A 139,539-nucleotide genomic window follows, 5' to 3' on the forward strand; every position below is an offset into this window, starting at 1 on the left:
CTAACAATTATTTGGTTAGGTTTACTGCACCCATACCGCGCCCGACTACTCCCTTCCTTGGCAAAAACAAAGACAATATACAAGTACAGGCAGGCAAGTTTTGAAATCTTATCTTGTTAACCCATTTCACTAGCCTGTGTGCAATTTTAACAGACTTATAATCTGAATCTTTCGATGCAGTGCTTTTATGATTGGTGACGGGAAACTCTTGACAAATGCCCACTGTGTTGAGCATTATACTCAGGTACTTTTCATCCTTAATAGTGAATGATTAGTAAAAAAAGGTACATTAGTATCATTTACTTAGCAGTTTAGAAATGCAAAATTATTAAAAATTTACCTGGTCAGTGAATAGGTTTGCCTTTCTACGCGCACTTGTCGGGCACATGTCAACTTTGGATTCAGTCGGCATACACATTTTGTCTACCTTGCGTTTTATGTGTTTTACATTGAGGGTTTGGGGTCTCATTAGCACGGTCATATCTTTTTCTATAATACGTACTGATTTATTGTTACTGTTTTCATCATCATCATGTTTTTATTTTCCTTACAAATGCAGGTCAAAGTGAAGAGAAGAGGGGATGATACCAAATATGTGGCTAAGGTATTTCACCCTCAGAAAATTAATGATATCTTGGAGATAAATATGATGTTGCAGCTTATTAGTAGTGGGCATTATGATTTAGCTTTACTAGTGACTTAATTTGCAGGTTTTGGCCAGAGGTGTTGATTGTGATATAGCCTTACTTTCAGTAGAAAGTGAGGAATTCTGGAAAGGAGCAGAACCACTCCAATTGGGAAGCTTGCCACATCTTCAGGTATTACTCCTGTCTCTTGGAGATAGTGAGTTATTCTATATTATTCAATGCTATCTACAATTTGGTTATATGCACTTGTAATAGCCCTTGCATCATCTGGAAGGTAAATTAACGTCAGGATATCATATCTGGTTAGTGTAGATACTAACATGAACAGAGGACCTTTCTGAGACTTGGGTTAGTTTAGATGTGTTAGTTGAGATACTAATTGTGGAGCTTAGAGGGTGTGACTGCAAACAGTGTGTGAAAGTTAATTAACTTCTGTCACATAATTTCAGGATTTCAGAAGGCACGTGCATCCCCTCTATCCAAATTTTTATTGAAACTATTAATATGACAAGATAAACTGACCACCCGCATGTCGAAATCTAGATTTAAATTTTCAAGTGATGTTACAGTAACTAACGGAAGTCACTCCTTATCGTACACCCTCAAAATAATGTCAGCCCTTTCAGTTTTGAAACTGCAGAAGTTGAGGTTGTTATACGAAGGTTTAGATTTCTACATTTCGGAATTTTCTACAGCTCTGCTATTAGATCATTTTGGTTTGTTCCTTTAAAGTGTTCTATCTGTGGCTTTTATATGGACAGGAATCAGTGACTGTTGTAGGATATCCCCTTGGAGGGGATACCATTTCAGTAACTAAGGGGGTTGTATCGCGTATAGAGGTTGGTTTTCCCTACCTGAATGTAATTGTTTGATTTGTTGCTTCTTGTTGATAGATATGGCTCTGATATTCAGTTGATATCCTTAAAAGATAAATATTCCATCCTATCTAAACTGTGCTACACAAATATGCGGGATCGAGTTCTTACAATTTAATAACTATATCCTCAGGTTACATCATATGCTCATGGGTCATCTGATTTGCTGGGCATTCAGATTGATGCAGCAATAAATCCTGGTCAGTCTATAACTCAAATTTACAAGTATAACAGTCCCTTCTTCTGAAAGTTATTTAGGTGCCTCAAGATTACCATCGTTCTTTATACATTATAACCATTTTTGTCATAGCTATTGCTTATACTTTGCTAGATTGTAGGTAATAGTGGTGGCCCTGCATTCAATGATAAAGGGGAGTGCATTGGTGTGGCATTTCAGGTAAATTTGTTGGCTTGCTGTCAAAGTTTGTTTATCCCTGCTTACTTGGTCTTAGATTTCTTAGCTGTATAGGCAATAATGTGACATGAAAACTTTTATTTTATATGATTTTAAGAGACAATTCCTTTAGGTCTACAGATCTGAGGAGGCTGAGAATATTGGTTATGTCATTCCTACTACAGTTGTGTCTCATTTTTTGGATGACTATGAGAGGAACGGGAAGTACACAGGTAATAAAGTCTTACCAGCTTTCATCTGTGTGAAGGGAAATTAGTTGATGCATGTGGTATATGAACTTTGGATTGTATATGACTTCGACTTGTGTTGAATTTTTTGTACACTGCTCATCAATGCTCTTCCAAAGTATCAAGAAAGTAGAATTATAAATATCCCATATATTGTATATAGGAAATTTAGATTCATGTATATCTGTAACATCAACTCAGTTTGCCGACTTTCATAGTGTCCCTTCATCCTTGAACCATGGTTCTAGTAACTTGTTTTGGTTACCTTGTAATAGGGGTCTTTTCAAAGGATTAGGTCGTGCTTCCATTTTTCTTTCCTGTCATCTTGTAAATGTCATGTTTTCTGTAAATATTATCTTCTTATGCGTGCACACATGCCTCTATCCATATATGAATATATGTTATACTTACATGTGTATTTTTCTTGCACTGTGACTAAGTGCCAAGTGTTATGTAACTAAAGCAAATGATCTGAATACCTGTTGAACTTGTCTGTCTAATACCTACTGCTTTCTTTGGTGGCCTGTTAGTATTACTGCTATATTTTCAATTAATTTCACCTTTACGCTTCTTATTATGATTGAAGCTTGACCCTGCCAACTTATTGTGGACTTATCCCAATAATTTGGCTTTGACTTTCAGGTTTCCCTTGCCTTGGTGTATTGTTGCAGAAGTTGGAGAATCCAGCATTAAAGGCGTGCCTGAAAGTAGAGTCTATTGAGGTATGTCTCTTTGTCTGGTCAAGTGTTTCTTGGATCCGTTGGTGTAACCGTGTCAGTAAAAGTATGTATAATATGCGCAAAGCTTTCATCAACTAAAATGATTTCTTGCAATAAGAATCAGAGATGGATTGGCAGTGAAAATGTTTTCATATAATCTTGTGAGCAAGGGAATTGCAAAGGCTTTCAGTCAAGGGCACATGAGGACCATGTAAAGCATGCAGGATTTTACTCAAGTAGAAACTAGAATATACTATCAGGCCATGTTTCAACACGTTATTATAACGATGGCTTAGTAGCTATTGATTTTTCTTAGGCTTGTCCTCATCACATCTGTTTTGTGCAGGGTGTACTGGTCCGAAGAGTTGAACCCACTTCTGATGCACATAATGTATTAAAGGAGGTATGTTGGCTATTTGAATTCTTGAGTGATTGCTGTAGCTGTTTGTAACTCTACTTGTTAAACAGTCCACAATGGAATGGTTAAGCAACTTTTTGGTGCTTCTAAGCTACAGCTTGTGTTACCATTAGGTTTTAGCAGTATCATATTTTCACATATCTTCGAGATAAACGATGAAACGGGAGCGGAAATATGATGTGAAAAACTATTAGAACCAGAAATAAAGTAACAACAATCGCATGTGTTGAATGGGAAAGGTTCTTAAGCTAGTTTTGAGGAGTCAAAAGCTAATGATGTATGAGAAGTTGGAGTTAACTTAGCCACATTTGCTACTACTAGAGTCTGTCGTTTCACTATAAATTTATTGGAATTTAAAGCACACTGAACAACTTTGAATCTTTTATACGAACTTTGATGGTTCCTGTGTTTTTTCAGGGGGACGTCATTGTAAGCTTTGATGATGTTCATGTAGGGTGTGAAGGAACAGTACCCTTTCGATCAAATGAGCGCATCGCATTCCGCTACCTCATTAGCCAAAAGTAAATCCCTGGTTCTTATACAAGAAATTCAGTTAAACACTGCATTTGTTTTTACTTTCTGATTGTTTCAGTAATTGCGTTCATGTTACAATTTGTTCAAATATGGGTTAACAGTGCTCCTATACAGATTTGCGGGCGATGTTGCAGATATTGGTATTATTAGAGCTGGAGAATATATGAAAGTTAAAGCAGTTTTGCACCCACGAGTGCATTTGGTAAGTAGAAATTCGGAGCTTTTTGCGATGCCATGAAGTAATTATCATCAGTCCCATAATTTATTTAAATATCTTGATACTGATTCTTTCGAGTTCTTTGTCTTCCGATAAGGTTCCCTTTCATATCGACGGAGGTCAGCCTTCTTACTTAATAATTGCCGGTTTGGTGTTTACCCCCCTCTCAGAACCACTGATAGAGTAAGTCGTGCTCGTTTCTGTCACTCAGAAACATGTGCAATTATCTTTTTACTATTAACCTCTTGTGTTAATTATAAACTCACCATTTCTTATGTTTCTTTCTGCAGTGAGGAGTGTGAAGACTCTATAGGGGTAAGTTTCCACACGCTCTTAAGCACAAAATTCACGTTTAGCTATTTCCTTTTCGTTTGCTAACCAGTATGCCGCTTTTGGTTTGAAAATTGATTAGTTTTTGGTTTCCTTTCTGGTCAGCTTAAACTCTTGGCAAAGGCGCGCTACTCTTTGGCTAGATTCAAAGGGGAACAGATTGTAATCCTATCACAGGTTAGTCGCGTAGATTTTCCCTGAGCAATGTGCGTCAATGTGGAGTTTGTGTTGTCGTTTCTCTGTATGTTATTGGAATTTCTGTTCTCATGTCTTTCGCGCCGATAGGTCTTGGCAAATGAAGTAAACATTGGGTACGAAGACATGAGCAATCAGCAGGTAAGTTACTTGTACTACACAACTTTTACATCTCTCCGCCAACGCTGCCCAAACTAACAGAAGAAATTGATCTCAGGTTTTGAAGTTAAACGGAACTCAAATAAGGAACATTCATCATTTGGCCTACCTCGTAGATTGTAAGTCGTAATGTCCCTTCAAATACTTCCTCTTCACTCTATCGCCCCACTCCAGTGCTCACGGTTTTTCTGTGCTCTCAATCAGCATGCAAGGACAAGTACTTAGTCTTCGAGTTTGAAGACAACTACATAACCGTTTTGGAAAGGGAAGCAGCTCTTGCTGCATCATCCTGCATTCTCAAAGACTATGGGATTCCATCCGAAAGATCTTCCGATCTGTCGGAGCCCTACGTGGATTCGCTTGGGGACAACCAAGCAGTTGATCAGGATATTGGCGACAGTCCAGTTTCAAATTTGGAAATCGGGTTCGATGGAATTATTTGGGCATAAATTATCATTGCTTACATCTTGGAGAAGCAGAAGCTATCAGTAGAAAACTAGAAAGATGGTGGTTATGATTCGCCGGCCAACGACTATTTATCGATTGGCTTCTGCCGCGGCGGCGCAGCCGTTACAAGGTGTTCGTTTTTGTAATTTCTTAGCAAGTGTGACATTTTTGATAATTTGTATCCATAAGTTGTTGCTTCAGTTAGAGTGGCAAATATTTCTTGTAATTGAATTATTTACTGTAATAAAGATAATGAAATGCCATTTATTATATATTTTGAAATTCAATTCAATCAAAAAATGATGTCCCAGTATAAATATTGTGATGCTGGTTTTTCAGCATTATTTTAGTACAGTGCAAAGTAAGGTAATGCTGCAGACGATAGACATTTCTCCCGACTCCCGCAACCTCCAAAAAGAAGGGAAAAAAATGAAAAACAGAATGTTGAGAGTGGGATTTGAACCCACGCCCTTTCGGACCAGAACCTTAATCTGGCGCCTTAGACCAACTCGGCCATCTCAACATTTGATGCAGGGCTTCTAAATTTACATATATATATATATATTTATATTTCCACGCAGTTGTTGCTTTTGATATCTTTACGACATTGTTTGATCAAATATTTTTTAGTATGACAGTTAAATTACCACATGGTGTCACTAATTTGCATGTATTACATAAGTAGTCTGTGTTTGATATGACATGAACTTACAGTATAATATTAATAGTTAAGTCCATGTAAAAGTGAGATTGCCTATGTTTTTGGCAAATGTTTTATAATGTTAGACAGGAATTGACGTTTAACTATAAGGTGTTAGAGAGTCTCACTTTTAAGATAGTACCCCTTAGCATTTCTCATTTCCCTATAACTAATTCATAGACCTAGAGGTAAATGCAAAATGATGTAAAATAATAATTTAATAACTCATATTACCTATTGAGATTTAGTTGTATATATTTTATTCAAATCGTGTTACATATATGCCGTATTTGAAATTATCACTGGTACCACAACGTACAGATATTAATCGAACAACAAAAGGAAGCTGCACTTTCAAGAAGGCGGATATTTTTTCTCACCATTTTCAAGTGACGGTGATGTTCACTATCTTATTTATCACCGTTTGATCAGTTTAAATTTTGAAATCTCTGTAGTGGACAGACACAAATCTTAAAATTTAAATTTATCCAAAAATAACAAATAATAAGACTCGAGGGCTATGAGCAAAAACCCTTTTAAAAAGGGTGCAAACAAAGAGAAACCACATGATCTGCTAAGCTGTCTGTCAATATGTTTCCAAAATACCACAGCCCATTAGTCTACTTTCTACACACATGCTCACTCTTTCTTCATCATCAATAAACCAATTATTATATCTAATATTCTACCTGCTACCGGGATAAAAACATGCTTAATGGCCAGAAAAGCAGATCCATGATCAGAATATTATACACAACAAACCCAGAGACTTCGACCCAGAACAACAATTGGAATGGAATCAGAATCACAATCGGTCATCATTGTTTGATCATTAGCTGACCCCTTAGTAAGAAATCGAAGTTTGACACGCGAAACTTTTCTTTTTGTGGTTTGTAACAAGTAATTTCCGTTCATGCATCACATTGTAACATACAAGTAAGCATCAGTGATATAAAGGTGTTTGTGTCGGATTGCAAAAGGGATAGAGGTGTTTTGGACACGTGAATCAAAGACTTGCAGATGCGCCGGTTAGAAAATCTGACTATGAGAATGAGGGTCAAGGCAAAAGAGGTAGGGAAAGACTTAGAAAGAGATTTTAAGAAATGATATAGAGTAGTTGGAGCTAGCAAAAAACTTGGTGCAAAACTAAACGTAGTAATGTTTTAAGATTCATACAACCGATCACATTTAATGAGATATAGCTTGATTATTGTTATAATAAGTAACTTTCGTTTATGTATCAGACTGTAATATACAAGTAAATATGAATGATACGTATATGTGTTGGATTGCAATTTGCAATATTCGAAAAACCAATAAACAAGGAGTATGAACTTGCTCGTTTGTAGTCATCACAAGTTACCAACGTAGCATGCAATTATGAAAACTGTCATTCAGTTACTGCTGCAAAGTCTACGTTACAAGGTTTAAAACCCTAATAGTAGATCCACGGACTCAGGCTGCAGATTTTAATGGCAAAAAAGATGGACACCTCACCCTCATGCTGTACAGAGATAATAAAAAATAAGGAAAACTAATGAAAAGGGTTTGAAAACTTTGAGTTTTAATGATAAAGACAAAATAAAGGGTAAAGTGAATAGTACCATGATTGACTTTTTAGTGTAAAAATGTGGTTTTTCGTTAAAGTGAACGGTACCGAGTACTTTTCGTTAAAGTTCCCATAAAAAATAAAGCTTGTCCCTTAGCAAAACATACAGATCTGTAATACCAAAGCCAGCTTTCAATTATATTTGGCACTTTGTGTTCTGTCCCCACTATGTAATTATTATATAACACAGGAGTATAATCACATAGTATATATAATCAGTTTACATGTTATAATCTCAGCGGATTTTGATGTTACATTCTAAAATTGGAAAATATCAACCTTATAGTTCAAAGAGAAACTTGGGTAAGGTACTCTTACAAGAGAACGGATTTTACTGTATTTCTGTATCTCATATAAATAAAATTCATAATGCACACGATATCACTATTTGTGAAAATAACATAACCAACTAATTAATCAGTTACCCAACTAATAAGTTAATTGTTCTTTTACCACTTAAGACGTTGATTGGTTATACAATGTAACTTTGTTCCATTATCACACAATAATATTTCTATCCCCCCCACCACTCTCTCACTACACCCTTTTAAGCCTTACACTCTCCTCAACTCCTTTACTCTTTCTTTCCATCCTCTCTCTCTCTCTCTCTCATCCCCAAAAACACACATTTATTGAAGCTCCATACTACTCTTGTGAACTTGATCAATCATACATTCATTAATGGCTTTCTTTTGGTCATCATTCTTGGCACTCTTCATACTTTTCATGGCTTCTCACTCCTCACTAGCCTTACAATCCCAACCAGAAACACAGTTTTCAAGCATATCAGCCGCACCTGCATTTCTCCCAGGTGCTCCTCTCTCTTCCTCTCCAACCCCATCTCCTGATATTTCTCCATTGTTTCCATCTCCTGGTGGTGTGCCTCTCTCTCCCTCTGAGTCTTCTCTCCCCACTATCCCATCGAGCCAGAGTCCGCCGGACCCGGACGTCGATGTTGCTCCTGATCAACCAGACCTGGCTCTTGCTCCATCAGGCTCTCTCCCAGTTTCCCATGCAGTTTCTGTCACTTCATCTCTGCCTATAAATGTAATGTTTTTTCTTGGCTTGCTGGTTTGGTCTGGTGTGTAAGTGTAATGCAGATTCTTGTGATGATTGCGGAGGAAAACAAAAAAAAGGAGAAATGGTGGTGGGGAAATTCAATTATTGTAACTAGTGGTTTACACTTTATGTTTGTAAACTATATTTTTTTTCTTTCAGTTTAATAGTTATTTAGTGTGATGTTTGGTAAATGCAGGTTGGTGGAATTGTTAATTTCATATGGATTGTGATTAGGATAGTATTGTATCCAAAAGAGTGTTTGAAAAATAAAAGTTGTAATTTTGGTCATGTATTCTCAAGATTCATGTCATTCTTTGGAGAGTTTTTTAGTGTGCTCAGAACACGAGCACATACATCATGTGTCATTAAACAAGTGAAGAGATACATAAAAAAACTTTATTCCACTTGTATAATAACATATGACGTACCGTCTCGTATTCCGGGTACATTGAAATCTCTCCATTCTCTGCCTCTTTACCTCCCTCTCAAAGCATAATTACTTTTCAAATCGTACTGTTAATTATCGTTCTTAAGCAGCACTATCATTGAGAAAAATGATTTCCTCACACCTCTTTTTTTTCTTATGCATGCACATTTTATTATTTAAATCTCTTAATTTTCTTTTATTTATTTAATTTAAATGACAAAAATAAAGACGAGTAGAAAAGAAGGAGAACGGATCCTCTTCGAAGCTAAGCAGCCGGATCCTCCTCATCAAACAATCTAGGCCGCTGATTGATGTGCAAGTCAATCAGGACCGTCGGTTGTGTGCCAGGAAAATGAATTAATAGAAACCGTTGAATTCAATTTATGCGGTACAGATTGTTTGATGAGGAGGCTCCGGCTGCTTAGCTTTGGAGTTGATCCGTTCTCGAAAACAAGTGTGGAAAAATCAATTCCCTAATCATTGCGGTAAATATTCCCTAATCATTGCATTAAACAGTCTCGTTATACTGAATGTTGTCAAAGATATGTTGATAGCCTTGATATTGCATAAATAAAGTGTCAATATGTTATTTATATTGTCGGTATTGTCGATCTACTACAGTAAGTAGTGCTATTTGGGAAAAGAGAGATGCTAAAATGATTCTTTCAAAGTGAGATTCTTGATAAATTCTTTGTCATCTCAAAGTTTAACGTCAATATATTATAAACCAGCGTGTTAAATAAATGATGTAGGAGATAGTCCATGAAGAGTTCGGCTTTTAACTCCCCTTAACATTTCTCTGGGAAAAATTACTACCGTAATAGTGATATTTGCGAGTTGTTCCATATATAATGACAATAATTCAGTTACAGGCAATGAAATTAACACAAGAACACCACATGAATGTAAGAACTAATACAAAGAAAACACTTGAGAGAGTTCCTAATTGGATTAAATTAGAGAGGAAATGCCCCATCATATCGACACATCTACCTAAACTGTGTACTACAAATTATACAAACTGCAAACATGTAAACACACAACATCTAGAGTGCAACAATTGTTCCATGAGACCTTGGAGACCTGTTAAACAGCTTCCTCAAAAATGTCCCGGTGAACCTGTTGAACTCGAAAGGACTCGAATTATTCGGTGGTTCTCCGGCAGGACTCGAAGTATTTGGCGATTCTCTGGCGAAACACTTCTTTCTCAGCTCCACATTCTCCTCTTTGAGCCAATCCACAGCTAAACTCAGCTGTCTTATGACCTCTCTCTTCTCTTCATCTTTCTGCTTCAGTTCATCCTTCTGAGTTCTGTTCTCTTCCTCGAGCCTTGCTATTGCTTCCCTCAATTTCCTAACCTCGTCTTCGCTAAACATGCTCAATGCGTTCTCTTTTGTTTCCTCATCAACTCGGGGTTCATCCTCTGGTTCAGGATCATCAACTTCAGAATCGGAATACTCTTTGAGCGAATCCACAGCTGAACTCAACTGTCTCATGGCCTCTCTCTTTTCTTCATCTTTCTGCTTCAGTTCATCTTTCTGAGTTCTGTTCTCTTCCTCGAGCCTCGCTATTGCTTCCTTCAATTTCCTCACCTCGTCTTCGCTAATCCTGCTCAATGCATTCTCTTTTGTTTCTTCATCAACTCGGGGTTCATCCTCCGGTTCAGGATCATCAACATCAGACTCGGAATACTCCTCCTCAGGTTCATCGCAGCAGGTTTCGGAGTGGCTATCGAAGCTCAAATCCACCACACTCATCGCCTTCTCAGACTGGCATTTCGTTGAAGAGAATGGAGACCCTAACGTTGTCAGCAGACGTGTTCCCGTATCAGACTTCACTTGATCATACCGCTCAGCCAACGAACGGTGAATGCGGTAAAATTCTTCCACCATGCTGATCAGCTGCGGCCGCTTTTTGTAATACATCTCTGCACGTTGAGCAAATGAATCTGCATCTTCCTGAATCAGCTTTAGCATGGCATCCGTCTTGTGCTCCAGCTCTGCCATTGAAAAAAAATAAACATCCAGCAATTTTCCCCTAAAGAAAACATCATCTGGTGAAGTGAATAGTTCACATGAACAAATTGGTAAATGATACAATTTCACTTAGAATTATGTGGGTACATTGATAGATTTACATTAGGTGCCGCATATGTGTGTTAGGTTAGTTAGTTAAGACGGTGTGCCCTCTATTGTACCCAAGTTTGGACCTTCTCTCCCCTTAAACTAGGATAGTTTAAGATACAACATATGGCTCATTTGGAGTGTTTTTTAAATGACTGAAAGCGTTTTTGGTGAAAATGTTTTTGGAATCAGTCCTTGGTAAAAGGGCAAGTGAATTATGAAAAAGCACTTAACTTACGGAACCCTAAACATTTTTTCTAAAAACGTTTTCAGTTATTTTAAAAGCACTACCAAACAGGTTGTGTTAAAAAAAAAATGGAAGATGTTTATGTGCCTAATAAGGTTCTTTTGGAAATAACTAGATTCAAGTGAGTCCAAAACATGATGAGGCCACAAACATAACCACAGCACATAAAGTCTACAGAGAAATATCAATCCTGAAAGGCAAATAGAAAAAACAGAAGTCCAACAATTTTCTGTGGAGCACAGTAACAGCACTGAGGACCACAATTAGAATCCACTACTGCACTGTATCTAATCATCAAAACTCTGACTTTACATATGACCTAAGAACTAGAGCCACATGATGATAAGATAAGATAGTTACCAAAAGAAAAAAAAAAAGATGATAAGATATAGTACATCCTCCAGGGTTAATTTCCCCACCCTTATCTCATCTAGTTCCCCCCAGTCAACCATTCCATCATTTGTAAATGGGGTACCCCTCCACCTAGAGCAATTTTTTTGTTGTCACCGTTACGTGACGTTATTAATTTCAGTGTTTCTAGTTCTTAGTCTACGATTTTGTCATGTGTAGGATCCCTTCACCCTAGAGCAATTTTTTTGTTGTCACCGTTACATGACGCTAATAATTTCAGTGTTTCTAGTTCCTAGTCTACGATTCTGTCATGTGTAGGATCCCTCCACCCGAGAAATTTCCTGCGCCCGTTTCATACACCTCTCTTCCTAGATCGGGTCACGGTGTAAGAAACTAGAGCGGTTACATTATTCTGTATGAAATCAGAATGTTTGTCAATGGCAGAGTTTATCTTACAAAACCTAGTTTGAGGTTAAACAACTTGTCGATAAGTTCGAAAAATAATAGTTTACTAAAGGAGATATCATAAACATAGGTCGGCACACAAGTTGTTTGATCCAAGAAACACAAAAAATAAAGAGTTAAAGACATAAAATTAAGGGACAAAACAAAATTGCAAAAGTCACCTTTTTGGATTCAGATGCACAAGGGTGGTGCTATTTACGCACTTATTTTTAATTCCCATTCATTCCCTGTTAATTTTTTCTTTGATATTCTTCAATTCATTCGATTCGATAGCCAAAAATTGGGAAAGGTGCATGTAAGGTAAAAAGGAGTCTATGGATACCACCATCCTGTGCACTTTCAATTTCTTTTATTTTATTTTTTTAATTGGGAAAGGAGTAAACAATTTCAATAAGCTGGTCCATGAATCTTAGCATCAAATTTCTCAAATTGGTAGCAGAAATGAAGGAGAACAAACCCACATGTTTTGTTTTGAAAAAACCCCAATTGGGTAATCAATTTCCAATCTCACCTACCATTTTTCCCAACTTTCCTCACTCAAATCTCATTCATTCCCTGTTAATTTTTTTTCTTTGATATTCTTCAATTCATTTGATTCGATAGCAGAAATGAAGGAGAACAAACCCACATGTTTTGTTTTGAAAAAACCCCAATTGGGTAATCAATTTCCAATCTCACCTACCATTTTTCCCAACTTTCCTCACTCAAATCTCACAAAAAAGTTTCAAACTTTATAGGGTCCCCCCACTTCCCCACCTCAATTATTATAAAACTAACCAATCAGAATTTCAAATTCGAGGAGTTTAGAACTGTGTCAACGGTCACAAATAGTACAGTAACATCTAAAAGAACCCCCAAATCTCGATCTAGAAAAAGCAAAAAGGAAAAGTAGGGATAAAAATAGGTACCAGAGAGAGTGGTTTGAAGCCATGGGGAGCGTTTGGAGATGCTGTGACTGTCGTACAACCACCAGTGTGTCGTCTGCTGCTTCGTCATTTCTTCCCACTTTTCTCACCTTCAAATTCAAAACTTTGCACACTCAGTTTTCACAACTAGCGGTATCTTAAGCCAATCACGCATAAACACATCTTAACTTGTCTGCTTAGCTGAAGGCGATTGATTTATAATACCGTCACAGTTAAAAGAGAGTTCTTTGAGTTCACCGAAAACCCCAGTAACCAAAAAAAACGAAATTTTAATTCGAAAAATTAAAACTTTAACTAACCCATTAACTCAAACAACAGCAGAAACAAAATTTGAAAAAAAATAAACCCAACTCAAAACATGAAAATCAAACTCAGAGAGTGAAATATCACCTTCAAATTCAAAACTTTGCACACTCAGTTTTCACAACTAGCTTCTATCTACACCCGAATATTATGTAACGGTATCTTAAGCCAATAACCCATAAACACGGTCTTAATTTATCCGCTTAGCTGAGGTCGATTGATTTGTAATACCGCCACAGTTAAAAGACTGTTCTTTGAGTTCATCCCCAAACCCCCCATATAACCAAAACGTGAAATTTTAATTCGACAAATATAAAAAAAAAATTAAAACTTTAACCAACCCATTAACTCAAACAACAGCAGAAGCAAAATTTGATAAAAAATCCAACTCAAAACATGAAAAATCAAACTCAGACAGTGAAATATTACCTGTGTTTCTGGTTAAATTTCCAGGGAGCTCCTCTCTCTCTCTCCTCTCTCTCCTCTCTCAAATATGGGGATGCAGTTCGAATTTAAATACAACTTCCTCGACCTTCGAAATTATTTGTCACCATATACTCCTCGGATTTTCTTCCTAACCAATCCCGTTCGGACACATACATGCATGCCCTTCGGTTTTTGGTCTTATCCGGGGAAAATTACAAGATTTCATACCCTAAAAGGCGGACACAAATTTAATATCTTCTCGCAATTACGAAATTGCCGACCTTTTGTCTTTTTCTTTCAATGATATCCAAGGGCATTTTGGGAAATTGAGGGTTTTGTGAAGATTTGACTGTATAAATTATAAATCCTAGGTGGAGTTTGAGTGTATCAAGGGTGGGGGAGCGTGGTGTGGGCCCCAACAGCAGCAGAAGAATATGAATGCAAAGAGGGCAGTGTAACGGTCCTCTGTATGAGATAATCCACCATACCATGGTTACATATACTTCTTTATTTGCATACATTTCTATATTTATGGGAGTAGGATTTTTTTTCCTGTAAAATTTTCTTTTCTTATATTCATTTATTTTAAACGGTTACAATTAAATCACGTCAATATCTTTGTGTTGACTTTTTTAAAGAGAGAGAAAGACAGAGGAAAGTGTGAGAGGAGATAAGAAAATTGGTTTAGATTCTACTAGGACAAGAAAATTTGTTTTATCACTAGTTGTATGAGTGTGGTTTGAAGAAAGGTTTTGGAAGAAAAAATAGTAGATTCTCTTTTGTGACTGAACGTCTCACGCGATATGTGATAAAAGATATAAACACATGATTGTGTATAACCAATACATCTGAGATTTTTTGTACGTGAATGGTTATTTTTACAATGTTAGTTGTTCAATAAATGGAAGCCAACCACAACACAATGAACATATCATGGATGAAGCGAGCCCATCAAGACATTCGTCTTGATTTTTAAGTTCAATTCCCAAACAACTCTAAAAAGGTCGGCTCTTTAGGCTTAAGCCATGGTTTTAACCGTTGCATGAGTTGTGAGGTCAATTTGTGTGATTAGGGTTTCATCATCTTTTCTTTTTGTGTATACTAATTAACTTCAAAGTTGCTTAAGAATGCTGAGTTTGAGAGGGGATGATTCATCTCCTCATAAAGGAAAAGATGGAAAGACAGAACATGGATGAACAGTACAATTGTCCTAGACACATGCATGAGTTTACTTCATGAGTTTTTTGTTTCTTCAAATTAGGTCCTAATTATTAGCCAATAATGGTGTACTACAAGGGAATGTCAACTTTGCACATGAATCCACAGTTTGGGAACCAAATATTTGACCAAAAGATAAGTCCAAACTTAGGGAGAAAAAAAAAGGCCAAACTTTTAGTTGTCTTCCTTATATAAGAGATCTCCAAGATTAATATCTAGATATCAAACAGTCATACAAGAATATGGTTTGTATTATTTTATATATACATTTGGAGATTCTTGATACTTTTCTTTTTGTATTTTGATTACAGGAGCAGAAATATGTACGATGATGGAAAAGTAGCGAAACGATGAAGTTTTTTGAGTAATTTCAATTGGGGTGGATTCTGAAGACATTAAAGTTTATTGTGTCAAAAAATCATCCTTAGATTTGACGCTGTTTGATCATGGTGATTAAAGAGTATAAGGGTGCGTTTGTTGCGACAGACTGTCTCGGACTGGACTAACTGCAGGGATTAAGCTGGACTAACTTAGACTAGACTAAGCTGGACTAGCTTAGTGAAGCGTTTGGTGCAGTGTCGGACTAAGAAGCAGGATAGTGGATTTTTTTTTTTTGGAAACTATTGAAAATTAACATTAGCCAATTGACATTTTTAATTTACTTTTGCCTTTAAAAAACAAATATTATTATGTCATTCCATAAAAAACTATCTTCTACCATTGGAAGAAGAGAACCAGCTCACAAACCAACCACATTTCTCAAACTTCTGGATTCCCCTTTCTTTTGTCAATCTCTCTCTCTCACTCTTCACTTCCTCTCACAATCAACTACACCCACTTCAAATCCCATGGCAAGCTCATCCCACTCGCCATCGATAATCAACATCACCACTTCACATCCCACGGCAAGCTGAAATTGTGCAGAGGCTTCGTCGGTTCGTCCTCTCGGTACCCATCGCCATGGACTTTGCTGCCTTTGTTTCTCACGCCTCGGAATTTTCTGGGAAGAGAGAAGAATTTTTATTGGGATTGTTGTTTTCATTTTGCTTTTTTGTTTTGAATATGGGCATGGGTGGGTTGGGTTTCAAATCTGGGTTTAAGATCTGGGCATGGAGGCAAATGGGGTTGCAGAGAGGCATGCTTGTAGACGACACTGTTGCACACAACGCAAGCTCGGAGACGGGATTAGCAATCCCAAACGTTTTGAGGGGCCTCGCTAAGACCACACAGTGAAGGACTTAGTCGGCACGAGTCCGACTTAGTCCCATTAAACTTTGTCCCGCTTGCACCAAACACTGGACTAGTAAGCCAGTCTAGTCCAGTGAAACTTAAGAAGGTCAAACAAATGGGGCCTAAGTGCACTGTACCAGACAAAATTGACATTTCAGGATTATTTAACCAATAAATCATTGAAGACGCCTTTTCTCGGAAAACCCTCCTTCTACAACTTTGAAAATGACGTCCTAAGCTTTCCAATGGTTTCTCATAACGGATCTCTTTCACCAAGACCACCAGATCAAGTAATTTGAACCTTTGAAATTTTATCCGACGATTAAAAATTATTATAACTTTTAAGGGATTAAAACAGATGGACCGTTAGATGAAATTTCAAATATCCGGATCACTTGATCCAGTTGCCTTGGTGAAAGAAATCCGGAGATGATCTCTTTCCTTCTCATCTGACCGATTTTATGCAGATTTGGTCAGTAAAGGAAATAATCTTTGCAGATTTGACTATTTTATTGTTTACAAAAATTATCTTTAAGTTTTGACGATTGAATGGGACTATTTTTTTACTGGTTATTTAGAGTAAATTGTAGCTATGGTCCCTGAACTTTACTCAAATGGGAGCAATGGTCCTTCAACTAAAAATCTATTACCATTGGTCATTCAACTCATTAAAACGTGCAGCTATGGTCCCTCAACTAAAAATCCATTACCTTTGGTCCCTTAATTTTAATTCAACTGGAGAAATGGTCCCTTAACTTTATCCCAATTGTAGCTATGGTCCTTCAAACATAACTCGTTTTGACAAAAAATTTTAAGTAGTTGACGAAAATGATCATAATTACACACTTTGATGAGTTGAGGGATCCTAATTAAATAAATGGTTATTCCAACATAACATATTTTGACAAAATTTTGAAGAAATTAATGAAAATGACTATAGCTACATATTTTGATAAGTTGAGGGACCAATGGTAATGGATTTTTAGTTGAGGGACTATTGCTCCAATTTGAGTAAAGTTCAGGGACCATTGCTACAATTTACTCGGTTATTTAAGTAGCTTGTTCTTAAGAAAATTTAAACAAGAAAAAAAAATCCTAATATTGAAATTGCATGCCAAAATTGTTCATCAACTCTATGAGATCAAGAACAAACATGATGACCCTCTAAGTTTTCCAAAGAACTCAGAGAGAACTGATAACTTTGTAGCACGTAATTTATTTTCAACGAAAAGAGAGATAGACATGCATGATCATCTAAGCTTGAGCTAATGATCAAGACCACTTGGCACAATCCTCAGGAACAAACTTGAGCAGCGCATTGTTAAGGTCATATATAAATCTGTAATTTGTTTGCTGCAATGATCCAACTATAGTACGAACTGTATTTTCCATCATCGCCAAACACAAAATACTGCTCCCATCTCGATCCTCCAGCGTTATGAACGCCTCGTCTTTCAACTCAAGGTCAGCACCCTCAAAGTGAAATGTAACAGCAGGGAGGGGAACGATCGGCGGCGCCCATCTATAACAAAGCTCGAACGCGGGATTAATGGGGCCAAGATGCCTAACATAGTTTGGATATCTCATATAAAACATTTCCAGGAATTTTACCAATGCCTTATAAGCTGGGGTGATGAGATAAGTAACTGAACTGCCATTGTCCATGAGGCAGCCTCCTTGATAACCCCCGGATCGTAGAGCAAACACCGATGGATCGATCAGGAGCTTCTGTCCATTCACACTTATGGCTTTCAAGTTCACGTAGTAATAGGGTATCTCTGGAATGAGGACTAAATTCGTGACGCGTAGGCCGCTGGATGGTTCGGGTATGTCTCCGCCAAATCTGAGATATGTTGGAATCTCTCGGTTGTGTGATAGGCAGAAGGAGAATTTTCCTTGAATAAGATGGGATATTTGCAATGGAAATGAAGAAGGAGAATATCCCAAACCCATAAATCCGGCTACCTTGAAGTCTTCCTGGCTGCCAAAGTCTACGTTCCTTGTGTCATGTGCACAACCAAACACTATGTCTTCGATAGGCAGGGGCCGCCCTTTGTTTGACAAAAACGTGAAAGTTTCTTCTGCAACGACCCAACAATCGTCATGTTACATGTCACATTAGTTGTCGAAAACTAAATCTCATGAACGACAACTGTTTAATTAAATAAATAACAAGTGTAGGAAAAAAGTGAGAGCAGTCATGCCTGCAAGAATGGCAGTAATATGGGTGCCGCCCACGTAACCTGTGGCTTCGGAGCAGTAATCGCCAATACACAGGTTTGGTGTGCAAAAGCGGTGTTTGTTGCAAGGGAGAGGCTTATAAGATTGGGATTCGCCGTTAGGGAAAGGGGGTTCCCTGGTTTTAAAGCATCTCGGAGGCTTCTGCTTTTCGCAATCCGCGCAGAGTACCCAGGTGAGGCTGCTCCCAGTGTCCATGTACAAGTAGTATGATTTGAATGGTCTCTCCGGGAACTTCGCGTCTGGGAAAGTGCCAACGCCTACTGCTACAATGTAAGAGGCGATAGGGTAATATTCGACTTGCGGACGAATAAACTCATCATCAAGCTGGTTCTTTGCAGTTTGTGACATGTTATTGCTTAGGGTTAGGGCTGATGCAATGGTAGCATCGATGTGCCGCATTCGCACATCCGATCGCTGTAAGAGTCGTTGCATTTCTTCTTGGAAGGAAATGTTGCCGGGGTAAAGAGGCGATGCTGGTGAAAAGATGTGCATGAGTTCGACGCTAAAGCCATTTGGTTTGGATGATACAGCAATGGCAGCACCCCACAGTAGTGACAGCAGCAAGAACAAACTAGTTGACAGTTTGTAAACTAAAGCCAGTACTGCCATGATCTGCTAGACGAAGGTTGCTCTTGCTGCTTCAAATGAAGTGTGCCTTGGAATTGGATCGAAGGTTGCTCTTGCTGCTTTATAGTTTATAGTAAATGAAATATTTGGTATGATATTATTATTTATTTGATGAATTTAATTTACATTTTTATGAAAAAATTTGAATTGTGAATGAGGCAAACGATGAACCGTTGATGCATGAATATTGCATATCGTATTTGTGGGAATATTAGTGGCTTTGAATTTTTATTTAGTCGTTACAATTATTAGCCAATCCCATATTTATTTCGGATTTTCAGTTACATATTTATTTCGGATTTTCAAGGTGATTTATGTTCGTTAAAATACATTATAGAATGGCCCCAAAAAAACACGTGTCAAAAGTTATGTAAAAAAAATGGTACCTAGAATCTGCTCTCATAGATATAATATAGATATATAGTGTAAATATTGTTGATACAATGTTCATAATATGTATAAACCGTTTATATGTTCAAAATGTTGTTGATAATGGTAATAGATATTGTCAAAGGGTTAACCAACACTAATGAAGATTCTAAATGTCCTAAACTTCAGCTATATAGTGTGTACTTGTATAAGATTTCCATCCTAGTTAGGCCTTGATGTAATATTTCACAAATGGGATGAATTTGTGCAATCTGTTTATCTTTCTTTTATTTTTAATTTGTTGGTCAAGGTCCAATTGGATGCCACTTAACCTTCAATTTGCAAAGCTAATGTGAGTTAAGCTAGTTTGGTCAGAAGTTGTAATTCGATTTGTCACTGAAATGTTAACTCTCAATTCATTTCAACGAAAAAACATTATATATTAGGCAACGACAATTTGTCTTCCTTTTGCACCCAAGTTCAAACTTCTCTCTTAGTAAATTATACTAGTTTAGATTATCATAATGAAAAAAAAACTCTTCAATTTATAGCTTAAAAGTTGAAATATTAAACACAGTATAAAGATTAAAGTTGTAATGACTTCTTTGAGATGAAAAGAGGGAAAACCAAAGAGGCTTTCACTTCAAGGCAAATGTATTGGGTCAGAAGGACAGTGTTGTAAAATTAGGCCCTTACTTAAAATTAGGCCCTTAACCCAAGTAAGGCCCAAGGTATGACTTGGTTTTCTTGCCTTGGACCTTTGACTAGGTTTGGCAATTTCTTGCAAAAATAACAGATTTCGAATTTACCTGCTAACGAGTCTGATCGTTATCGGATAAACCATTAAGAACCGTTACATGTCTGGTTGTAATAAGGTTATCTGTTAAAAACCCAATAAGATATCGTTTGCCAGGTCTAAACATTAGGTATGACTAGTTAACCTGATACAAAACGACACAACCCTTGACTAATCAAGTCATTACTGGGTCACCTGTTAAGAACCCGTTAAAATACTGGATTTGACACGACACGACCTGACCCATTAAAATAACGAATATAACACGAAAACGACACAAACACCAACAAACACAACTCGTTTGCCAGGCCTACCCTTAACCCAAGTGAGCCCTATCCAAGATTCACGGGATAGGAATACAGAGAATGGTGTCCCATCTCTTCTTTGAACCTGTTATTCAAACTCCCACAAAATCAGAAAGAGAGGAGTCCATCATATTCTAGTTCAAAGGAAACAGATGTTTAAGCCATAATTTAACCCCGAAAGACTTTGCAAGAACACGAAAAAGCATACCCGAAAACAAATAAAAAGAAGGAAAAACGAAAAAAGTTTTGATTTAAGTACAAAACTACTACAAACTACTGCGAGTCCAAGCATTATGACTGTAGATTGCAACCTGCTTGCCGATCATTCGCAAGCAATCTTGGTGTCGAAGCTGCTAAGGCAAATGGCAAATGCCTGGAAGGCTGAGATTGGATACCGATAATCCATGGTGAATACATCCTTACCCACTTTTCCAAACTGAAGGATGACATTTTCATGCTCCTGGCCCGCAGCAACTCCATTTTCCGGAGAAGCAACCAGCTGAAAATTTTTTACTGAGGCAACTGTTACTCGTCCATTGAAGTTGAGACACCAGCACTGGAGTTGTTCGTGCCACCTAGGGGCCTTGTTTCTCAAAACTAGCATGCCTTCATTCTCACCAGACTCTAGTGGAGATGAGAAATTCTCTGTGCGGGTTGATGTTGATCTGGAAAATGGGATGGATGGAAAACTATCCAGGCTGCCATGCAGAAATTCAGTCTGTGTAGGTGCCACGCCTCCTGGCTTAACAGCACGGGCAGGGATGGAATCCATTACACACTGCATTCTCCTCGGACCTCTGATATTGACAGTATTTACATAAAATGTTACTCACATAAAAACCCCCAAAGAAAAAGGAAAGTTATGTAAAATAATAATCTTAATGCTTTCGGTAAATTGTCTTCAACGTTAATTTCATTTGAAGGCAAGACCATGAAGTTTCAAAAAAAGTTTCTCGTACCTGGAACCCAAGACATTCAACTCATAAGCAATATGGGCCACAGGATAGTTGCCAACAGGAACTCTGGGGGAGACTTTATTTACAAGCCTGGTTGAACGACATTTAGTGACTTTGGCTCCACTACTGGTAGGTTGCGCATCATAGATTGTGAATTTAGTGCCCAGAAAATTTGATCTGTTAAAGGAAAATGGAACGATCAACTTAGGTTTAAAAGATGATCAAGAAATAGTCATGTTACAGGCCTGATGAACATACCTGAGCTTTCCAACAAAGGCACTGTTCCCTTTTGACACATCTTCAGAATTCAAAGAGATGGTGTAGTCTGTGCAGGTTGGGCGTCTACATTTTTTTGCCGCAAGAAGAAACTTCCCATCATCAGTTGAGGCTGGCAAGTACGAAAGCTAAAACAATTAATATTTACATCCGAAAAGAAGACTTTAGAAAACCTAATCTTGTTTTCTATGTTTTAGCAAGTAAATTGCTACTGCCCCACTTAATGAAACCCGAAATCAAATAATTAACAACCTTTACAATGAGCATCATAGAAAACCAAATAAAACAAAAACTTGACAAGCACAATCACACAGGCCAGAATATTCAGTAACTACCTTGACTTAAACCCAGAAAAAGATAATATGTCTGGTTGCTACAACTCCGCTTTATATAACACTGCAGAAGGGAGTTCCTTGGACCAGGCTGCAAAATGTAAACCAAGACTTCAACTGTTATTTCAATGGAGAAGGGGCAGATACGATAACAACAAGATTGTCGAGTAATAAGCAATTGATCAAGGAAAAAGCTTTATGAAAAACCTTAAAAAGAAGATATGCCAAATTTTACATATCACATCAATCACAAGAATGTTTTAGTCTTTGGAAAACTTTCAAATCAGTCGAAAATGTTACACATTTTAACACTCGAGCCAGTCCATTGCAGCTTATCCTATATATTAAAACTTTTCATTTGGTCCTCCAAATTATTGAGATCACAAAAACATGAGCGTTATAACCATTACCAAGTGAAATACTCATACTCAGGTGTCCATCATGATTCATGAATATGCATGTCAAAATTTGCCAGCTAGCATTGTCACGTATGGTATAAGGATATTTTACTTACTCTGAAAAATCAATTCCATGTTACACCAAGAAGCATACAACAACAACAACAACAACAAAGCCTTTTCCCACTAAGTGGGGTCGGCTATATGAATCATACCAAGGTAAAATATATACATTATGAAGCACAATTGGAAAACAACAAGAATCTTTGTTAGGCCGGATATGGGCCAGTCTCACAAACCTGCTTCAAAGAGATTGGGAATGTCAGCTTGCCCGAAACTTCTGGGGATTTCACAATCTCTTTCATGATTTCTCTCCAATTCCTGCAAACACCAGCACAGCAGACCACATTTTTCCTCGGAGGCCATGTATCATCAGACGCCTCTATTCTCATCAACACGTCCCTCAAAAGCTCCGGCGGCATGTTTGCCCAACAACTCTGCTTCAAAGCATCAATCCTGAAGGAGGTATCCTGAACCACCCGCTGAGACCTCGATCTCATTCCAAATTTAACATCAAAGCTTTTCCTCGAAATGCTCCCCAACTCACCCTTCATATCTTGAATCATACTCTTAAAAGACATCGCTGCGTCTTTATCCTTGCCTTAGCAAAACTCAAAACCGCAAAACTTTCTACAAATCCTCCAACCTCTCCAGGTTATCCCACACTCATCACAAAAAACACAAACTTCACCCCGAAATACAAATTACTCAAGCCTAAGAAACAAAACCCAGAAGCCTAAACTGCCAAAGTCCTATACTTTCAGCCAAAGCGGCCAATCATTAACAATTCAATACAAAATATCTTCTCTCCAATACCTCCAATGATATATCAATCAGTATAATTCACCAAAAAATGTTACATCCACACTCCATCAATCATCCCAAGTTCTTATCTTCAGCCACTGATACACTGTTTATAGATCTAGAGAACCAGATTCAACCGATACACACACATATATCACTGATAAATCCAATAACTGAAAAGAACCAGTACAGATAAACTACAATAAACCGCCAAATCGAATCAAAATTTGATATTTTCCCACAGATCTTTCTTTTCAACAGTTACAAAGTCACCCCAAAAGAAACTGAAAGTCTTAACACTTCTGATAACCCATTAAAGCTTCACACTTTCAAAGAGATTGAGCCAGACAAGCCTCAGAAACCAGCTTACCAGGAGCAGATTTTTGTCAGGGACCGAAACCCATTTGCGAGATAGGTGTGAATTTGGGCGCTGGAGGGTGTAAATTAGGGTTTGGTGATCAGTGCTCTTGTGCCTGGGTGAGTGCTGTCGCTGAGAGACCACAGTGATGGCAGATAGTGGGTTCTGTTACCAATACACTCCCTCCTTATCCATATACTTTCTGTTGTCCGAATCGAATTTGGTTCCGGGTTTGGATAGTCATATATGGATTTGAATAATGCGTTTGGATAGTCCGAATGGGTTTTGGTTTTCCTGGTTTATCCCCGATCCAACAATGGATTGAAGATCAAAATGGCATGTGAACAAAATTGACATGATAATGGAATGGAGAGTGGTACATGCAAAAGTCCCCTCTTTGAACTTTGAACACATTTGCATTTGGTTTTAAATGGTTTAGATTCATTTCGACCGTTAAAAGGTTTTGAGCGCTTAATGGCACAAAAGTATTGTCGTAATATGAGTAGATACTGATGTACTCTTATTATTTTGGTTTTGGAAATTCGACCGTTGCAAGGTTTTAAATGCTTAATGGCACACATATTTTGTCGTACAATAAGTAGATATTGACAAATTCACTATTTTGTTTATTTGAATTGGATCACTAAAAGGTTTTCAACGTTTAATGAAGTGCAAGTATTGTCGCTACAGTAAGTAGATATTGACATTTTACTATATTATTTATGTGACTCGACCATTTGAAAGGTTATGAGTGCTTAATAATAGCGTACAAGTATTAACTATGATATAAGCCGATCTATCATAAAAAAAATTTAAACAAAAAAGAAATAGCACTATTACTTTGTACTATGGTCTTTCAAGTTTCTATTTTTTCTCAATCGTATTACTCTCTCTCTCTCTCTATAACTTTTGACTCAACTCTTTTAAGATAGTGTATTCAATTAGAATTCTAATGAATTATATTGGTATGAATTTTAATCAGAACTGATTACATATATAAGATCATTGATATTTTGTACATAATGTTTTTTTTCGTTTTTGTCAAACGATAGATTTTTTAGATTAGATTGTAGATTAGACAGTCGACGAGATTCGAACCTACGCCGTGGTTGAGAAGTAACACTCTTTTCTCACTGTGATAGAGGACCACTTGCCAAAACATAATTACCACAACATAATAACCCAAAAGATAATACAACGAAATATTGCACATAATTTATTGTGATGCATGTTTTTCCTGCTCTAATGCTTTTGTAGGTGAAATAAAGGACGGAGCTATAAATTTATCGATTAAAATCCCTCCTTGTATTCACGTTGTTGATATATAACCTATCAAAACATATAAAAATATTTGATAAAACCAAGACAACTTTTAGCCAAAGAATGAAGTTCTTGAATTTGAAAACTAAGAATAAACAATATTATGCCACTTAGTGGTTTGGGAAACTCGGAGAAAAATCATAATTAAGCAATTTAATTAGTCAAGAAATGACTAAGAATGTTAGACTACGTCAATAATACCGCACTAGCAGAAAACATATGTCTATTCATTACAGTGCAAGTTATCTTCGTTGATCCCCTTTCTCCTTAACCACTAATAACTTAACTCATTAACGTTATCGTTTATAAAAAAAACACAAAAAAAATAGGAATAGGATATAAAAAATAGATTTGGGAAACCGACAACAAGAAGGGTGAGTTTTTTATTAATTAATTTGTTACCTTTTTCTTAATGGTCTTCACGGATTTGGATCCTCCCCTAAGCGGAGCGAGGGAGGGGAGATCCGAACCCTGCTCATGAGAGGATCCAAATCCTACAAAAACAGGGTTAAGAGTTGTTGTTCTTGATAACAACAACAACGACTAAAAAAAACTTTGTTGACCAAAAAAAGACCGAGTTAAAAGCATGTAAACCGGCAGTTGTTGTCAGTTGCCCAATTGGCGGGGAATATTTACTTTCCCCATCGCGTGGATTGCACAACACGGTTTGATCCTCGGTCCCACTTTAATCCAACGGTCCATAATATCCCGCTGCACCTTACCCGCCTGCCGCACCCTATAAATGCTACTCTCTCTCCTTTCTTTCGCGGTCTTTCGCTTCAAGTTCTCCTTCTCTCTCTAAAAACTCCGTATTCCCTCCTTCGCATTCACTCTCTCCCTCTCCACAACTCTTTGACTCCTTCTCTCTCTAAAACTTCACCTTCTCCGGTTACACCCCAACTCGAATCCTCTCTCCTTCTGCTGCGGGTTGCGATCACAGGTGAGCGATGTTATTTTCTGAGTTCTGTTTGGTTTCCGAGAAAGTGGAAGAAAATTTGAAAAGAAAGTTTTATTACTCAGGAAGAAAAGAAAGCTTTCGTTTTGACGTCTTAAAGCCTTATGCTTTACTTGAAAGTCGAACTTAATTTTCGGCTCAAATTAGTGAATTTATTTGTTCTCCGTGTTTGAATTTCGTTAATTTTTTGTTAATGTTTGGTTAAAATCTTCATTAGTGTATATATACGATCGAATGTGCGATTTTAGTTTTTAATTTTTTGTCGCAGGGAGGTTTTGGTAGGATTTCGTTTAGATTTCGGGACCCGATGGGGGTCTCTGCTGTGGTGAGATTGGGGGTGAGATCGGCCGCCAGTGAAGCTTCCGTAAATTCGATCACTTTGTTCGTGGTGCTCCTATGTTTATGCATTTTGATCGGTCATCTTCTGGAGAAGAATCGATGGATGACCGAATCAGTAACTGCGCTTCTCATCGTAAGTTTCCTCAAATTTTATGCTTTAGAATTAAAACCCGTTTGGGATTGCTTCTCGAAGGCGTTAATCCAAAAGTTCTTTCTAATTAGGTTTGCTAGAAAAACTAAAAGTACTTCTGGAAAAGCACTTAGGTTTTTAACAAGAATTTGAATGTGTTTCTAGTCTAGCATAAGCGCTTATGAGCAAAAGTTTTTCTTTTTATATAGAAAAAAAAAGTCCCGAACGATCCCTTAGAATTGGATTTTGCCTAATTGTTTTGAAATTTGTGGATGATTGTTGGTTGCAGGGTCTTTGTACTGGAATTGTTATTCTACTAAATACCGAAGGCAAAAGCTCACACATCTTAGTGTTTAATGAAGATCTCTTCTTTATATATCTTCTGCCGCCTATTATATTTAATGCCGGGTAAGCCATGTATTTCGTTTCTATTTCATGTCTATGCCTTCTCATTGTGATCCCCGCGCGCGCGCATGTGTGTGTTTGTGCGTGTGTGTGTTTGTCTTGGGCAATACATTCAGCAGGTGGGAAGGTTCATTATGCTCAAACCGTTTAAGTGACATTTTGTTATCGATACTTTTCCCTTGTGGCTTGTTTGTAATGATTTTTCTGTGACCAGAGTTTATACATATCTTTCCTGGTTTCATTCTTTTCCCATATATACCAGATTTCAGGTGAAAAAGAAGAGGTTTTTTCAGAACTTCATGACAATCACGTTGTTGGGTGCTGTTGGAAGTTTGGTATCATTCGTCATTATATCGCTAGGTTAGTTAGATATCCTAGCATGCCATGATAAGGCTGATATTAAAAGACAAACGCACAAAAGCTATGGTTTATAATGTTTGCAACTTTTATGATCTTGATGCAGGTTCAATGCAGTTGTTCAAAAAATTGGACATTGGTTTCCTCGAGATGGGGGATTATCTTGGTAATCTCTTCGTTACTTTCTCATATTAATCTACATAAACTTCTATTCGGTTTGGGCTCATATTTGTTTTGTGTTTGAAAAATTCGTTGTTTTGTTTGCCATTTGTGTACTCTTATTTTTTGTTTCACTTCTGTAGCACTTGGAGCAATCTTCTCGGCTACAGATTCAGTTTGCACCCTGCAAGTACTTGATCAAGACGAGACACCTTTGCTCTACAGTCTAGTTTTTGGAGAAGGTGTTGTAAATGATGCCACGTCTGTGGCACTTTTCAACGCAATCCAGAAATTTGATCTCTCTCACATCAACTCAACAATTGCCATGGAGTTTAGCGGCAGTTTCTTAGTTCTCTTGTTCGCAAGCATGGTGCTTGGTGTAGCAGTGAGTCTCTCTATCTCTCTCTCTCTCTCTCTCTCTCTCTCTCTCTCTCTCTCTCTCTCTCTCTCTCTCTCTCTCTCTCTCTCTATGAAGAGCGCACATGTAAATCTCCGTTTCATGAAACGTAACTTAAAATCAATTTCCATGCATGATATCAACTTGCAGGTTGGATTGCTTAGTGCATACATCATAAAGAAGTTGTACCTTGGCAGGCACTCGACTGATCGAGAAGTTGCTCTTATGATTCTAATGGCTTATTTGTCATACATGGTGGCAGAAGTAAGATTTCGATTTAACCTCTTGGACTGAAAGCTCCATCTAGTTTAGTTTCAGATATTTGTTTCTTGTTCAGTTGTGAGTCCGTGACACATTTGCACCCCTGTTAACGATGCTGACCAATTTTGTTCATCTTCCAGCTATTCAACCTAAGTGGCATTCTTACCGTTTTCTTTTGCGGGCTTGTTATGTCACACTATACCTGGCATAATGTAACTGAAAGTTCAAGAGTTACAACCAAGTAAGCCAACTTTGATAGTTTGCCATAGCCTTTGATAGTTTGCCATAGCAGCGAAACTTGGTTTTCTTTTTTCTCATACAATGCACACATCTATATGTATATAAATATACAGAACTTGGACAAAGATGTCCTGTGTCTGTTTCTCACATGCTATTTCCGCAACTGCAGGCATGCTTTTGCAACGTTCTCGTTTGTTTCTGAGATCTTCATCTTTCTATATGTTGGTATGGATGCCTTGGACATGGAGAAGTGGAAATTCGTAAAAGAGAGGTAACACCTATACAAGCACATCATATAATTTATAAAACATAACTCGTTACAACAGACATGCGTTTCTCTTTTGTCCAAATCGAGCTTAATTATTTCTTTTTTTCTTTTACAGCCCCGGGACATCAATTGGAGTCAGTTCGATATTACTTGGCCTGGTTCTGGTTGGAAGAGCGGCTTTTGTATTTCCTCTATGTTTCTTATCAAACTTAACCAGGAGATCACAGACTGACAAAATCGGGTTTAAGCAACAGGTTAGCTATTTTCCGTATCTGTTACTTCAAAAAGTTTCAGCCTCTTGAATTTCTTAGCGACTGACTCGTTGACATAAAACAGGTGACGGTATGGTGGGCAGGACTCATGCGTGGTGCTGTATCTGTGGCTCTTGCCTATAACTGGGTAAGGATAAGATCAAAATTATCGTGTTCCTTAGTTTTTGTTTACTGCCACCCGGTATTCTATTTGGTTTATACAGATTGTAATTTGATTGCACGCTACGTGAAGTACGAGCACTTGTTATTCATCTGCAGTTGTGTTTTAATGTAACGAAGTTCATATTATGCTGTGCTTTTTCAGTTTACAATGTCAGGGCATACTCAACAGCGTGGAAACGCAGTCATGATCACTAGTACGATCACAGTAGTTCTCTTCACTAATGTGGTATGTTACTTTATCACTGAACTTTTTCTCAGTTCATATGATTAACTATTTTCTCATGAGTTCATTCGTTAATTCCATCGGTATTTGGCCATTGTAGGTGTGCGGATTATTGACTAAGCCTCTCGTAAGGCTCTTGTTGCCGCAACAGAAACAGTTTGATAGCATTTTGATGTCCTCCGAGTCAGAGATGTCTCTGGCTATGCCGCTCCTCCTCGCTAACGGGGAAGATTCAAAGTCAAGTATGTCTAGTGATACCATGCCCCGTCCATCCAGCCTACGCATGTTCTTGACGACACCAACTCGTTCTGTCCATTACTATTGGAGAAAGTTTGATGATGGTTACATGCGTCCTGTCTTTGGCGGTAGAGGGTTCGTTCCTTATGCTCCTGGTTCACCCAATGAAAACATGCATCAATCGCTCCTCGGCGAGCAGATAATCGTTGAGTAATATTTGTAACTCGGGGATTGATTGTTCGTTGGGTTACTTTGGTGTAAATAGTCAAAATTATAATTTATAGGCAGTTCTTCCTGAGCCTCATTAGTCTTACAAACTCGAAAACGTGCCCCGAAACGTCAATGTTTTTGGGGTATAGACTACAACTCATTGACATAACTCAAACAGGTGGGGATGGTAATGGTACGCATTTGGCCCAAATGGGTGACTACTAGGTGCTAGCTATGTGTTAATTAATTGTGATGACGAGTATTGGAGAATGTTTGAGGATGGTTTCACGAGTCCTGTCTAATACGCATCAATTGCTACTTGGGGAGGAAATAATCGTAAAGTAATTACCTTTCATTTTGTCCTTATTGTTCAAACTCAAAGTTTTCAAGTTTTTTCATTAGTTTTCCTTAATATTTATAACTTGTAGGCACTAGGCAGTGCTAGATCCCTCTGAGCCTCATCGATCAGAAGAAGTAGAGTGCTTCGTAAAATGACACTTATAACAACGTTCGATAGATATAACACTAAACCTACTTGATAGCACTTGAATTTTCAGTAAAAATTATGTGCTTGTAGCGAAATGCTTACGAGCAGAAGCGCTTTCTACATAAGCATCTTCAACAAGACATTGAACGCATTTCTATGATCTCATAATTCCTTTGACATAAAGGTTGGTAGATTTTGTAGCATGGTTGCTCAATCAATACATCATCAATTTGGAAGAAATTAAAGAACAAGATTATTTAAAGTAATAGTTTAATAAAATGATTCAGAATTCACAATCTGTACCATGGTCACTGAATCAAATAACACACTTCATAAGATAAACAGTGTAGTGGTAAAACAAATTGGCATCACAAGATTCAGAAGGGAGGAGGGGGTCCTCCGGGAGGACCAAATCCACCACGAGGACCGCCGCCGAAGCATTCCTGCAGCAAACAACAGCAGCACAGGCAGTAGAAGCTGCAATATTCCAATTTTCCACCAACAATGAGAACAAAGAATACACTTCAGATTCAATTCTGAAGTTCGAATATTTAAAGGGTAGCGATTTTAACACTCGTCTTTTATGCATTCGCAAGTAGAGTTTGGGATGCTAATTGAGAAGTGTGAAAATCGCTGAAATGATATACTTTGCAAGCAGTATAAAGAATAAAAAATCATATAAACATCAAACTGGTGCATAAGAATCATGATCAGAAACAAAAATGCAATAGAGGTGTGTTTAGAAATCATAATTACCAAGAAGATATCATGCTGCATAACCCATCAGCAAACCCTCCAAAAAAGCCAGGTCCTCCCATGAAACCAGGACCCCAAGGGCCCCCCGGGCCAGGGCCCCAGCCACCAGGTCCTCCAGGCCCAGGACCGCCCCATCCGCCAGGTCCTCCAGGCCCGGGGCCTCCCCATCCACCTCCTCCCGGACCGCCACCACCTGGGCCTCCCCAGCCACCTCCACCACCCGGTCCTCCTCCTCCACCAGGTCCTCCAGGCCCCATAGCTAACTCTTTATCTCACAATTGCACCACGGCAGTCACCACCCGATCAAGGTAACAAAGTAGGAGTGCAAAGATGTAGCTAATCCTGATAAAGAATAGAATACCAAAGCTAACTAAACAAGTTTTTCAGCTGACTATATTTAAACATAATCAACGTGGGAAGTGGGAAATGGGGAACGGATGCAGGTAGGCAGGCGGTTTGAGAGCTTACTTACCCTCGAAGTCAAAGCAAATTCGAAGTTCATGTGCACACACTTCTAACAACTCTTACAGCCAAACCTGCAAGTCAAACCACACAATCTTTCTACCTACCATTCTAACTTAAATCACTGCTCTATACTTACAACTTACAATCAAGTCATTCGAGTCGATAGAGCCAATTGTAATCGTGTCTAGTTTATGGACGTGCATGCGGACCTATCAAGCAATTTAAACAAATGTCAATCCGCATGACTGGTCCATAAACTAAACACTATTAGATAGCACCATCAGGCTTCCTTAGTGAATACTAGCGCAATCTCAGATGCTGAAGTCAGTCGGAGATATAGATTCGATACAAGCCCCATAGGGATCATAATCTGGATATCCTCCATCCAACCCCGGCCAAAATGAATTAGGGGTATCCTATCGTTGTCGACGTTGTGTTACCAATAAATATGTTACTAACACCAATGAAAATGGTGAATTTGCATCGTGCACCGTTTGCAAGCCCTAATGAAGCTAGCAATAATTTAGAATCCACCCATTGAAACATAAGCATAATGAAATCAACACATTGACCTGATAAGAAATTTGAACCTCTTGACACTTTAAGTAACAAACCACAAACAACTCTTTAAACAACTGATACTTTTGGCCACACAGAATTAGTGGGATTGATCATCCCCCGCCCTTGAGATCACTGCAGTTCTTGGATGAGGTGAAATTATTTAAGCATGAAGGTCACTTACTGTTATTAATTGAGGTGTTAGTTACAACAACAAAAAAGTCAAACTCGCATCTAATCCACATTACTTACAACAATAAAAAGAGTGAACTCGCATCATGCGCGATTTGGAAGCTCCAATTAAGCTGAACCATAGAACAAAGAAATTAGAATCCGAACACTGAAACCCAACCACGATGAAATCAATTCAACATATTGGGATCATTGCAACAAAATTTCAACTATTAGACACTTAATAGTAACAAACTACAAAATCTCACATGGTCACAACTTACATACAATTGAGACACACGAGGCTTGAAATATCGCTATATTAGTGTAATACGGTGTCCTCGTCGTATGTTTCTTTCTTTCTCTCACCCTTAGCCAGGAGGCACATCGGTTTGGGTATAATTCATGCTAGATTTGGACTCTACAAAGTCGTTTTAAGATTAAAAAAATGTTCAGTGATTTACGTGTTTTATTGAAACATCATGGAGTTTAAATTCTTCAACCAGAAGAATAAAGTTGAATTATTTTCTTGCAATTTCTCGGAAACCAAACAGTCCATTAAGATTTGATAAAACAGAGTTTAAAAGTAAGAGAAGGGAAAAGGGGGCCTCAGATTAGCATATTGGCACATTCCTCATCCCAACGAACGACCATGTGTAGGAAGTATGAATCCACACACATGCGCATAAACGTCGTCGTTGCTTGTGGCCTTCATGCTTCTCATCATCGGCAGCGATCTAGTGATTGATCCAAAAATCTACTTCTGAAACCCTAATCGAACAAAACCGACGACATTTTATTTTGAACAAAAATAAAAGATTGGATCCTTCGAAAATTCAGAACACGCTGAGATCGAAAACACAGCGAGTGAACTCCGATTAGGGTTTTGGTTAATCTTACACTGTCGTGGCAGAAGCCTTGGTGGTGTATATATACATATACACATATACATTTGGGGATAATTAATTAGAGATTCTCTATGATGTCCATGTGTCACATCAACACACTAACGAAAAGTTTAACATATCGTAACGGTAAGGACGAAATTGATTGAAAGTCAAAACATGAAGGATGAAATAAGTATCTGCAATACATAAACGAAGAGTATTGCTATAAATTATACCTAAGATAAGAGAAGTCAAACTCTTTTACAGCTCTGGAGAAGGAGTAGCAAGTTGGAGACTCCCACCATTTGTGATAACAACCGAAAAAAATATCATTAAACTAAGAGCTAGTTGGTTCGTTTCTTTAACTCTCGAATTTGGTTGATTTTTTGTCTCTATACTCCCGAAAACTACGAAGCACGACATGATGTTATAAGTTCACCTAAATTTTAAGATAGTACTTGAATTTATACTTAAACAGGTGAACCTTAAATTGCTATAACGGAAGTGGATTTGTTCATTACGTTATTATGTCACGCAGTGATATGACCACGCACAAAAAATTATGGAGAAGAAAAAGGATGCAAGTCTACAAGCTTGATCTAATTTTCTTTTTGAGTTGCAATTTTTTTTGTTTAGTTTTCAAGAGTTTTAGGGCGCAAAACTGGGTCAATTACACTCTATGATTCATACAGTCGACCTTAGTATTCAAAAGCTTTAGAAAGCATCAATGTTGATTAAGATCCCCATGTATGATATGGGCTATGGGGCCAAGATATGTGAGGGTTGTGGAGATGGGCCTTCACATATGAATGTGAGGCCTTACCCCAATAGGGCACAAAAAGAAGAACAAACCCCAAAATGTCACAAATCAAAGCTTTGATATAAAGTATCCTCTGGAAAGAGAAAGGATTAGTGGTCCACTCTACTCTTTGGTTGGACCATTTAATTAAATATTAAAAGGTACGTTCGTTAGGTTAATAAATTGAACTAGATCCATCGGTTCATAAATTGGTTAGGTTTTTAATTTGAGGATTTAAGATTTAGGACCACGACAGCTAGCAAGTTATTTTCAGCCAACCAAAAAGTGCAATTGGCCCATGACATAAACTTCTCGAAACCTACAGATGGAATTGATAATTCAGAAGTCATGGCAACATATCAACATATGTGGTCCAATGATTAGAGACGAATATTTGAAGCCATATTTTACAAGACATGTTCTGAGTTTGGTTTCTAACGCTGGTGAATCACATGATTATGATCAGGTGAAGGTTTAAATAACTTTATGAGTCTTATTAGCTTTTAGAAATATGGACTACCGTGGTGAAACTATTAGATGGTCCATTCCCAAAAAAAAAAAATCATCACAACCTACTAGAACCTAAAATTACTAACATAAAAAGAAATAAAATAACTTTCATGCACCATTTTTGTGATGTTGCCTTTTTTTGTGTAGTATAATTAGTTGGACATTAATTAGCTTCTTATATGTTAAGGAATTATTTCTTTTACACAATAGCGTGTTATATTTGACCATACAAATGTAACAAGCAAAACCATTAATTCACTTTGATTATATTATAAACAATTTATATTGATCTGGAGACCATTAGTCATCATATGAATCAAAACAAATTGAAGAAAAATAAATAGTTCCGATTATGACATATGTAGAGCGAAATGATGTATGTCGTCATGTAAAGATAAATAACTCTTTACATATAGGAGCTAAGTATTGTTCTACTTAGTTTATGTCCTAATTAAGAGGGTGTGGCTAGTTGGCTACAATTTCCCCCTTATTATTATTATTATTATATTTTTTGTATTAGTAGTTAGATTTTAACATTCCAATATCGAGGAAGGGATCCAAATCGAGAAAGGGATCCTCTTCGAGTCCCTTCTCCCTAATCCATTAAATCAGGGAATTCGTGCCATTGAAATTTGATCAAACGGCTGAAATTATTATAATTTTTAGAGTGACCATTTGTTTATAGTCGTTAGATCAAATTTCAATGTTCAGATTCTTTAATTTGATAGATTAGGAAGAAGAAATCCGAAAATGATCTCTTTCCCCAATATCGTTGTTCATTTTGAGATACTCAATGTTCCGTTGCATTGTAGAAAAAAAATTATAAAGCGTAATTAAAACAAGATTTGCACAAGGCAATATCTCTTGACTATTGGCTAATGATTTGAACTTGGAAGTCTAAACCATCAGCTCAAGCGTGCTGTGGGTGCCGAATCTTAGTTTGTCATCTTGCACAGACAAACGCTGCAGAGAAAGTTTCTAGGAAGGCTGCTCTGCTGAGATGGAAAACATGGTGCCGCTACTTTTTGGTAACATCACACATCTTCGAATTCGGATCATTTCCGAATCTCTACGTTTAGAGTTGACGGACTAGAAAATTCGGATGACTCGATTTAATTTCTACGATCCTTCTTAGTCTAATCCTCTATCTTACTTTACACAAAGTCAAACTTTTGAACAATCTAAATTTCTTTTTTTCTCTTTTGAAGAATCCAAATTTTTTGATCCGTCGACACTTAACACAGAGATCGCAAAAAAGATCTTAATTCAACATCACCCTACATATATTAAGCAACTTTATTGCAATATATATTTATATTTACCGTCTCCCTACATATGATTCATTGTGCATGTCAACTTAAGCTATCTAAGATTTTACCATACAATTGGATTTTGTGCATTTCTTGTCTCTTTACTAATTACAGGTTTATAATTAGGAAGCGATTTTTGTATATCATTTTTCACTTTTTGTATATTTTTTCAGATATGATCATTTAATTTTTAGGAAAACTAAGGAAAAGTTAAAAAAAAAATAGTTTTAAAGAAAAATAACAAATAAAGGTGTTGTGAATAGTACCAAAGAAAGGTAAAAATATGATTTTTCGTTAAAAGTGAAAAGTACCGGAAATGTTTTGTTAAAACTCTCCTTCTGTTTTTTTTATCCAACCATAAATGAACATGTGTCAAATTTGTGTTTATAATTTCAATTATTTAAACACGCGTTCATCTTTAATTGAGCAGAAACCGAAGTTGCTGCTGAATTTGAAACAATCAAGTGGTATACGAAAAAAAAATGTGTGCACTAAAGCGAAACTACTTGCACGTAAACTAGAGATTGCCGTGACCTTTCGTCCCAAATTCTATAAATTAGCTTCGGTACTGTAATCGTTTCTCTCCAAGTACTTCGTCAAAATCATGTTTTTGATTGACGTGTATGTATGTAGTTATTGTCAAGTAAAGTTGGGAGACTCTTCTTAGATAGGGCTTATCCATTGTGTTATCGAAGGCTTGTCATTCTAGACTTGAACTCTCACAATCACCCTTGAATAAACTATATTATTTACACGAAGAAGACGGGATGAGCTTAGCCTCATAATAGGCTAGTAATAATGTGGTTCAAATTCACCTTTGATCATAATCGAACCTCATTTACAAATGAAGAGGAATATCAATAGACCATAGTATTAAGTGACAATCACCTTTGAATTATGTCGTGGAAAACATTCAATAGCCCATGCAGTTAAGATATGCTTAGTTTACCAGTAAATCCAGTCTTTTGCAAAGGTTGGGTGAAAAATGTCAGCAATGAGTACGTATTAGACAATGATTTTGTTTTTAATTTGCTACATTTCACTTGCAATTTATAATTTGACACATTTTCAAATTATCTTGCATAGTACAAACACAGAACAACACTTTGAAAAGAAAAAGAAAAAAAAAAGCTCTGCTGAACTCAATTGTAAATGCATTCGCCTATAGTTTGGAAGTTTTACTGTTTTTTCAGTAATTTGATTTTTGAATTATTACATAAATTAAGTATATAAAAAAACTCGTTTAAAATTTTAATTAACTTATACAGACGTGCCAAAATCTTAATTAACAAATCAAGAGTTAGTATTTTTCCATAGAAAGGGATAGCAGTTGACAACGACAAATTGATCATCTTTGTTTAAGATAATCTCGAACCCACATTTTAATCGTGTATTACATAAACACGTACGAAATTTGGTCAAATGATACCCACTACGCCAGGTGGCAGCACGCATGGTAAGGCCGAAAAATTAGGTAAAATTCAAGCTTTTTTTTTTAATCAAAAGCCTACTCCATAGTACGTAACTGTGAAAAAGAGTAATAGAAAATAAAGAAAAAGAAGAAGACACGTTTCCCTCAAATGATAAGAGCAATAGACCTACCTAAACCACAGTCTACCATTTAAGTTAACAAGAGAAAAAAATCGTTCCCTACCTAGTAATACGGGTTAATAATATTTTTTATTATTTATAAGTGAGAAATTTTAAATTCGATTTTCTTAAAAAATGAAGTTGAACTATATTATTATGGTTGATCAAGTGTGAGACTTAGTCTACTCCTCCTTCCATTTTATGTAAATATTATAGTTTGTTAAATACAAAAGAGAGAAAAAGCAACCCAATCAGATGTCGCCACCTACGTACTAATACACGTAGAAAAGCTAAGAGGAGAGGATTAGATTAGAGGGTAACTAGTTCGGTGTTAATTGTAAGTCGGGAACTAATTTGCCTCATATCTCGTGTCAAGCGTTTATTAGAGAAGTAATTCATTTTGAACGTCAGGATCAGGATCCTAAGCTAAAGGTGATCCTCCTGAGCAAGTATATCAGGTCGTTCACATTTTATCCAACGATTATAATTATTATAACTTTTAGAGGAGTCATTTGTTTGTAACCGTTGAATAAAATTTGAACGGCCTGATGAGCTTACTCAGGATGATCCTCACCTTTAGCTCAAGAGAGGATCTTGATCCTTGAACACCAACAGTTAGTGTTTATTGGACAAACAATGCTACTAAGACTATCTTTCAGTAACAAGAAGATAATAACTTGCAACATGACGTTAAGTCGATATCACGTTGCATAAACAGATAAACTCAAAAACCGTCACTTTTGCAAACCTTCCTTGTGAGTTCTTTCTTGCGTCAAACCATGCAGAGACAGTAGAAAGATAAAAAAGTTACAGAGAGAGAGAGAGAGTCACTGAAGTTTTGATTGGACAGTGCAGGTCGGGGGCACACTAGGGCAGGCAGACTTTTGCCACCCTCTACTCTCTCTAAACCCAGAAAGAGCTCTTTGTTTTGTTTTCATAAGGGACCCATAATAGAATTAACTTGATTTTTCATGATAGAAGTTGGTTTTCTAGCGACTTACGAAATTTGTGCTTATAACAGGGATTATTTATATTAAAAATTATTTTGTAAATAATCAGTTTAAATATAATCGTTTAATTTAATTAATTATAGCAAATAGTTAAACGATTTATATACTTTTAATCCAAATGAACATTTGTTTTTATGCTGTTTGAAAATTAAATGATCTCATTTTTATTGATTTTTTGCACAGTAGATCTTTAAATAATAATTAAAGTATGAACGATTCTAATTATAAATACAAAATTTCGTAAATCGATAACAAGGCATCTTGAGGAGGAACTCCTCTTCATCCATTGAGAAGCCAAGTTAATTTCCCACAATTATTGGGCTTCTGTGCTTGGGTGCTTCTCTGTTGCGTCTGCTGTGCCGTAACTAGGCATTTGCTTTTTGGGTTACCTTACAAGTGCAGGTTATATTACCACTAATGAAATTCATGGGGTCAGAGACACTACACTATATATGGTACACTTTGTAGTATGAGGAAAATATTTTCATTTGATAATGCACTAAATGGTGGAAGCTTATGAACTGCTTTCAAATTTGGAGAGTGGGACTAAGGAGGCACTACTTCCAGCTAACTTTCATGGCCATATTTGCATATATGCTATTAGAAAGCTTTATCCTCTAGTTATATGGCAGCATCAAATTAATTATATATGCCCTTTTCTCTAAATGCCAAACTAACCTTTTCAAAGTTGTATAATCATCCCCCGTCCCGGCGTTTTTGTGCAATAAACCCCTCCGGGCGAAGACCAGTGGTAGGTGGTCCCGTTGAGCTCTCGGAGAAGGGTGGTCTAGTGTGTAAGGATATTAATGAATCAGGGGGAACTTTTAGACAAAAAAGTTTTATAAAACTCTTAAGGCTCTTGAATTTGGAGTTTTCAACTTTCACGCAATTCACATCTATAAGGTTTAACAAGTAATCAATATTTCACAACCAAGGGTGTAGTACTCTTTATAGTAACAGTCCTTATATATCATTTTAACAATTGAAAGATTGTGAATAAGAAAGTGAGGACTTGGAGAGAATAGAAATTTGTCTGAGTTAAACTATTCACGGTCATTTTTTGAAAATATATTTTTGGTGTGAGGTGAAACCAGAATACAGGAATCGGTGAGGAGCCAACTCCCGATTAGAACCCGAATGTGTTCTTCAATCTTGGGTATGAGCAAGACGAAACTAATGATGTGGCCTTCTTCTTTTGCCTGGTTTGTAGATTTAGGATTTAATGGGCAGCAGATTTTGCATCTTTTTTTTTTCTTCTTTTTTTTTTTTTTTTTTTTTGTAGAGAATCTATCTGCGTATTTTATGCCAATAGTTGAAGGCTACAAGAACACAATTATCATTTGAAACTATTGGCATCCATATTTTTGGACACATTTTAGCAGCCTTGATTTGTTCGCATTAATTTAGAAGTTCTTCTGTTTTATTTGTTTGTATTATTTGATCCACAATATGGAGTACAACTTTTTAAAATTATGAAAAATGCACACATTCTCAGTTTCAAAAAAAAAAAGATATAAATAATGGGTGACTCATATAATTTGTAACTATTTATATATGTTAATGGACAAAAAGAAGTCAAAAATCATAATAATTTTAATACTCACTGATTTAGTGCGGGAGCCATACCCCAATTCGAAATGTGACAAAGTTATAAAGTGATTTAATCAAAGTAAAAGAGCGTATGTGAGTGGATTAAACGTTTGTTACAAATAAGGAAACTTTAACGAAAAGCTTCCGGTACTGTTCACTTCGAAAAACCACATTTTTACACTAACAAGTTAATTATAGTACTATTCATTTTGTCTTTTATTTTGTCTTTATCATTAAAACTTAAAGTTTTTATACTCTTTTCATTAATTTTCCATATAAATAAACAATGTCAAATCATAAGTATGAGTACAACATAAAGTAACAACCACCACCCGCCATCTAAACGGAGAAATGGATACATCGACCTTTATTCTTTTTCAAAATGTAGTCAACAAAAGTTTGCTTAATTTTCTATTTGGTGGCCAATAGCTAGCCACCGATCTAGCTAGATGCTTGAGTTTTCAGCTACCGAAGGCACAATTAGGAGATCAATCATATAAGGCATACTGTTTAGACTTTTGGGTGGTGATTGCATGTACAAGTAATTGTACATGAAATATTAGAGTGAGAGAGAGAGAGAGAGGTAGCTTTTGCTTTAGCTAATTAAAAAGTAAGAAAAACTAATGAAAAGGGTTTGAAAACTTTGAGTTTTAATGATAAGGACAAAATAAAGGGTAAAATGAATAGTACCAGTATTGACTTTTTAGTGTAAAAATGTGGTTTTTCGTTAAAGTGAACAGTACCGGGTGTTTTTCGTTAAAGTTCCCTAAAAAGTACTCATCTCTAGTTACTAATTAATAAGAAATGCTAATACACAAAGGTGATTAATTAACAAAACGAAATTAGGGTTTCAATCAAGTGAAGGGTAATATATATGATATGAATCGGTATCAGTTGATGGGAACAAGATATCATTGAAATAATGGCACATGAAATGATGGCCTTGGGTAATATTCTTGCCATTAATTACCTAGTAGTGTTTCCTTAAATTTCATTAAGGATTGCTCTTGAGTCTTGACACATCTCATCATTTGCAAGTTAGTGTTTAATTACTTTTGCAAGTTGGTGTTACATTTTTCAAATCATATCCCAAAGTTAAAAGTGAAGCGTCAAAGTTTACAGTTAAGGGGTTTTTTTTATCAATAAAAGTGAAAGATCAGTGCGACCTTCAAATATCTCGGATTCCAAATATTGTAAATTGAAACATCACAAAAATGTTGAAATATTGCATTATTGTTAGATTAATTTCACTATTTTATCTAGGGTTGTGCTACCTACACGTCCTTTTTATCATTTACACATATCTGATTAATTCTTGTCATTTCATCTCTTTAATTCATTTGATATGACGATCAAAAAATGATTTCTTGTGCTAGGTTAATTTTGCCACCGAGGGAAAGGAAAAAACAGTAGAACAATAATAAGAGAAAAATTTGTGACCCATGTGACAATAATAAAGTTGATAGTGATACAAAAAAAAAAAAAAAGTGCGTAGCTATAGATAGGGACCTACACTTATACATGTAAGCTAAGGGCCTACATTTTTATATACCCCCTTGATCATAGAGAACTTGATTGGAAATGCTCATAGTTCGGACTCTCGATGAAAATATTGAAAACCCTACTCGATCCTACTTGCTACAAGAAAATATAAAAGTTTCATATATATGAACCAAAACTACATGGACAATACTTTTTTGTCGTGAATATTTGAATAAGATGAAATGCTCAATGAAAATCTTTACTTAGAGTAACACAGTTAGGATCAATAGACCGATCAATTGAATGTATTTTACTAATTTCGGCGATCCTTCACTTGATCTTAGACAATCTAGCATGCATATTATTTGTTAATCAACAATTTAAATTATATTGTAAAACTTGTTTGATTCACTTCGATAGTTTAATAATGTAACATGTTAGACTATCTGATGTAATAATAACCTTCTAAACCTATAATGCATAAACAAACGAATGACCGTTGTTGCAAGAAAATGCACAAGCTTCATATATGAACAACATCTATAGATAATATACTTCTTGATCCTGAATATCTAAATAGGACAAATTGCTAAGTAAATATATATTTTTTTTCACAGTAACACAATTAGAATTAATAATTCGATCAATCGGAATGTGTATTATCTTTATGTAGACGATTTTTCACCTAACCTTCGATAATTTAACATGCATATTATTTACCAACTAACATTTAAACTATATGATTAACCTCGATTGATGCTCATTGACTAGGACAATTCAAAAATATAACATGTTAAGCTATCCAATGACAATGACTTGTATGTAGACCCTGCGTAAAGCGGGAGCCTTGTGCACTGGGTACGACCTTTTTATACATATTTTCGCTCAGCTGTCACAAATTTTGGATTGCTCATACAAGTACTGCCACTGCTTAAATGTTCTTCTCTAATTAATCATCGACATCGGACTGCAACTTCATTTGTGGGACAAAAAATAATACATCGTAACCTTAGTAGGTAAAGATAATAAAAAATACAGAAAAATATTTATATTTTTAAAGGGATTAATGGATGTTTTTGCTACGACAATTTATTCTTCTAGATGTTTTAATGATTCACATAAGTATTTTAGCATTTTCCTAATCACCATTGTGTGATTCATCAATGTTAGAATTTACGCCTCAAATATGTTGTGTGGAATACAACTCTGAATTTCGTTTCAAATTCACTAGATCACCTAATGGTAGTTCAGAAAAATATACTATCAACCAATGAGACCGAAACATCAAAACAAAGTCATAAGATTGGAATATTATAATTCTACATCTGCACTGAAGAAGGTGTAGAGTTGATCTTTCTCTTTATAAAAAAACAAATTTTTTTTTTGAGGAATCCTAGAGATGGTGGAGGTTTAGTGATTAGAGCTGAATTTTAAGTCAGTATTTCACACGGCACGTCTTAAACTCAACTTCTAATGTTGTTGAATTACATAATAATTGTCAGAAGAAAGCTGAAATCATTTTATGAGTCTTCCCAGCTTTCAAAATAATGCATATCGTGATGCAGACACCAACTAAACTTTTTTTTTTTTCAAATATCAAATTTATGTAATATAATTTGAAAAAAATATCAACATTAACATGATCGTGGAATAAGTGGGCAAAACTATATGCAGCTGAGTACACTCGAGAAGAGGAGAGATTCTCGGAGAACCATGCGTGGGGTTAATAATTAATTCCTTTGATTTTGTAACTAATTAATTATTTTTTAATATCTTAATCACGATTTTTCACCATTGAAAATCAACTTTGCTTGCAGGCCAGCTCACCATTAAACTATTGGATTAAAAAAAAAATTAACTGATTAAGACCTAAGTTTTTGAGCGAATTTTCAAAATATATATTTTTTCTAAGCGCTTTTTTTTTTTTCTTTTTTAATAAGATAATTTTGAATAAAGACGAGCTTGAACCAAGGGCTGAGATCTTCTCTTGACAAGCACCAATTATGGGCCGTCGATTTTAAAGAAAATAGTTTCGCTCATCATTTACAAGTGATGATAATGCTCACTATTCTATTTATCTCAAGTGATGGTGATGCTCACTCCTCTATTTATCATCATTAGATAAATTTAAATTTAAAGTCTGTTAAGTAAATACTTCTAAATCTCAAAATTTAAACTTATCCAATAATAATAGAATGGTCAGTATTAGCACCACTTGAAGAGATGACAATTTTTTGCATGACTTGTTAACTCGAGACAAAAATAACAAGTTTCGGGTCGGTAGATAAAGAGTTGGATCGTTATTAAGTCACCATTAATTGAATCAGATCGTTATCAAGTCACTCGTTAACTAGTTCGTTCATTATCGGGGTACCTATGAACACCTTATAACATATCGTTTGTAAGATCTAGACATTATGCATGACAATTTCTTGCATGATTTGTTAGCATGGTACCAACAACACGACATGTTAACGAATCAGATCATTATTTGGTCATTTGTTAAAAACTCATTAAGATAATAGATTTGACACGATACAATTTGATAAAATAACATGTACAACAAGAACACAATAAACACAATTTGTTTATCAATTTTTTACTAAGGACAGTGAACTAAAATACACCCGATTTTAAGGGCTGATTTGATATTGTTGTGCTTTGAAAAAAAAAATACTGTTTATGTTGTGCTGTGCGAATAAACTCATTTTTGCTGCTTCACATTTTTCAGTTTTTTTTTTCACAAAAAATTATGAAAATAAGCTGTTTTTAAGTGTTTACCAAACATCTTTTTGAGTTCAACTTTTTTTTATACACTTTTTATAAAATTACTTCAGTACCAAACCAGTACTAAGTCAAAATTAAAAGGGACACGTCTCACTGAGCTCACGCCGAGGCAGTGGATCGAAATAATACCATGTCCTTTTTATACTGACAATAGTACCCCTCATATACATGGGAACGAATGTAATTGGGGGGCATTCCAAAGCGGGCAATTTCGTACACTCAGAATTTTTGTGAGAAGGCCCATGTAAAAGTACGTACGCGGCCCTGGGTGAACCTGTAGGGGCGCTTACCGATTTTGGGTAAAAAAGTAAATTACCTAGATGCTTTTATAGGTGAGTAATGTAATGTTACTCATTTATGGGTATATATTACCATCGGACAGTACACTGGGAAAAGGCCACATCGTATGGTCTTGATTAAGATGCAACGTGCAGTTGTTTGTTGTACATTTGAACAAATGTTCTGCCCATCATTGACCATTTTATTGGTTGGATAATAAGTAAGGATACTATTAGCATTATTATTTTATATGCAGGTGTTCTTAAAAGCAAATGAGTTTTTGGTGTTATGCACTAATGACGGATTCAGGATTCAAATCTTAGAGTTCAGTGTTGTTAAATGTTTGAGATTTTTAAATATAAATAGAGCGCGAAACGCACAAAAAAGAGATTTAGTTATTCATTGAGATTGTTTTGTTAAGTACTTGATGAGCTTGTTGTCGTCAGCCAAATTATATTGTGCTCAATATCTCTCATATACTGGAGCAATCTGATGAGTGATCTATTTAGTGTTGTTGATGCAATTGTCAAGATATGTTAGCAGAGATTACATTAAACACTTGATCAGCACAAAAAAAGACTTTTACCAAACATTCGGAGGTCATCGAAAGACCTTTATATGTATATTTTCTGAACTTCGGGTGGTCCTGGGACCACCTTAGCCCCAATATATTTTGTCTCTCTTTTCAACTATAGTTCACATAAAATTCCAATTAAGAAATCAAAGTAGGTCAAGACGTGTACCAAAAATTGAAAAAGATGGCTTATAACCCATCTAATCTTTGCATGCAAAACAAAGTTTGGTGCTATATGTTTCCATTAACACAACTCCATAAATTGGTTTTGCATGACGGTTCCTACTTCCTATTGAAGATTAATTTGGGTTGGTTTTAAAATATCTTAGGACTCGTTAATTTGGTAGAGCGCTTGATTATCCAGCTGAACAACTTGTTATATTACAGAAAAAAGGAAAATCAGTTATGAGGATGTTGGACGACTAATGTGGTTGGTGTGCTAGACCCATTTTTTCTTTTTAAGATGGCGCACATCATCTCCACATAATTATATAAAATTGATATCGGCGAAATAGATACATAATAATATTACATGATACACGTATCTTTATATCATTAGATAATTGTAAATTTGTAACTAAAAAAAAGGTACATGGCCCCTACTAGAATGAAATAATAACAAATTATTGGACGACCATCACCACACTTCACTTCAACCCCATTTGATCTCGTCCTGGATAATTACCTACGGTGTTACCGATTGGTTTAAGAGTAGTATTCGTACTTGTACATTATATGTTATAAGAGTTCGATTCCACCATTTCATTGCTCCTTGCATAAGAAAAAGAGATAATAGGAGCGAATACGTTAACAAACGTATCAGTTTTGTAGTTCTAAGTAGTCATGCAACGACTAGTTGCATAACTTGCATTACAAATTAGTGGTGTTCTCCACTTAAAAGTTTGACGATACATAACAAAGACTGATCTATTATATAATTTAACCCAATTCATTTCCTCGAATACCGTTAGGCTTAAACATATTTCTACTACAATTCAATATCACATGATGTGACGTGTGATGAATTCAATAAACAACAAACGAAATAAAATCAGTTTGACAAAAAGCGAAACCGTTAATTAACGTGGGTTTCATACATTATTTGTCACATTTTGAAAACCACATGCATACGTGTTCAATCAACATATAAACGAGATAAAATTATTAATTAACGTGACGTTTACACGATTTATCGGAATTGTGCCCTATTTCCACAGATAATATGCACTCCAAAATCTTCGTTTGCTTTGAGACGCCCCCCGGGCTCCACCCCCTTTGCGTACACCCGTTTTCTGCGGCTGCCCTTGGTCGCCCAGCGGATAAGACCACCCCACCGCCACCGCGCAATCCAACGGCTCTCAACTCCCACCCCACAAGTATTGTCATCTCAACCGTTAACCAGCATCAGTCGCACAGAACCCCACCACTAAATTTAACCCCGGTTAAAATCTAACCTCACTCCAGCTCAACATAAAATCCTTATCCTCTTACTTTTTCTCTCTCTCACTACTTCTCTCTCTCTCTCCCTCTCTCTTACTTTCTCTCTCCTCTGCAACTCTGCAACGAATAAGCTCGTTAATGGAGTCTCAGATCTAATCTAAACGACGTAGCTTCACTCCCCCTGCTTCGTCTCTCCTTCTCTGTTTCGCTGTTTCTCCAGCTGCTTCGAATCCAGATACGTCAGAAGAGCGACGTCGTTTTAGTGCCCTTTCGACCAGATTGAGCTGCGGGAAATGCCGAAAATGGCGAACTCGTTTCCCGAGGAGGTGCTGGAGCACGTGTTCTCATTCATACAGACGGACCAGGACCGGAACTCGATCTCGACGGTGTGCAAGTCGTGGTACGAGATCGAACGGTGGTGCAGGCGGCGGATTTTCATCGGGAACTGCTACGCCGTCAGCCCTAGGATGGTGATCAGGCGGTTCCCGGACATTAGATCCATCGAGCTCAAGGGAAAGCCTCACTTCGCTGACTTCAATCTGGTCCCCGAAGGCTGGGGTGGGTACGTGTACCCCTGGATCGCCGCCATGGCCAGCGCCTACCCTTGGCTCGAAGAGATCAAGCTCAAGAGGATGGTAGTCACCGACGAGACCTTGGAGCTGATTGCCAAGTCCTTCAAGAATTTCAAGCTCCTCGTGCTTTCGTCCTGTGAGGGGTTCAGTACTGACGGGCTCGCCGCCATTGCTGCCAATTGCAGGTTTCTCGCTTTGCTTCTGTATCTTTGCTTTGCACTGTGTTTGGGAAATGAAAGCTTGAGCTTTGCTTGTTCTGTGTTACTTTAGCTGTAAATTTCGGGTTCGATTAGTTTCTAAGTTACTTATTTTGTTTATTTGAACAATTTGTGGGTTCCTTTTGGTTGCTGAGGATGATTTAAGAGTTCAAAAGCATTAAAGTTTGAATCTTTCGAGTTTTGATAGCGAAACGAGTGAGATTTCTTCACTCTACTCTTACAGCACGAGCACATGAACTGGGATTACTCAAATAGTAGAACACCCATGATTCAAAAATGCTCAATTTCTTGCCCTAGATTTTGTATTTGAACATGTTTGCTCTGTGAGGAGTGTTAAGTCTGTAAATGTGTGTAAAGAGATCTGATTTGGTGGGTTTTGAGCTGCACATTGTTGCCTTTATTGGTGGTTTGCAGGATTTGATTTCCCAGTTTTGGGTTGTCCCAGTTGGTTACCATACTTGGATCTGAATTATTTATTTTCTGCTTTTGTTCTGATAGATCTGAGTGGGGGCTTCTTGTTATGTGAATGGTTGATGTGCAAAATCTAGTCAAGATCAATTGGGTTACTTTTTACTTTCTTGTTATCTGGGCTGCTTTGTTTGATATGGAGTACCGTGGATGTGAGGTTGTTTTCAAAATTTTGGATGGTAGTTCTTTGGATGGTGTGTGGATTACTTTTGTTTTCTTACCACTAGATTCTATTTTTCTTTGCTACTCGAAGATTCTTTTGATCTAGTTTCCCATTTTTTGGCTTTTGCTTTTGGGAGATTACTCGTAGCATGTTTTTTACTTGTAAGAATGCTGGGTTTGGAAAGAAGTGTGAACTTTTGTGTGGTGGTGATGGTTCAGTGAAAAATAGAAAACTTACTTTTCTTGTAAACTTTAGTTTGTGGAAAAGTAGAACAAATTTAGAAGTCTAGTCGCCGTCATTTGATGAGTTGCTAATTATTATCGGTAATCTAAATTTTGTAGGTAGTCTTGTTTCGTTTTATTCAATTGCTTAATTTAGAAAAATTTTCTTTCATTTTTTTTGGGCTTAAATTGTGAGATATATCTACCTTGTCTTATGGATGCACTCATTCGCTTTTTGCTGATGTAGGAATCTGCGGGAGCTGGACTTGCATGAGAGTGATGTGGAGGACCTAAGTGGGCATTGGCTCAGCCATTTTCCTGATACGTACACATCACTAGTTTCCCTCAACATTGCCTGCCTAGGGTCTGAGTTGAGTTTCTCTGCCCTGGAGCGCCTGGTGGGTAGGTGTCCCAACCTGAGGAGTCTCCGGCTCAATCGTTCTGTGCCTCTTGACAGGCTAGCCAATCTACTTCGCCAGGCACCCAGGCTGAGTGAGTTAGGCACAGGGGCGTACTCGGCTGAGTTGCGGCCTGATATCTTCACAATCCTATCAGGTGCCTTCTCAAGATGCAAGGAACTCAAGAGCCTATCTGGATTTTGGGATGTGGTACCACCGTATCTTACGGCTATTTATTCTATCTGCCCTGGGCTAACATCACTAAATTTGAGTTATTCCAATATTCAAAGCGCGGATCTTGTAAAGCTTGTTAGCGAATGCCCGAATCTGCAGCGCCTCTGGGTATGTCCTTTTTTATGCAATGTTTTCAGTCTCCTGTCAGTTTAATTAAATTTTAATTTTTCTTAGGGTTAAAGGGTTCGATGCTTACAGATGCAAATATGTTCAAATTGTAATTCGGATTAGTAGCTAATTAAGGACATGACTACAGGTATTGGATTACATTGAAGATGTTGGCCTTAATGCCCTGGCGGAATCTTGCAAGGATCTACGAGAGTTGAGGGTGTTCCCTTCAGATCCATTTGTGGTGGAACCAAATGTTTCCTTGACAGAGCAGGGCCTCATATCTGTCTCTGAGGGCTGTCCAAAGCTCCACTCAGTTCTGTACTTCTGCCGGCAAATGTCCAATGATGCATTAATCACCATTGCTAGGAATCAGCCGAACTTTACATGTTTTCGTCTTTGTATAATTGAGCCCAAAATTCCCGACTACCTGACCCTTCAGCCTCTTGATGTGGGTTTTGGGGCCATTGTTGAGAACTGCAAGAATCTCCGACGATTGTCCATCTCTGGTCTACTAACTGATCGAGTGTTTGATTATATCGGAACCTATGGTAAAAATTTGGAGATGCTGTCTGTAGCCTTTGCCGGAGATAGTGACTTGGGGCTTCATCATATATTGTCTGGGTGCGATAATCTTCGTAAGCTGGAGATCAGGGACTGTCCTTTTGGTGACAAGGCTCTTTTGGCCAATGCTGCAAAGCTGGAGACAATGCGATCCCTTTGGATGTCTTCTTGCTCAGTGAGTTATGGAGCATGTAAGCTGCTAGGCCAGAAGTTGCCGAGGCTTAATGTGGAAGTCATTGATGAGAGGGGACACCCAGAATCCAGGCCGGAGAACTCTCCCGTTGAGAAGCTCTACATCTATAGGTCGGTTGCAGGGCCTAGGTTTGACATGCCTGGCTTTGTATGGACCATGGGTAAAGATTCGACGTTGAGGATTACTTGAATGTTGACATGGACGAATCCCCACGATTCAAACCTTTTGGATGTACTGGATGGGCGGCGGCAGGTACACGCTTAATATATGGTACTTAAATTGTTTCGCATTTAATTTCATTGGTACGGTAGCTTAATATAGATGCAGCTCTGATTGGAACGTGAGGCTGCGGGGGTAGGGAGGAGAGGTATACAGAGGCTCGAGAGCTCGATCGCCATCATTTTACCATTGGCTGAGCTATGGGATACCAGTTAGCGATTAATAAAGATTCAAAACTCGAAACTCCTGTTGTTGTAATGTATTGAACTGAAACAGAGATGCATTTTTTTCTTCGATTGGGCGTAGCCACCATTTGTATGCTAGCAGATGCAGACTTGTGCTTATGTTTTTATGCATTTTGTTATGTGGCTCTTTATTTTTCAACAGGAAGTAATTGCCTTGCGGACACAAATCTATCATTGTTAGCCTTCTCAGCAAATAAAGCTTCATATTTTTGCGTATTACCTTTTTTCATCCATTGTAATGTTTGTATTGTTGATGCGTCCTTGTTTCTTTCTTGGAGCTCATCTTTGATGGGAGAAATTAATTTCGGGAGCTATCTCTCGTCAATCGAGAGATACTGTTACAGTAGCATTTCGAATTTAGACAAGTTTGGTAGCATTTCGAATTTAGATAAGTTTGGTAGTAACGCTTTCATCACGTCGTTCATAGGGAACATTTCAAGAAAGTATAAACCTAGTATGTGCTCTTGCAGAGGTTTATTTAGTCACTGTGTTAAGTGATGTCTCTGGTGCAAGTGTAAACTTGGAAGAGTGTTCAAACACGAGATGTTGTGACGGTATGTCAAACCAATTTACAGAGTGAAAACCCTAATGTTGGTAAAGCTTCTCTTGTGTAAATATGGCAAAAGGAGAAGAAAGGGAGTTGGGTAAGAAAAAGCAAGCTCCTTCGGTAAATGGTCTCTTCGGCCTGCTCTCTGGTTAATCTTATTGGGTAGGGAGGAGAGAGAGAGAGAGGAGAGAGAAAGGGAGGGAGAGAGAGAGACTTGACTGTAGAGCCATGTGATAGATTCGGTGACATTGGATGGCGTCCACAACTTTTTGCTTCTTTCACGCGCTCTCTCTCTCTCCTCTCTTTCCATTGAACATCAGAATCTCAGATAGCCCCCCCCTGCCTGGCCACACTAATTAATCTCAATTACTAAAAACAAGGATAGATTGGGGATTAACCTTCTGAACTATTATTTTAGTTGAAATTGATCATCTAAATTATTTTTTTAGGAAATTAACCTCTTAATTATTTAAAATCAGTCAATTAACCCCTTGCCGTTAGACTGTAGAATCAATTTCGTCAAATTTAAGGGCAAATTTTTCATTTTATAATCAATTGTTACTTGTCAGCTATAATTGCCAATAAAATTTTGACACATGGACATAGAAAAATTCAAAAACATAAAAAAACCAAATGTTTACATAATGGACCATCTCACATTGTCATTACACATTATTTTGTTTTCAAATGTTATAAGTTCATTGGTGGTTATAGTTGACAAGTAAAAATTGATGAAGGAAACACTAATTTTCCTTTGAATTTGATAAAATAGTGGATGGAATCTACCGACAAGGGATTAGTTAACTGATTTCAAATAGTTCAGGGGGTTAATTTACCAAAAAAATAGTTCAGGATGTCAATTTCAACTGGAGTAATAGTTCAATGGGTCAAATGACAGTTTATCCTAAAAAAAACAAAACAAAATTTCTAAATATAATATAATAATATGATAATCTAACAAGAGAGATAGAGAGACTACATATATAATAAAGAGTTGCGATTGTCTCTGAATCTTTGTGTTTAGAACATCTGGATTAAAAAATGGACCGTTTAAAGACTTTGTTTTCTGTGAAGTAGACTAATGGGATGAGCTATGAAAAATGCAAGGTTTAGATTGAGCCGTCCAAATTTCCGAATCTGCATGTCCCGAACACAGAAATCTGCAGAGGTTCTTTACCTCATAATACATAGTAGAGATGATAGGGTCATATAGATTGAAAACAACATAACACAGACACCATCAACCCCACCACATACTGAAGACTAGGCCTGGCATTTTGGACCCAACCCGTTAAACCGACCCGACCCAACCCGTTAATATTTGTATTTGGGTGGATGCTTAACGGGTCGGGTCGCTAACGGGTGAACCCGTTAACAACCCGTTAAATAACGGGTCACTTTGGGTCAACCCGTTAGACCCGTTAGGACCCGTTAACACCCGTTAGCACCCGTTAGTTGAGGATATTTTAGTAATTTTAGTAAAGTCTTAATAACAAAAAATAAACTTTATGCAAAAAAAAATAAATAATAATTGTTAACGGGTGTTAACGGGTGAAACGGGTGACCCGTTAGCTTAACGGGTCGGATTCGGGTGACCCGTTAGCTTAACGGGTTGGATTCGGGTCACCCGTTAACTTAACGGGTCGGGTTCAACCCGACCCAAACCCAATAAACCCGACCCGTTTACAGGTCTATTGAAGACTGACCTAAAGTTTTAAAAGAACAAAACGAAGCCAGAACACAAAACAAAAGAATAAAAACAATAAGGTCAAAGTTTGATTTTGGTATGTATAATTTGGAGGAAGTTTCACGGCGTTTGTGGTTTAAATTGTCGGAATCTATGTTCTTAATCGGCACATTATTTTACTGTGTGGTCCTCACTTAGCAAAATGACAGACCATGGAAGAGAGATTTGGAGTGGTGTATGCTTACAAAGTAGGTTTCTTTGATCCTGTTTTATTTCATAGTTTTATTTGATGCTTAGGTGAATTTCTATGTGTAGGTTGTTTCGCTAGATGTTTTGACGTCAACAAGGAGTCCTGAGTGTTTTCTCGAGATCGGGATATGACAATTTTAGTGAAGTTGACAAATTGTTATAGTTTATAGATCACTTGTCTTTGTCAAAATTTTATTACCAAAATTACTTAGATTAACACGCGTGTGAGATGTAATGGTAGCTTAGTCTTTTTAGAAGTTTACAAATTTCACTCACATACCTCTCAATTCATATTTCTTACGAAAATTGACTAACTCAATTCATTATCCTTGAATTACACGATTTATAAACAATAAAAATTTAAGTCGCTACTACAGTGACTAAAGTGAAACTTAATAGAACAAAATCATACTTTGTCAAAAAAAAAAAAAAAGAAGAAGAAGAAGAAGAAGAAGAAGAAGTTGGTGAACGACTGAGATCATGAGATGAGAGTTGAGATCCCTGTTGGATTTCTGTGTCCTGAGTCGACGGATTTAATAATTTGGATCGTTCAAGAGAAATCTAAACCATTCAAGAGCTTAGTTTCTATGACGTGGTCCAAGTGGCACAGTGAAATATGCTAATGTAGGCCGCATAATTCAAGTTGAGTGGTTCGATTTTTAAAATCCGACTGCTCTTAACATAGAAATCTGAAAATAACCTCATTTCATGAGATGAGTGAGTGAATGTGGGGCAAATCAAAGTTTTGGCAGATACTTTTATTGGATGATGATGGCCACACGTTTGAGGGTATTGATTGAAGATCATCATTTTTATTCCCCTCCTTTTTATTTTTTTATCACTATTCTTTTGGTGATTTCGTCACTCTCTGACCTTATGATTTTACTGTTTCACCCCCAATCAACCCTGCCCATCATGATATTATCCATCGAAGTAAGCGTTGGTTGTATCATGATGTAAAAGCAGTAAAATGCCCTCAGTTAAAGTTGCAATGCTTCAGGCTTTCAGTATGTGGCTTGGCCCCATTGATTTTAAAGTTTGTACCCAAATTATTTACTGCACCTGCAATGCAATCCACAACTCAGATCCTTTGCTGCCCAAAACGTAGGATTTGGATCCTCTCCGGGACAACTGGTCGGGATCCTTCTGATTAGTGTTCGTGGATCGTTGAATTTTTATCTAACAGCTACAATTATTATAACTTTTAGAAGGCCTCCCTATTTGTAGCCGTTGGATAAAAATCCAACGGTTCACGAATATTGGTCAGGAGGATCCCGACCAGTTGCCTCGGAGAGAATTCAAATCCCAAAACATAAATCAAGTGAGTGACGTGGAAAGGTTAAAAAAAAAGAAGGGATGAAAGTGAATACTGTGGAATCCAAGTATGTTAAAGTTACGGATTCGGATCAGGTCACATTGGGGTAAAACAATTTAGGTTTTGACCCGTTTCACTTGCCAACAATAATCCATAGTAGTATTCTTCTTCACTTGTAAGTGAGATGTCCTAAGTTTGATTCTCGCGAAAGACGAATTTAAACCACTTTATTATGGTTAGCTCAGTGTGAAGCTTAGCCCACTTCTTCACACTCCCTTAATGTAGATATTATCGTTTGTTCAAAAAAAAAAAAAAAATATTAAAATTTCATATTCGGATCAGGTCACTTCGGGGTAAAATAGTTTGGGTTTTGGCCTGTTGGGTTCTATCTAGCAAGCCCATTTCACTAGCCAATATAGCTACGTCCGCGTCTACGTCAATATTCTATTTTAAACTAATCAAGTTGGGCGAGACGATGATCCATACTCAAGCGCATAGGAGGAAGCACACCCACTCTAGCCAGTACATCTCTACGCCAACATCTACGTCTCCCAACTCATCACTTTGTAAAGGAAAACGTAATGAAGATTAAGGTATGGGCTTCGAATTGAGTGCTCTAAACTTGGACTTTGTAGTACAGCCCAAAAGCTTTGGACTCCCAAGTAAAACGTTAAACGGGTTACCAGCTTCATTTGTGTACCCTGTTTAGAATGTATTTAGATTAGAAAATCATGCTTAAACTTTCTTGTTGCACGAGATATATGAGGATTGTTCTTGAGTAATTTAGTTATATTATTCCTGGAAATTTCAGAAACTCAAAATTTGTGGATGCAGTCTCATCAGTTTCCAGTTTCTACTTGGGGTTTTTTTTTGTTGGTAGGATTAGGATGAGTCTTTGTATGGTGAAAATGACACGAAAATATGTTCAATAAAATTTGAAAATTGATCAAATATTGTGAATTAACATAAGTTCACGGCTTTGAAAATAGGTTTTATATTAATTTAGTAAAAAATTAAAATTGATAAAATATCATGAGTTAATATAAGTTCACGACAATGTTAAAAATCTCCCTTATAATTCATCACATAGAGGTGAATGAAGGAAAATGTTATATGTTATATCAAACCTATAGGCTTGCTATAATCTTGGCCGTCCGTTTACAAACATTAAAACTAAGAAACGAAGCTTTCAAAATGGATCAAACAACTTTTTCTTCATGAACATGGCTGCATAGCTAATATAAAAGTATCGATCGACAAAATTCATCACCAAAACAATCTCCCTCTAACTATTTCTTGTAATATATTATATGACACTACCAACTTTAAACTTCATTTCTCAGCCTCATCCTTTCTGAATCTTCAAAAATCTGCAGAAAAGTCATCGTACAGTTCTAGTTTCGGCAGATCCCTATTTCCACCGTTTGCTGCCCTGTCACCGTTGGCTCTGCCATTTCCATCCAACTTCCCACCATTCTTGCCGTTGGAGTTCCCACTACCATTCTTGGCGTTGGATTTGTTGTGTGATGTTTCGTCACCGTTGGACTTCCCAGAATTGCCCTTCCCGTCGCCATTGGCTTCGTCGTTTCCCTTTGACTTCCCACCGTTCTTGCCGTTGCCATTAGCTTCGCCGTTTCCCTCATTCGACGGTGCTGGAGGACGGGGATAAGGAAGAGGACACCCCTTTGGGAGGGAGTCTTTCACAAGATGTTGTACCATCTTTATGAGGTATTTAATCTTAAGTGAGTTTTTTTTTTTTTTTTTTTCTTTCTAGATTCCACAAGCAGATATTCAAGGCGGTCATCCACCTTGAAAGAGCATGTATCACCTTTCATAATTGCCTTCAGAGCTTCATTCACCTCACAAGTAGATATGGTCAATACTTTTGGCTATATCACAAGCTTCATTCACCCTTAAAGAGCTTCATTCATCTCACAAGCTCTTTCAAGGTGGGGTGAATGAAGCTTTGAAGGGCATTCTGAAGGGTGATATCTGCTCTTTCAAGGTGGATGACCGCCTTGAATATCTTCTTCTGGAATCTAGAAAAAACTCACTTAAGATTAAATACCTCATAGAGGTGGTAGAGCATCTTGTAAAACATTCACTCCCAAAGGGGTATCATTCTCCTCCCCGTCCTCTAGCACTGTCGATGAAGGGAAACGGCAGAGCCAATGGCGACGGCAAGAACGGTGGGAAGTCGGAGGGAAATGACGGAGCCAATGGCGACGAGAAGCAACTCTGGGAAGTCCAACGACGACGGAGCAGCACACAACAAGTCCAACGGCAAGAACGGTATTGGGAACTCTAACTGCAAAAACGGTGGGAAGTCGGATGGAAACGGCGGAGCCAACGGTGACGGAGCAGCAAACGGTGGGAATAGGGATCTGTCAGAATTGAAATTGTAAGATGACTTTTCTGCAGGTTTTTGAAGATTCAGAAGGGAGAGGACTCAGAAAGGAAGCTTAAAGTTGGTAGTTTCATATAATAAATTACAAGAAATAGTTGGAGCGAGATCGTTTTGGTGATGAATTTTGTCGTTAGGTTTTGCGTGGATTGATACTTTTATATCACCTTTGCAGCCATGTTTATGAAGAAAAGGTTGTTTGATCCATTTTGATAGCTTCGTTTCTTAGTTTCAATGTTTGGAATGCGAAAAGGATTAAAAGTTGGAATTCATTGCAAACTTGAATTGAAGGAGATTGAATTGAAAGAGATATTAGAGAGGGCAAAAATGAAGGTGTGTGAATTATAGCCCAATATCCACCCTATTTATGGACATTTGAAGATGAAGATAATAAGTGCCACGCAAATAAGAATCTTATCTAAAATTCGCACAATAAATTACATCTCAACATGTGGCACTCGAAATCCTATCCGAAAAATTATTAAGATTACATATCGACAAGAAATCTGGGGAATTACTCACATATCGACACGTGACACTCGAAATCCTATCCGAAAAATTATTGAGATTACTTATCGATAAGAAATCTGGAGAGTTACTCAAATAGCAACACGTGGCACTCGAAATCATATCCGAAAAATTATTGAGAATACATATCGACAAGAAATATGGAGAGTTCATCACTTTAGCGACACGTGTCACTCGAAATCCTATCTGAAAAATTATTAGGATTACATCTCGAAAAATTATTTGAGGTAGTTTAATTTAAGTAACCATATTAATTCAACTAAAATAATAAATTATGTTTTGAGTTTCCGAAATTTCCAGGAATAATATAACTAAATTTTTCAAGAACAATCCTCATATATCTTGCGCAACAAGAAATTTTAAGCATGATTTTCTAATCTAAATACATTCTAAACAGGGTACACAAATAAAGCTGGTAACCCGTTTTAACGTTTTCCTTGGAGAACATGTTTTGTATGGATATCGAGGAAATTCAACTTTGGAAAAACACAATGGAGGGGAAGCTCTAGCATTGCAAGTTTGCAAACCAGCAGCGAGCCTCCGAAACGAACAACTTCTCTCATACAGTTATACTCATGTTCATCTGCAAACCACCTCCGAAGCGCTCTCTAATTGCTGCGCATCAGAGACACTGAAATCTTCTCAGTCGAACATTTTGGCACAGGCTCGGTTCATTTCCGAGTGCTTGTGTGTGTGACAAGATGATAGAGATGGTGTTCTGCTCGGTATATGGTTGGTTCAGTAGTAACATATCATCTAAACGGGTTTTATTCTGGTTGCAAGCTAGATGAGGTTTTAATACCGAGTAAATAAACAATACTTAAGCGTTTAAACGTTCATAGAAAATGATGAAAAAAACTATCACAACAACATGTAGAGAACCGATTCACTACCCTCACGGTATCAAAACTGTTTTTCCATTGCTCGAGTAGTAATTCAATCAGCAACATTACAATTATGATTATCCAAATATCAAAACAAGTTCGAAAACTTACGCAAACTATGCTTGCTTCGAAGAACCTTGAATAGTCTCCAAAAGATGCTGAATTCTGTACTTCATAACAGGCTGACCTTTATGCGTTTTCTTAAGCATCTTCTCCCTAGAAGACTTCCTTCGTGCTTCCGCCTTTTCTCGTTCTTCCTTCTTTGCCTGAATAATCGCCTCCCTCTCCATTCTCTCCTTCTGTTCATCTTCATGTTTCATCTCATACATTTTCATTATACTACGAGCACCGTACTTCTTTTTCTTCTTGTCATTCTTACTCATCTTACTACCACCTCCAGTTTCGTTCTCCTTTTCACTACTATCTCCAGCTCCACTCTCCATTTTACTACCACATTCAGTCTCATTCTCCTTCTTACTAACATATCCCGTTTTGCTCTCCCTTTTACCATCTTCGGTTTCCATCTCCTCCTGTACACCGAAACAATACACAACTTGAGACTTCAATCTCCAAATAATGTTTTCACAACAAGAGTGTAATTGGGTTTTCATAACACACAATCCCTGTCCCTAATTTCAAATAAAATCCAACAAAACATAAGCCAAAGAAATCAAACCTCGAAGCGGCTTATCGCCAACGGAGGATTGCTCTGCTGTTGTTTCAGTGACTTCTTATACTTGTTCACATACTTGGAGTTCTTGTAGAGCTCCTTCTGCTTCTCTGATACAATAAACAGAACCAACCCAATTCATTAAAATCACAATAAATCATACCCACCAAGCAAAAAGTAAATAAAAATTGAAAGAAGATGATATAAACAGGAAAAATATTGATACAGAAACAAATAAAAATTGAAAAAAAATAAAGACAAATCGAAATGAAATCAAAGGAGAGGGCTTTTCCATACTAATCAAAGCTGGGTTGAAGTAGCTGCTGTTCGATTTGGCACTCGCGAAGGCCTCGAGCGAAAGGCCTTGACCGCCCATCCTCCTCATGTTCTTCTTCTTCTTCTTCATGCTACTCGATCTCGAGCCGCTGAATTTCTCTCTGTTTCCTTCGTGTTTTGGGTGTTGATTCTTCATTGTTGAGCGGAATTAGGGAAGTATTGAGAAATGGGTAAAGGAATTGGGGAGGAAAGAGGACGAATTGGAAACCCTAATTTGCAGATTAGGGGTAAGTAAAGCGTGCTCTAGTGCAAGTGCAAGGGAGAGACTTGCAGAGGATTTGCCCAGGCAACACAAATTTAGGCACAAATTTATTTGCAAGCCGCTGGATTTGCATCGACGGCTATGATTTGTTGGTCCGGAAGAAAGGGATATGCAGAGAATCTCCAACAATATTAGTTAAATTTCGATTAGGGAATTGTTACTGGCACTCCTAAAATCTCATTTTGAATTCAGAATTTTCTATAATTAGAAAAAAAAGAGTGTAGAATAAGATATTTATGAGTGCTAATAATAGTTCATTTTTATTATTGTAGCTAGCCAACTGACCCAACAATACTAGCTTTTTTTTTATAGTTTTTAATGTTTAGCAAAAATTTAACTTTCTTTTCCCTCCTAGCTAATCTTGTTAGTTACTATTTACGAAGTTAAGATAGCTAGTTTGTTGGAGCTTGGTTTTTCTCCATATTTTTTTTTGTTTAAGTCGCCAGAAAGCCTCATTAGCTAGGTTGTTGAAGATGCTCAATAGAGGATTTGATCTCATGTGTGTTTGGGTTAAAACTTGAACTTTGGACTCAAAAGGAAGTTAGCCCAAAAGAATTCCTCCAGACGAACAATGTGCATAGGGAGCACATCCGCTCAACCCCTTGGGTACATCCACGGATTCTTTAGCATGTTGCTATGCTCGCATTTGCCCTTTTAAACCCTTTATAATGTTGGGCAAAAAATAGATTGAAGTTTTAATAGAGTTAGCCAAAAATATCATTGCTCTACATTTATAACTTCATGAACAAATATTCACAAATTTTTAGTTTAGAGACCAAATCTCCAATTGTACCAAAGTTCCTCTACTCCAATACTCTCAACAATATAAAGAATGATTTGGATGCATGGTCTCTCCCAGCGGAACTTTCAAATTTGAAAAGTATTGTTAATTAGATTATGAAAGATGTTAACATTTTATCATCATTTTTTTTGTTGGAGCAATATGTTTCGTAAGGGTACGTGTCTGCCTACTTAGTAGATTAAGTTGACAGCATTTGTTAACTAGATTAGGTTTATCGCTACATTTGTGATCAGATTAGGTTTTCTCCATTCTATTTGCTGTATGCAATTACTTTGGTACGAAAGGGCCACATGGTAGAACAAACCAATAATAGTATTGGCAAAGAAAAAGAGAGAGAAGATAGAAACATTAATGGGGAACTGGCTAGCTAGAACTAGAAGAACAGCAGCTGTTCCAATTTGCAATATCCATAGTGGCCTTAAGGATATCAAAACCCTAATGGCAGTTCTAAATGTATTCATGTGGATCATTAGGTATTTCATCCACTCTAAGTCATCACACAACTGATTCATTTTGTTCTGTAGTTGCATCTTCAACCTTGCTTGTCATGCTCTCCAACCGAGCATCTTCGACCTTGCTTGTCATGCTTTCCGACCGAGCATCTTCAACCTTGCTTGTCATGCTCTCCGAGCAAACATCTTCAACCTTGCTGTCATTTGTGTCTTCTTCTTTCAACTGATTGTCATTTTCTGCAACCCCATTTTCATTTGGTATCTCTTTGAGAATATATTGGGGTAAGACGGCTTTCTTTGATTTCTTGAACACTAGGTACATGATCATCTGCGCAATCCCGAACCCGAACCCTAGGATGTTTGGTGCCTAAACATGGAAGAAAAAAAGCAAAAGAGTTTTAAAACAGTGGGGCAGTATTATTATAGTGCAACATCACATATGTTACTTAGAGGTCAAGGAGCTGAGAATTCGTACCGCTACGAATAAATCTCTTAGTAGAAGGCCATAGAAGAACCACATCACAGCGCATAGAGTTAAGCAGAACGACAAAGGGAAGGACATGTATTCCACACTCCTTGTTTTAATAACTAGCCTCTGAAAATGGTAAAAGGAGATGATAAATTAGGTGAATTGATCCGTATTTATTAACATTAAAAATACTAGGCTTAGTGTGAATAAATTCTCTTACCATTATACTAAGAGGAGCAGCAAATACACATACAGAAAACACAACGTTAGTCCACCCAACTATTTTAATCCTCAGATAAGGATCTGTGATTAAGGAAGTAGCAAATAAGATCACACCATAAGCCCCCACATTGAAAAGGGTAAGTAGCTTAGCCGTATAAATCTGCAAAACCAGAACAAAATTGTATGCGAGTAAATAAAAGCTGAACGTGAAATGTTTTATAGGTACGCCAAATCGGATCGCACCTAACCCTACAAGATAGAGCGTATTATAATTATGTACCCTGATTTTTGCTGGTGCATAAATCATGTAGATTACAAGATAACTTGTTTCGATGACGCAGGCGATGGAATTGATGGTGATGAGCATGAAAGCATGTCCCTTGAGGAAGGCATAGTAGAGCATCAACATGGCGCTAAACAGTGCCACTGCATAAGGTATAGATTGGAATCCCTCTGTTGATTTTTTCTTGAAAATCCTATAAAATGTTGGCCTAAAAAAAAAGGAAAAAGAAAGTTAGATAACAATTACAGATGATACATGAAAATCCCATATGCATATATGAGAGAGAGAGAGAGAGAGAGAGAGAGAGAGAGAGAGAGAGAGAGAGAGAGAGAGGGATTACAGTGGAGCTAGTAACACCATGAAGGACACAATGTTACCTGTAGAAATGAAAAAAGAAAAAAGAAAATCGAGAGAACTTAGAATTGAAACCAAGTCGAAGACGAAATAGAAAAAAAATTCAGATTTACTGGGGAAGTTTGGGAAGGGGAGATAGAAAAATTAGAAACTAATAAGCTAGGGGCTAGGGTTAGTAGCCAGGGCTACCTAGAATGCCAAAAACTGAGGCCAAGAGAGGAGCATCAGGGGCTGCCATTCTTGGCTTGATGAAGCTCTTTAATGACTGAGAGAGTTTTGAGGCCGAGGGCTCTCCAAAAACTCAAACACTCAGAGCTTGCTATAACTCTTGCATAGCATGCGTTTATATACAAGAGAGTAGAAGGGAAAAGGAAAAGGAAAAGAAGAAGAAAAAAGAAACCGATTTGATGAGTTAAGTTAGCTAACTGTTGGAATTTGGGAGCTAGCTGTGAACACACTGTATTTGTGTGGTTTGATTGGGTGTCTTGTGGTTTTGGGCAAGGAATTAGTGAGCTTGGAAAGCTCCATCGTTAATTGGGAAATTAAGCTCATAGCTGGCTAGCTAATTACTAGACGTACTAATTAATCTTCGAGAACATAAATGCTAAGGAAACTCTTTTAAAAGTGAGACTCTTCATGAAATCTTTGTTATCTCACAGTTTAACGTTAATTATCAAGCCAATATTATAAAACATTGTACAAAAAATATGAGGTGACATAAATTTAGAGTTCAATAAATTTGGAGTTTAATATTTTGTTATTGGCCTCAGTTTCGTGGAGCTTGAGCCATGAGGTTTCGTGAAGCAAACAGTAGAGCGTTTTGCAACAACAAAACCAAAAGGGTTTACATTGGATACCTGATAGGCCACTAGCAGTTACGTTTCAAGGCCTTTATGCAAAATGTATTGTTATATGTATTCATTGTATTGTATATATGCCGTGTGTTGTAGATCACTACATAACTTTTGCTTGCCAATTGTCAATTGGAGTACGCTTAGCTTTTGTATTCTTACATGAACAAGAGGTCGTTTTGTCAACTCAATATACTAGCGTATGATACCAAATTAAAGCAGTTTATTATGTTTATGCTCCTGTCACATCCTGGCCTGGCCCCCACCACATCCCGAGTTCGACTCCACCATAACATGATATTGTCCGTTTTGGGCCTTGACTACGCCATCACGGTTTTTTTTTCTGGGAACTCACAAGAGAACTTCGCAGTGGGTCACCCATCATAGGATTGCTCTCGCGAACTCGCTTAACTTCGGAGTTCCTATAGAACCCGAAGCCAGTGAGCTCCCAAAAAGCCTCATGCTAGGTAGAGATGAGAATATACATATAAGGCTTACATGATCCACTCCCCTGGGCAATGTGGGATGTTACAATCCACCCCCCTTAGGGGCCCAACGTTCTCGTTGGCACAATTCCGGTCATGGATTGGCTCTGATACCAAATTGTCACATCCCAGCCTAGGTCCCCACCACATCCCTGGCTCGACTCCATTGTAGCACGATATTGTCAGCTTTGGGCCTCAACCACGCCCTCACGGTTTTGTTTCTGGGAACTCACACGAGAACTTCCCAGTAGGTTGCCCATCATAGGATTGCTCTCGCTCGAACTCGCTTAACTTCAGAGTTCCTACGAAACCCGAAGCCCAAAAAGCCTCATGCTGGGTAGAGATGAGAATATACATATAAGGCTTATAGGATCCACTCCCCTAGGCGATGTGGGATGTTACAGCTCCAATTCACTGACATAATAAGTATCCATTTTACACGTCTTGATTGTAGTTTTGGTGTGACAGCCACATTGCTACGTGATGTTATAAGTTATTAATACTATATCATAGTTTTTTTTTTTCCTTTTTTGAGTACAATACTATATCATAGTTGCAAAATGAGAGAAGCTGACTTACGCTGGAGATACTACTGTCAAGATTTCCTCCATTGTCACATAATAACACCATGGTAACATCCTTGTGCCATGGAAGCTTCTTTTATTAATCTTGCTATAGTGAAATAAGTATTTGTCTTTAATAAAATATCAATCATGTCATCTATTCATGTAAAAACAAGCTATTGAATAATAGTAACGTATCGGTTGCGAACTATCACACTATTAATCTATCATAAAATGAAATCCAAAACTTTGATATTATTGTCGTGTGTGCTACTTTTTTTTAACGCATCATGTGAGAAGTTGGCAACTTATTTAACCCAATAATGTGAGTCTTGCCATATGCCAGTTAAGATTTTATCTGCAAAAGCTATATCTTTAATCTTTAATCGTGCTTATAATGGAATGGCAACTTTAATTAGGTAATTAAATTTCCACATTGAAAAGAGAGAATTTGCGGCTTGATTTAATATTGACCCTTCAAATGTTGAAAAACCAGCACAATTTCTTGAATTGTGTTATGCGCAGCGTAGTGCATGCCAGATACGACTTTGCAACGTCTGCTAATTACTCTGTTTATTTGTTTTTATTTTCACATAAACCTTTTTTAGCAGCCATGCAATGCATGTCCACTTAACTTGTTAGGTTTCTTTCTTGTTCAGATAAGGGCTTACTTTATATTTCATTCATAATTCTTATACTGCTATATATGTTAAGACAACGTTTAAAATTATTTCAATTTTAGTTTTTGGTTTTACAGAATCTTCGGAAAAATAAAGAAAAAAGACGATGTGAGAGATAATATTTGAACAAAGAAAAGCACACAAAATAAGAACCAAAACCTATTTTCAGTTGTGTTTTCGCTATCAAGATTTATTTTCATTCTTCATCCCTTGTTTTCTCTATATTTTTGTCTTCAAAACGAAGTAAATATCAAACGAGCCCAATGATAAGTTTTCATAATCATATATAACCATATAAATATATGCATGTATGTGGGTATTTAACTTATACCAATACACTTCTCTTACACTTTTCCTTTTTTGGTTGGTCTTTCTGGATTTTCTTTGTAATCTAGTGCATCCGCAGTGGCCCTGAAACAAACTATAAATACAACAGAAGGGGCCTCTTGCAGCGTAGAGGTTAGAAAGTGTACGTCTTTCTGTTTGTCATGTTTTTAATTTGTTAGAAAATGCAGTCTTTTAGAACTATCGTGTGTGTATAACTGTATATCATCTATATATTATCTTATATATATATTAATATACTCTGCAAAGTCTAATTAAAACTATATAGGATTTTAACTTCGTAAATAAATTCCTATTATTTTGATATGGTTGAAACAATTACTATATAGCGAGGAAATAACCTTTTTGTTGTATAAATTTCAATTTTCTTGTGTTTTCTATCATACGGCGAGGAAATTGCTTTCACTGGCGCTTTGAAGGCTTTTAAGAACGAAAAGCTTCACCAGTGTCGGCACTGTAGACTTTTCCTGAGGGTGCTACAACGAGAATCTTGTGAGGAGCTCCATCTTCTTGGTAAAAACATTCCGCGGACGAAATGAGGACTTCAAGTGACGAAACAATTCCTCCCTAAACATCTATTTTTTGGTAGTGTACGAAGAATCAAGTTATTGTATATCTTTCTCGCCTAATCGATCTCCACTTAGAAAAAAAAAAATTACTCAAGAAAGCAATTAACTATTTTTTCTTAGAAGATAAGAAGTTTACTTGCAAGTAATATATTGGTACGAGTAAGAGACCATAAAAAGAACGAAAGGTTTCTTCTGGGTAAATTAAAACCGACAAATATGATGAAGCTGGAAAATACCTACAAGGCTTAATCTTCAATTTCTCTAAGCAATATGTGATTAATAACTATGTCATGAATCATACCAGAGTGGGAAAAGGAAACAGAAACCCCTCTTGCTCAAGGTTGTAGCTAGGATTTATATTGGGTATGCGGGCTAATTTATTTTCCTTGTAGTATAGAACGAAATTTTCCTGGTTCGAAATTTGGATCTTGATTTCTTTCGTTTCACGAGTCTCTTTTATGGAGCGAAATTTTAAGTGCTAACGGTAGGCTAGATTTTTGTTTTGTGCAACATTAGACTTAATATTCCATAATACATATTTTTTCTAACACTAAAATCATCTTTTCACATTTGGGGTCTGCTAGATTTCAGGGCAGCCACTGGCTGGCTCCGCCCTTGCTCATACTCTCTTAGTAGAATTTTTTTTATATTTTATTTTGATATGGCTGAAGAGGGGGATTCAAATATGGGACATCTTCCAATTTGATAAAAATCACTAAACCAATAATATTGCTATTCTTAGCTAGCAGTTTTCATAAATTTACAAAAACAAAATTTAAATATTGAGTTCAATGTTTTCTGTTGTTTATCCTTTGATTAATACTTCTAAGCCACTTTGGTATGTACTAGAGACGTGCATGGTTCGTCATTTGCCTCATTGCACATATATGCATTCCGCTATATATATATATATATGTATGTGTGTGTGTGTGTGTGTAGGAAGCCTCTAAGGAAATGGATCCCCAATTTTTTTATAAAAATAGGGATTAATTGTGGGGTCCACACTACATCGAACTTTAACTATCTGAATAGTCTATTTTTCAAGTTGTACCTCATAGATCATCCTTGCAAAATATTAGCCAAATCGGAAATATTTAAGACATCTAATTGTGTTCAAAGAAATGAACAAATACTTTGTTATATAAGAAACAATGAAATTTGACCTTGATAGTTAAATAGGCAAATGGTTTCGGATGAAATTGATTTTTTGTAACGATGATCTATGAATCGAGACTTACAAAATAGATGGTTCGGATCGTTGAAATTCGATGTGGAGTGGGCCCCACACCTAATCTCCATTAAAAAAAAAAATGGGGATCCCTTTGTATAAAGGTGTGTGTGTGGGTTAAGATTTGGGGATACATGCTTTTAAAAGGCTACTTTGTAATGTATTTTAATGATATGAAGCATTTATATTTTAGCACATCATTCATAGATCATCCTTGAAAACAAATAGACAAATTCAAAACATTAAGACATTCATTTGTAATAAAGAAAATGGTCGAATACGGTTCTGCAAAAAAACATTAAGTTTAATCCAATGGTCATATGATTTTGAATTTGGGTGATTTTTGGTAAATATGATCCTTGAGGGAAGACAAAAAAGATAGATAGTTGAATCGTTGAAATACATTATAGAGTGGGTTCCACATAAACGTGTGTCACAAGCGAGTATCCTTGAATAATATATATATTCCTTTGGGTGATAATTGTCTGATAAGAAAATTTAAGCAAGGCAAAACTGCTCTTATGGAAAAAAACCCTCATTTTTCCATATAAAGCGTCTTACCAACCAATATACATGTAACTCAAAACCAGTATTGCAATACATGCATCTTTTCAAAGACATGCATGCATCATCTGTAATTCCAGAAAAGGAAAAACTATGCAGGGTAATTAATTGCTATGCTAATATGGAAAAGTACGTTATATTTCTTTATTTGATAAACCCTAATAAGGAAATTTAAGCAATTAAAGGAAAAAAACTGCTCATATGGAGAAGTATATAATTTTTCCTTAAAAAAAAGTTTTAAGAAACCTAACAAATATGCAGCCTACCAACCATGGCTATTAGATATTCGTATACTATTTAAGCAGCTTTGGAGTTGCAGACAAAATATATTAAGCCTTCTACCAAGTTCTCCCTAATCAAAATCCCATGACGCAGATAATGAAAGCAGTTCGTGATGTTGTTTGCAGCTTCCTATCTACTAGCTTCTTGCTGTTCTCAGTTTGGGGTGGCTCTAGTACTACTACTACTACTGAAGCCAAACCCTATGGCTTGACCATGGGACTCATACACATTCATTCACCAGCATCACCTCTCTATCCTGGCAATATTTCTTATACGGAAAAAATTCGGAGACTCGTAAACCAATCCGCTGCCCGAGCTCAACACCTCGATTTTACCATTTCATCGGCCCTCAACACATATATTAATACAAATCAAACGATGACCAACGATTTGATCCGTCCGAAGCTCCAATTTCAGCTTATTGCAACTTACACTATACAAGTTGGCCTTGGCACTTTCGACGAGGCTTTTCCTGCGGATCCATTCAAATCGTTCTACTTGTACATCGACACCGGGAGCAGCCTCTTATGGAATCTCTGTGAGGATTGTCAAAAGCCTCCAAACGAATGCTTTCATACCAAGGCACCCCCTTACCCTAACAGCCAGTCCAAATCTTATAAGCCTCTCCCTTGCGGTCGGCATCCCCTTTGCAAACCAGGCCAATGCGTCGGGGATTTCTGCTCCCAAGACATTACGTACCTGAGCAGCTCCGCCATCCGTACCATTCTCGCAGGCATGATAATCTTCTCGCAATATTAATTTTTTATTACGTTCTTCTTTTTATACAAACAACATGTTGGGACCTCGGTGCAAGAGTGATTGTCTACTTTTAACGATTTAAGATACAAACCCTTTTACAGAGTAAGCTATTTAGACACACAAAGCTAACACAGTTGATGACATTCTCTAATAGAGGTCAATTTGTGTGTTTGAATGAATATTATTTTCTAATTTGAATCCTCTTTAGACCTTAGTGTCCGGAGCTTAAGGACTAGGAAATACAGGTCTTGGTTTGTGTGAAAAAGAAATCGGAGCCCTTGGTTTGTGTGAGGTGATCAGTGGAATGAGTTAATGGAGACTATCGGATTCAATTTGAGTGATCTGCATTGTCTAGTCCTTGGGCTCCGGAAAATGAGATTTGAAGAGGATCTCTGTCCATTATTTTTTACATAACATATGCTTTTAGAGTATCTATTAACAAATATGCCATTTTTGTGTCTCTAAAAGAGCATTACTGATTCTTATATGTATAAATATTTTTGCATTTTCCGACCCTTGATAAGATTTTGCTTGATTGGTTGCTTGCAGGAGAAACTTTCCATTTTTTGTCAACCAGCGGGCAGACGGAGCCCATTGAAGGCATAGTGTTCGGCTGTGCATATGATGCAAAAAACACACAATATGATTGGGAGGTTTCGGGAGTTTTGGGTTTGGGATATACTCCCAATTCGTTTCCAGTCCAAATTTCCAATCTTATTCAAGGAGCATTTTCATTCTGCCTCTGTCGTGATTTGCACACTACAACGTATCTCCGATTTGGTGCGGACATCCCCCAACCGCCACCAGGCAGCGGCAGTGTCACACCATTAGTCCTCCTTCAAGACATACCCTATTACTACGTCAATTTGCAGGGCATAAGCGTGGATGAACAAAGGCTTCAAATCGATCCATCGGTGTTTGCTATACGCAAGCAGGGTCAAGAAGGTGGCTGTGTTATGGACAATGGCAGTACATTTACTTCTCTCATTAGGCCTGCTTATGATGCAGTGATTGCGTTCTTGGAGAGTTATTTTTCGAAGATTCATGACTTCATCAGGGCTCCCAGTCCTTCTGACCTTAAGCTCGACTTGTGCTATAAATGGTCGCCGCCGCCACCTTTGGGGTTCGAGGACCTGCCTCCTATTACCTTTCACTTTGAAAATAATGCTAACCTTGAGATCGCACACGAGGACGGATTTATTGAGTTGGACGGTGATACGCCCGGGAATGGGGTTATGTGTTTGGCGATCATGCCGAATGATGTTCGTATTATTATAGGATCGTTGCAGCAAGCGAATTACAGATTCATATATGATCTTAATGGGAGGCAACTAAAATTTACCCCTGAGGATTGTGATAAGAATTCTTGATCGAGCTATCGAGCTTGATTAAAATGCAGTCTCTTCATCTTCTGTTTACCTTTTGGTTCAATAGTAATAATAATAAGAGTTTTTTAGATTAGACCATTGTAACTCTTATTTCTCATATAAAAACCCACATAATTATAAACATTCAAATAAAACCCAAATTTAAAAGTGATTGCCATGTAGGAAAGTAATTGACCTATTAATACAAAATATTTACAACTTGTACCACAACATTCAAAATAAATCAATAAATATTATTACTCACCTTAATTACAATGAACAAATAATTTATTGCATATTATTACCCCTAACACACACACACACACACACACACACACACACACATATATATATATATACATATATACGTTCCAATGTGTATAGTACTATCACAAGCTCAATATATATATGTATGTACATATGTTTGCACAGTACTACAATATGATCAAACATATTATACTAATTAATTTACCTATATGTAAATTTATGATGAGCAAATAACATATATTTTGTATGTATCATCATATATATTGGGCACATTTTATTATTATATGTACAAATAATAGGTAAAATAGTATTGAATAAAATAATAATATTTTTTTTATGTAGGTACATTATTTTGCATACATTGGGTTTGCTTTATTATGTAGGTAAATTATTTTGCATGTATTTTACATATAGTGGGGAAATTATTTTGTTTTTTTAAGCAATCTAACATTTTAAAATTCGAATAGTAGGTGCACTGAATCAAATAACATTTTTTGTAGGTAAATTATTTTGCATGAATTTTTACGTATACCATGCATGTTTTTTGTTGTTGTTATATATATGTGTGTGAAATAATTTACCTACATTTATATGTAAAATATAATTTGTTGACTTAACTAAGCATGTATTATTACATATATTAGGTATGTTTTGTTGTTATTATATATTAGGCAATAAATTTATTATTTATTATTTTCGTAAAATCATTAATTCTCCCTTACAATCTATATGGAACTAATTGTGTCCATCAAACATTCAAATAGGGGTGTTTTGGGCATCGAAAATTTTTAAATGTGTAAAGTTAAATATAATTAATGAATTTGCTGATGTGGAATCTAGTTAATCGGTTTTATTTGAGTAAAAAACTTGTTTGTACCATACTTGACCAATCTCGAAACTACTGAGCACCGGTCAACGTTATACCGTCAAGGACCCAGAAGAGTTTCCCTCCAACCAGGAGGCCAATCATAGCGCGACACGTGTCGACATCAGAAGCCAATCATAGCGCGACACGTGTCAACATCAGAAGCCAATCACAACACGACACGTGTCAATGTCAGAATGAAACTAGAAACTCTCTTTTATAAATAAAGATCATTATCTCACAATATTTCCGAATGTCATTTGTACTAAATCATTTAATAGTACTCACTAAAGGAAAGCTTGAACCTATGTACTTGTGTAAACTCTTAACAATTAATGAGAACTCCTCTACTCTGTGGACGTAGCCAATCTGGGTGAACCACGTGCATCTTATGTTTGCTTCCCTATCCCTATCCATTTACTTACTTATCCACACTAGTGACCGGAGCAATCTAGCGAAGGTCACAAACTTAACACTTTTTGTTGTACCAAAGTCCTCACCAATTTTGTGCATCAACATTTGGCGCCGTCTGTGGGAACAACACTTATTCCCACTATCTTCAACTTTGCCAAGCTGGTTTCCACCATTCGTACACTCTCTTTTGACCAGGCATCCCTCTCCAACATAGGGAGCGAAGGAAGCCACAACACACAGAACGACACCCTTCTTGCACCTAATGCAAAGCAATAAAAGAAGGAAGGAAAAATGGTTGCTCTTCAAGCTAAAGTCGATGAGCTAGAAGCTCAGAACAACAAGATAGTAATGAAGAATGAGGTCTTCCAGGAGCAATATGAGAAGCTCTTTGAGACGCTCTACGAAACTAGGCGTACTTAAACACGTAAGCTCGTTGCCCTTGTGGACATCAACCATCATCTGGATACCCCCCAACACGGAGGGTCACCTCCATTTGACATGGGTATCCCTGATGAGGAGCGAGCTAATCATCAAAACGTTGATCAACATGAGACTTCTCTCAACCCAAATGATTAGACCCGAAACAAGAGAAGTGGAGGAAGAAGCCTCCTTGCAGAAGGGTTGGAAGGATCGAAAGCCGTTTATCGTGACTGCCGAGACTTCTTAAAGCAACGTTGAGAGAATCCCCTCCACATATGCTCGAAGATCAATGACCCAAGGGTTTCTAAAAGACTCGGTCCCCTCCCACGACCCAAGCCCGATGCCAATCTAGGGAAAGAACAACAGGTCCTAGAGGAACATGAAGGTACAGGGGACTCTGAGGTATTCCGACAGACTCACTCTAGAAGTCAGTATGGCGAGTCCAAGAAAAAAACACACGCCCTTGCTCAAACTTTCCTACTTCCAAGAGGCGATGAAGACTTACGAAAGAAAATTCCAGTAGTACATGGCTTCACTCAAGACCCCTTTGTCCTACAGCTCATTGAAAAAGTAAACAAGTTGAAGGCTAAACGTCAGGCTGAGATACTTGACTGGAACTAACCCATGCCTGGCCCTCTCACAAGGAGGATCCTCGACACCCCCATTCAAGCGAAGACAAAACAAAAGCTTGGTTTACAACTATATACTGGAAGGGAGGACCCATTTGAACACCTTAACCTCTTTGAGTCCACCATGGCATATCAGATGCACACCGACAAGGAACAATGTCTTCTCTTCCCCTCCACCCTATCTGGCGGAGCTCTAAACTGGTATTACCGTCTTCCACCTGAGACAGTAGACTCATTTAAGGAAATGAGGAAACTGTTTGTTTCTCAACACATCTTCCAGATCGATTGCTTGCATTCTACAAATAACTTGTACACTATTCACCAGAAGCTGGACGAGTCACTACGAGAGTATGCCAGTCGCTTCAGCTATGAGTATTCTCACTGCGCTGAGGTAGATGACAAGACCGCCCTCAAGGCCTTCACAGCAGGCCTACGTGATTGTTTCTTCAAGTACATGATCAATGCCAACACTTGGAAGACTTACTCTGAGGTGATGGAACATGCTTACAACCATGCCTCCGCTGAAGCAAGGACATACCAAGGGAACCCCCATATGGTTAACCCCTATCAACAAGTGGGAAGTGGAAGTCAAGTTCTACCAAGTGAGGAGATCTTGGCCATTCAGACACCTATTGCATCATCTTCTGCCTCATTTAGCTACTTGCTAAGTCACCAAACATATCTGTCTATTGGTAAGATGAAGGATTTTTACTCTCAGCAAGCCCATTACAATAAGAGGGATAAAAGTTCTTATCAAGACAACCAGGGGTGAACGTACCGTCGACTATTATGACTATAGGGTCAAGCCTCACTCTTTCAAAGTGGAGGACTAAGTATTGAAGGAAATGCTATTATAAGAAGGCATACACATTACAAATGTTTTGACTCTCAACCGGTTGAGATCTTTTGTCACACAAGCCATTCGGTAAATATTTAAAGAAGAGGGAATTCAGACAACTTCTTCTGAGTCTTTTGCGTTAGCACTGGAACACTTGGTCTACGCTGACCTACCCTTATACTCCAACTCAGAGCTTCAACATGCATACTTTGACACAAAGTATGTGATACTAAGTGTTACAACCAACATGATTCACATATCAAAAGCATGGATCCCTTCATGCATAGCAAAACATTTATAAGCATCACTCATATCAATCAACATAAACATCATACATTCCAACACATTCATACATAAACATTATACATTCCAACACATTCATACATAAACATCATACATTCCAACACATCCATACATAAGCCAACTGTGTTTCGAAAGGGTTCAGCATACTTTGTGTCTTCGACACTTGCTACAATGTGCCTCTACACCTTGCCCTTATTCTCACCAACTAGGTGATGAAATGTGAAGAAGACACTCATCTTCATGCCACCAACCAGGTGATGAAATGTATAACCCGTACTCTCATTTATGCCACCAACCAGGTGATGAAATGTACAACTCGTACTCTAATATCATTTGGCAACTTGCCACTCGTGCCACCAACCAGGTGAAGAAGGAACTCATCTTCATGCCACCAACCAGGTGATGAAATGTACAACCCGTACTCTGATATCATTTGGCAACTTGCCACTCATGCCACCAACCAGGTGAAGAAGGAACTCATCTTCGTGCCACCAACCAGGTGATAAAATGTACAACCCGTACTCTCCTTCATGCCACCAACCAGGTGATGAAATGTACAACCCGTACTCTAATATCATTTGGCAACTTGCCACTCATGCCACCAACCAGGTGAAAAAGGAACTCATCTTCGTACCACCAACCAAGTGATGAAAGCAACTCACCATTCATTCCACCTACCAGAAGACGAGTGGTACAACTTGTACATGTGAACTCCTAGCATTCACAAATAATAAAAAACCCTCAAGCTTGACAACTCAACTAGGGGAGCACTTATGCCCAACAAGAGTTATAGTCACCAACAAAGTCTTATTGCAAGCCAACAGCAACTTCAGTGCATGGAATACGAAGATCAAGCTATTCAGCCCTCTTGCATCTGCTTCAGACACTTCCCCTCTGTAACAATGCAAACACTACAACTCGTAGAAAGCTTCACACACTCTTGATCAAGACAGTGTGAAGCAAAACCAATTTATGGTGCCAACAAGAGCTTCATCAATGGAGGGCAACCACAATTCTCAAAAGCTTTACACACTCTTAATCAAGACAGTGTGAAGCAAAACTAATTTATGGTGCCAACAAAAGCTTAATCGAAGGAGTTCAACCACAATTCTCAAAAGCTTCACACACTCTTGATCAAGATAGTGTGAAGCAAAACCAATTTATGGTGCCAACAAGAGCTTCATCAAAGGAGTTCAACCATAATTCTCAAAAGCTTCACACACTCTTGATCAAGACAGTGTGAAGCAAAACCAATTTATGGTGCCAACAAGAGCTTCATCAATGGAGGGCAACCACAATTCTCAAAAGCTTCACACATTATTGATCAAGACAGTGTGAAGCAAAACCAATTTATGGTGCCAACAAAAGCTTCATCGAAAGAGTTCAACCACAATTCTCAAAAGCTTCACACACTCTTGATCAAGATAGTGTGAAGCAAAACCAATTTATGGTGCCAAGAAAAGCTTTATCAAAGGAGTTCAACCATAATTCTCAAAAGCTTCACACATTCTTGATCAAGACAGTGAAGCAAAACAAATTTATGGTGCCAACAAAAGCTTCATCAATGGAGGGCAACTACAATTCTCAAACCTTCGAAGCAAATTCAATTTATATGGTTCATCCAAACGTTCAACTACTACAAGGTGTGACTTGCATCACAATCTCTTGCTCAACAATGTGGAAGCAAAATTTGTATATGTTGTCTCTCCCACATTTTCAAATTTCTAGTTTCCAAAAAAAAAAAAAAAGAAAAAAAAAAGGGAAATTCAACAAAGCTTCATCAATGGAGGACAACTACAAATTCTTAAAAACTTCACACTATCTTGATCAAGATAATGTGAAGCAAAATCAATTCGTGGTACCTAACAAAGCTTCACCACAAAAGCTTCACCAACAAAAGCTTCATCAATGGAGGACAACTACAAATTCTCAAAAGCTTCACACTATCTTGATCAAGATAGTATGAAGTAAAATCAATTCATGGTACCCAACAAAAGCTTCAACTCCAAAGTTTCACCAACAAAAGCTTCATCAATGGATGACAACTATAAATTCTCAAAAGCTTCACACTATCTTGATCAAGATAGTGTGAAGCAAAATCAATTCATGGTACCCAACAAAAGCTATAACTCCAAAGCTTCACCTACAAAAGCTTCACTCACAATAGCTTCACCTACAAAAGCTTTACCCATAAAAGCTTCACCAACAAAAGTTTCACCCACAAAAGCTTCACCTACCATAAAAGCTTCACCCACCACAAAAGCTTCACCCATAAAAGCTTCACCAACAAAAGCTTCACCCACAAAAGTTTCCCCCACCACAAAAGCTTCACCTACCATAAAAGCTTCACCCACCACAAAAGCTTCACCCATAAAAGCTTCACCAACAAAAGCTTCACCAACAAAAGCTTCACCCACAAACGTTTCCCCCACCACAAAAGCATCACCCACAAAAGCTTCACCCACAAAAGCTTCCCCACCACAAAAGCTTCCCCTACCACAAAAGCTTCACCCATAAAAACTTCACCCATAAAAGCTTCACCAACAAAAGCTTCACCCACCACAAAAGCTTCACCCACAAAAGCTTAACCTACAAAGCTTCAACACAAAAACTTCACCTACAAAAGCTTCACACTATCTTGATCAAGATAGTGTGAAGCAAAATCAATTCATGGTACCCAACAAAGCTTCAACCTCAAAGCTTCACCTACAAAGCTTTAACACCAAAGCTTCACCTATAAAGCTTTAAAATATATATATATATATATTTTTTTTTTTTCAAAAATTCGAAAATTAAAAAATTCGGAAATTCGAAAAAAAAAATTAAAAAAAATTTGAAAAAAAATTGCCTAGGCCTCCTATTCTTTGGGCCTAACAACTTTCATAACAAATATATATGAAGAAGGAGTTTTGGGCTACCACTTAGAAAGGAAATGCCTAATTCGTCAACTCCCTCGTCCGGGGACTTAGTGCACTCCTACCATATGCTACTGCACCTTGATACTCGCAAGTCTCACGACCACTCAGTGACTTGGATTTTTCAAGTCTCTAAACGAGAAGTTTTCCTCACTCGGGAAATTAAGGGAGTACTACCTCAACCTACATATTTCACTCACAAAGCTTCAATAAAAGGAATAATTCAAAGAATTTAGTGAAGAATGCCTTGGTGTATTTAACACAATACGTTGAAATGAAGCAAAGCTTGTTTATTGATATCTCCGATAAGTTACAAATATGTAAATATACATGAATCAAAATAAACAAACAAGAGTGAGCATTCACAAAGGTTGCTTAGGAGAAGTCTCAGCAGTCGGCAAAGCCCCAGAAAGAGAAGGCATCAAAGGGTGATTATTCGGAGCCTCAGTATTAGGCAGAATCCCAGAAGGATGAGGCACTGAAGATTGATCATTTGGAGCATCATTACGCGGTACAGCCCCAGAAGATAAAGGCAATAAATGCCTTTGGAACAAACCTACAAACCTCTGATGATCAAGTAAAATCTGACCATCAGATTCCTGCAGCTAGTCGAGCTTCCTCTTCATATTTGTAGCATAGTCATGTGCGAGCCTGTGTAATTGTTTATTCTCATGCTTGAGTCATCTGATCTCCTGTTTGAGACTTATCACTTCAGCCGCCAATGATTCAACTTGGCGGGTTCGAGCAAATAGACGTTAGGCTATATTAGACACAGAACCTGCACACTGAACACTAAGAGCCAGAGAATCCTTAACAGCCAACTCATTAGACTGTTTGGAAAGTAGTCTGTTATCTTTGGGAGTGAGAAGGTTCTTGGCCACCACTGCAACGGTCATATCATTCTTCATCACAGAGTCCCCAACGATAAGATGACCAGTAGGGGATAAGAAGGATGAGCGCCATATGTTGTCTTGAGAAGGCATGACTGCCTCTTCACCAAAGTTCAAGTCAAAACGACGGTCGGATGGGCCAGACATTCTCAAAAATGATAAAGGAGAAATGAGGTGCAATAAATCTCTAAAGTAAGGGGAAAATTCCTGCAAGCAATAACTCTCTGAATGTACTTCTTGCACACAATTGGTGCCCTTATAAAATAAAGGGCAACAGGGCCGTTGATTCAAAAATCGAAGAGGTACCACTATCTGGATTTCGAAGAGGCACCATTTTCCACACGCAACATCAGCTCATCGGGTACCATAGATAACTTTGCCAAAGATCTCTGACAAAGGTTAGACACATAAATTTTGAAGGTCCAGCTACCCTACTATTACCCACAAGGGTAAAGGAACAACACCACTGCTTGATAACTAGAAAGTCCCAATGTGTGACAACCTCCATGCTCCGTGGCAAGGCAGACTGGCAAAAATGCCCAACCTTTACTCACATTCGAGAAAACACTCCCAATAAGATTGCTTGCTAAAAAATCGAAGAGGCACCGTTATCTGAATCTCGAGAGTTAGACTCCCAACATGATTAGGTGCTCAAAAATCGAAGAGGCGCACCGCCCTTTGAATCTCGAGAGCTAGACTCCCAACAGGATTACTTTCTCAAAAATCGAAGAGACATTGCTCTTCGAATCTCAATAGTCAGACTTTCAACATGATTGCTTTCTCAAAAATCGAAGAGGCACCGTTCTCCGAATCTTAAGAGCCAGACTCCCAACAGGATTACGTGCTTAAAAATTGAATAGGCCCTGCCCTCTGAATCTCGAGAGCCAAACTCCCAACATGATTACTTTCTCAAAAATCGAAGAGACACTGCTCTCCGAATTTCAAGAGTCAGACTCCTAACAGGATTGCTTTCTCAAAAATCGAAGAGGCACCGTTCTCTGAATCTCGAGAGCCAGATCCCCGACAAGATTGCTTGTTCGAAAACCGAAGAGGCACCGCTCTCTGAACTTCGAAAGCCAGATTTCCTTGGATAAAGCTTGTTAGCAATCTTCACACACAACATCAGCTTTCTAGATACCACAAACCACTTTTTCAAAGTGCTTTGACAAAGTTAAAACACTTGAAGCTTGCAGATCCCACTACATTGCTATGACCAAGAAGGGTAAATGAATAACACTACTACTTATTGTTAGGGAGACTCCTATATATTTTGACCTCTATCCTCCACAGCCAGGCAGACCTGCAAATAAAAAAAATGCTTAACTTTTCTTCACATCCAAGAGGGCACTCTCAGCAGAATCTCTCGAAATACTCAGCTTTGTTTCCTCCCGATAATACCTCTGCAAACAAGCCACACCAGAGCAAGAGTATCTCATATCATTAGGGTTAAAAGCAAGAGTATCCCATATCATGCTTTTTCCCTGTCTTTTCCTTTGGCCTCGTTCTTACCTGCAAGACAAGGAGAAAGAGAGCAATCAGTCAGCACTTGGAATCAAGCTTCCAGTTAAGAACTGACTGCCTGGAACCCCTTGCCTGATTACTTACCTGGCATTGCTCTCGAGTACTTATCTTCAACATCTTATGCTTACAGAGAAGATACCACATCTGCCTGAAGAACAGATAGGGCAAGTGAGAAGGATACAAGGAAGCATGTGGAGACAAGCATAACAGAACACGTGCTGATACATCTACTACTTTGTCAACAGCAAAAGTATCCCATATCATCAGGGTCGAACGTACTCTAGATTTGATGGACTTATTTTGACCCTCAAATTCTTGAGTTGGCCTTATACTCTGGAGGAAACCAGAAAACCCTCCAGCTCAGTTCAAGAATAAGCCTGTGGAAAGTTACTTCTTCAAAAGCAAAAGTATCTCATATCATTTCTTCTCCATTTGCTTCTCCTTATCCTTGTTGCTGTTTACGAAACAAGGAGAAGGAGAACAATCAACCGGAAGCCGAAGTCGAACCTCCGATCCAGGTTGCTTGCTTGGAAGTCTGATTGCTTACCTTGTTTGTTACCTCTTTCGGCAAATCTCCTAGCTTGGCAACTTGGGGGACTCCTACTATAAGGTTTGTATCGCACTTGACCAAGCCTGAAACTACAAGTAAGTTTCAAGTGAAATTGATACATTACCTTGTGCATCTTCATCAGTTAAAGATACCACCCCTGGATGGAGGAAAAATACTTTCAGAGAAGATGCCACATCTACCTATGAGACAGATAAGGCAAGTGAAAATGATACCACACTTCGGTACTTAGAAGTTTTGTGATTACTCAATGGCTTGGATCTTGCAAGTCCCCAAGCGAGGAGCTTCCTTCACTCGGGAACTTAGGGGAGCACTGTTTGTACCATACTTGATCAATCCCGAAACTATTGAGCACCGGTCAACGTTATATTGTCAAGGACCTATAAGAGTTTCCCTCAAACCAGGAGGCCAATCACAGCGCGACACGTGTCGACATTAGAAGCCAATCATAGCGCGACACGTGTCAACATCAGAAACCAATCACAACACGACACGTGTCAATGTTAGAATGAAACTAGAAACTCTCTTCTATAAATAGAGATCATTCTCTCACAATATTTTCAAATGTCATTTGTACTAAATTATTCATTAGTACTCACTAAAGGAGATCTTGAACCTATGTACTTGTGTAAACCCTTCACAATTAATGAGAACTCTTCTACTCCATGGACGTAGCCAATCTGGGTGAACCACGTACATCTTGTATTTGCTTCCCTGTCCCTATCCATTTACTTACTTATCCACACTAGTGACCGGAGCAATCTAGCGAAAATCACAAACTTAACACTTTCTGTTGTACCAAAATCCTCACCGATTTTGTGCATCAACAAAACTTATGACGGGTTTTATGTGGAGAAAATTAAATTTCAAGGGCTAAAGTCATATTTTCAGTAATAATAATTAGACAATCTTCGTTGATCTATTTCATTATCTTTAAATGGTTGTGATTTGAAATTTAAAGAAATGGAGAAAAGAAAAAGGCAAAAGATAGAAATTAAATTAAAGAAGATCCAGGAAGCCAATCAATTAAATTTACTTTAGACCGTAAAGATTTTCATATTAATTATAAGCATATTGCTACATCTATATATCGACAATTCACACACTAAATTGAGGTGCAACAACCACCCAAAAGATAGAAGCCATGGCCAAAGCAATAAGCCTGTTCCTATTGATCAGTAGTACTACTCTTGTACTTGGAAATAAACCCAATGGCTTCACCATGAGGCTGATCCACTGTGACTCGCCCGACTCACCCTTCTACCCGGGCAACCTTACCCGTGCTCAAACCGTTGACCTACTTGTTCGTCGAACCAAAGCTCGCGCGTACTATGTACATTTATACCATTTGTTCTTCTAAAAGTATCAGCCATGCCACCATAAGTCCCCAACAATTTCGCCCAAAAGCCGAGTTTGAGCTTCATGGTTTGCTTGGATCCTTCCCGGTGTTAAAGTGTCCCACATTGGTGGGGTGAAGAAAACCAAAGTGGTTTAAATATGTTTACCTCAGTCTAACTGTTCGCGTCAGGAATTTCCGTCGGGGACGTTTCCTGGTCGACGAGCGCACAGCTCCCTAGGAGGTTGGCGCCGGCTGATGGCTGCTGTCGGGCTTCTGCTTCACTGTCGGGCTTTGTTGGGCAAGGCTCGTCGGGCAAGGCTTGTTGGGCAAGCCTGGTCGTCTTGCAGGTTCCTATCTTTGTGGCTTATCAAGGGTTTGAGAGCTTTAGAGAGAGGTAAGGAGAGGAGTTTGCAAAGAGAAATCGATACTACAGCAAGGTTGAACAGGGTAGCAGAGCTATTACAAAGGTTTGAGTGAAGGTTTATCCCGAGAGGGATGAAGGCTTGGGCTGACTACAGCTTCGTTTTGAAGGCAAATCTGGCTTTGAGCAGAGTTTGTGCTTGCATTTGTTTGTTTGTTTGAGTGTCCCTAATCCTGATTTCTCTTTCTTCTTTTATAAACAACTCAGCTTAGCCTCTTGTAGCAGCAGCCTTGCCCGAATGCAACTTGAGAGACAGTGACTCATCAGCTATTTTACTTGTTCTGCCATTATAAAGTACTTTATGGGCTGTATAGCTGGTCAGTCTATACCACTTGGCCTTTGGGTAGGTGAGCAAGTGGTCTTCATGAGCTGCACTAAGTCAGAAAAGCCCTTTTCTGCTTTCTGGGCTTTGGATGGGCTTAGGCCGATTCTTCCTTTAGGCATCCTTTTGGACTAACCCCTTTCCTGAGCCCAAAGTTCAAGTTTTGATCCAAACAGTGCCCCCTTCAATTGATATTTAGCCTGGAATTCCAGGCGCCAATATTGATTGAATAGCTGCATGCAGCTGCACCCTTGCCCTTGGAACTTGTGTCTTCTAGATGAAATTAATGGCACCCGGAGTCTCTTGATCTTCCCACAACCCTTGAACTACTCTCTGATATTCTTTATAAATGCCAGCTTTCTTAACAAACCATCATCGAACTCAACTTTCATTCTCCCCAAGTGTTTCTTCTTTCTGAGTTTCCTCCAAAACTGTGGAATGAGTTCTTCATATTTTAAGTGGAGTTTCCTAAAATTCCTTTTCCGTGAGAAAAAGAGTTTTCATCAAATAATCGCTATTTCCAACACCTTTGGTCGAACACCCCGCTATCTCCAACACCCTTGGTCAGGTGGTTTCCTCACGAAGGCTTGCTTTCCTGCTTGCTACCGTAATAAGTCGGGCTTCACCATCACATATAGTGATGGTCTTGATTGAGGATCCTCTACCAGGCGTGTCTTGGCCGTACAACCCGATCACCTGATCGGGTTCCATCCATGAAGACATCGGAAAATCAGCTGATGATATCATTGCATCCAGAAGGAGAATTGATTGTAATACGTCGGCTTTGAATCTTTTGTAAATTTCACCAATTTGTCGAAATGAAATATACATTATTTCAGCAACTCTTGTCTTTCCGTCTTCTTGAATGATTGATAACTGCACATTGATATCTTGAAGCTTGCATTACCTTGCATCATCTTCAATATAACAATCTTTAACATCCCACAACGTAGGACAATATTTCTTTAAAAATTTAACATTAATGGGATGTTTCTGCCTGTTTCCTTCAAGGTCCGCCAAGTAGTATCCTCCTCTATCCAAAACGTGACTAATAATGAAAGGACCTTCCCATGTCGGGCTCGATTTTCCAAAGCCCCTGAGCTGAGCTCCTAGAGGGAGGACTGTCTTCCAGACTAAATCCCCTTCCTTAAAAGACTTTATCTTTACCTTTTTGTTATAAGCTCGGGCAACGGCTCTCTTTCCTTCCTGAATCTGGTCCAAAGCTTCAATTCGGGCTACATCCAAGTCTTCAATTCCTTGACACATGGCTTCGATGTACTCTTCACTATGTAATCCAAATTGATTTTGAATTCTGACAGAACTTACATTGTTCTCCACGGGGAGCACTGCATCTTGCCCGAAAGTTAAAGCATAAGGAGTTGTCCCTGTTCCTGCCCTTTTGGAAGTTCTGTATGCCCACAAAGTGTTCCCCAGATTTTCATGCCACTTTTATGGACTATCTATCACCATTCTTCTGATAATGTTGACCAGTATCTTGTTGCTGGCCTCTGCCTGGCCATTTGATTGATGGTAGTATGGACTGGACTGGATCATCTTTATTTTGTACTTGCTTGCAAACTCCTCAACTTCTTTTGAAATAAAAGATGGCCCACGATCCGTTACTATAGTTTCGGGCACCCCATATCTGTGCAGAATCTTGGTCTCAATAAAATTCTTGACTGTGACTGAAGTTATGGATTTTACTGCTGATGCTTCCACCCACTTGGTGAAATAATCCGTTGCTACAATTATGAAAGTATGCCCTTTACTAGAAGCTGGATAGATTTGCCCGATGAAGTCCATCGCCCATCCTCTGAAGGGCCAAGGCTTGACTATTGGATTTAAAGGTACCGAGGGCACATGCTGGAGAGGTCCGTGCCTTTGACATTCTTCACAACCTCGGGCATAAGACTTGCAATCTTTTTCCATGTCGGGCCAGAAATAACCATACCTTCTAAGCAACCATCTCATCTTCGTTCCAGCCTGATGTGCTCCACATACTCCTTCATGTACTTCGGCCATTACCCTCATGGATTCTTCTTGGCCCAAGCATTTCAATAATAACCCATCTGGAGTTTTCCTTAGCAAGTTCCTCGCCCATAAGACATACTTGGTTGCTAGCCCATAAGACATACTTGGTTGCTAGCAAGTTCCAAGCATTTCAATAATAACCCATCTGGAGTTTCTAGCACCATTATATCTAGACTGAATCCTCTTTCTAAGATAGAAGGAATGTTTCTTCTTTGGATCTCGACATCTACCCCATATATTCTCTCCTGTATTGGCACTCCTGAGGCTAGTTGTGCCATCTCGTTGGCCGCTAAGTTGGATCCCCTGGGAACATGATTGACTGATATCTCAGAATCACAGAAACTCAGTAATTGCGTAGCCACCAAGTAATACCCCGTCATGGTAATATGTCTGCACTTGAACTCCCCATTTAACTGGTTTATTACTAACTCTGAATCTCCAAAAACCTCTACCTCTACTGCCCCCAGATCCATCAAGATTTCCAGACCAATTATTAAGGCCTCATACTCTGCCTGATTATTAGCATTTCCTTGGTAGTCCAGGAGAAATGAGTAATAATGATAAACCCCTTGAGGGTTTACAATCACAATTCCTGCTCCTGAAGCATTCTGAGTGTGAGATCTATCAAAATACAGCTTCCAAGGAGTGATCCAGAGACCAGTCACTCTTCTTATCTCTTACTGGACCCACTCTTCCTTGCCCGAGATATCTTTTCTTGGCGGGATCCAAATGATAGTGACCTTCAGGCTTCCTGGGATATTGATTACCTCACTTTGAGATTCTTGATGCTCGGCCAGGAAGTCAGCAATTGCTTGGCCTTTGACTGCCCTTTGGGGTACATACTGAAAACTGAATTCTGATAATGCTATAATCCATTTCCCAATCCTTCCTGTTAGCATTGGATTTGACAACATGTACTTTATCACATCTGTCTTGGCGATGATGTGCACGTGACAAGGTAACATGTAATGCCTTAGCTTACTGGCAGTGAAATATAGAGCCAAGCATAATCTCTCTACTGGGGAATATCTTGTTTCTACCTCGGTCAGAATTCTACTGAGGTAGTACACTGCCTGCTCCTTCCCGCCTTCATTGTTTTGGGCTAACAAACTCCCGATTGACTTTTCTGAGGCAGAAATATACAGCTTCAAGGGTTTTCCCCTTTGAGGTGGCACCAACACTGGTGGAGAAGTTAAATAGGCCTTGATGCTGTCAAATGCCTGTTGGTGTGGTGGTCCCCACTCGAAGTTTTCTTTATCTTTCAATCTTAGTAAAGGAGTCAGCGGCTGGATCTTGCCTGCTAAATTGGCAATGAATCTCTTCAAGAAGTTAATTTTGCCCAGTAGCCTCTGGAGTTGCACTTTGTTGGTGGGTGAAGGTGACTCCATTATTGGCCGAGATTTGTTCTTGTCCACTTCTACACCTCTTTGATGCACCAGGAATCCTAAGAAGTTGCCCGCTCTTACTCCAAATGGTCACTTCTTTGGATTCATCTTTAATTTGTGGATCCTCATCCTTGTTAATGCTTGTCTGAGGTCTTCCAGATGCTGCTCTTCTGTCTTCGACTTCACCACTATGTCATCGATGTATACTTCCATGCTCTGGCCAATTAGATCGTGAAAGATGGCATTCATTGCCCTTTGGTAGGTTGCACCAGCATTCTTGAGCCCGAATGGCATGACCAGATATTCATATGCCCCCACATGACCGGGACACCTAAAAGCTGTTTTGTGTATATCTTCTGGAGCCATCTTTATCTGATTATACCCGGCATTCCCATCCATAAAAGATAAGACTTTATGTTTTGCTACCGCATCTATGGATAAATTGGCCATGGGCATGGGATACTCATCTTTTGGTGTAGCGCTATTAATATTTCTGTAATCCACACAACATCGTACTGCTTTTGTTACAGCTTTTAAAACGGGTACAATGTTGGCTAACCACTCCACATATTTGGCTGGTCTGATAAAGCCAGCTTTTACTAGCCTTTCAATCTCTTCTTTGACCTTTTCTTCTATCTCCTCTGACATCCTTCGTGGTACTTGCTTAACAGGTTTATATCCCTCCTTGATGAGCATTCTATGTTCCACCAAGGCTGAATCTAAACCTGGCATCTCAGTATAATGCCAAGCAAAACAGTATTTGAATTCTTGCAAAAGGCAGATAAAGCCAGCTTTTACTAGCCTTTCAATCTCTTCTTTGACTTTTTCTTCTATCTCCTCTGACATCCTTCGTGGTACTTGCTTAACAGGTTTATATCCCTCCTTGATGAGCATTCTATGTTCCACCAAGGCTGAATCTAAACCTGGCATCTCAGTATAATGCCAAGCAAAACAGTATTTGAATTCTTGCAAAAGGCAGATAATCTTTGCCCGATCATCAACCCCCAATAAACCACTAATTTGTATTGGTCTTGGATCCTCCTTTGTCCCTAGATCAATAACTTCCAGAGGATCTTGGACTTCTGGTGGTGGCTTATCCGGTTCTGCACACAAAAATTTGACTAGCTCCGGGCTCTCGGGCAAGTCGTCTGGCCCATCTAGGTCATAAATGCACTCGGCCATTTGAATAGCCCTTTCCAATTCTTCTCTGCAAGATTCCTCCTTGCTTTCATGCTGGCTGGTTGAAGCTCCTACCTGCCATTCCTCCTCTTCTTTGTCCAAGAGCTCATTTTCTTGCCTTCTTCCCTTCCCATATACCAACAGTCTTTTAATCAGGGATCTGACTGCCATTACTTGATCTTTCTTCTTTTGTTCAGTCATTGATGGTGTAGGGGATTTGGGATGATACAAGGTCTATCCCACTCATCTCTAGTAAGGAGCATTCTTTGTTCCAAAAGCTTTTGGGCCGTCACCTTGGTAGGGCGGCCGTTCTCATCAGCTCCTGAACATTTCAAGATTCCTACGTTGGGGTTGTAGAAACTTGCTTCCGCAACATTAGCTGTGGGGAGAAATGGTCGTGATTCGGCCTCTACCATCTCCCAAAAGCCTGGTCCTTCTGTGCCCGCTTCATGATAAACAGCCACTTGTTGATGAAGAGTGGAGGGTATGGCTAGAATTTGATGGATCCAATCTCTTCTGAGTAAGGCTCCATAAGTGGAGGTGCAGTCCACCACAAAGAATGCCAACATGATCTGTTTAGATCCCAAATCCACTTCTAAAGGCAATATCCCATGAGTTTTGGTGATAGCGCCCGAGAAGCTAGAGACCGTGAGGTCTGTAGGAATAAGATCCTCCGTGCCTCTTCCCATTTTCCTCATTTGCTTGGCTGGTAACACATTAACAGCTGCTCTCCTATCAATTAAAATTCTTTTGAAGGGCACCATTTCCAAATGAGCAGTAATATATATGGGCTTCAGATGATTGGCCAACGAGATGTTCGGGCGGCTAAACACCATTTCGTTTGTATAAATCCTGAAAGGACCATCTTTGGACGCTTCAACGGATTCAGCCTTGCCCGATTCTCCTTCTTCGACTACCTCCACATTGACATGTGCCATCATTGGCTCAGTTGTCAAGTAATCACCCTCCATAGTAGAGGGCTGATCAGGTCTGGCACCAAACATGGCGGATAATACATACGCCATGTTGATATGAAAATCACTAGGCTCGGGCAGATCTTCTTTCTTGCTCCCAATCTGGTCCATGAATTCATCCAACCAAGCCATCGCATCTGCTGGAAGTAGTGGTTCCAATGCCTTTTCTTGTCGATCCAGGCCCGCATACAGCGTTTGCTTTGGAACTTCACCAAAAGGATCTACCAATGGCAGAGAATGTGGTTTCCTTTCAAATGAAACAGTTCCATCCGGCTTCCATCCGGGAGTTGGTACCATGATTAGATCTTCTTAAGCTCGCCTCAAGATCCTATACTTCCCAGGGTGTTGGTTCTGCGGCACGTGATTCCCCTCGCCTTCTGTCTTGCTACTGGCCTTTTCCACCTCTTTCTTACTTCTCTAGCGGAGCTGACTACTTCCCCTAGATGATGTCTTCTCCAATTTTTGATTTTGGGAGGCTTCAGATGTTGCGGGGGTCTTCAGGGAATTCATGTAGGTTTTGTGCTGCCTTTGAACTCTTCTGACCATAGAGGCTCCCATTTGTTTGGTAGGCTGTCCATTCTTTCCGACTACGTACCATTTTCGCCCGAGGTGGGTAGGATTTCCTTTTCTGTCAGGATTTGTTATCCCATCAATCCTCTTTATTTCCCTCCCCATATGGCCATATTGAGGATGATCTGCATTCTTCCGTGTTTTGGCCTCCATATCTTCTGCCTCTTCAGAAGCTTCATGGTTTCGAAATACTTCTGATAAAGCTTTGGGTTGGGAATCACCTCCTAATCATTGAAAAACGCTCCGGGAAGTGTCTTTTTTTGTAGCCTGCTTGATCTTTTCGTGGGCTTATCTCCTTTCATCTTCTTCTTTCCTCTTGATCAGTTCATGATCGATGAGGATTCCAGCTGGGGGAATTTCGAGCTCACACTCGCATTGGCACTTACTACACATAACCATCCCCTTGATTATGGCTGCTTTTGGATATTCGGGCGATTTGATTACCCTTCCTGTAGGTTTTTTAGCCAGTTTTCCTTCCTCCACTTCCCTTGTGATTTTTTCTTTTCCCTTCTCAGCCCATGCCATACTGATCATATTTATAGGGGCCTCTGAGAAGGGAACTGCAGGCTTGTCCACCGCCACCTTTTCTGGCTGGCTGGTTTTAAGTATTTTTCCCTCGGGAGGAACCAAGTCTGTTTCTTTTCTGGAGCCTGTGGAGGCTTTCTCCAATCTTTGCAACATCTGCAGCAGCGTGGTTTGCAAATCTTCTGGCATTTTTGACATATATCTTCTGATCAAATGTATCCCACCGGGCTTGCCAAAACTATGTTCGCATCAGGAATTTCCGTCGGGGACATTTCCTGGCCGACGAGCGCACAGCTCCCCGGGAGGTTGACGCCGGTTGAGGGCTGCTGTCGGGCTTCTGCTTCACTGTCGGGCTTTGTCGGGCAAGGCTCATCGGGCAAGACTTATCGGGCAAGGCTTGTCGGGCAAGCCTGGTCGTCTTGCATGTTCCTATCTTTGTGGCTTATCAAGGGTCTGAGAGCTTTAGAGAGAGGTAAGGAGAGGAGTTTGCAAAGAGAAATCGATACTACAGCAAGGTTGAACAGGGTAGCAGAGCTATTACAAAGGTTTAAGTGAAGGTTTATCCTGAGAGGGATGAAGGCTTGGGCTGACTACAACTTCGTTTTGAAGGCAAATCTGGCTTTGAGCAGAGTTTGTGCTTGCATTTGTTTGTTTGTTTGAGTGTCCCTAATCCTGATTTCTCTTTCTTCTTTTATAGACAACTCAGCTTAGCCTCTTGTAGCAGTAGCCTTGCCCGAATGCAACTTGAGAGGCAGTGACTCATCAGCTATTTTACTTGTTCTGCCATTATAAAGTACTTTATGAGCTGTATAGCTGGTCAGTCTATACCACTTGGCCTTTGGGTAGGTGAGCAAGTGGTCTTCATGAGCTGCACTAAGTCAGAAAAACCCTTTTCTGCTTTCTGGGCTTTGGATGGGCTTAGGCCGATTCTTCCTTTAGGCATCCTTTTGGGCCAGCCCCTTTCCTGAGCCCAAAGTTCAAGTTTTGATCCAAAAACTAACTAATACCGAAGCCTTTTGTGGTAAAATCTCACACCTGACGGATTGGGCAGGTGGTAAAGCTGGGGATACCACACTTGACGGATTGGGTAGGTGGTAAAGCTGGGGATAGTATTGGTGTCGTTAGAGTGGGGTGGGCCCGACGATCTAAAAATTCCTACACCTGGTTGACGTAGGCATTGGCAACATCGCAACTAGGACCCCAAAATACGTAGGCATTGGCAACATCGCAACTAGGACCCCAAAATACCTACCATACCGTTTGGCGAAGCTGGTCAAGCTCCCCCCTCGACATTCTTGCGTTTCGGGGATGACATCGCAACTAGGACCCCAAAATACATACCATACTATTTGGCCAAGCTGGTCAAGCTCCCCCCTCGACATTCTTGCGTTTCGGGGATGACATTCCTCGAAAACCAGGCATGTTCACAAGAAGTTTGGTGCGTTATCCGGGGGAAGGTTACTATTACGTAAACTTGATCGACCTAAGCCTTGATGACAAACGACTTCGTATACCCCCAGATGTTTTCGCTCACAGGGCAGCAGGCACCACCGGAACCATCATAGACTCAGGCGGTGACATATCGCTACTTAACAATGCTGCTTTCAACGCACTGAAAACAACCTTAACAAACTACTTTCTTCAAAACGGTTATGACTACCTTTGTTTTCAGTGATGGTTCGGGTCTTCAAGTTCCGGCTCACAATATGTTTCTACTAGACGGGGACGCCAGAACCAAATACTTTTGCCCGGCAATGCACCGGAGCCCAGACCAAAGTTGTCTCATAGGAGCCTTCCAACAAAGAAATCATCGTATCATATACGACACCACAAACGGGAAGCTGCATTTTGGCACAGAACTTTGTCATATATCTAAGTGAGTTGAGTGTATCATGCATGACACCATCATGTTAATCGTTTTTAGAATAATATGCATTTAATTATCACCAAAACAACAATCAAGCAATATACCGTCAAACATAAGATCTCTCAATTACAAGCATCAAACGTAAGATCTCTCAATTACAAGCGTCAAACGTAAGATCTCTCAATTACAAGCGAACATAATACCAGTAGACCAGAGTATATCAAATGACGTAGAAGATATCTCTTGAATTAGAACTGTTCCTACAATGTCTTAAAAGTTTTAGTTAATAACTTAGTATGAGATATTATACTTTCTTTGAAAAAGAAAATTGACCCTTTGATTCTGTTTTAATACAGCTAAATGCTTGTGGATTTGGACGTTAAAGAAAGGGAGAAAAGAAGGGGGAAAACATTTTGCTAGATAATTAATTAAATTGACTTTTAAACTTTAAAGATTTTCTTTAGGCATTTTGCTAGATGTATAACTCCGTTTGTGTAAGTTTATCTTACGTTGTCGGTATCAAGTTCGAATAAAAGAGGAGGAGGAAAGTGCCCAAGACCATATAAGCACATAACAAACTTTATCCCTCACTGATGTGGGACAATCTCAACAGGTGTTAGGTGGTTGGCATACGGACTCCATTTTCACGTCAATCCTTACGATTTTGCTAGATGAATTAATCAATCAAACAACCCCATAAATAGAAGCCGACTGATCAGATAATAAGTGGCATGGCCAAACCAATAAGCCTTCTCTACATTTTACGTGCAATCTTGTTTTTTGAGTACGACTATTCTACTCTTGTACTTGGGAATAAAACCAAAGACTTTACCGTGAGGCTGATCCACCGTGACTCTGCTGACCCGCCCTTCTACCCCGGCAACCTCACCCATGCTCAAACCAAAGCTCGCGTTACTTTGTACAATTGGTTCTTCCAAAAGACGACATATCAGCAATAGTACCGTGAATCCAAAACTTTTTCGCCTGAAGACCGAATTTCAGATTCATGGTGTGATGATGGGCACGTTCCTTATTGATGTAGGCATAGGCAACTTCCCTACTAGAACCCCATAATTCATCTCAGCAGAACATCACATGGATCTCCTTATCTAGCTAACGTGGGACATTCCAGCACCAGACACCCACCACTGCGTCTTATTGTCCTCACTTATCTTTACTTAGGTTTGCAAGTTGTGTTTGTCAATGGTGACGCTTCAACTTTGGATTTAATGTCATTTTGGTATTTATTCTTCTACTTTTTCAAAACCAACATATCCATAAATTTCAAAGCAAATGCGCAAGATTAGGCGCACTGTCCCGACCCACTAGCATAACCAACGTCTTTGAAGTTACATAACTTGAACATGAGATGCTTTGCACATTTTCGATCACTGCAAAAGGAGGAGCCTAATACAAGTACAAGATGTTACATTTTGCAGAAACTAGCAAACAAAGGATAGAAACTACAACATCAAAACCTAAACATAAGATTAATAATAAACAATCTTTTTTTTTTTTTTGGACAAGCTAAGTTACTTTTCCATTCAACAAAAAGACTAATACAATGAAAAGAGAGCCCAAAAGGCATCCCACAACCTAAATACAAGCCTATCAAGAAAAAGTAAATACAACACAAAGCCCAAAAAGCATAATTGAAAAACAACAGAAACCTAAAATTAAAGAGGAAACCAGCAGTCACCATCGAATCTGACGCGCCACCATCGAAAGGCCACCACCACAAAAAAAGGAAAAAAACAGAGCAACATGATCAACGGAAAATGGGGGTGAGCGAGCCACCAATGCAGTGAACGCTCCCATAATCCTACCGAATAGTGCAAAAAACACTTTAACAACCATCCAAAACCCAAGCACGTCACCAAGGAGAAGCACCAGGGGTCTGGTAGCAGTGGTTGGTAGTTGTGGACACTCAATGGAAGGAAGCATCGGAGCAAGAGAGGTGTCTAAAGGTTCCGATATGAAACAAGCTCAGGAAATTGAGACAAAACTGAAGAAAATTGAGACAAAGCTCAAAGAAAGCCAAAAGGAAAACAGAAATAAAGCATCGTAGGAGAAAACCAGAGGAGGGAAAGCTTGACAGGGGAAGGGGGGGGGGGACTTGAGGGTGTGGGTAACGGGTTGGGTTGCGGCAAGAGGGAAAAGGGCGGAGGGGGAGGAGGACTGAGGGCGTGGGTAACGGGCTAAAGAGGAGAAAAAAAAGAGGTAGCAGCAAGAGAAAGCCGGCTGACTCCAACCAAAGGAAGGAGTCGGCGGCGAAGGATGGGATTTTGAGGGATTTCCTACGAGAGAGAAAAGCTGGAGCGGCTAGGGTTGACCATAATAATAAACAATCCTTAATCACTATAATAGCATCTTAATTTTCTTAGGACTGCATAACAGTTGTTTTGTCGACTCTTGCAAAATGTTTTTCTAATCCGAGCCAATCTCAGTACAAACTTTTTTCATCTATTCCTCATCTGATTTGAATGTCAAAGCTGTTTGAAGACGAAGGCAATGCGTGAGTAGGAGGAAAGAGAAGTCTTAGTCTAAATGTCACATTTTCTTGCCATTCTTTCAGCGGTCCATCTTCGCGAAACGTCCTTTAATTCTCGTCCTACTTTCTGCTCGAACCTTCCGCGATTCATATCTGATGTGCTTCTCATACCTGGTTTTTGTTTCCAAGCAACATAAATGTCAATTACCAAGGTTCAAAGATGGTGGTCAGAAATGGAGGTGCATAAATAATTGAGTTAAGGTTATAGTTGCACCACAACCACCACCAGATGGAAATAATGTATAGACAAGCCAACCATTGATGAAAGAACCTCATAACTTCCCCCAATTCTGAACTTTTCCATCAATCAATCAAAACGTCGGATGATCCCCCACAAAAGGTTCAACAAGTCTTCCAATACAAAAAGAAAAGCCCTCCATTACTAAATATAAATTTTGGAATTTCAAGTACAACGTGATATTTGTGAGTTGCCCAAACATCGTGTTGGTTCTAAATTCTTCTTCTTTCTGATACAACGATATTCTACTGGAGTGGGGGACCGTAGTGTTGGTGGCTGTTGGAACTTTTAGTTGTCAATATGAAGTGAGCACAAAACTTTACAAAAATGCTTTAACCAACTCTAGAATCTAACTGGATAAACACTTTGAGTTTCAACGATATTCTACTCTAAAGGAGAGAAATACTACTAGATTGTCGTGTTAGTACCTATTAGTTCCAAACTTTTAGTTGTAAATATGAAGTGAGCACAAAAAAGATGTAAAATCTAAATCTTTCTTTACTGCAATCAAACATATCCCAAAACTTGACGAACAACTACAGAATGTAACCGAGTGAAGTATATATTTCAGAATCTCGTTGGTTAAAAACAATTTTCGCAATCGTCTAAAGGCAATTTCTAACCAAGAAGAGATGCTTGCGGGAATAGGGGATGATGTACCTCCTTGTTTTCTTCTTCTCCTTGTACCGCGAGAGAGCGGTCTCTCTGTTTTGACAATGTGGAACAACTTTTGGAAAAGCTGAAGAGGCTCCAGAGTTCATTTCCCCTCCATAACCCTCATTAAAACGACTTCCACTGCCATCATTGTACGAATGTTTGTCAGGAACTACACCGCAGTCCTGAAGGTAGCTCCTTAGCAATGTTTTCGGGCACGAATCATGATTTTCTGCCTTGCCGCAATCATTACACTGCGATTCACGGGCCTGCAGGATAGGAATACAATTAACTATTTTTCAACTGCAAACTAAAAGTACAACAGAATATAATAGGCTCACACCCCATAAGCAGGAAACGCAGTTGGCTCTGCATCATGTTCAAAACCTGTGAAGAAACGTCCTGGTTGCGCATTTTGTTCGGACGCGAGGGATTGGAATCCCTTAGGGGATTTAACGTCCACATCTTCACTAAACAAGTTGGGTTCCGACTTGACAAGCACACGAAGCTGATGAAGTATCTCTTCCTTGTGCTGACCGCACGCAGCATTGCGATTCTGATTCAACAACAATATCCTGAACCATGTCAAAATTGCAGTAACGGATATATGGTTTCAATAGTCATACACCAACAAGAAATCCTAGTTCTAAAGGTATAGAAGAATTAATAAAAATTGTTAAAAATACGCAGACGTGGATTAGGCCAGTTGGTTTAAGTAGTGCGCCGAGTTGAATCCCTTTTTTCTGAGATTAGAGTAGCTTGGAATATCGTCTTTCTCGAAAAGAAAAACAAAGGAAAAGGAGGTTAAAATACAGACCTTAGGCAGAGGAGGAACTCCCATGGCCTGAAATTTGTAAGCCGGATTGTTAACAATCAAATCATCAAGACTAACAACAGAGGGAGTATCCCAAACTGGAAAGTCCGAAAACCCTTCTTCCAAATCCGAAAACCCATCAACCCCACCAACCCTACATCCCCAAAACCCACTACCTCCGCCACCGCCGCCAACACCCTCATCACTCAAAAGCAGAGCTTTTTTATCCATATTCTCAAACCCAACAACAGCAAGCAGCTCACTCAAACAAGGACACCCAGAAAAGCCCTCCAGCGGCCTCCTATCGTGCACCGCCATCGCAGCCGACGACGACGTATGATTATGGCTTTCCCAGTCACAGTTCTGGCACAGAACAGAGCCCTCCGTCGTGCAAAAAATGGAGGCAGGGGATTTATCACATGCGTCGCAGAGCAGCGAGCGAGTGTGCTTTGTGAAAAGCTGATTGGTCGAGTGGACCTCACGGTCGCAGGAGAAGCAGAGCTTGGCTGAGTCGGCTCTGCAGTACAGCAGCGCCATTGAAGTCCCACAGTAATCACAGACGCGCTTCTGGGTCGCTTCAGATTCTTCATTTCTCGTCCCTCCATTCATTGCTCCCTCTGTAAATTATTCTGGCTTCTCGGTTTTCAGATTTCTGTATAAATCTCTCTGTTTTTTGTGTTCTTCCCTTTTATATGAATTTTCTTCTTCTTATTTTCTCTAAATTTTGAGAAGTTATCGTTACTTGGTGAAGAAGAAGGAATATTAAATAAGGTTGTTGATTTGTGGCTGCTTAAGTGAAATTTCAACTTTGGTTAGCACTTAGCAGTTGCAGTAATTATGACTGGTTTTTTCTCAGAAAAAAAGTTGGATTTGAAAGTTGCTAGTTGGAGATATTTTTTGGAGATATGTTTTTTAGTGTGCCGAAGATATGGAGTATCATAATATAATTGTTTTGAAAAAAAACTAATGAAAATGGTTTGAAAACTTTGAGTTTTAACGATAAGATAAAATAAAGGGTAAAATAAATAGTACCAGGATTGATTTTTTAATGTAAAAATATGATTTTTCGTTGAAGTAAACAGTACCAAGAGTTTTTCGTTAAAATTCCTTTGTTTTAAATTCTTTTTCTTCAAGTTTGCAGCTGATAGTATTATTAGGTTTATGTATTGAGCCATGTTTACCATACACTAAAAAAATATACGACAGTTTGATACTTTATAGCAGACGATGCAGGTAAAAGGTAAACTTTTGGGGATGAGGATCCCCTCCAGATTATTTTTATGGAGATTCTAAGGATACTCACATTTAGTATATCTTGCGATTAGTTTTCTTTAATTACTATTTATGTTTAATTTTAAATAATAAAATTTAAATAATTTATGATTGTATGATGTACGATAAATAATTAATATATCAGAATGCTTAGGATTACCATAATTTGGATCCGGATGGAATCCGAATCCAACTTTTGGGGGTGACGTCTCTCTTATTCATGTGGACTGTGATTGAGTCACTGTCCCATCGACGGTCTATAGTTTTGAAAAAGTTCAAAAAGAACAAATAAAAAATTGAACTAAAATCATAAAATAGTGAGTACATATCTCTCTCTCGTTTGAGTTGTAGTCCCTGTAGATAAAAAAATTTGGATGATTTGAAATATTCGGTATTTGGATGTTTTAACTGTTAAATTTTAATTTTTTAATTTTTCACTTTTATTTCTGTAGTTTGTTTTATTGTATATTTCTTCTTGTAGTTTCGTTTTCAGTTCAATTTGTCAACTAAAGTTCATTTTTCTTTCAATATTTGCACATTTCCCCATTTGAACACTCATATTGGAAGAAATTTTGGTTTATTTGACGAAATAGAATGACGGTATTAACAAAATGAAGCTACAAAAATAAAAATGCAATAGAGCAAACCATAAGGGCAAAAATGAACATATGTATTAAAAATATATATCATAATGTTAATGAGTTAAGAATTGTTTCACATGTCAAACAATTTTCGTCATCACTTGAAAAGTTGCTTAAGTGTTCTATCTGACTTCTCAATTTTAAAAAAAATAAAAATAAAGACGAAGAGGTTAAATAGTCAATAGAATTCTATCATAAAAAAGGTTATAAAATTCTTTTGAACTCTACAAAAGTTTAGCATAAACTCTCAAAAATCTTCAAAGTCTATCATTAAAAAGTTCGTGAATTTTATAGAGTTTCCATAAGTCAATAGAAATCTACAAAATTCTACCGCATTAAAAAAAGTTAATGTTAGAGAGACTAAATTTGCAAACTAAAGAATGTGTCACTAATATGAATGAGCACGTTTATTAACGTTTAAGTAATAAACCAATTATCAACTTTCATGTCCTTTAGTTTTCAAAATTTAGTCTATAAATTTAATCTCTCTAGCATTACTCAATAAAAATACTCTACAAAACTCTATATAAATTTGAATACAAAACACCCCGTAGGTGATGTAATGAATGATATCATGAATCAAAAGATATGATATCAATATTTGAATAACAAACATTATACTCTATATACATAATTTCTCGATAGGGATGTGCTATTAACACACCTCATTTTACTTCTCACACACCCTTGATAATTTTTGTCCGTTGATCTTCTTTAATTCATCCTATCCGACAGCTGAAAATTAAAAAGGTGTGTGAGAAGTAAAATGGGGTGTGTGGATATCACATCCCTTCTCAATATTATGATGTGTTGTTGATATCACGTCTCTACAAAATGGTCGACATATCATAAAGTTGAAGATTCACACACGCAGTCCACAACGTGGATCATCAATATTCATTCCTCATCTCGCTAACAAGGTCGGTCCAATTCATTAGCTTATGGGGTGGGGGGTGGGGGTAATTCTCAGTACCTTGTCGCCCAAGTCCTTAAGCCACCGGCGCGTGAGGATGAATTTTTCGTTCTAACTGTCACACTACGTGGATCATCAATAGTCGGGGTAAGATAAAGCAATAAATTGAGTTGTTCGACGTTAAAAATTACAATGCGGAATGGGAGTTGTAATTCATTCTACTTCTCGAGGTATAATGACAGACATCATCTTGTAATATCAGGTGAGGAATGGCGGTCGAAATTCACGAACCAAATGTGACAAACTTCTATCTTCTCTCATACAGGTTAAAGTTTACACAGCAAAAGGCAAAGAGATTTCACGAGGCAGGCATGACAAACTGCTCATAGGCAATTACAGTAAAAAGACATTTCACGAAAAATTATCTCAGCTCAGGCCAAATCAATGATTTGGATGAACCGATGAAACCTAGTCAATTACTGCAGCTGTGGATTCTTTCATGCGCTTGGCGTACAAGTGGCACAGGCACAAGAGGACTGTTCTAGTCAAAACCGACGAAAAATGTGGAAGGTGGCATGGCTAGTTGTGTTGCAATCGTTGCAAAAAATGGATACCTGGAAAATAGCAATAGCAGTGAAAATTTTTACATTCAATTTGTTCACAAAACTGGTTTAGTGTAGATATACGCTTACACTCGGGTATAAAAATTCACTTGAAAAATATAAAAGCGATTGCAAGTTGACAATTTCTGTATGTTTCGAACTAGGAACAGTAGAGTAATAGTAGAGCTATGGAGATGAAACAGTGCACGTAAAATCCATTTCTTTTAGCCAAAAAATGATGTGTAATAGCATGCAATGATCGAAGACCCTTATCAATGAAAACCAATTACAAGGCATGTAGATGCACAAGGTCAGTATACAATGGCTAAGTTAACTGAAAGACAGAAAGCCGAGCCTAATGTATATCGTGAACTTGTAACTAAGCAGGACATTAAAGTGATTGGTTACTTGCATGAAGTCTTTAACTGAAAGACAGGCCACCAATTTTGATAATCGAAATTCAACGACAGCAATGGTTTGGCTTGAAATAAGGACATGATACGAAAAACAGAAATCAACAAACGGCAGATAATGATCAATCGGCTAAACTACAAATTCCACACTCGTTGCAATGAAGCTAATAATCTTACATTGTCATCGAAGAACTTGCAAATGTCGCAATAATACTCCACCATGCAGTGGCGGATCCAGGATTTTAACATTGGGTGGTCCCAATATAAAAACTTAAAAAAAATTAGATGAAAATATTATTAACAAACTAGACAATAAACTACCAACAAACTTTTCATTCATAATCTTCGTACAAACAACATATCAAGCTACATAGACTAAATGCAGTTTATGTGCTACATACTACAATTTGGGGTCATTTTCAAAATGGATCACAAGGTTTCAATATCAACATTTTATACCTAATTAAATGTCTTTACTTTTACATTTATTATTGGTTAAAACAAAGAAAATAATTCAAGTGGGTTAGGGCTTTCCTCTTTAACCCACTATCCTAGGTTCAAACTTTTTTCTTCTCTTACTGTAAAATAAGTGTAGAATTATCCTCTATAATTAGAAAACAAAGGAAACAAATGAAAATGAAAACACAAAAAAAAAAAGGAACTAAAGAGAAGAACACATAGACAACCAAGATGAATTGATCAGCAATGAAAAATTAGACTAGAAAAGGGAAGGAGGATGAGGGAAGGTGGTAGAGAACCAAAAGGAAATAATTTCAACAAAAAACAGAAAAGCAAAGACATAAATAAAGTGATGCGGCATTAGTTTCTATAAGTTAGGGCCCAAAAACTAACAGCCTCACAAATACTCAGTAAATGAATAGATAAATCTCTATAAGCCAAGGGCCAAAAACAAACAACCTCGCAAATACTCATTAAATGAATAGATGAAACGACACCGTTTAGTCGAGGGTTAAGAAAAAAAAGAGCAGTTTTTCTCCTTCTTCTTCCTCAGGCTGCCTCCTGGTTCTTCTTCATCAGCCGCCATTACCTTCACACACCAAGACTCGGGTGGTCCTCGAAGGTCCTTACAGCCACTTATTCTGACTTCCGGGTGGTCCTGGGACCACGTCCCTTAGTAGATCCGCCCCTGCCACCATGTTGACAACGCAGTTGGAACAAAGTTGAGCAACCTGGAAATAGATTACAATGCAAGCAAAACAAACCTCACTTGATAGGTTCAAAACCATTCAAATACACGATACAAACAGCGAAAATCAAACCTGTTGTTCGGTGTTGCAAACGGAGCATACAACCAACAACATGAATTGCGAAACCCAAATCATGTTTTCCATCAAAACCAACAATAATCAACACTAGGATTATACAAAACACTGAGAGCATGAACAAATATATGTGAGGCAAGAGTGACCAATCACAAATGGACATGTGGCCAAACAATTAAAGAATTCAAAACTTGAACCAACATCACTCCAAACAAATAGACACGTGTCTATTTTTAATTTGGTTTTCAGCAGAACTTGCTGTTCTTCTTTTAGCAGCCAAGCATTATTTTTTGTCTACTGACTTATAAGTTTGAAGAAGAAGACATCGAAACAGTTGGGAATTGGACCCATTCCTAATTCATGCACACCCAATACTATTTTTAGCAGGTAAAATGCCCATATTGGCTATAGTGGATACGCTTCCAATGGATCCGAGTTTGAATTTCATTTCCGCACTCTAAATTAGTTTATAGTATAGTACTACTGGTACCAAAAGAAAAGTTGGAAACATGAGGTAACGGAATGGGTATGGTAACCTCTTTTTTATTGCATTTTTTGTTTTTCTAGTAATTGAATTACGGATTATTATGTGAAATTCATATGTATTAGTGAACACATGAAAAGTTAGAAGGCGACAAAATTTTACTACTAGTATGCTAGTAAATGCAGAGAATTCAAAGAATTAAAATAATTTCAACACTCTTGAAAATAAGTAAACAAATTATTACGGTAAATCTTATATATGTAAGTAACTTTTAGGCGTGCTTGAAACGACGTCACCTAATGTTACTATTCCAAGTGAAAGCACATCAAAATTTACCACACGATAACACGTGAAATGGTAACAAGTGTTTGACACGAACCGAGCAATAACTTTAGGTAACAAAGGAAACTTTAACTGCATCATCAAATATGAAGGAAAAAATTACAAAAATTTGAGAAAACCGAACGCGATCAGTCCGCTGAAATCGAAGCTGCAGAGAGCCTGCTTCCCAGATTAAAGGAGGGTGCAGGAGCATGAATTCATCTTTTGCATATCTTTCTGTTTTTTTCCTGCACAAAACTCATCCCATATAGAAATTAGGCACCGATCATCCTCCATGAACACGCAGGAAATTTCAGAGACCCAAATATTTCCTAACTAACAATACAAGATCTGAAGATCAGACATACTTCAACGTTTTTACGAACAAAAATGCAACGTAAATCTGCATTTGAGATGAAACAACTTAATTCAAAGGAGGGTTTATACAAATTAACCTGTCCTTTTGTTTTTGGGTACAAGAGGCTGTACTACTGCATGCATGATCACAGCCTCACCGGTCTGGTTACCGGTGGTTATTCTGGAATCAGCAAGTGTCTTGCTATTCTCTAAAACTTTGCCACCATGTATGATTTTTACTTCGTCTACTGACTTCGGTGTTACTGTTTTTGCTGCAGTGATCGAAACATGTGTACATACGGTAAGCGTAGCTAAATTTTGTATGAGCGTATCTATTCATCGCATGATCAGTTCATCAAAATCCAATTTTTAGCAGATGAAGTTCATCAAAATCCAACCTTTAGCAAATCAAGTTCATCAAAATCCAATCTTTAGCAAATCAAGTTCATCAAAATCCAACCTTTAGCAAATCAAGTTGTCAAAATCCAATCTTTAGCAAATAATGTTCATCAAAATCCAATCTTAAACAAATCAAGTTCATCAAAGTCCAATTTCAGCCAATCATTCATCAAATTCCAATGTTCAGCAAATCAAATTCATCAAATTCCAATTTCATCGAGCAAAGAAGAATCAAATCAAGTTGTCAAAATCCAATCTTTAGCAAATAATGTTCATCAAAATCCAATCTTAAACAAATCAAGTTCATCAAAATCCAATTTCAGCCAATCATTCATCAAATTCCAATGTTCAGCAAATCAAATTCATCAAATTCCAATTTCATCGAGCAAAGAAGAATCAAATTAGAGAGAGAGAGGGTGTGTGGCAAATTTCTTACCATGAGGCCACTCAGCAAGTAGCCTTTTCTTAAGAGATGATACTGTCATAGATGGTGCATAAGTATTGATTCCTATATCTGTCCCGTCGTAAATCCGGAACTTGAGTGCTATATGCTCCCCTCTTTGCCCCATAGCATATGCTCCCCTTCTCCTTCGTTCTTCTCCAAACTCAAAACCCCAAACCGACAACTTCCTCCACTCGTAAAATTCAGCCTCCCCCAACCCACCTGAAGAAAACAGAGCAAATTGTGATTTCAAATCCCTTTCTCGAAAAAGATTATTCAATACTACAAAAGTAATAGGATTGCTATTAATCTTTAACAAATAGGACTCAAGAATGCCTGGCGTAAACGAAAATTCAGACTCCCCCAATTCCTTTTCCGAGGACTATTTATGACGTATCATTGTATTTCAATGATCCAAACCGTCCATCTTTTTAACTCAAGACTTTAGACTCCCCCAATTGCTTTTCCAAGGACTGTAATTATATTTCAACGATCTAAACAGTTTATCTTTTTAACTCAAGACTCAAAGAATGCATAGTGTAAACGAAAAGTCAGATTCCCCAATTCCTTAATTGGGACCATTTATGACCTCCACTCACTCAACATTGTGTTTCAATGATCCAAATTGTCTATTTTTCAATTCAAGACTCAACAATGCATAGTAGTCTAAACGAAAACCAAAATCTTGTGGAGAAAACGCGATTCTTACCTCTGTGAATTCAGCAAATGACGATCGATTCTTTGAAAGAACTGGAAAAATCTGTACATCCGAATCAAGGGCTTGGGGACCAATCCAACCAAGTAAGAACCTCATATGATCCAAGTGCTTCAATTGCTCGATCGAATCAATATCTCTGCACACGATGATATAATGCCGAATCTATCCATCTCTCTTAAATATTCATAAAATTCGCAACACAAGTTCCGAAATGCAATCCGACTATAAAAAAATTAAAAGAAAATGTGCGATCCTGCCATGATCTTTTACCAAATAAATCCTAGCATGCAAATCTGTTTAACTAATTGCGAATAAAATATATAAAATTCCAAGCAGAAATCTCCATTACAGTGATTGTCGAAATTATCAAGCACGAGAATAAAGTTTTCACATTCGTAGGATCAAGATTGTTGTAATAACAGCAAATTAAAGATCCGAGAAATCTCACATTTTCCGTCGTAATCGTTCATTTTCTCGACAACCAAACAGGAGGTAAGAGAATCAATTCTGGAACGAAAAGAATGAAACTGTAAACGATTTCTAGCTGTGATCTGCAGATAGGACAGCCTCGAATGACTAATATACCCCTCGTTTGGTCGTAAGGATAGTGACGTGTCGTGTCGTGATTGGTTAGGAGGAGGTCCCCTTGGTTTGAGAAATGGTCTAATATACGAGTTCGTTACTGTTAGTTACTTCAGATTACTTTAACCGGGCAACGCTCGTGTGGGGTAGTGCTCAGGGTAGCTCATATGGACCACACCAATATGATTTTGCTAAGTAATTATGTGGCTTGTCACTCGTTGTTCTTAATTTTTTAAGAAAATTCATAATCAAAGTCGTTATTGTGTTAATTTTAGTGTTGAGGCAATTGTCGTCTATAGTATTATAACACATAAATTAGTTATTGCCACATTAAAATTGTTTTAACAATAGAGGCCTATTCTTTTTGACAATTTCTTCTATCAAACCTTGAGGCATCTGGTCCAAAGTGTTTCTTCAGACAAAATTAATTGGAGATCGATGGATGGAGACATCTAAGATATTTTTTAAGTAGCAAGATCTCTCTCCAACACCGAATCCTCCCAACACATTCTCTCATGCATGGCATCAATTTTTACGTGAGAAAGCATATATACGTGATCGTTGAACCTGATAGTCCTACTTTGATAGGATATTAGAATCCGACTATTGGCTTGACCTTGTGTGCAAGTCATGAGAAAGACTTATATGGAACGATTCACCACCACCGTTTCCTTTCCAATTAAATAATGACATGTGTAATGTTTTTAACACATAACATTGTATTATTTAATTAAGCCAAGTGCAAACCTATTTCATGTAAGTTGCCCTTACAAGTCGCCCCAGCCCGATACTTTCTTGGTTTACGCTTATAAACCCTAATGTACTAAAATAGCATATTTTAGCGGTGACAGCTTAGGGGTATTCAACTGATTCGAAACCCTAAAACAACCGACCATAAATGCAACCAGTTTTGAATTGGATTCTGCAGGCCATGGCTGCAAACCCTAGATACAGTTGCATCACCAAAGTCCAGGTGCGGCAAATTCATGCCTGCCCTAATTTCCACTTGCTTCCAATTAAAAACAATAATACCGTTTTCTTTTGGATTTTCCAGATTAAGATTGACGGTGATTGATCATCAAAAGGCAACAATGAATCTTTGTTCTAGAGTGATTTTCTGGGGCAGCCACCACTCGGCACTCACTCAAATGATTTTACTGTCATGTGCTTGTCTCACTCCATTGGGGAATCTTCACGGAGTACTTTATTCCGGTATAATTTTTCGATCAATTTCTCTACATATATGCATATTGATCCTAGGAGTTTAAATTGTTAGAGATGTCTAGGGCTAGGACCATTGCAACTGGGAGTCTAACCTGCAAAATGACATAGAGAGGGGGGACCATTCACTCCACAAATTAGGTGCTTGTAGCTGTCTTTGTACTTAACATATATATGCATTAAGCCTCATCCCCACCGCTGATATGCCATAGTGCATGTGAATCCTAATTAATAACCCTAATACTAAAACTCTAAACCCCTAGTATTATGTCAGGAAATCAAAACCTTGCATAATAGTTTAAAGTACATCTGATCTCCAGCTCCATTCACTTTCAACTGAGTTAGATGCTCACATTCTAATATGGTATACTAGAGAATACTATTCACTTGTTGAGCCCGATGCTCTCATGTCCTCATTGTCACGCGATATCTTAGAGCTCTCCACCCATCAATTAGTTTTGGGCTAGATGCTCCCAAATATCTTATTCATCGTTTGGCTATATGAATTACCATCATATTCTTCGTAAATTTTCTCTACACCTTCCAAGTTACTGGAATTCGAATGTCAGAATAGTACTAGTTGTATGTATAAGTTGCACTACTAATTGTCATAATTATTTTCTCTGTGAGAAGGATATGTCTGAGACAGTGACTCCGAAAAGGAATATATATATATATATCTCAGAGATGCGAATGCTATCTTGCTCCCGCACTAATAATATGTGGAAACTGTTATTTCCATTACAAGAATGATATAGGTTGATGACACTGACTGCCAAACCCAAGTCTATCGTTGGAGGGAAAGGAGCAAGAAGAGAATAAAATAAAAGGAACCGAAGTGGGTAAAAGTAAAGAATGTAATACCTTTCTTTATCTGTCATAAAGTTGAAGAATCTATGCTTAGAAAAATAGACCTCTTTTTCTTTTCTTTATACCCTTCCCATTTGAGGGAAGGCAAGATTGGATTGCAAAAGTCAGATTTTATTAATTTGTCTCCCTCTACAAGCTCTGAATTTTAGGCGATGTTCAGCAAGTTCAATTTATCTGCTTTGCTTCGATTTTTCTGTTGCATGCATCGATCTGTTCTTATAATGTTAAACAAAGTGTGTATTTCAGTTTGTTTATCACAAGTTCAGAAAAAAGAATCACATTTTACTTGAAATAAATTTGAAAGGTAATTAAAAGTCACTACTATACGGTATGAAAGCGAGTTAATTAATGTACTGTAGATATTATCAGAGAATTTTCGAGGTAGTATACTTTGTTCACAGGATATTCTATATGTAGGTTGACTGGAGGCAAAAATGGCAGAAGAAGAAAGAATATTTCTTAATCATGTTCAATAAACTAATTAGTTAGAGGTCAGTCACTTAAATTTTGGTTTCAAGTTGTAGAAAGAGAGCTTTTCATTCTTTCTTTGTATTTTATTTCTGCAGTCTGCATTACTGCAATATTTAGACTAAATATAATTTTTCTTCTAACAGCACCGTATATCTTCTAAATTGCTCTAATGGAGAAGAAGATTCAAATTTGGGTGCATGGGAGCGCTTTCACCGTACACAATGGTGTTTAAATAATGGTGCACCAAGACGTATAAAACTACTTCATTAAAAATAGGAAACAGATGGCTAGTTTACAAGCTATAGCTGATCAAATCTTACAGAATATAAGACACATGAAACACTGCATAAGTATTTTGAGGAAAAAACAAGAAAGCACTACATAGACTTTTTGAATACGAAGCTCACTACAGTACTAATTTGAACCAGTTTATTTATTTTTTTTTCAACACGATATTTGAGTAGTTAATTAATTAAGACAAATTAAGTCTGCTGCTGGTAAGGTTTCAGCTGTGGGATCAGCTGGCCTTTTAGGTGGAGGGACATGACTTCGTTGGTCGATCCAATGAGGTTTCCACCTATGAACACTGCGGGCACAGGCGCAGTACACCCCAGCCTTGTAAGAGCCTTCTCCATTTCCCGGCCTTCGGGATCTTGGTCAATCTCATGAACCACAGGACTCACCCCAATCTCTTGGAATAGAATGTTGACTGCATAACAGAGGCAACATGAGCTCTTGCTAAAAATCACCACACCATTCTCGGATGCCAACCTCATTACTTTGTCCATCTTGGAAAACTCTTTTGATCACGAATATCTTCCCAATATGGCAAACCTTTTCCTTGAATGGAAAAGTAAGTTAACGAAATATGGCAAAGTTTTACCTAAGACTGCTTGTTTACTTAAGACTTGATCAAAACCATCAGATCGAATTTGGACTGAACTCGATCCAATGGTTGGATTGGGTTTTGGAATTAGAAGAGAATTAGATAGGCTAGCTAGAGAGAGAAGTGTTTGAAGGCTTAAGGTTGTTTGAATATTTGAGCTCTCATGCTGGACTATTTATAGCGATAGCAGTAGGTGTGGACTGCATGCTTCCTTTGAACAACAAGAACATTCAAAGGAACATGGTCTTTACTTAGATGCCCTAATAGAAAAATGCTACTTTTTTATGATAAAGACTAGCATGTTCTATAACTATTAGACTGAACAAGTTGCAGATGTTTTTGCGACTTGCGAGAGCTGTGTATATGTCTTTTGCACATGAGTGAAGTGAATTAATTAGTTTACTAGATATAATTGAGTGGTGAAATTAGTATGTGACGTGGATGGCCAATGCACCATTTCTTTCCAGGCAGTGAAGATTTAACGCGGATCCCTTTCCACCTAATCCATCCAGTTTGGGATTCAGGCCGTTCAAATTTGATCCAATGGCTACCGTTATTATCACTTTTAAAGAGGCTCCCTGTTTGTAGTCGTTGGATCAAATTTGAACGGCCCAGATCCCACACTAAGTGGATTAGGTGGAAGGGGATCCGGGAGGATCCCTAACGCAAACAAGGACCAAATGAATACTCACTACTGTCTCTAGACACAACAAAAGTAGAGAAATTTTCTATAATGTAGCTGGTCAATTAATATCAGATTCTCTGCAATCACCTTCCCTTGAATCCTTGTGCAGAAAGATGGGAATGAGATAGATGGCCTTCGGTGCTGTGTGATTCTCTTCTGTTGCACCCACCAACCTGCACGATTCCTTTTCGCACGTAAGGGCACGTAGGGGTCCGGCGGGCACGTGCGAGCTGAGACATTGTTCATACACATTCTGATATTGTTTTTTTTCCAAACTTGCTATGCTCCGCATGTATGTGGATAGGCATTATGATGACCACACGTTAAAGAAACATCGCACAACTTCCCCTTCAGTAGAGATGAAGAGGATTAATTCCTCTTCTTGGAGGAAACCGTTAGAATATAATGAGAGATCAGATTATATATATCATTGAGTAAATAAATTGCTTATTCTGAAGGCCATAGTGGAGAACTTTTTGTTCAATTGGATTTGGAGGAATACGAGGCACAAAAAGTTCAGGGCATCTAATTATCATTGTCCTCTTTGATCCTTTAGCAGCTCGAGAGATTCTGCTGTGTAACCGAGATGAGAGATGTAGATAAAGGGAACATATCCTCGGTTGTATATGGATGCATCTTGCGTAAAAGCGTCATGCACCTGGTGTGCCGAAAGTCAGTTGGCAGTTGTTAAAGCCAAGTGATATTGATGAAAACTATAGCACATTTTATAATATATACATATATACATATATACATATCTATGTGTGTATATATAGTGGATAAGTTCTTAATATTGGGAAATTAACAATATTATTGATCAAATATTCAGAAATCTTGATGATGATAAAAAGTGATATACCATATAGCTTTGCATGGAACAATCTTCTTTGAACACTCACAAATATATTTCTTGAGTTTTATGCACTGATTCGGGTGCATATTACTTGCCGCCTAAGTCAACAACAAAATTTAGAATACATAAAAGGACTTGCCAATTAAAGCTGCTATTCACACTCCAAAATAGAAATAGTCATATTGCAATCCTTTTAATGAACAAAATTAAGGCTAAAGAAAGTTGAGGTTCCACTATAAAACCAATTGGCAAGAGTGCATAATGACTATATATTTTGTAATGAAAAAAAAGAAAAAACAGTTCTCTTTCAAATTTTATGTAAATCAATTGTCGAAGTTCGACCTATTATTGCTGATTTGGCAGGTATGGAAAATAATGCAGTATTCAATTACTTCTAGGGTGGTGCTATGCACACAGTATTTTTTACCTTTTCACTCTTCTCAATTTATTACCATCGGATCAAATGAATTGAAGAGGATCAAAAGACATAAATTAATAAAGGTGTGTGGAAGATAAAAAGGGGGGTGTGGATAGCACCACCCAAACTTCTAATGGTCAATAATTAGTAGAAGATGCTTAGTTAGAGAAAATTTTCAAAATTCTCCAGGATACTTTTCATATTTTCATATGATCTGACTTCATTTCATATATAGAGAATGTTGTCGGGGAAGTTAAATTACATACAAAGTAGATGAAGGTAAACTACACCTCAATACTCATTTTCTTTAAGCGTGGTGATGGAATTGCGATTCTTTTCTGTGTTTACTACTAAAACTACAGAACATTAGTATAGCAAGCTTAAGCTTCCTGTGTGATAATATATAGCTACTAGGTAGCTAAAACCCTAGCTAGCTAGAACCAGATGGCTTGTGCATCTTTGAGCATTTGTTTTAGAGATCCATCGACATGGTAGGATATGATATCTTTCGACGAGCCGACATATTTCCCGCCTATGAACACAGCAGGAAGAGCAGGGTTGCAGCCGAGGTTTCTCAGTGCCCACTCCATGTCCCTCCCATTGGCGTATCGGTCTAGCTCGTGAATCGCCGGGCTTGCTCCGAGCTCGTAGAAAAGCGTCTTCACGCTGTGGCATATGCAGCAGGAGCTCTTTGTGAAGATCACAGCAGCCTTCTCTGAAGCCAACTCTCTCACACTCTCCATCACTAAAAACAATAATTGGTTTCTTAGAGAACGAGTAATGCAGCTGAGTTACAGGAAATGATGAAAACCGTAAAACAGGAAGATAATTATGATTTGTGGAGCTTGCGGATGGTGGACTTTGAGGTTCATGTGCCTGGCTATTTATAAAGGATGTGGGGGAGAATTTGTTTAATTTAGATAAAAGGAGAAACAATTTAAGAACCAGAAAAATGGATAAGAAAGAGAAAGTAGCTTTAAAATATTTGGATTGGATAAGAAAAATGCCCCCTTTGTGATGATTTGCATATGATGGTGACTCTGTTAAGATTTTAGACTGGTCATCGGATCACTTTTTATACCGATATTATCATCTAACTTGCATTTACTACATGCAAAGCTAAGCAGATATGTGTTTTTCACAAAAGACTCGATGTCAAAATATATATATTAAAGTTGTCAATTTCGACTTGAAATTCTTGTATTCTTCAACCGCCGTACTATATGCTATAAACAAATTGCATGCAGTATATTTTTATCACACAATAAATCATAATTCAGATCTATGTCGTACGATGAAACAGGGTTTGAAAAACTTTGAATAAGAATCATATACACATGTGTATATTAAGTTATTATTCAACCCACAAACACACTTTCGGTCCTGGTTGATAGCATCAAGATATACTAATAAATGTTAATATTAGTAATCAATACATTACGTTCACTCATTTTTTGCAATATGTTTGGTCAATTTGTTAAAGTCAGATCTGGCTGGGACTTGGTTGCCCTAGCTAGATAGATATTATGGTATGGATTGGAGCAAGAGATTTTTCAGTGTACTGGGAAAACAGAGAGCGTACGCCACATGTTATTATTATACAAGTGGTGGAAAGTTTTTTTTTTCAAGTGTTTCTCCAATTATACAATTACATGTGGTGTACTGTCTCGTGTTCTGGGCACATCGAAAAATCTTTGATTGGAGGGGCGCCTTGACATTGAACATTAGTAAGGGATCGAACACTATTACTCAAATGATTAACCTGCGCCTGAATTTTTATGTTCGACTCCCCTGTTCCGATGTTGTTTCACTGACGCGGAGAAAGATAGAGTTTATCCAATTAAATTCCACTTTGTTCATATGGTCCCTCCATGAAAATGCATGGAATATATAGGGATTGGGACTTTTAACAATATAGTTGACTTAATAATAACGAACGTACAGGACCGACCTTCAAAAGTTATGATCTATATATTTTTGGGTTTTACTAGTACTTTATACTAAGTACTAACTGATATGTGATAGTGTTTTAATTTATTCGCATATATCTATAATTCAATAATGCATGCATGCATGTCGTTTATCACGTCCGTTATCAGAAACTTGAGATTTTATTTTGAAAAACTATTAGTTTAGTTGTTCATATGTGATGTATTATTGGATGAGCACGTTAGCGAATATTTAAGTTTAGTCAAGTTGGTTACAACAACGTGTTTTACTAATCACATTTAAATTCAAATATCTCTACAGTTCAAAAGAAATACATAAAAGGAAATTTTATAAATTAGAGCTAAGGATTAATACTTAAAAGAAGAATATTTTATAATAAATTCAATGTAATCGTCATTTGATTTATAAAAAGTGATTAAAAAGAATTAAAAGGAATAAGCTACCTCATCCCAAAATTCCAAAAGAAAAAAAGAATTTTATTCCAACAAGGCTGAACATTGGGAAGAAATGCATCTTCGTGATTGTTCAACATGATATTCTATATGCAGGAATAAGGCACATGTCATCACATCCCATCCAATACAAGAATAAAGCCATTAATTCATGATCACGATGATTCATGACATTGCAAGTTTGATTTTTCTGCACTTATTTTATGTGTGGCGACTCTGTGGTCTATCATTGATTGACACGTGTTAATAAACTTAACCCTTCTTAATTTTATTGTTATAAACTTAAGACGTGTCAATTAATAATAGAAATCACATAAATGCCACACACAAAATAAGTGCACCTCGACTCTAATTCAACCTTGTCCTCATCAGTCAACATACATGATGATAACAATGATCAGTAATCAGGGTTCCATTTTCTCCTCCGTAACAAAGAATAATTAAAAAAAAAACTGTAAAATAGATGTTTATAGATGGCGAAATTTTCTGTACTCTCCAAGATACTTTTCGTATTATCTGACTTCATTTCATATATTTAAAATGTAGCCAGGAAAGTTACATACAAAGTAAAAGAAAAAAGCAAAATTAAACCTCAATACTCATTTTCTTTAAGCAATGGTATTGGGATTCTTTTCTGTGTATACTACTTGTGCTAATTAACAGGTCATAGCTTAAGCTTCATGTGTGATAATATAAGCTGCTACCTAGCTAGAACCAGATGGCTTTTGCATCTTTGAGCATTTGTTTTAGAGATCCATCGACATGGTAGGATATGATATCTTTCGACGAGCCGACATATTTCCCACCTATGAACACAGCAGGGAGAGCAGGATTGCAGCCGAGGTTCCTCAATGCCCACTCCATGTCCCTCCCATTGGTGTACCGGTCGAGCTCATGAATCGCCGGGCTTGCTCCGAGCTCGTAGAAAAGCGTCTTCACGCTGTGGCATATGCAGCAGGAGCTCTTTGTGAAGATCACAGCGGCCTTCTCTGAAGCCAACTGTCTCACACTCTCCATTACTGAATAATAATTGGATTCTTAGAGAACAAGTAACGTAACTGAAACTACTGGAAATGATGAAAACTCTAAAGCAGAAAACTAAGTAAGATTTGTGAGGTTTGACGATGGTGGACTTTGGGTTTCATCTGCCTGGCTATTTATAAAAGATATGGATAAGAAAGAGAAAGTAGCTTTAAGCAAATATGGAAATTTTATCCCAAAACTATCCACAATATAAGGCATATTTAATTTGTCAACTCTCAAACACGGGATTCTTATATTCTTCAACTGACCCCTGCAACATGCTATTAAAATAAGGAAAATTAATGAAAAGGGTTTGAAAACTTTGAGTTTTAATGATAAGGACAAAATAAAGGGTAAAATAAATAGTACCAGATTGACTTTTTAGTGTAAAAATGTGGTTTTTTGTTAAAGTGAACAGCCCCAAGTGCTTTTCGTTAAAGTTCTTATTAAAATATAAACATAAAAAAAGTGCATGCAGATTGCAGCATATATAATTACACAGTAATCATAATTCAGACCTCCTGGAATGTCCGTACGATGACTAGGTCTGAAAAACTTAAGATAAGAATCATAGGCAAGTGTGTGTACATATTAACCCACCAACACTTTCGGTCCTCGTTGATATATAGCATCACTACTGCATCAGGATAAAAAAGGTCGTACCCAGTGCACAAGGCTTCCGCTTTACGCAGGGTCTGAGAAAGGTGAATGTCGGCTAGCCTTACCCCCATTTATGAAGAGGCTGCTCCCAAATCTCGAACCCGAGACCTACTGCTCATGGGCAAAGGCACTTGCCATCGCACCAAGTGCGACCTCTTACTACTGCATCAGGATATACTTGAAAAATAATAGTATATATAAATATTGTAAATTAACTCTTCAGGGAAGAGGGAGACAACAAGAATGAACTTTATCAATTAAACACATTATTTTGGAAAAAAAAGAATAATTAAACACAATATGTTCACAGGGAGCCCAGTTCTTTCTTTAAATTTTGCGACTATTTTCTAAAGTCAGTGTTTAGCTAGGAATTTGGGGCCTTATATAGCGAGATAATTTATATAGTGAGTGCTAACAATTTTTGCACTAACCTTTTTATGTTGGGATGTGATATCCATACTCCTCATTTTACTTCATACACACTCTCTTAATTTATGACTGTTGGATCGACTGAATTAAAGAAGATTAAAGGAAAAAAATTAACAAGGGATGTGTGAGAAGTAAAAAGAGATGTATGGATAGCTGTTTGGACCTAAATTTACACCATCGGCCCGTGCAATCAAGGCCATTGAATAAGTATAGCTTCCAACCGTCGGATGAAAAAATGAAGATAATTTTGTTATTGTTATAGGATAATATTATGATTTTTATTATAATAATTATCTTTTAATATGGATTATTTGCATCTTCTTAAACCAGATAAATAGGATGCGAATTATATCCCAAGCAAGCAGTACAATTTGAATTGATTTGGGATGTCTGACGGCACTTGGAAACTAAAAATGAATTTGAAATTCATTTGATTAGGATGCATGCATGGATGAGTTTAAAGGTGATGGAATTATGATGATGTGATAAGCCTAGGATTTGATGGTCTTGGGTAATGATGAGATAAGAAACCTATGTCACATCCTGACCCGGGGCGGATCACTTTCCGGGCCATCTTCACCACCGTAGCACGATATTGTCCCATTTGGGCTTACCATTCCCTCACGGTTTTGTTTTTGGGAACTCACGAGCAACTTCCCAGTGGGTCACCCATCCTGGGAGTGCTCTGGCCTTCTTCTCGCTTAACTTCGGAGTTCCGACGGAACCCGAAGCCAGTGAGCTCCTAAAAGGCCTCGTGCTAGGTAGGGATGAGAATATACATTTAAGGATCACTCCCCTGGGCGATGTGGGATGTTACAACCTAGGTAGGCTAGGCCTTTTTTGCATGGTGATGGGTGTTGTTAGATGAGTTTGGAGTGATAAGAATTAATGATGGGAGCATAGTATGCATGCTGTGTGAAAGGGCACATCAAGATTTCAAAGGGACACCTGTTGTTCCTCTTGTAAAAGTCCACAGGTATAAGGAGACTAGGGAGATTTTTGCCGAAATATATTAAAGATAATATCAGTTATTGTTTTTAGGAGTATATTCGGAAAAGATCTCTATTGGATTGGCGATCAAGAGACTTGCTATAAATACAAAGGCAGTGGCAACAGGAAAAGCCCCTCAAATTCAACACACAAACTGCTCTGCCGCAAACTCTTGCCCCATGCGAAACCTCTCAACAACCTTGAGATTTTTATTTTCTTTTTCCTGCCAACACATCTTCAGTTTGGATAAACAACATTGTGAAGGCAACCAGCGACATCTTCAGTTTGGATAAACAGTACTGGAGTCGTAGAATCAGTCGATCAATGAGCACCTTCAGTTTGGATAAACAGCACTGCTTCTCGGCCGACTGATTATCTATCCAAGTTTCAGTCAACAAGGATTTTCGAGCCCTTGTTGGTAGAGGTCATCTCATCAACATTCTCGGCGAAGTGAGGTGTTACAAGTTACTACATTCAGCACATTGAAAGCTGAATTTGATATTGAACTTCGCAGAACTAGCAGCCTTGTCTTTAGGCTCTAGAACTCGAAGGCCGAGACGTGTTCCTTCCTCGGCCGCAGTCGCAAGATCAAGAAGTCAACAATGCGCTTAACACAACATCAACATATTCTAGTCCCTGGTCAAGCTCGGCCGACAAGTTGGCATGCCCCGCACACAACCGAATGACGTAGTTAGCTTATTAATTACTTGGCATGCGTGCCACGTATACTCGGTAGTTTTTAAGGTCAACATTTTGGCACGTCCAGTGGGACCTAGTGCTAAAACTACGAAGTTCACATGATATATCTCGTTCAGGCTTCATTGGACGAGATTTGTTGCCTATTAAAAGAGCAAGAAAAACTCCGTGAGAAGTGGTGTAGAATTCTTGAAAGGCTAGAGGCCGGGGGGCAATTTTTCGCTCCAGCCACAACCAACATTCTGCCTAAGAAGATTGTCAAGACGGCTGAAGAAGAACTTATGCCACCTATTTTTTCGGTCGAGACATAGGAAATGATTCGTCAAAGGAATGCTCCAATGATGAACAAGGCCGAGACATAGGCCTAGCTGAAAAAACCACGCCAATTGATATGATTATTGGAGATATGGCCAATATGGAGAAATCCTGTTCGGCTAAGTTGCTTGAGTTAAAAGTTGAAATTGGTGAAATAATTATGCACAGGAAGTTTAATTTTTCAATACATTCAGCAGCCGAAGATGTCGAATATTTTGCCAAGTTGAAATATTTGGAGATCATTTTTTATTCGGCTCAATGCAAAATCTGATTCGCTATGTTGGTTTTAAAAGATCTCGGCTTGGAATAAAACATCATTGGCCTCCTCCTAATTATGATTTGGTCTCTTTTATCTTCTTTTGTTAAAAAAAATAAAGAATGAATAAGAATTTATTTTCTTAACCATTCGGCTGCTCAGCCGATGCTTAAGAAAATAAAGGGGGCACAGGTGATATAATCGACAGATCAGACTTAATCTTGCCGAGAATGAGTATATATAAAGGAGCAGCTTGGTGAAAACTGATACTCGGTGTAGAAGAGAAATAAAATGGCTTTAACCCCTCATGATTTGCTTCCAAGTTATGTCAGAATACCACTGGGAAGACAAAAGGTTTTTGAGGCCGAGCTCGGCCAACTCGTTGAGATGTACTGTCCAAGTTATGTAACCAAATCTATGGACATAATTTTTGAAATTGGGGGACATTGTGCGATGATGTGGCGTGAATCATCATTAATATATATATATATATATATGCCCACCAAGCATATATTCGCTGAGGTACATTTGGTGGAGTTAAAAGTTTGATCGAGAATTTCTTTGATTAAAATATTCGCATACAAATATCAGTAAATGAGCTTTATCAATTTGGCAATCTGCATCACCCAAGCCAGCAGGAGGATTTTACCCTCGACCATATATTTCTTCGACTAACTTTGGTCATCAAGTCAGAAAAGAATGTGATAAAGATATGCATGGCCAGCAACATCATTTCAAGCCTTGGTTTTAACAAAGCCATTTGTTGGCATTTGTTTGAAATTTCAAGTTAGACAACGTCATTTCAAGCCTTGGTTTTAACAAGGCCATTTGTGACGTTTGTTTGAAATTTTTAGTCCAAGTGTGAACATGTGTTTACGTTACAAGGACACATTCGATGGGGTTCTGATTACTGTGAACTAATTTTCATTTTTCGAAGATACGGAGAGTTCTTCGACTGTGCTAATTAAACGAAGGCGATATTGGTGGCTTCGTGTTTCTCGGCTCCATTTTCTTTTTCTTTTGAATGAATGGAGCGGATAGCCGAATAACATGTCGAACGGTTGAGAGCCAGGCACAAATGATTAATTTCCTTAATCATTCGGCTTACAAGCCGAAGCTCAAGGAAACTGGGGGGCAATGTTTGGACTCAAATTTACACTATCGACTCGTGCAATCAAGGCCGTTGAGTGAGCATAGCTTCCAATTGTCAGATAGAAAAATGAAGATAATTTTGTAATTGTTAAAGGATAATATTATGGTTTTTATCATAATAATTATCTTTTAATATGGATTATCTGCATCTTCTTAAACCAGATAAATAGGATGCGAATTATATCCCAAGCAAGCAGTACAATTTGAATTGATTTGGGATGTCTGACGACACTTGGAAACTAAAAATGAATTTGAAATTCATTTGATTAGGATGCATGCATGGATGGGTTTAAAGGTGATGGAATTATGATGATGTGATAAGCCTAGGATTTGATGGTCTTGGGTAATGATGAGATAAGAAGCCTAGGTAGGCTAGGCCTTTTTTGCATGGTGATGGGTGTTGTCAGATGAGTTTGGAGTGATAAGAATTGATGATGGGAGCACAGTATGCATGCCGTGTGAAAGGGCACTTTGAGATTTCAAAGGGACACCTATTGTTTCTCTTGTAAAAGTCCACATGCATAAGGAGACTAGGGAGATTTTTGCCGGAATATATTGAAGATGATATCAATTATTGTATTTGGGAGTATATTCGGATAAGGTCTCTATTGGATTGGCGATCAAGAGACTTGCTATAAATACAGAGGCAGTGGCAACAAGAAAAGTTCCTCCAATTCCACACACAAACTGTCATGCGCAAACTCTTGCTCTACGTGAAATCTCTCAACAACCTTGAGATTTTTATTTTCTTTTTCCTGCCGACACATCTTCAGTTTGGATAAACAGACAATCGGCGACATCTTCAGTTGGATAAACAACACTAGAGTCGTAGAATCAGCCGATCAAGGAGCACCTTCAGTTTGGATAAACAACACTGTTTCTCAACCGACTAATTATCTATCCAAGTCTTGGTCGACAAGGATTTTCGAGTCCTTGTTGGTAGGGGTCACCTCATCAGCCTTCTCAGCGAAGTGAGGTGTTACAGGTTCCTACATTCGGCACATTGAAAGCCAAATTTGATATTGAACTTCGCAGAACTAGCAGCCTTGTCTTCAGGCTCTAGAACCCGAAGGCCAAGACATGTTCCTTCCTCGGCTGCAGTCGCAAGATCAAGAAGTCAGCAGCGCACTCAACACAACATCAACACATTCTACTCCCCGGCCGAGCTCGGCCGACGAGTTGGCACGCCCCGCACACAACCGAATGACGTTGTTAGCTTATTAATTACTTGGCCTGCACGCCATGTAGGCTTGGTAGTTTTTAGGATCAACAATAGCACACCCCTTTAATGTTTTTGGCTTAGGAATTAATGATGAAATATGGAAAAGATAATTTCAAAGGCGTTAAAGGTCTTGTTTTGTAAAAAAATGACATGGTGAAATGTGAAGCAGTAAAAAAGATCTAAATGCAAAAGCTGCTATCATTCATCTTTTCATATTTAGTATATTTTTCCGGACACCTTGACATTGTAATTTGTATATGCTGCTAAATTCTTCAACGAATGTGACAATGTCATGCATAAAGATAACCCTATATATATATATATATATATATATATATATATATATATATATATATTATATATCTCGTAGTAAACGAAAATGAGATCCGCTATTTTAATTCCTTATTGACTTATGAACCCAATTCTTGATTTTATTCGTGTAGAATAGGGTCCACCTCTAAAGAATTCCTAAAACAATTCTCCTTTTTAATAAAGAAAAGTTTATGGGGAGATAGGTTACTATCACTAGCAATTCTCTTTTTTAATAAAGAAAAGTTTATGGGGAAATAGGTTACTATCACTAGCAGCATGAGGGCATACTTACAATCTCAAGCCATAAGTATTTACACGTGACACCTAATTGTTAGGTGCCACCAATATGGATTTACGTTGGAATTAGTTCATAGATCGTGCATAAACAAGAACTTGGATTGGGTGTTAACCACAAGCACGCCCTTACTAACTAAACCAACCATGTTGGCTCCCTAAAACAATACAATTCATAAAGATATAATAAGAGACTTATAATTTAAGTGATTGATCTAAATTTGTTAAAATGTGTTGACTCCCCTTTCCCAATATCACTCGAGTACTAAAAAATGTTACTTTTACCACATAGTTGTACCATCATTTGTGGTATTTATCTAATATAGATGAGACCCATATGCTTTGACGGATACTACCTCTATTAGAAAATAGTTCAAATAATGATACAAATAAACGATAATTGTAACATTATTCCTCGAGTACTACATGCGTGCATCAAACTGCTTTCTGTCCGGATTGCATTGCATGTTGTGTGTTTGTTTCTTTTATGAATATGGTAGTGTTCATGTACGTGGCTGATGTGGAGAAAGATAAGGGTTTATCCAATTGAATTGTTCGATAAGGTCCTACCATGAAATTCAATGAATATTTAGGGATAGGGACTTTTAACAGTTGTCGAATGAGAAACTAACTTACATGACCGACCTCCAAAAATTATGATTTATGTTTGGTACTTTTACCTATTGTGGCGATATATGATAATGTTCAATTTATTCCTTCATATCTATAATCAATAATGCATGCGTATGCATGTCAGTTGGTACTTATACCTATTGTGGTGATATATGATAATGTCATTTTGTGTGTGTGTGTGTGTTTTTTTTTAATACAAGTAATAGTGAGAAGCGGGAAATCAAACTCGGAACCTTGATTTTGTTTTGACGGATCATTATTTCTCTATTATGTAGAGGCGAAGCTATGAAGGAACCAGGATGGTCCCAGGTTCATTCTGACTGTTTTCACGCATAAAAATTTAGTATTATGCTTATAATTTGTAAGGTTTTTCTATAGGCACAGACCCTAATCCGACGTTTTTTACTTTAATTTTTTTCATTGAGTTTGATTTGAGATTTGTAGCTTTTATAGAGTTCAGGCAATTTGCTGCTTGTGAGCTTTGAAGAGGAGTCTGGTCTAGGGATCTATGGAAGGAGAGAGGAAGAAAGTCAAAGAGCTTGAGGTTTAAGTTTCAGAAAGAGGATAATGATGAGGACGACATCATACAAGATCCCAACGATGGTGGTCGGTTGCCCATCACATGACAAAATAATTTTTGTAAAATCAAATGAATGTTTCGGATTTAGACTTTTGGGCTCCTTCCAAGCTAAAATCCTAACTCTACCGTTATGTGTTAGTAAGTCAACTGCCCTACCACTGCAATCTCATCCCAAAAACTCCAAGAGAGAAAGAGCTTTCATTTGAGGGCTGAAACATTACGTTAGGGAATAGATGCATCTTCGGGAGTGTTCTGCATGATCTTCTACATGCAAAGAATCCTGATATGAATTAAAATCCGAGAATATGACACGTATATCCTCCATAAACATATACTCATCCCACCCAATACAAGAATAAAGATAAATAAAGCTACATTCATGACCATGATGGATGACATTTGCAAATTTAGCACTGTCCTCGTCAATCAACATGCATGATGACACCACTGACAAAGGCATTTAGATTTATGATTGGATGATGACGCAGCAATGCTCTTTGCACTCCAATTAGAATACATATTTCTTAATTCGGATCTCATTAAAATATTGCTAAAAAAAAACCCTATATTTGCACCTTTCCTTTTGAAAATTTTATTTTCTAATACAAATTCTATGAATATTAGAAAATTTTGGGTAGGTAATTACGATCACGTTATTTGTAAAACATGATACATTTTATATTCTAATACCACCAAACGTCACATTGGTCTTACCATATGTGTAAGATGCTCTAATAAAACAACCTAACCAATATCCTGAATAATAGATGAATGTTGGGCTCTTTTTTTTTTCATAATTTAGTAGGTTATTCATTTTAATTCAATTACATGTATTAAATGAGCCCATTATGCTTTAGTTTATTGTTCATTTTTGCTCACCCCTCCTAATCCAAGGTAATCGTTAATCCCTCCCCCTTCACAATTGTGTCGCGTGTATAAAGAGTATACACTAACTATGGTTGGTATTGGCCACTTAATACTATAGTTTGGTGATATTCTTATTCACTTGTAAATTAGAGGTTTTATGTTCGATTCTCGTCAAAAATTTTATCCTGAATAATAGATGAATGTTGGGCTCTTTTTTTTTTTCATAATTTAGTAGGTTATTCATTTTAATTCAATTATATGTATCAAATGAGCCCATTATGCTTTAGTTTATTGTTCATTTTTGCTCACCCCTCCTAATCCAAGGTAATCGTTAATCCCTCCCCCTTCACAATTGTGTCACGTGTATAAAGAGTATATACTAACTATGGTTGGTATTGGCCACTTAATACTATAGTTTGATGATATTTTTATTCACTTGTAAATGAGAGGTTTTAGGTTCGATTCTCGCTAAAGGTGAATTTGAATCAATTTATTACTAACATATTGTGAGGCTAAGCCCACCCCTCCCCCTTAGTTTAGATAATATTGTTTGTTAAAAAAAAAACTATGGTTGGTATTTTGACACGTGACACAATTATGAAGAAGGAGTAACAATTACTTTGAGTTTTTTTTTTTTTGACAAACAACGATAAATTGGAATTTCATTAATCATCTCAGAAACAATACATAGGTGCCCATTTGGTACAATACTCCAGTGACCAAGAAATGATCTGGAGGTGAATTTGCTTGAGCAAGACAACAATAATAAACCCCTAGATAGCAACCATATGTACTAAACTTCAACGCCCTCACACAAAGCTGTCACAGAACGATAGATATAACAACTTGTATCAGCAACTGCAAAGGATCACTGCCGAATAGCTAGGCCACATAAAGTCATCGTAGCTAAACGAGACCACATAACACATTGCTCAAAGTGAAAACCATATTCAGCCAACGTTGTAGTGTGACCACAACACTAGCTAGGCGAGAACAACAAGACTAAACTAAGCTAAACTAGCTTGAAAAAAAAAAAAAAAACCAAACTAAGCAAAACTACTCAGAGAAATGAACCACAAATCAGCACATTCCGATGGAAGGATTGGACAATTAAATAAGAGAAAGGCCATTGCGGATGGGCAGTCCCATCAGCAAGTCGAGAAAGGCAACGGAGCTACACATTGAGCCACAGCAATGGAGATTACAGATCTGGAAAACCGTAGGTGGTGGGACAGCCAAAACAGGCGGCCCAGACAGACAAACGTCAGATTAACCACCCAAGGCAGTGCAACTCCAACGAGCACGACAGGAGGTGCCGGAACCGCCAAAACATGCGGCCCAGACATCGCAGAAAGCGGCGCATCAACAAATAGGAGTATAGGGGTGCATCCACAGAGATGGGGGTTCCCCAACACCTGGAAATGACGAGGGAAGTGGCTCCGACCCACCAAGCAGCCCCAATCTAAGCCCAAACCCCGAATCGAACTCAAACAAACGGAATACCTTGAGAAGTTATAACCCGAATCTGGGAAGGAGACCCGAAATCATGGAAACAACTGTGCACAAAAAGGTGGGGAAGAAGAAAAAGGGGTGGGGGAAGCTAATGGAGGGTAGAAGGAGGCGCGGGATAGAGGGTGGCACAGGGAGAGGGAGAGACTAGGAGGAGGGTGAGGAATGGCTGCCGCCGACTCCAAGCAGGAGCAAGGAGCCGGCGGTAAAGATTGCAGATCCTAGGGTTTGGTTTTGAGAGGGAGAATCACCTCAAACTTGAAGTGTGTTTAATGCAGTAAGGCCAAATACTTATGATTACTTTGAGAAGGCGTTTACGTACACGTAATGGGAATCAAAACATGAAATCGTATTCCGATTACGGACCACTCCTTCGTTTACTAAATTTTAAGGAATCAAAAATATAGTGGGACCCACATAAAGTTTGGAATTCAATTCCTCACTTTGGAGGAATTGGATCCCTTGATAGTAAGTGGTATTTGAGTTCCGAAAGAATGAGGGAATGGGGAATCCATTTTTCATACCCATAATGCCCTCACATAATTGCTGAAATTCCAATGATAAAACCAGCACCCGTGCCCAGCTCTAGTCTGTCTCCTTCTCCCTCACTACCGCCCCCTTCCTGTCTTCCCAAGGCCACATACCCACCATCATGTTCCTCGACAACAACGACAACCAGAAAACAAGATCAAGCGAAAGCTGAAGAAGAACCCATTTTAGTTATTTTATTTTTAACACAATGTTAAAAACCAAACTCCTCACATTCAAATCAACACGAAATACCCCGTAAACTAAACTTCAAAGAAATTACATCACCACAACCAGCACTTCCCATAGGCCTCAAACCCACCGTGAATTTCAAATTGTTGAAAGATGATTGAGGCAGAGATAGAAAGAACAGTTGGGTTGGGGTTTGGTTGGTTAGTTTTTTATTTTTAATTTTATACCAATTGACTTGATTTCCTATAAGTTCTTATAAAATATTTATTTATAATAAAGGGCATTCTAGTAATCATACAAATTTTCATTTCGATTCAGGAGAATTAGTAAACAACTTATATTCAAACATAACCATTTATACTCCGATTCCAGAAAACTGTAGTAAATAGCTTTAATGAAAATCTGGATTTCAATTCTCCTCAATTCAATTCCTTCTTAATTCAATTCTCCTTCAATCCAATTCCACCTATTTTGATTACAGATTAGTAAACGAGCCTTAAGTTAAAAGAAATGAGGAAAACGGTCTCTTTATTTTATCATAATAATATTTTTTTAACAAAAGAAAACAATAATAATATTTAAAGAAAGTGAAACAATTATCCTTGGCCCCTTTCAATTGGGGCTTTTGCGGAGAGTTGAGTGAAATAGGATTTAGACATAAGGGGTTAGGGCTTTTGCCGTGACAAGCTTCAGAGGACTTAACTTGCGATCGCCGTCGACGGCAAAGGGGGACTCTTGGGTAAGTTGATTTCGTTCTACCCATCAGCTAAATTAAATTTGGAATTTGAAGTTCATAGTCCTAGCATAATATTCAAGCTTCCAAACTGTTGATTCAAATTCTCAGAACCAAAAAACAGTCTCTGAATGTTGTTATTTTTTTTTTTCAAAGTTCTTAAATTTCAATTCTTAATGTTGAATTATCCCAATTGGGATTACTACGTTTTATGATTGATTTGGTGTAGTTCCTTGTATAATTGGGGTTATTTTTTGTGATTTGATTTGGTGTAGGATAGAAATATTTCTTGGTTTCTGCTTTGATTTTAGATGTTGGGTCAGGCTAGGATTAGTAAAGATTCTAACTTGACGACTTTCGTGATGGATGATGTTATTATTTGTCGAAGTTGATTTCAGGGTTGTTTCAATGGAGGATGCACAAGAAGTATCTGATACAATGTCAGACAAAGCTTCTGAGGAAACGCAGGAAACTCGCGATGAAATGCTTTCTAGGCACAGGTGATTTTCTCATTAAGTTTGCGTTATCGGTTTTTATCTTTTGGATTTCATATGATGTTGTGTTTGGCTGGTGTTCGCATTGGTGATGCAAGTAAGGTTAGTTATCTAAATCTGTAAGGTAATCGAACAAGCTTTTGTGGGTCGTGTAATATGAAAACGTATCTTCAAGATATTTGAATTGATGAACTTTGTTGATGATATTCGATTCGATCATGAAATGCATAGGGCGTTTTCATGTTCTCCCAAAAGTGGTTGAGAGTAAGAATGAGAATTTGTTGTAGGCTCATTGAGGCCAGTTTGTTAACTTTCCTACGAATTATCCATGTCGTTCCCCCTGTTCACGACATGTTTGTTTATACAGGAAAGAGATATCAAAACTTCAGGACAAGGAAACTGGAATGAAAAAGGCAGCTGCCAAAGGGAGCAAGGCTGAACAAAAAGCTAAGAAAAAGCAGGTGGAGGAACAGATTACTCGGCTTTCTGCTAATCTCAAAGAAAAACAGGCTGCAGAACTTGCTTCCTTAGGCTATAGCGCTAGTAACGGAAATGAGAAGAGCAAACTCGACACTTTAGTGAAGGCCATAGCTGGTGTTTCTGTCACCAGTCAACCTGAACATGCAAAGCCCAGCAAGAGCTCAAAGAGGCGAGAAAAGAGGGCTCAGCAAGATGCAGCTAGGGAGCAAAGAATTCAAGAAGAGCAGAGCAACCTAGTAAGTGATCGAGTGATTGAGGATGAGAAACTAGAGAAAAAGCTCGAACCCTTTGGCTTGATCATTAAAGAAATAAAGCCCGATGGACATTGCCTCTACCGAGCTATCCAGGATCAGCTGGCTCACCTTTCAGGAGGTTCATCACCTTACACGTACCAACAGCTTCGAGAAATGGTGGCTGCTTATATGAGGAAGCATGCATCTGATTTTCTCCCTTTTTTCTTATCGGAGAATCCGGCAGATGGAGATTCTGATGATTCACTTGCAGAGAGGTTTGAGAACTACTGTAAAGAAGTGGAGTCAACAGCAGCATGGGGAGGACAGCTAGAGCTTGGTGCTTTAACTCACTGCCTCAAAAAGCCTATCAAGATATACTCAGGATCCTTCCCTGATGTGGAGATGGGCAAGGAGTACAAATCCGATAGCGCGACTGGTTCCTCCGATTCGCGGATTATGTTGTCATACCATAAGCATGCATTTGGGCTTGGTGAGCACTATAATTCCGTAGTTCCAATATGATCAAATAGCTGCAACCGTGGATGCACACTTGCTCATCTGGTTTGTAATTTGTGGTGTGAACAAGCACGTTTTGCGCCCTGAATTAACTATCGATACTACAAAGACTGGTTATATTGAGATTGGTTTTTCTTTTTCTGAGGATTGTTTTTCTTTCTTTCAAGTTTACTAAATTTTAGGGATCAAATTTTGTGGCCTAATCTCGTTCAATTACTGCCTTACATTTTAGGGAACTTTAACGAAAAGCTCATAGTATTATTCACTTTAACGAAAAACCACATTTTTATATTAAAAAGTCAATCATGGTACTACTCACTTTACCTTTTATTTTGTTTTTATCGTTAAAACTCAAAATTTTCAAGTTTTCCTTAAATTTTATGGATTTAATTCTATTTTTAATTTAAAAAAAATAGGAAAACAATTTTATTTTAACTCAAAAACAAAAGTACGTAATTTAACATTAAAAAATGCCCAATTGGTACATGCGTAGGCGTGTAAAGGGATAATATAAAAATAAACTTCACATTGTAATAAAGTAAAAAATTTAGGTCTTGTTTTAATAAACTTGCCTCCACAAATAATAATTAGTAATTGTCAACAAAGACCTCCCTTAATTATGAGGGAGCATTTTGCCCATCGTCATAAATTGTGGTGTATGCTCATCATACACATAATCATCTGTTACGTGTCATTTCATTAAACCTTGGTTAATTTTTTCCAAAATTTAAAAAGTAACATTTAATGTGAAAGTTAACTAGAGTTAGGTGAAAGAGCGCGTGATAAATAATTAAGTGTATGGTGAGCATACACCAAAATTATTGTCCTTTCTTTCTTCTTCAAGTTCATTGGTGCCATGGTGTCTTAGGGTTCATTGATCAAATTCTCTGACTCTCTTAGCTATAATGTGTTCTCGTTTTCCTCATATTTTTCGAGACAGCAATTAGGTTGTTGATTCCTTAGCTAATTATGGGGTTAATCATGTTGGCTTTCATTGGTTGGAACACGTCCCTTCTTTAGCGACTACAACTTATTCTAAGGATGTTTCAGGATTCCTTAGCTATCATTTTTCATGACTTTGTTGGCATAAATGTTTCTTCTGTCCTAATGTTTGCATCTTAGGAATTGACATGTTCCACTATTAATGTAATACTTTGTAACCATATACCCTTTAGCTTTCATGAAGGATAACTAAGTCAACAAGTAATTTTTGTAAGTACACCTCTATTAAGTAATAACCTCCCATTTTTACTATAGAGAGCATTTAGTGTGTGTAGAAGTTTTCATAGAAAATCTAAGTGCTTTTTAGAAAGCTCCAGAAAGTGCATCTTGAAGAACACATAGCAAGTGATTCTCAAGATAACAATTCTATGACCCATACGCTTTTATAGTTTTTCTATCAAAAGTAGTTAGCTGTGTTTTTTATAGTCCTAAAACACTTTAGCTCTTAGAAAGCAATTCCAAACAACCCTTTATTTCTTTAAACCAATAAATTTTCTTGTATGTACAAGTACCATCTAGTTCGTGGTCGTATCAACCTCAAATCCCCATCCTCCTGTTGTAAGTCAAAAGGACAAGAAAAAAAAATTACTTTTAACCAAAAGAAAATTTTAATAGAAAATAATTTTTACACTCTCTTCCCCTTCGTGCACATTCTCTTTATTTTCAACCTTTAGATTGAAAAAAAGAAACCAATAAACAAAATGTTCGTGGTTAGAATTTCCGTTTGGGATGTTTCCTAGCGGACGAGCACACAGCTCCCCGAGAGGTTGGAGTCGGTTGATGCTTTCTGTCGGGCTTCTACTCACTGGCGGGCTTGTCGGGCAAAGCTAAAAGAGAAGGACATGGTTATCTTTGAAATGTGCCTTTGTGGGGCCTTAGGTATAGGCCTTGAGGCTCACAATCAAGATTAATTTTTAAGTGTTCAGGCGTGCCACTGCCATCTTTAGTATGGCAGATGTTGAGTTTTAGTTGTATATATACCCAAGAGGCCGTTTTAGTTATGAAATGTGCCTTTTTGGGGCCTTAGGTGTAGGCCTTGATGCTCACAATCACGAACTAACCCAGTACTCGAACATATAATGTTTGTTTCATTGATTGTAGAAGTATTATGACTATTCTACTTCTAATTACCCGAGCCCGAAGAGCAGAATGAATCCAAATAGGTGCCTTTATAGGGCCTTAGATGTAGGCCTTGAGACTTCCCATCAGAATTACTTCTATACTCAAACGTTCCATGATAATCATAATATAACAGAAATACAACTAAGAAATAAGTCGATTACTTGCGCCCTAAGTAACTTCGGACTTCTTGTTATCAAAGACTGTCGTGGATGGGTTAAGTCCACATAAAGTTCTTTTTTATGCCTTGAGACCAAGGACTTTTGAATGATCAATCTTACATACCCGAGGGTTTAGAACTCAGATCTGATTTAAATTGTGAATACAGATTCCAATCGGATTCAAGAACTGAGAAGTCTTTTAATCATTAACTTGCTAGAAATAACTTGGATACAAATGGAAGTATACAACATATTACTAGACTTACGAATGAAAATACAAAAACAAAGAGGGTCGGGCAAGGTTTCACCCTGTCGGGCAAGGCTGGTCGTCTTGCAACTTTCTATCTTTGTGATTTATAAAAGGGTTTGAGAGCTTAGAAAGAGGGATATAGGGATGAGTTTACAGAAGGAAATCGATACTACAACAAGATTTAGACAAGGTAGCAGAGCTTTTACAAAGGCTTTTGGTGAAGGTTGATCCCGAAAGGGATGAAGGCTTGGGCTGACTACAGCTTCGTTAAAGGCAAATCTGGCTTGAGCATAGTTTATGTATTTGTTTGTTTGTTTGAGTGTCCTTATCTCTGATTTCTCTTTCTTCTTTTATAGACAGTTTGGCTTGGCCTCCTGTAGCATTAATCTTGCCCGAATGTAGCTTGAAGGGCAATGACTCATCAGCTTTTTACTTGTACTGCCACTGTAAAGTGCTTTTTGGGCTAATTAGCTGGCTGGTCTACACCACTTGGTCTTTAGGTAGGTGAGCAAATGGTTCAAATGATCTGCACCTAGTCGGGAAAAGCCATTTTCTGCCTTCTGGGCTTTGGCTGAGCTTCGGGCTCATTTCCTCCTAGTCCTTCTTTTGGGCCAACTCCCTTTTGAGCCCAAAGTTCAAGTTTTAACCCAAACAGTGCCCCCTTCAATTAATATTCAGGCTGGCACTTTAGGCGTCAATATTGATTGAATAGCTGCATGCCTGTATACCTCTTCTCGGAACTTGTGTTTTCTAAACGAGACGAATGCAATCTTGCATCTCTTGCTCTTCTCATGACCTTTGAGCTATCCTCTGAGGTTTCTGTAAATTCAGGCTCGAAATTACTCCTGTCCAGCCAACAGATCCTCTTCACCCTTTTCTTTTATCAACCTCAGATGTTTCTGCCTTCTCAGTTTTATTCTAAAACTGGAAAATGGGTTCCTCCGAATTCAATTGGGGTTTCCTAAAACTCCATTTTCGTGAGAAAAAGGATTTTCATCAAATGTCTACTATCTCCAACACCTTTGGTTAAACACCCCGCTATCTCTAACACCTTTGGTTAGGCGGTCTCCTTCTGAGGGCTTGCCCTCCTGCTCGTTGCTTTGATAAGTCGGGCTTCACCATCATACCTGGCGATGATTCGCATTGAGGGTTCTCTACCAGGCTCATCTTGGCCGCACAACCCGATCACTTGATCAGGTTTTATCCATGAAGACAACAGAAAACTGGTTGAGACACCACTGCATCCAGAAGGAACCACACATAGTGCACTGAGGCAGACTCTGATGTAAATTTCACCAATTGGTCGAAATGAATAAAACATTATTTTATCAACTTTTTATCTTTCTGTCTTCTTGAATGGTTGATGAACAAACATTGTACTTTGACATCCTGAAGCCTGCTTTATCTTGCATCCTCTTCAATATAACAGTCTCTAACATCCCATAATGTAGGACAATACCTTTTTAAGAATTTGACATTAATGGGATGTCTCTGCCAATTTCCTTCGAGGTCCACCAAGTAGTATCCTCTTTTGTCTAATACTCGACTAATCATGAAAGGACCTTCCTATGTCGGGCTCCATTTTCCAAAGCCCCTAAGCTGAGCCCTTAGAGGGAGGACTGTCTTCCACACTAAATCTCATTCTTTGAAAGACTTTATCTTTACCTTTTTGTTATAAGCTCAGGCAACAACTCTCTTTCTTTCCTGAATCTGGTTCAAGGCTTCAATTCGAGCTACATCTAAGTCTTCAATCCCTTGACACATGGCTTCGATGTACTCTTCACTGTGTAACCCAAACTGATTTTGAATTCTGACAAAACTTACATTGATCTCCATGGGAAGCACTGCATCTTGCCCAAAACTTACATTTATCTCGGCCATCACTCTCATAGATTCCTCTTGGCCTAAGCATTTCAATAGTAACCCGTCTGGAGTTTTCCTTAGCAGGTTCTTTACCTATAAGACATACTTGGTTGCTTGCTGTCTATTATTCTTGCTTGTGGGTGAAGAAGGATCATTTAAATGATGAATGATAGGCGACCTTCAATCTTCTATCTTAGTGTCTAGAACCATTACATCCAGACTGAATCCTCTTTCTAGGATAGAAGGAAGGTTTCTTCTTTGAATCTCGACATCTACCCCATATTTTCTTTCCTGTATTGCCATGCCTGAGGCTAATTGCGCCATTTCGTTAGCCGCTAGGTTGGATCCCCTGGGAACATGATTAACTGATATCTCAGAATCCCAATAACTCAGCAATTGCGTGGCCACCAAGTAATACCCTGCCATGGTGATATGTCTGCACTTGAAATCCCCATTTAGCTGGTTTATTACTAACTCTGAATCACCAACACCTCTACCTCTACTGCCCTCAGATCCATCAAGATTTCCAAACCAATTATTAAGGCTTCATACTCTGCCCGATTATTGGTGTTCCCTTGGTAATCTATAAGGAACGAGTAATAATGATAAACCCCTTGGGGGTTCACAATGACAATCTCAGCTCCAGAGGCCTTCTGAGTGTAGGAACCATCAAAATAAAGCTTCCAAGGAGTAATCCAAAGGCCAGTCACTTTTTTTATCTCTTGCTGGACCCATTCCTCTTTACCCGAGATATCTTTGCTTGGCGGGATCCAAACACTAGTAACTTCCAGGGTCCCCAAGATATTGATTATCTCATCTTAAGACTCTTGATGCTCCGCCAAGAAGTCGGCAATTGCTTGGCCTTTGACTGCCATTTGGGGTACATACTGAAAGCTGAACTCTGATAATGCTAGAATCCACTTCCCAATCCTTCCCGTTAACATTGGTTTTGACAACATATACTTTATCACATCTGTCTTGACAATGATGTGCACGTGACAAGGTAACATGTAATGCCTCAGCTTACTGGCAGTGAAATATAGAGTTAGGCACAATCTTTCCACTGGAGAGTATCTTGTTTCTACCTCAGTCAGAATTCTACTGAGGTAATACACTGCCTGCTCTTTCCCGCCTTCATTGTTTTGAGCTAGTAGACTTCCGATTGATTTTTCTGAAGCTGAGATATATAACTTTAAGGGTTTTCCCCTTTGAGGTGGTACCAACACAGGTGGAGAAGTCAAATAGGCTTTAATGCTGCCAAAAGCCCTTTGGTGTGGTGGTCCCCATTCGAAATCTTCTTTATCCTTCAGTCTCAGCAGAGGAGTCAATGGTTGGATCTTGCCCGCTAAATTGGCAATGAATCTCCTTAAGAAATTAATTTTGCCTAGCAGCCTCTGAAGTTTTACTTTATTGGTGGGTGAAGGCGACTCCATTCTTGCCCGGGATTTGTTTTTGTCCACTTCTACTCCTTTTTGATAAACCAGGAATCCCAAAAAGTTGCTTGCTCTCACTCCAAATGCGCACTTTTTGGGATTCATCTTCAGCTTATGGATCTTCATCATTATTAAAGCTTGCCTGAGGTTTGTTAGATGATGCTCTTCTGTTTTGGATTTTACCATGATGTCATCGATGTACACCTCCATGTTCTGGCCAATCAAATCATGAAAGATGGCATTCATTGCCCTTTGGTAGGTTGCACCAGCATTCTTGAGCCCGAATGGCATGACTAGATATTCATATGCCCCCACATGACCAGGACACCTAAAAGTTGTTTTATGTATATCTTCCTGGGTCATCTTTATCTGATTAGATCCGGCATTTCCATCCATAAAAGATAAGAGTTTATGTTTTACTACTGCATCTATGGACAGGTCAGTCATGGGCATGGGATGTTCATCTTTTGGTGTGGCGCCATTAATATTTCTGTAATCAACATAACATCGCACTGCTTTTGTTATGGCTTTTAAAACAGGTACAATGTTGGCTAACCACTCTACATATTTGGCTGGTCTAATAAATCCAGCTTTTACTAGTCTTTCAATTTCTTCTTTGACCTTCTCTTCTATCTCCTTTGACATCCTTCGTGGTGCTTGCGTAACAGGTTTATATCCCTCATTGATGGGCATTCTGTGTTCCACCAAGGTTGAATCTAAACCTGGCATCTCAGTATAATGCCAAGCAAAACAATCTTTAAATTCTTGTAAAAGACATATAATCTTCGCCCGATCATTAGTTTCTAACAAGCCACTGATTTGTATAGGTCTTGGATCTTCCTCTGTCCCCAAATTAATGACTTCCAAAGGATCTTGAACCTTTGGTGGTGGTTTGTTCGGTTCTGCGCACAAAAATTCAACTAACTCCGGGCTTTCGGGCAAGTCGTCTGGCCAATCCAAGTCATATATGCACTCGGTCATTCGTATGGCCATATCCAACTCTTCTCCGTAAAGCTCTTCTCTACTTTTATCCTGATTGGTCGGAGTTCCTAGCTGCCATTCCTGCTCTTTTTTGTCTAAGAGATCCCTTTCTTGCTTTCTTCATTTCCCATACACCAACAGTCTTTTGATCAGGGACCTGACTGCCATTACCTAATCCTTCCTCTTTTGTTCTATCATTGATGGTGTAGGGATGTTGGGACGATACAAGGTCTATCCCACTCCTCTCTAGTAATAAGCATTCTTTGTTATAAAAGCTTTTGGGCCGTCACCTTGGTAGGGCGGTCGTTCTCATCTGCTCCTGAACATTTCAGAATTCTTACGTTGGGATTGTAGAAACTCGCCTCCGCAACATTGGTTGTGGGGAGAAATGGCCGTGATTCGGCCTCCATCATCTCCCAAAAGCCTAGTCCCTCTGTCCCTGCCTCATGATAAACAGCCACTTGTTGATGTAGAGTGGAGGGTATGGCGAGACTTTGGTGGATCTAGTCCCTTCCAAGTAAGGCTCCATAGATGGAAGTGCAATCTACCACAAAGAATGCCAACATGATTTGTTTGGACCCCAAATCCACTTCTAAGGGCAATATCCCATGAGTTTTGGTGATAGCACCCGAGAAGCTTGAAACCGTGAGGTCCGTAGGAATAAGATCTTCTGTGCCTCTCCCTATCTTTTTCATTTGCTTGGTTGGCAGTACATTAACAGCCGCTCCCCTATCAATTAAAATTCTTTTGAAAGGCACCCCTTCCAAATGAGTTGCAACATATATTGGCTTAAGATGGTTGGCTAGTAACATGTTTGGACAGCTGAACACCATTTTATCCGTATAGATCCTTAAAGGACCATCTTTGGATGCTTCAGAAGATTCAGCTTTTCCCGACTCTCTTTCTCCAACTATCTCAACACTAACATGGGCCATTATTGGCTCCGTCGTCACATAGTCTCCTTCCAAAGTGGCAGGTTGATTAGGTTCGGCACCAAACATAGCGGATAGCACATACGCCATATTGATATGAAAATTTCTAGGCTTTGGCAGTTCTTTCTTGCTCCCGATCTGTTCTATGAACTCATCTAACCAGGCCATTGCATCTTCTGGAAGTAGTGGTTCTGGTGCCCCCTCCTGTTAATTCATGCTCAAATACGGTGTTTGCTTTGGAACTTCACCGAAAGGATCCACTAATGATAGAAAATGTGGTTTTCTTTCAGGCGAAACAGTTCCAAAACAAATAGGCTCCGTCTTCCATCCAGGAGTTGGCATCATGATCATATCTTCTTGAGCTCTTCTCAAGATCCTATATTTCCCAGGGTGTAGGCTTTGCGGTACATGGTTTCCTTCAGCTTCTGTTTTCCTATTAGCCATCTTCACCTCTTTTTTACTCCTCCAGCGGAACTGACTACTCCCCCCAGATGACGTTTTTTTCAAACTTTTGATTCTTGGATGCTTCAGACGTCGCAGGGGTCTTTAAAGAATTCATGTAGGTCTTGTGCTGCCTTTGGACCCTTCTGACCATGGAGGCTCCTATTTGTTTAACGGGCTGTCCATTTTTTCCAACCACGTACCATTTTCGCCCGAAGCGGGTAGGGTTATCTTTCTTGACATGATTTGTTATCCTATCATTCCTCTTGACTTATCTTCCCATATGGCTATATTGAGGATGTTCTACACCCCTTTCTTTTGGTTTTTTGGCTTCCTTATCTTCCGCCTTCTCAGAAGCTTCATGATTACGAAATATCTCTGATAAAGCTCTAGGTTGGGAATCGCCTCCTAACCGCTGAAAAACACTTTGGGAAGTATCTCTTCCTGCAGTCCACCTAGCTTTCTCACGGGCCTCTTTTCTTTCTTCTTCTTCTTTCCTCATGATCAGTTCATGATCCATGAGGACTCATGTTGGTGGTATTTCAAGCTCACACTCGCATTGGCATTTACTGCAAAGAACCATCCCTTTTATTATAGCTGCTTTTGGATGTTCGGGATATCTAATCACCTCTTTTGTGGATTTGTCAGCCAGTCTTCTTTCTTCTATTTCCCTTGCGACTTTTTCTTTCCCCTTCTCGACCCATGCCATACTGATCATATTTACTGGGGCCTCTGAGAAGGGATCTGTATGTTTGTCCACCATTGCTTCTTCTGACTGGCTGGTTTTAAGTCTTTCTCTTTCCTTATCATCTTTTCCCTTAAGTTGAGGTAAAGATATAGGAATAGTCAGTCTTATAACCAGGTCTGCTTTCCTTCTGAAGCCTGCGGAGGCGCTCTCCAGTCTTTGCAACATTTGCAACAAGGTAGTTTGCAAGTCTTCATTAAAATTTTCTGGAACAACCGCTATTTTTATGTCTTCAGGTTTTCTTGACATATTTCTTTGGTAAGTAAGATCTGATTAAAGAAATCCCACCAAGCATGCCAAAACTATGTTCGTGGCTAGAATTTCCATTGGGGATGTTTCCTAACAGACGAGCACATAGCTCCCCGAGAGGTTGGCGCCGGTTGATGCTTTCTGTCGGGCTTCTACTCACTAGCGGGCTTGTCGGGCAAAGCTTGTCAGACAAAGCTGAAAGAGAAGGACAAGGTTAATTTTGAAAGGTGCCTTTGTGGGGCCTTAAGTATAGGCCTTGAGGCTTACAATCAAGATTAACTTTTAGGTGTTCAAGCGTGCCACTGCCATATTTAGCATGGCAGATGTTAAGTTTTAGTTGTATATATACCCGAGAGGCTGTTTTAGTTATGAAAGGTGCCTTTGTGGGGCCTTAGGTGTAGGCCTTGAGGCTCACAATCACGAACTAACCTAGTACTCGAACATATAATGTTTGTTTCATTGATTGCAGAAGTATTATGACTATTATACTTCTAATTACCCGAGCCCGAAGAGCAGAATGAATCCAAATAGGTGCCTTTGTAGGGCCTTAGATGTAGGCCTTGAGGCTTCCCATCAGAATTACTTCTATACTCAAACGTTCCATGATAATCATAATATAACAGAAATACAACTAAGAAATAGGTCGATTACTTGCGCCCCAAGTAACTTCGGACTTCTTGTTATCAAAGACTGTCGTGGATAGGTTAAGTCCACATAAAGTTCTTTTTTATGCCTTGAGACCAAGGACTTTTGAATGATCAATCTTACATGCCCGAGGGTTTAGAACTCAAATCTAATTTAAACTGTGAATACAGATTCCAATCGGATTCAAGAACTGAGAAGTCTTTTAATCATTAACTTGCTAGAAATAATTTGGATACAAATGGAAGTATACAACATATTACTAGACTTATGAATGAAAAGACAAAAACAAAGAGGGTCGGGCAAGGCTGGTCGTCTTGCAACTTCCTATCTTTGTGATTTATAAAGGGGTTTAAGAGCTTAGAAAGAGGGATAGGGGGATGAGTTTACAGAAGGAAATCGATACTACAACAAGATTTAGACAAGGTAGCAGAGCTTTTACAAATGCTTTTGGTGAGGGTTGATCCCGAAAGGGATGAAGGCTTGGGCTGATTACAGCTTCGTTGAAGGCAAATTTGGCTTGAGCAGAGTTTGTGTATTTGTTTGTTTGTTTGAGTGTCCTTATCTCTAATTTCTCTTTCTTCTTTTATAGACAGTTTGGCTTGGCCTCCTGTAGCATTAATCTTGCCCGAATGCAGCTTAAAGGCAATGACTCATCAGCTTTTTACTTGTACTACCACTGTAAAGTGCTTTTTGGGATGATTAGTTGGCTGGTCTACACCACTTGGTCTCTAGGTAGGTGAGCAAATGGTTCAATGATCTGCACCTAGTCGGGGAAAGCCTTTTTCTGCCTTCTGGGCTTTGGTTGAGCTTCAGGCTCATTTCCTCCTAGTCCTTCTTTTGGGCCAACTCCCTTTTGAGCCCAAAGTTCAAGTTTTAACCCAAACACAAAACAAACAGATGTCAGCAGAAAGAAAAAAAATAAATTTTCCAATCTACACGTATAACATATGCAAAGTCAAACCACACACCCACTTAACTCCTCAAAAGTCCAAACATTGATGCGAGAAGCCTTATATTGAAGATTATCCATTTTTTGGATTAGTAAATGAATATCATCTTTATAAGAAAGTTGATCAAAGGAGCTGGGATTTTCAAGGAGCTAGAGGGATGGGAAATATCCTATGTGAGTCTAGTTTGATGGTGGAGGCGGAAGCAATGAGGGTGGCTTTGTTGGCTTGTATGGAAAAAGGCTTTGGGAAATAGATTCGAAGATTACGGTGGACATGTTAAATGGAGTATTACAACCAGATGCCGTCATTGAAGGTATTCTTTGGGACATTCAGCAGCTAAAGGAGCAATTAAGTTCGATTGAGTTTCCTCTCATTCCATGTGCTTGTAATTGTTAACAAACCAACTGTATGGAAAAAACTTAGAGAAGAAGATATCGAACACAAAGAAATAGAGAGAGAAAGTAGAGAGGGAAAAATAATCTTGTTATATTTTCTTATGTTTATGACAAGACTCATCTCTTATAAATACAACACACCTTATGACTAACATTCACAACCCTAATACAATTATGACACATGGCATAGCTATATCCTAACATTCCCCCTCAAGCTTATGCTTGGAAGAACCAAGCATAAGATTGTTACAATGTGAGCTAAATAGAGGATAACATAAGCCCTTGGTAAAGATGTCAGCATGCTGCTCTGAGGATGCAACAAACTGCAAGATAATGGAACCTTGTTGAACACGTTCTCGAACAAAATGACAATCGATTTCAATATGTTTAGCTTTAGAATGTAAGACGGGATTTGTTGCCAGTGCCATAGCAAAAATATTGTCATAGTGTAAAAGAGGAACGTCTGAACAGGGAAGATGCAAGTCATTGAGTATTTGTTGTAACCAAACCACCTCAGCAGTTGTTGTCGCCATATCACGATACTCAGCCTCGATCGATGAATGACTAACCGTGTGCTGCTTCTTAGAACTCCAAGATACAGGATTATTGCCTAGGAATACGATAAAACCTGTGGTGGATCTCCTGTCATTAGGATCCCCATCCCAATCAGCATCCGTATATGCTTTAAGATCCATATTTCCAGGTTGAAAACACAAGCCAAGATTCATGGACCCTCGAAGGTACCGCAATATCCATTTAACAACAATGAAATGACTATCCAGAAGTGAGTGCATGAATTGACAAACTTGATTGACCGAGTATGCAATATCCAGTCGTGTAAATGTCAAATATTGGAGAGCACCAACAATGCTGCGATAGATACCCGGATCATGGAAAGGAAGACTACCATGATTCAGCAGCTTCTGAGTTAGATGACAAGGAGTTGTACACGGTTTGCAATCCATCATATTTGTCTTAGTTAGAAGATCAGTAACATACTTGGTTGATGCACCAGGAAACCTGTAGGTTGATAATCAATCTGAAGACCAAGGAAATAGTGTAAAATCCCGAGGTCCTTCATATCAAATTCAGTTGTTAACTGATCTATGACAGCTTGAACTTGAGTATCACAATCACCACTGAGAATTATATCATCAACATATAATAACAGTACAACAATAGACTGACCATTCTGCTTCACATATAACGATGGATCAGCATATGAGGATTTAAAACCCAAGGTAAGAAGAAACCTGGAAAATCTGTCATTCCAAGCTCGAGGAGCTTGCTTAAGGCCATAGAGAGACCGGTCCAATTTGCACACAAACTCAGGATGATCAGGATCAATGAAGCCTTGTAGCTGAGACATATACACCTTTTCATCAAGAAAACCATGAAGAAAAGCGTTCTTGACATCTAATTGTTTTAATTTCCAACGTTTTGTAGCAGCTAGGGACAACAGAAGTCTCACCGTGGTTGGCTTGACGACAGGATTGAAAGTTTCATGATAGTTAAGACCGGCTTCTTGGGAAAAACCCTTGGCCACCAACCTGGCCTTGTATCGAGCAACTGAACCATCCGGATTACGTTTGATCTTATAGATCCATTTACAACCAACCAAGTTCTTGTTAGGTGGAAGAGGAACTAATCTCCAGGTTTTCTGCTTCACAAGAGCTGCCATTTCATCTTCCATAGCTTGTCTCCACTCAGAGGACTGAACAGCAACCTTGAAAGACTGTGGCTCAGTGATAGAAGAAGACTGTACCTGAGCAAGAAGAGTCTTCTTTTTTAATATGCCAGATTTCGACCTTGTTTGCATTGGATGTGTATTGATTTGAGACACTGGAACATGATGCAGTGCTTGAACTTGAGAAGTAGTAACATCAGGATTAATATCAGCATGCTCCACAGACTGTGCAACTGTGGCCTCAGTAGGTAAGCGTTGAGAAGAGATAAGATCACCAAGTATGGAGGAAGAGGACTGAGTAACAGAATGAGAATCTGTGGTATGGGAAGAAGAAGAAGGAAATGGACTATGGGGAAAAGGAATAGGAATAAAAGATGGATGTTGAAATGTATTGGGATGAGGTATAATCGACGGTGCCAATGATGGTGAACTAGAAACAGAACCTGGTAAGCTAGGAAATGTATCTTCATCAAACACAACATGCCTAGAGACAATTAGTTTATGGTCTCGGATAGCATAGAAAATATATCCTTTGTACTGAGCTGCATAACCCAGAAATATGCACTGTGTAGTTTTTTGTTCCAACTTGTTGTGTCTATAGGGTTTTAAAGTAGGGTAACATGCACATCCAAAGACTCTTAAATGATCAAGCCTAGGTGGAGAGTGATATAACTTTTCAAATGGGGAATGCATATGTAAAACAGGTGTAGGCATTCGATTGATAAGAAATGTGGCTATGACACAAGCATGAAACCAAAACTGTGAAGGAATAGAGGCTTTTTGTAGTAAAGTAAGGGCAGTTTCAACTATGTGACGATTTTTTCTCTCAACCAACCCATTTTGTTCAGGAGTATAGGGACAAGACTTTTGATGCAATATACCTTTGGTTCTAAGAAACTTCTAAAACATAGATCCAACAAACTCTCCACCACCATCACTTTGTAAGACTTTGATAGTAACATAAAATGAATTTTGAATGAAAGCATGAAACTGAATAAAGGTTTCACAAACTGCAGCTTTATTCATGATTGGAAAAATCCATGTATATCTTGTACATTCATCTATGAAAGACACATAGTACCTATAACCCTCTATAGACATGATAGGTGCAGGGCCCCACACATCTGTGTGAATGACTTCAAATGGTACATTGGACTTAGATGCTGCTAATGGGAATGGTAATTTTGTAAACTTGCCTTGTAAGTAAGAGGTACATGGTTGAGGAACAGAATGACAATGGAAAGAAATATCTGCCTTACTAAGAGCAGATTGAACTACATAATTGGTGGGATGACCCAATCTGCAATGCCACAGGGTAGTATTAACTTTCTGGCCAAGATAAGCAGCAGGTTTGATCTATGGTTGTTTGAGCAAAGGAAGTGGGTAAACAGCATTGTTACTCAGTCCTTGAAAGAGAACCTTGTTGGTGACCTTGTCCTGTATGCACACAAAAAACTCATCAACAATGCATCGACAATTATTGTCCTTACATAATTGATGCATGGAAAGTAAATGTTGAGATAATTGTGGAACATGAAGCACTGTTTTTAACTGAAGTTTATGAGAATGAGTAATAAGAGAAGACTGTCCAATATGTGAAATATGTAAACCTTCACCATTAACCCCAGTTACAGTTTTAGTGGATGGATATGGGGTAGGAGCTTGTAGACAGGACAGATCAGAGGTCATATGATTGGTAGCACCAGAATCAAGCAGCCAATACTCTTGCGGAGGTGCAGAAGGTGAGAAGTTAGTTCTTGCAGTGAAAGCAACGGGAGAAGTAGCTTGTTGTGACATGTTCTGATGCTGCACATAGGGTGGATGCATTTGTTGAATCGGAGCAGGAGCTTGAAATTGTTGAGACTGATATTGTTGAACAGGAGCAGGAGCCTGAAACTGGTAAGACTGATACATAGGCTGAGACATGGGCATAGGAGAAGTACCCCTGTCGAAACATGTAGCTGCAGTGTGACCAACCCTATTGCAAATTTGGCACCCACGCTGAAAACAATGGAGTGCAGAGTGTCTTTTTTTATCACAAATTTGACAGACCAACATAGGATTATAAGGTTATGGAGTTTGAAAACTAGATTGTGGTTGAGACTGAGCATTGGTTTGAACAGACCCCTGATAACCTGAGTGAAATTTGTTCCCTTCCCTTTTCCTTTGTACTTGAAATTTTACCCCCTGAAATTATTATAAGTGCCAGATCCTACTTGGGACACAAATGCATAAAGACCATGTGGAGCTTGAAGTGAGAGTGACTGAAACTGTGGAAGTGGAGGTAGTTGATGCACCGGAGCCATGTTAGGCATTTGAGCTAGTTGGGGCATTTGAGGAACATAACAGAATGATGAGCCAGTATCATAGTTACCCGCACTAGATTTGGTACCAGATGACCCTCCAAACTCATGTATGGAACCAGACCTATTAGCATACATTGCAGCCATTAGAGGTTGTTTGAGACTTTTTTCAATTGTTGCTTCTTCTGCCTTCAACTGAGACCTAAGCTCCTGCAGGGACACAAGATTTTCTCTTCCTCGAATAACAACCTTAATAGTGTTGTATTCAGTTGGTAAGCCTCTGAGAGCAACTATGACAATATCTTCATCGGGAATAGCAACACCCACTGCAGCTAACTGGTCTCTACAATCTTTGAT

At 38.2% G+C, this 139,539-nt stretch overlaps 18 protein-coding genes, 2 long non-coding RNA genes and 1 other non-coding gene across 26 annotated transcripts in view; 7 read left to right on the forward strand and 14 right to left on the reverse strand.

Annotated features, from left to right (window-relative positions):
* LOC126591113 (protease Do-like 2, chloroplastic) overlaps positions 1-5,455 on the forward strand; it is a 6,537-nt gene extending 1,082 nt beyond the window's left edge. Inside the window, exons 4-21 of the mRNA XM_050256679.1 lie at positions 20-93; positions 181-244; positions 560-604; positions 711-818; positions 1,409-1,486; positions 1,656-1,722; positions 1,861-1,919; positions 2,050-2,149; positions 2,807-2,886; positions 3,230-3,286; positions 3,719-3,822; positions 3,950-4,037; positions 4,150-4,235; positions 4,343-4,367; positions 4,488-4,559; positions 4,668-4,718; positions 4,795-4,855; positions 4,941-5,455. Coding sequence (XP_050112636.1) covers positions 20-93; positions 181-244; positions 560-604; positions 711-818; positions 1,409-1,486; positions 1,656-1,722; positions 1,861-1,919; positions 2,050-2,149; positions 2,807-2,886; positions 3,230-3,286; positions 3,719-3,822; positions 3,950-4,037; positions 4,150-4,235; positions 4,343-4,367; positions 4,488-4,559; positions 4,668-4,718; positions 4,795-4,855; positions 4,941-5,185 — 1,464 coding nt within the window. The 3' untranslated portion in view covers positions 5,186-5,455. The remainder of the gene's footprint in view (positions 1-19; positions 94-180; positions 245-559; positions 605-710; positions 819-1,408; positions 1,487-1,655; positions 1,723-1,860; positions 1,920-2,049; positions 2,150-2,806; positions 2,887-3,229; positions 3,287-3,718; positions 3,823-3,949; positions 4,038-4,149; positions 4,236-4,342; positions 4,368-4,487; positions 4,560-4,667; positions 4,719-4,794; positions 4,856-4,940) is intronic.
* Positions 5,456-5,625: 170 nt separating this feature from the next.
* On the reverse strand, positions 5,626-5,706 carry TRNAL-AAG (transfer RNA leucine (anticodon AAG)). Its single transcript has one exon. It is a non-coding gene; the product is annotated as a tRNA-Leu (tRNA).
* A 2,292-nt stretch (positions 5,707-7,998) lies between these two features.
* On the forward strand, positions 7,999-8,843 carry LOC126588656 (classical arabinogalactan protein 26-like). Its single transcript, XM_050253755.1, has one exon. It carries the CDS (start codon positions 8,174-8,176, stop codon positions 8,579-8,581), a length of 408 nt encoding a protein of 135 aa, XP_050109712.1. The 5' UTR covers positions 7,999-8,173; the 3' UTR covers positions 8,582-8,843.
* A 956-nt stretch (positions 8,844-9,799) lies between these two features.
* On the reverse strand, positions 9,800-13,989 carry LOC126591520 (protein NETWORKED 3A-like). The gene is made up of 3 exons (XM_050257226.1): positions 13,823-13,989; positions 13,073-13,179; positions 9,800-10,977 (listed from the first exon to the last, which is right to left on the reverse strand). The coding sequence occupies exons 2-3, from the start codon at positions 13,158-13,160 to the stop codon at positions 10,025-10,027; spliced, it is 1,041 nt and encodes a 346-aa protein (XP_050113183.1). The 5' UTR covers positions 13,161-13,179; positions 13,823-13,989; the 3' UTR covers positions 9,800-10,024.
* On the reverse strand, positions 11,340-13,065 carry LOC126591521 (uncharacterized). Its single transcript, XR_007612409.1, has 2 exons — positions 12,843-13,065; positions 11,340-12,675 (listed from the first exon to the last, which is right to left on the reverse strand). It is a non-coding gene; the product is annotated as an uncharacterized LOC126591521 (long non-coding RNA).
* Positions 13,990-17,539: 3,550 nt separating the features above from the next.
* LOC126590498 (aspartic proteinase nepenthesin-1-like) lies at positions 17,540-19,117 on the reverse strand. Its single transcript, XM_050255941.1, has 2 exons — positions 18,472-19,117; positions 17,540-18,348 (listed from the first exon to the last, which is right to left on the reverse strand). Exons 1-2 carry the CDS (start codon positions 19,115-19,117, stop codon positions 17,540-17,542), a joined length of 1,455 nt encoding a protein of 484 aa, XP_050111898.1.
* Positions 19,118-20,713: 1,596 nt separating this feature from the next.
* LOC126590568 (tubby-like F-box protein 3) lies at positions 20,714-23,971 on the reverse strand. Its single transcript, XM_050256024.1, has 5 exons — positions 22,867-23,971; positions 22,173-22,260; positions 21,820-21,949; positions 21,565-21,738; positions 20,714-21,402 (listed from the first exon to the last, which is right to left on the reverse strand). Exons 1-5 carry the CDS (start codon positions 23,206-23,208, stop codon positions 20,928-20,930), a joined length of 1,209 nt encoding a protein of 402 aa, XP_050111981.1. The 5' UTR covers positions 23,209-23,971; the 3' UTR covers positions 20,714-20,927.
* A 1,892-nt stretch (positions 23,972-25,863) lies between these two features.
* Positions 25,864-29,812, forward strand: LOC126590577 (sodium/hydrogen exchanger 1-like). The gene is made up of 13 exons (XM_050256037.1): positions 25,864-26,049; positions 26,333-26,536; positions 26,823-26,941; positions 27,201-27,298; positions 27,402-27,461; positions 27,598-27,839; positions 28,002-28,115; positions 28,253-28,353; positions 28,522-28,623; positions 28,736-28,874; positions 28,957-29,019; positions 29,197-29,280; positions 29,378-29,812. The coding sequence occupies exons 2-13, from the start codon at positions 26,372-26,374 to the stop codon at positions 29,726-29,728; spliced, it is 1,638 nt and encodes a 545-aa protein (XP_050111994.1). The 5' UTR covers positions 25,864-26,049; positions 26,333-26,371; the 3' UTR covers positions 29,729-29,812.
* A 652-nt stretch (positions 29,813-30,464) lies between these two features.
* Positions 30,465-31,449, reverse strand: LOC126590578 (uncharacterized). Its single transcript, XM_050256038.1, has 2 exons — positions 30,968-31,449; positions 30,465-30,688 (listed from the first exon to the last, which is right to left on the reverse strand). The coding sequence occupies exons 1-2, from the start codon at positions 31,222-31,224 to the stop codon at positions 30,589-30,591; spliced, it is 357 nt and encodes a 118-aa protein (XP_050111995.1). The 5' UTR covers positions 31,225-31,449; the 3' UTR covers positions 30,465-30,588.
* Positions 31,450-46,466: 15,017 nt separating this feature from the next.
* LOC126589863 (protein TRANSPORT INHIBITOR RESPONSE 1-like) lies at positions 46,467-50,238 on the forward strand. The gene is made up of 3 exons (XM_050255300.1): positions 46,467-47,176; positions 48,309-48,801; positions 48,950-50,238. The coding sequence occupies exons 1-3, from the start codon at positions 46,713-46,715 to the stop codon at positions 49,745-49,747; spliced, it is 1,755 nt and encodes a 584-aa protein (XP_050111257.1). The 5' UTR covers positions 46,467-46,712; the 3' UTR covers positions 49,748-50,238.
* Positions 50,239-55,182: 4,944 nt separating this feature from the next.
* LOC126590499 (uncharacterized) lies at positions 55,183-55,539 on the reverse strand. The gene has a single exon (XM_050255942.1). It carries the CDS (start codon positions 55,537-55,539, stop codon positions 55,183-55,185), a length of 357 nt encoding a protein of 118 aa, XP_050111899.1.
* A 1,467-nt stretch (positions 55,540-57,006) lies between these two features.
* On the reverse strand, positions 57,007-58,937 carry LOC126591640 (rRNA-processing protein FYV7-like). Of its 3 annotated transcripts, none has more exons than XM_050257417.1 (4): positions 58,604-58,937; positions 58,313-58,416; positions 57,748-58,166; positions 57,007-57,367 (listed from the first exon to the last, which is right to left on the reverse strand). In XM_050257417.1, the coding sequence occupies exons 1-3, from the start codon at positions 58,776-58,778 to the stop codon at positions 57,753-57,755; spliced, it is 693 nt and encodes a 230-aa protein (XP_050113374.1). In that variant the 5' UTR covers positions 58,779-58,937; the 3' UTR covers positions 57,007-57,367; positions 57,748-57,752. The 3 variants fall into 3 exon arrangements, with proteins under 3 accessions (XP_050113374.1, XP_050113375.1, XP_050113373.1); XM_050257418.1 differs by having other exon boundaries at positions 57,007-57,383; XM_050257416.1 differs by lacking the exon at positions 57,007-57,367 and having other exon boundaries at positions 57,638-58,166.
* Positions 58,938-59,927: 990 nt separating this feature from the next.
* On the reverse strand, positions 59,928-61,795 carry LOC126590722 (bidirectional sugar transporter SWEET9-like). Of its 2 annotated transcripts, XM_050256217.1 has the most exons (7): positions 61,676-61,795; positions 61,473-61,509; positions 61,130-61,340; positions 60,848-61,009; positions 60,634-60,753; positions 60,316-60,525; positions 59,928-60,279 (listed from the first exon to the last, which is right to left on the reverse strand). In XM_050256217.1, the coding sequence occupies exons 1-7, from the start codon at positions 61,722-61,724 to the stop codon at positions 60,202-60,204; spliced, it is 867 nt and encodes a 288-aa protein (XP_050112174.1). In that variant the 5' UTR covers positions 61,725-61,795; the 3' UTR covers positions 59,928-60,201. The 2 variants fall into 2 exon arrangements, with proteins under 2 accessions (XP_050112174.1, XP_050112173.1); XM_050256216.1 differs by having other exon boundaries at positions 59,928-60,525.
* Positions 61,796-67,431: 5,636 nt separating this feature from the next.
* On the forward strand, positions 67,432-69,182 carry LOC126590500 (aspartic proteinase nepenthesin-1-like). Its single transcript, XM_050255943.1, has 2 exons — positions 67,432-67,786; positions 68,362-69,182. Exons 1-2 carry the CDS (start codon positions 67,432-67,434, stop codon positions 69,180-69,182), a joined length of 1,176 nt encoding a protein of 391 aa, XP_050111900.1.
* Positions 69,183-90,762: 21,580 nt separating this feature from the next.
* On the reverse strand, positions 90,763-94,490 carry LOC126589329 (zinc finger protein CONSTANS-LIKE 13-like). The gene is made up of 4 exons (XM_050254594.1): positions 93,683-94,490; positions 93,209-93,421; positions 92,872-93,134; positions 90,763-92,084 (listed from the first exon to the last, which is right to left on the reverse strand). The coding sequence occupies exons 1-4, from the start codon at positions 94,286-94,288 to the stop codon at positions 91,994-91,996; spliced, it is 1,173 nt and encodes a 390-aa protein (XP_050110551.1). The 5' UTR covers positions 94,289-94,490; the 3' UTR covers positions 90,763-91,993.
* A 5,022-nt stretch (positions 94,491-99,512) lies between these two features.
* LOC126589331 (membrane-anchored ubiquitin-fold protein 3-like) lies at positions 99,513-100,943 on the reverse strand. 2 transcript variants are annotated; one of them, XM_050254598.1, is made up of 3 exons: positions 100,801-100,943; positions 100,064-100,237; positions 99,513-99,856 (listed from the first exon to the last, which is right to left on the reverse strand). In XM_050254598.1, exons 1-3 carry the CDS (start codon positions 100,931-100,933, stop codon positions 99,801-99,803), a joined length of 363 nt encoding a protein of 120 aa, XP_050110555.1. In that variant the 5' UTR covers positions 100,934-100,943; the 3' UTR covers positions 99,513-99,800. The 2 variants fall into 2 exon arrangements, with proteins under 2 accessions (XP_050110555.1, XP_050110554.1); XM_050254597.1 differs by having other exon boundaries at positions 100,064-100,255; positions 100,816-100,933.
* On the forward strand, positions 100,107-101,096 carry LOC126589336 (uncharacterized). Its single transcript, XR_007611794.1, has 2 exons — positions 100,107-100,255; positions 100,816-101,096. It is a non-coding gene; the product is annotated as an uncharacterized LOC126589336 (long non-coding RNA).
* Positions 101,097-104,919: 3,823 nt separating this feature from the next.
* LOC126589334 (monothiol glutaredoxin-S11-like) lies at positions 104,920-105,715 on the reverse strand. The gene has a single exon (XM_050254601.1). The coding sequence runs from the start codon at positions 105,454-105,456 to the stop codon at positions 105,151-105,153; it is 306 nt and encodes a 101-aa protein (XP_050110558.1). The 5' UTR covers positions 105,457-105,715; the 3' UTR covers positions 104,920-105,150.
* A 2,025-nt stretch (positions 105,716-107,740) lies between these two features.
* Positions 107,741-108,388, reverse strand: LOC126589333 (glutaredoxin-C11-like). Its single transcript, XM_050254600.1, has one exon. The coding sequence runs from the start codon at positions 108,251-108,253 to the stop codon at positions 107,945-107,947; it is 309 nt and encodes a 102-aa protein (XP_050110557.1). The 5' UTR covers positions 108,254-108,388; the 3' UTR covers positions 107,741-107,944.
* A 1,964-nt stretch (positions 108,389-110,352) lies between these two features.
* On the reverse strand, positions 110,353-111,050 carry LOC126589332 (glutaredoxin-C11-like). Its single transcript, XM_050254599.1, has one exon. The coding sequence runs from the start codon at positions 110,927-110,929 to the stop codon at positions 110,621-110,623; it is 309 nt and encodes a 102-aa protein (XP_050110556.1). The 5' UTR covers positions 110,930-111,050; the 3' UTR covers positions 110,353-110,620.
* Positions 111,051-122,157: 11,107 nt separating this feature from the next.
* LOC126589330 (OVARIAN TUMOR DOMAIN-containing deubiquitinating enzyme 5-like) lies at positions 122,158-124,170 on the forward strand. Of its 2 annotated transcripts, none has more exons than XM_050254595.1 (3): positions 122,158-122,309; positions 122,702-122,803; positions 123,165-124,170. In XM_050254595.1, exons 2-3 carry the CDS (start codon positions 122,712-122,714, stop codon positions 124,030-124,032), a joined length of 960 nt encoding a protein of 319 aa, XP_050110552.1. In that variant the 5' UTR covers positions 122,158-122,309; positions 122,702-122,711; the 3' UTR covers positions 124,033-124,170. The 2 variants fall into 2 exon arrangements, with proteins under 2 accessions (XP_050110552.1, XP_050110553.1); XM_050254596.1 differs by having other exon boundaries at positions 122,168-122,309; positions 122,692-122,803.
* Positions 124,171-139,539: the final 15,369 nt, after the last annotated feature.

This window comes from Malus sylvestris, chromosome 11, assembly GCF_916048215.2.
Source record: "Malus sylvestris chromosome 11, drMalSylv7.2, whole genome shotgun sequence".
Lineage (NCBI taxonomy): Eukaryota > Viridiplantae > Streptophyta > Magnoliopsida > Rosales > Rosaceae > Malus > Malus sylvestris.

What these genes read in the sequence shown, in the direction of transcription:
- LOC126588656 (XM_050253755.1), top strand. Translation starts at nt 8,174, where the DNA reads ATGGCTTTCTTTTGGTCATCATTCTTGGCACTCTTCATACTTTTCATG.
- LOC126591520 (XM_050257226.1), bottom strand. Translation starts at nt 13,160, where the DNA reads ATGACGAAGCAGCAGACGACACACTGGTGGTTGTACGACAGTCACAGC. An exon ending in GCTTCAAACCACTCTCTCTG is followed by an intron (nt 10,978 to 13,072) that starts GTACCTATTTTT and finishes TTTCAATGGCAG; the next exon opens with AGCTGGAGCACAAGACGGAT.
- LOC126590498 (XM_050255941.1), bottom strand. Translation starts at nt 19,117, where the DNA reads ATGGCAGTACTGGCTTTAGTTTACAAACTGTCAACTAGTTTGTTCTTG. An exon ending in TATTACTGCCATTCTTGCAG is followed by an intron (nt 18,349 to 18,471) that starts GCATGACTGCTC and finishes GGGTCGTTGCAG; the next exon opens with AAGAAACTTTCACGTTTTTG.
- LOC126590568 (XM_050256024.1), bottom strand. Translation starts at nt 23,208, where the DNA reads ATGTCTTTTAAGAGTATGATTCAAGATATGAAGGGTGAGTTGGGGAGC. An exon ending in TCCCAATCTCTTTGAAGCAG is followed by an intron (nt 22,261 to 22,866) that starts GTTTGTGAGACT and finishes TACATTTTGCAG; the next exon opens with CCTGGTCCAAGGAACTCCCT. An exon ending in TTGAATGTCTTGGGTTCCAG is followed by an intron (nt 21,403 to 21,564) that starts GTACGAGAAACT and finishes TGTCAATATCAG; the next exon opens with AGGTCCGAGGAGAATGCAGT.
- LOC126590577 (XM_050256037.1), top strand. Translation starts at nt 26,372, where the DNA reads ATGGGGGTCTCTGCTGTGGTGAGATTGGGGGTGAGATCGGCCGCCAGT. An exon ending in CGAGATGGGGGATTATCTTG is followed by an intron (nt 27,462 to 27,597) that starts GTAATCTCTTCG and finishes TCACTTCTGTAG; the next exon opens with CACTTGGAGCAATCTTCTCG. An exon ending in TAGTTCTCTTCACTAATGTG is followed by an intron (nt 29,281 to 29,377) that starts GTATGTTACTTT and finishes TGGCCATTGTAG; the next exon opens with GTGTGCGGATTATTGACTAA.
- LOC126590578 (XM_050256038.1), bottom strand. Translation starts at nt 31,224, where the DNA reads ATGGGGCCTGGAGGACCTGGTGGAGGAGGAGGACCGGGTGGTGGAGGT. An exon ending in TGCAGCATGATATCTTCTTG is followed by an intron (nt 30,689 to 30,967) that starts GTAATTATGATT and finishes GGAATATTGCAG; the next exon opens with CTTCTACTGCCTGTGCTGCT.
- LOC126589863 (XM_050255300.1), top strand. Translation starts at nt 46,713, where the DNA reads ATGCCGAAAATGGCGAACTCGTTTCCCGAGGAGGTGCTGGAGCACGTG. An exon ending in GCCATTGCTGCCAATTGCAG is followed by an intron (nt 47,177 to 48,308) that starts GTTTCTCGCTTT and finishes TTGCTGATGTAG; the next exon opens with GAATCTGCGGGAGCTGGACT. An exon ending in CGAATCTGCAGCGCCTCTGG is followed by an intron (nt 48,802 to 48,949) that starts GTATGTCCTTTT and finishes ACATGACTACAG; the next exon opens with GTATTGGATTACATTGAAGA.
- LOC126590499 (XM_050255942.1), bottom strand. Translation starts at nt 55,539, where the DNA reads ATGGTACAACATCTTGTGAAAGACTCCCTCCCAAAGGGGTGTCCTCTT.
- LOC126591640 (XM_050257417.1), bottom strand. Translation starts at nt 58,778, where the DNA reads ATGAAGAATCAACACCCAAAACACGAAGGAAACAGAGAGAAATTCAGC. An exon ending in CTTCAACCCAGCTTTGATTA is followed by an intron (nt 58,417 to 58,603) that starts GTATGGAAAAGC and finishes TTATTGTATCAG; the next exon opens with AGAAGCAGAAGGAGCTCTAC. An exon ending in TGGCGATAAGCCGCTTCGAG is followed by an intron (nt 58,167 to 58,312) that starts GTTTGATTTCTT and finishes TTCGGTGTACAG; the next exon opens with GAGGAGATGGAAACCGAAGA.
- LOC126590722 (XM_050256216.1), bottom strand. Translation starts at nt 61,724, where the DNA reads ATGGCAGCCCCTGATGCTCCTCTCTTGGCCTCAGTTTTTGGCATTCTA. An exon ending in ATGCACCAGCAAAAATCAGG is followed by an intron (nt 61,010 to 61,129) that starts GTACATAATTAT and finishes CTGGTTTTGCAG; the next exon opens with ATTTATACGGCTAAGCTACT. An exon ending in CTGCTCCTCTTAGTATAATG is followed by an intron (nt 60,754 to 60,847) that starts GTAAGAGAATTT and finishes TACCATTTTCAG; the next exon opens with AGGCTAGTTATTAAAACAAG.
- LOC126590500 (XM_050255943.1), top strand. Translation starts at nt 67,432, where the DNA reads ATGACCAACGATTTGATCCGTCCGAAGCTCCAATTTCAGCTTATTGCA. An exon ending in CATCCGTACCATTCTCGCAG is followed by an intron (nt 67,787 to 68,361) that starts GCATGATAATCT and finishes GGTTGCTTGCAG; the next exon opens with GAGAAACTTTCCATTTTTTG.
- LOC126589329 (XM_050254594.1), bottom strand. Translation starts at nt 94,288, where the DNA reads ATGAATGGAGGGACGAGAAATGAAGAATCTGAAGCGACCCAGAAGCGC. An exon ending in GAGTTCCTCCTCTGCCTAAG is followed by an intron (nt 93,422 to 93,682) that starts GTCTGTATTTTA and finishes TTGTTGAATCAG; the next exon opens with AATCGCAATGCTGCGTGCGG. An exon ending in GAGAAGAAGAAAACAAGGAG is followed by an intron (nt 92,085 to 92,871) that starts GTACATCATCCC and finishes AACAAAAACCAG; the next exon opens with GTATGAGAAGCACATCAGAT.
- LOC126589331 (XM_050254597.1), bottom strand. Translation starts at nt 100,933, where the DNA reads ATGGGGCAAAGAGGGGAGCATATAGCACTCAAGTTCCGGATTTACGAC. An exon ending in TCTTAAGAAAAGGCTACTTG is followed by an intron (nt 100,256 to 100,815) that starts CTGAGTGGCCTC and finishes CCGTATGTACAC; the next exon opens with ATGTTTCGATCACTGCAGCA. An exon ending in ACCCAAAAACAAAAGGACAG is followed by an intron (nt 99,857 to 100,063) that starts GTTAATTTGTAT and finishes AGTTTTGTGCAG; the next exon opens with GAAAAAAACAGAAAGATATG.
- LOC126589334 (XM_050254601.1), bottom strand. Translation starts at nt 105,456, where the DNA reads ATGGACAAAGTAATGAGGTTGGCATCCGAGAATGGTGTGGTGATTTTT.
- LOC126589333 (XM_050254600.1), bottom strand. Translation starts at nt 108,253, where the DNA reads ATGGAGAGTGTGAGAGAGTTGGCTTCAGAGAAGGCTGCTGTGATCTTC.
- LOC126589332 (XM_050254599.1), bottom strand. Translation starts at nt 110,929, where the DNA reads ATGGAGAGTGTGAGACAGTTGGCTTCAGAGAAGGCCGCTGTGATCTTC.
- LOC126589330 (XM_050254595.1), top strand. Translation starts at nt 122,712, where the DNA reads ATGGAGGATGCACAAGAAGTATCTGATACAATGTCAGACAAAGCTTCT. An exon ending in GAAATGCTTTCTAGGCACAG is followed by an intron (nt 122,804 to 123,164) that starts GTGATTTTCTCA and finishes TTGTTTATACAG; the next exon opens with GAAAGAGATATCAAAACTTC.